Source organism: Macaca thibetana, chromosome 5 (assembly GCF_024542745.1).
Source record: "Macaca thibetana thibetana isolate TM-01 chromosome 5, ASM2454274v1, whole genome shotgun sequence".
In the NCBI taxonomy this organism is placed as follows: domain Eukaryota; kingdom Metazoa; phylum Chordata; class Mammalia; order Primates; family Cercopithecidae; genus Macaca; species Macaca thibetana.
Window position 1 is genome coordinate 13,536,437 of NC_065582.1, and position 133,036 is coordinate 13,669,472.

Consider the following 133,036-nt stretch of genomic DNA (forward strand, 5'->3'; position numbering starts at 1 on the left):
CATGTCTGAAAAGACTTTTAAAATGTCAACAATCTAAAGAAGAAAGAGAAAAGTTGAACTCAAAATAATTATTAAGGAAACGGAAATAAAAATGTCTACTGTTTACACATACCTCAAAAAAAGACCTCTAAATCCAGATGAGAGTTCTGTAATTTGTCACTAACATTTGAGAACAAACAAACAAAAAAAATCCTTAACTTATGGAAACAAAGAATACAGAGGGAAAAAGAGAGTTCTCTCTATCAATCTATCCCTCTATCAATCCATCCCTCTATCAATCCATGAGGCTAGTACGGCTTTGGTAGCAATACAGATAATACAAACACACACACACAAATAACATTAATTTATCTCATTTGAAAACAAAATCCTAAGTAAGTTGTGAATTTTGCAACTTACTATTTGAAGTATAATATATTAATTTAGGAATTTTTATGTTAAATAAAGAGATGTAGTAGCAGAAAACTTGCCAATGCAATTCACTTTTTAATTGACTAAACGAGAACAATTATGTTACCATCTAAATACTGAAAAGAAATGTGTACCCACTTATAATAAGAATTCTAACAAAATAGAAACAGAAGGGAACTTTCTTTACTTGCTGTAGAGTATGTGCAAAATAAATCACAAAATATCACCATATTCAATGAAAAAAATTGTTAATTACTTTTCCTTAAGGTCAAGATCAAATCAGAAATACCAGTTATCACTGTTATTGCACAATACATTATTGGATATCTTGGATAATGATTGAGGGCAAGGAAACATGGAAATGTGATTTGATTTAGACAGAAAAAGATTGAATTGTCCTATTTCAAGTGATGTAATTACCAAAGAAATTCCACACACTCGTGAGTTTTTCAACAAATAAATTTTTAGATTTAATTAATGTAATAAAGAGTTTAACTGCAATTTTTGATGTTTGAGTGCTGACAACTTCCATTTTTAGTATTATTCTTAATTGGTAAATAATTGGTTGCAATGTGACACTGCTATATGTCTACAATGTGGAGTGAATAAATCAGACTTTTAAATCCATCACCTGACATAGTGTACTTGTCGTTTTGCCTAATCCCAGCCTTTTCGCCTTGTGCCCACTTATAGATATTATTTCTGTAATCATTGCTAAATTAATATATTTCATTTATAATATTATTTAAATTGCATAATTAAGAAATACAATAAAGCCTGGCACTCCCTCCTTGGGTGCTGGTGGGGATAAAAACCAAGCAAGCCCCTGCCCACGCGTGAGAACCTTCACCCCAATCCCACCCCCTAAACACAATTTTTAAAACCCTAGCCAGTCTCCTTCCCTTGCTTTCTCTATCCCTATGGGAGCTGCTTATAAGGCTAGCCCTCCTCTCCCCAGAGACCTTGACTTCATCTCCTCTTGGTGTGTGTGTGGTATTATCAGTCTAGGCATTTGAACCAAATTTGGAGTGAAGGGTCCATCTTATATCTTGAAAGTGGTCACAATAAGTGAGATTGATAAATACAAGATCATTTTACTAAAATTAATAGTGACTCTTTGCACCAGCAACTGTAGATAATGAAACAGAAAATAAGATGAACAAAAAAAGTACAGAATATCAATGAATTAAATTTAAAGGATGCATACAATTTTTGAAGAAAACACAAAAATTCTTTTTTTTTTTTTGAGACAGAGTCTCACTCTGTCACCAGGCTAGAGTACAATGGCCTGATCTCGGCTCACTGCAACCTCTGCCTCCCGGGTTCAAGCAATTTTCCTGCCTCAGTGACCTAGTAGCTGGGACTACAGGCATGTGCCACCATGCCCAGCTAGTTTTTGTATTTTAGTAGAGACGGGGTTTCCCCATGTTGGCCAGGATGGTCTTGATCTCTTGACCTTGTGATCTGCCCACCTCAGTCTCCCAAAGTGTTGGGATTATAGGCGTGAGCCACCGCACCCGGCCAAAAATTATTTTTAAAATATGAAAGATGGTGGTATATGAAGACGTACTTTTTGTTTGGTGCTATGCTATTTACATGATTCTGACAGGTGTTATCCCACCACACGCAATGTGAATGCTGCTCTGTAGAGTTGGGTTAAGTGTGAGTCCTGATCTTGTTCATAGATGAGATTAAAGATATTAATTCTCACTAAATCTAGAAATTAAATGCAATTCACATAAAAATCCCTGCAGGATGTTAAGGAGGGATATAATGAACTGATCTCAATTTTAATGTGGGAAAATAAAACTACAAATAGAAGTCTGAGTCTGCACAAAATGGGAAACCACCCTTATAATTAAAATGGCAGAAGAGTTCTTCCATTTCAGGTCAAGATAGAGGAACAGAGAACAAACTAAGCTTTCTGCCTGACACAAGTATAAAAGGCAAAATATATGAAATAGTGGTTTTCACATCATTGGACATCAAGCACTAAATCTCTGAGAGTTGGCAACAAATTAACACTAATTTCTCCAGCTTACTGTGCTGAGAGTGTCCAGTCCAGGGTACAAGGAAGGGTAGCCCCAGCTGAGCCCAGCATTCTTCAGGTTGAGAAGACAGAGCTGGGAGTCCCAGAGGCCAAGGCAGCTGGCGTTTCAGGGCAGAATACCAGAAAGGAGAAGGCTGCACAGATAGAACTCCCAAGTTGTGCAAAGCGTCGCCTTTCATATTCAGCTCAGTAACATCCTGTGTGTGTGAGGACCTCTCTAAATCCAGGGAAAGATCATCCAATGGAATTAGAAGGAACCATACCTGGAGGGTATGGAGGCAGAGGGTACAGAAGAGCTGGAGGCAGAACGTATTCTCATGAGCCTGAGTGGAAACTTCATAATTCATAGGGTTTTCAGGAGAGAACTCAGAAGAGTCTTGCCTCAGTGGCAAGAAATCATTAGCCCTAGACTAAATGCCACTCTGCTTCCACCCAAAATATTATAAAAGCAAGGCCTGAAAAAGATCACTTTCCGCTAACTTAGCTACATTCCATTAAAAAGGGTAAAACATTGGTATCAGGGAAGAGGACATTCTAATACTAATTAGAATTAGATTTATCCCATTAGTCACAGAATTCGATTTATCCCATTAGTCACCAGCAAGCCTGGAACATTACAACTTCCCAGGTACACAGAGTAGCTTTTCCACAACCTAGAGCCGAAGAATCACCTTAAACATTCGCAGCTCATTACACTGCCCAGTGTTCTGGGCATTACGCCAATACTCTGGCTCGGTAGACTTTTGGTGGGGCCCAGGGTAGGGATTTTTATCAAGACTGGTAGTGCTAATGCTGCCTTCAGCAGAGCACTTTTTGAGAAGCACTGAATATTTTCTTTAAGCTAGCAGCCATGACCCTAACCAAACATGCAGGTAATGGGCCAGGTCGGCTATGGGCACTTTTTCCTTCCAAATGCTTCTATCTAGGGTGAGAGAGAAGTTAGTGAGTGCAGGGAGAAAGGCTATGCAAACAGTTCTTTCTTTGTGAAAGAGAATGACCAAATTGGAAAAGAACTGTCACTTAAACATGATCCAGTTTTTGGTTCTCTTAATCCTTTTGGCTTCGCCATTAAGCTGATGGCCAATCTGAAGCAAGGCTTTCTCCCACATGGGTTGAAAACAGCTGCCCATTAAGACTGCCACCACCCACCCCCAGCAAGTGGATTTCCTGACACCATACTGATCCATATATTCTCCAGAAGTGTTTCATTAAAAAAAAAAAAAAAAAAAAAAAAAAAAGTCCACATTTTGCCCAAACAGGATACTGGGAATGGGTCAGAACAGTATGTCCAGAAAATTCACTTCAAATCCAATCTGTTTCCCAAACCAAAAGGTCATTCCCTCTTTTATGTCCAAATTATGTACAGCCACATTTTCCAGCATAAGATTTCAGAAAGGGTAACCAATCATTTCAGTTTGCCTGGGACTGACAGTTTCTGAAATGTGGGGTTTCCATTTTAAAACCAAGGCAATCCCAGGTAAACTGGAACAAATTAGTCACCTTCTGCAATATAGCAAATGACAGCGGTAAAATGAACATGCCTCTAATTTGAATATAAATCTGCTCAATCAATATGGAGGAAAAATTTAAGTCAAAAAATGAAATTAGTTCTTAGGGGTTACAGAAAGTGCAAAGTAAAAAAAAAACAGGCTGAAATAATTCTTCTTCTTCTTCTTCCTCGTCTTCCTCTTCTTCTTCTTCTTCCTCTTCCTCCTCTTCCTCTTCTTCTTCCTCTTCTTCCTTCACAAGTTAAAAGTTTAAGAAAATTAAAATTCAAAATGTATCTCTCCCAAAATTTCATTCTGCTCCGTTTCAGCCAGAGGAGTTCTCAGTGAAGCTGTCATTTCCTCAGTAAATATATCCTGGGAAGCCTCCCACTGGAATGAACGCTCTTCTTTCAGGGCTTCCGAAGTCATCGTATTAGATCTGTGCTAAGGCTCTCCTGAGGCTCACTTGTAAGGAATCCAGAGTTAGTGGGATTCACATGATTCTCCGTAAGTATCATAGCTATTACCTCATCCCTATAACATTTAGAGAATGAGATAATCCTCAGACTCAAAAACAAGTATCCAAATAAAAAATCATATTCCCAGAACCCACGATATTTCATTGATGAACATCATAGCAGAATCCCAGGCTTACTCTAGGCAAGGATTAAAGCCAAGCCCACCCTGTGGGACCTGCATAAAGGAAGGTATATGAAGAAAATCTGTTTTAGTTATTCCAGGAGGCCAGTCATTCTATGTCAGCTGCCCAGAATCCATTATCTGTGAACTTTAACTTTACATGGAGGACTCTGAGCAAGAGGAAAATTTTGGCAGTCTATCCTGATCGTCTCTCTTGGTTAAAGCTACATATGCTTACTGCCTTCCCTCTCAGACCAAAGGAGGCCATTGCTGCCATCTTGAAAAGTTTAGAAATTTACAAAGGAGGAAGTACAGACACCAGTTCTTATTTGAGGGCCCTTTCTTTCACATGCATTGCATTAAAAATTGCTCAATTTCAGTTTCCCTCTGAGTCCAATGTTTCTGGCACCCCAGTGGTATCAACATCCACATTCTTGTTACAGTATTTTTCAGACCTGTGCCGTATGAGCTGTTTGCAGTGCCTCATGGTGCTATTGCTGAAGCCTAAGCAAGCTGTCTTCGGGATGATTACTCCCTCACATGCAATCCACTGTCTATATTTAATCTGAGAACACACAACAGGGCCTGGCTCTAGAGCCACTCTGTGGCCACACGAAGTCATTGCTTTCTTCTTCACAGCCCCCTCCCTGATCCTATGTGCAGAATACATTTTGTTACAGCTAATCTGGCACTGCTTACCTAAACCTGGCTCTGGTAATTTAAAACTAAAACCTCACTACGGCTTTGTTCCATGAAGGTCTGGTTTTTGCAGTTCTCTCTGTAAAAACAGCCATTTTCCTGTGGACAAAGCTGTCATAAACGGCAGTCACCTGCCAAGATCAAAATCTTACATGGCTTCAGAATGAAACCATGCACCCAGCCTTCTGTTTACAAGAAGCCACTGCAGATACAAAGTCGCACTGCAGAGAAAGAAATGCACTCCAGTAAAACCCCTGGTCCAGCACTCAGTCCAGGCCAATGCCCCAGGTTACTTTGCTCCCTGATTTCCTCCCATCTATTTCTCCAGGTCTCCTGCCCCAAATCCAGGAAATCCTACCAGTTTCCTGAATTGAATATACCCCTCAAAAAGCTGTGAGCTCACCCACAGTGTCTATCACTGTGAAGTTTACTGCTTAGAGAAGCAGAGCAGAACCAGCAAAGAAAAGGTGCAAGCATATTTTATTGACCTCCAATGGAAAAGTATTTCTTTAAAATGCCCCAGACTGTCACCTGAGGAAAGTGAAAAGAGAATTTAAGGAGGGGAAAAAAACAATGAAGGAGCTACATCTTTTTTCCCCCAACTTCATTGAATTACAGTTGACAATTAAAAGGTTATATATATTCAAGGTATACAATGTGGTGTTTTCATATTTATATATACATTGTGAAATGATTACCAAAATCAAACTGATTAACATATCTAACACTTCCTTTAGCTACTGTGTGTGTGTGTGTCTCTGTGTGTGTGTGTGTGTGTGTGTGTATGTGTGTGGTGAGAAGACTTCAGATCTACCCTCTTATCAAATTTCAAGTATGTAATGCTAACCATATTCACATTGTTGTACATTAGATATCCAGAGATTATTTATCTTCTATATCTAAAACTTGCACCTCTTAACCAACATCTCCTCACATCCCCTTCCCCAGCTCCTGGTAGCTACCATTCTACTCTTCAGTTCTATGAGTTTGACATTTTTAGATTCCACATGTAAGTGAGAGCATGCAGTATTTGTCTTTCTATGTCTGGCTTATTTTACTAAGCATAATGTCCTCTAAGTTTATCCATGTTGTCTCAAATAGCAGGATTTCTTTCTTTTTAAAGTCTGAATAATATTCCATAGTGTGTGTCTGTATATATATATATGTGTATGATATATGGAATATTATATGTATATATACACTACAGTTTCTTTATCTATTCATTCATTAATATTTAGGTTGTTTCCATATCTTGGCTATTGTGAATAGTGCTGAAATGAACGTGGGAGTGCAAGTATTTCTTCGAGACACTGATTTCAAATTCCTTTGGATAAATACTCAGAAGTGGCATTGCAGGATTGTGGGCCCATGGTAGTCCTATTTTTAGTTCTAGTTTGAAGGGACCATTTTTAGTTTCATATGGTTTCACATAGTAGCTGTATCAATTTATATTCCCACCAACAGCATATACAAATTTCTTTTTCTCCACGTCCCAGACAACACATGTTATCTTTTGTCTTTCTGATCACAGCCATCTTAACAGGTGTGAGGTGATGTTTCATTGTGGAATTGATTTGCACTTTTGTGGTGAGCAGTGAAAGTGAGAGGTGAAGCCAGCTGGACTTCCTGGGTTGAGTGGGGACTTGGAGAACTTTTATACTTATCTAAAGGATTGTAAATGCACCAATCAGGGCACTGTGTCTAGCTAAAGGATTGTAAATGCACCAATCAGCACTCTGTAAAAATGCAACAATCAGCGCTCTGTGTCTAGCTAAAGGATTGTAAACACACCAATCAGCACTCTGTAAAAATGCACCAATCAGCACTCTGTGTCTAGCCAAAGGATTGTAAATGCACCAATCAGCACTCTGTAAAATGGACCAATCAGCAGGATGTGGGCGGGGCCAAATAAGGTAATAAAGGCTGGCCACCTGAGCTAGCAGCAGCTATCCACTCAGGTCCCCTTCCACGCTGCAGAAGCTTTGTTTTTTTGCTCTTACAAATCTTGCTGCTGCTCACTCTTTAGGTCCGCACTACCTTTAAGAGCTTTAACACTCACTGCAAAGGTCTGTGGCTTCACTCCTGAAGTCAGCGAGACCACGAACCCACTGGAAGGAATAAACTCCGGACACATCTGAACATCTGAAGGAACAAACTCCGGACACACCATCTTTCAGAACTGTAACACGCACTGTGAGGGTCCGAGGCTTCATTCCTGAAGTCAGTGAGACCAAGAACCCAACGGAAGGAATAAATTCTGGACACAAAAGCATCTTTTCACATACCTGTTAACCATTTGCCTGCCTTCTTTTGAGAACTCTATTCAGGTCCTTAACCTATTTTTTAACTGGGTTATTTGTTGCTTTTTTCTTTTTTACTATGAAGTTGCAGGAGTTACTCACATACTTTACATATTAGTCCCTTTTCAGATATATACTGTTAAAGAAAATGTTTGCCCATCCCATAGATTGTCTTTTCATTCTGCTTATTATTTCCTTTGCAATGCAGAAGATTTTCAGTTTGGTGCGATCTTATTTGTCTATTTTTGCTTTTGTTTCCTGTGCTTTGGGGGTCATATCCAAAGAAATCATTGCCTGGACCAGTGTCATAAAACCTTTTTAGTATATTATCTTCCATTAATTTTATGATTTTAGGTCTTTAAGTCTTTTTAGTTGATTTTTGTAGTGGTGTATGGTGCATGTATATGGTATGAGATAAGATTCAATTTCATTCCTCTGCATATGGCTATCTGGTTTTCCCATCACCATTTACCGAAGAGACTGTCTTTCCACATTATGTGTTTTTGGCATTCTTGTTAAAAATCAGTTAACCATAGATGTGTAGATTTATTCCTGGGTTCTCCGTTATCTTTGATCTATGTAACTGTTTTTATGCCGGGGCATACTGTTTTGCATACTGTAACTGTGTAATATATTTTGAAATCTGAGACTAGGATGTGTCCAATTTTGTTCTTCTTGCTCAAAATGGCTTTGGGTAATTGAGGTCTTTTGTGGTTCCATATCCTATACAAATTTGAAGACTAGTTTCAGTAAAGAATACCATGGAGATTTTCATAGGGATTACATCAAATCTGCCTATCACTTTGGGTAATATGAGCAATTTAATGGTATTAATTATTCCAGTCCATGAACATGAAATGTCTTTCCATTTATTTGTGTCTTCTTTAATATCCTTCATCAATGTTTTATAATTTTCAGTATACCTCTTTGGTTTAGGTTATACCTCTTTGGTCTAAATATTTGATTTTTTTTTTTTTTTGCTATTGTGAATAATATTGTTTCCTTGATTTCCTTTTTGAATAGTTCATTGTTTGTGTATGGAAATGTGACTTACTTGACTCATGCCTGTAATCCCAGCACTTTGGGAAGCCAAAGCAGCCAAATCACCTGGTCAAGAACTCAAGACCATCCTGGCCAACATGGTGAAACCCTGTCTATACTAAAAATACAAAACTTAGCTGGGCATGGTGGTGTGCGCCTGTAGACCCAGCTACTCAGGAGACTGAGGCAGGAGAATTGCTTGAACCTGGGAGGTGGAGGTTTCAGTGAGCCGAGATCATGCCACTGTACTCCAGCCTGGGTGAAAGAGTGAGACTCCATCTCAAGAAAAAAAAAAAGAAATGTGATTTTTTAATGTAGATTTTTTTTAATCCTGCAAATTTACTAATTTTGTTTATTAGTTCTAATAGGCTTTTTTGTTGTTGTTGAGTCTAGAGTTTTCTGTTTTCTGATCATATCATCTGCAAATAGATATAATTTTGCTTCTTCCTTTCTGATTTGGATTCCTTTTATTTCTTTTTCTTGTCTAATTGCTCTGAGTAGGATTTCCAGTAATTTCACAGTAAGCTGTGGATATTAAAATTTAAAAATACAAGTGAAAAGAGAAAACTTTCAAAGGCTACAAACAGAGATGCCATAGAAGAGGAAACCCAAATGGCCAATAAACATATAAACAGATGCTCCAATTTGGAAAATACCAAATACTGGCAAAAAATGGGGGAAAGGAATTCACAGACAACTGGCAAAGTGTGAATTGGTACAACTATTTAGGGAAGCCAATTTTTAATATTCTTAATTAAAATTTTAAAATTTTCATTCAGTAAAATTGAAGACATAGGCCCCCTAGAACCTAGAAACCCACTTCTTCAGCTATGCACTGTAGAGAAATTAAATATATGTGCCAAAGGGAATATGTAGGAAGATGTTCAATACAACATAATTTCTGTGAAAAAAATGGGAGAAGATTAAATAGCCATCAACAGAAAATAAATAAACATATATTTATACAATGCTACTTTCTATAACGAATTTTTGCTTTCTATAGCTATGAAAATTAAACTTATTTACCCCTATTGATAACCAATTAGGCTAAATTTCTCTAGAATAGTGCTGAGTTAAAAAAAAAAGGTGCTAAATGAAACATACAGTATAATATCTCTTATTTAAATTGCAATCCGCAAACAATAACTCTTATTTATGTATATAAATTATTAATAGTACTAAAACATAAATATGAAGATATTAACTTTAGAATATTTATTTCTAGTGAGGAACTGCTGAAAATATAATTGAAGAGAAGTGCAAGTTTTATTTAATCAGTAAAGTATTATTTTTTGAATTATAGGTTCAAAAACAAGATAGATTGATTGCTAAATATGAGTGTTCAATATATGTATATATCTTTACTATATCCTCGAATTTTTAGTGTATTTTTAAGTTCTCATACTAAAAAGAGTGGATGTTGAATTTCTAACAATTCTATGGTGCTTTAATCTTAATGGGAAAAAGCAGGATGCTGAGTATATTGTGTGATCTCAACAATGTAAAACAGCAATGGTCAACTGGCTGCCAACGGTTTGATAAGGACCGCAGCCTGTTTTCTTTGGCCATGCTATAAAGTTGGCCCACATAGTGTTTAAAAAAATGTGAAGGATTTACTAGCACTTAAAAATTGGGATATAGCAGAGAAAAAGCCTAAGTTCTGGCTTATCTTGCAAAATGAAGGTATCTGGCAGCATGGGCACCGCAGTTGTGTAGGGTAAAATGGATGGGGCTGCCAGCTCCTGTGAACGGTGCTAGTGGTGTCCGGTGACCGCCTCCAGCAGTGCCCACTCAGGACCTAATCGGAGTCTCTGCTGTCATTTACCATCGCACTTGCTCTCTTCTCTTAGGCCAAGAGGAAAGCTAAATATTTCACCTGGCTTACTTCATTCATTTTCATTATCTGCCTGCTCTTTTTGCCATCTAAAGTTTACAATCTTTTTTTTTTTTTTTTTTTTTTTTTTTTTTTTTGAGACGGAGTCTCGCTGTGTCGCCCAGGCTGGAGTGCGGTGGCGCGATCTCCGCTCACTGCAAGCTCCGCCTCCCAGGTTCACGCCATTCTCCTGCCTCAGCTTCAGCGGGGACTACAGGCGCCCGCCAGCACGCCCAGTTAATTTTTTGTATTTTTAGTAGAGATGGGGTTTCACCATGTTAGCCAGGATGGTCTGGATCTCCTGACGTCGTGATCCGCCCGCCTCGGCCTCCCAAAGTGCTGGGATTACAGGCGTGAGCCACTGCACCGACCTATAATCCCTGATTTTTAAAAATAATTATTTGTAAAGGATTGGAAGGAAATTAAAAACTGTATTTTTCACTGCTGCGTGTGGGTTATTGGATGGTCAGTGTTCAAAGGTTAAAAAGCAACGTATCAAACTGCAAAAACAGCTAAACTCAAAAGGATCTTCCATATTACTATGTCAGGTCCTAGTCAGCACGCAACTAGCCTTCTAGGATTCTTCTGTGCTCCAACCTTTAACCACTTGCAGCTTTTATCACGGCAAAGTTCCTAGTATGGTTCCCAAGCACATAAAGTTTTAAGATCCACAGTTTTTTTTTTTCCCCCTGAGGCCATTTCTTTAAAAAAAAAAAAAAATCCTATCTTTCATTTCTATAATTTGAGCACCTACTTATCTTTCAAAGATCTTACTCCTAAGTTCAAAATGTAAGTCCTCTGTGAGACTTTTCCTGATTTCCTCTAATTATAAAATGTATCTCTTTGCTCACACACCCAGTAATTCTTTCTGTCTCTTGCAGTACTTATCAGTGGGCACAAACATCATCTATTTGTTTCTGTCACTATACAGAGGGGAGGACAGATCTCACACACCTCTTCCTTAAAAGGCAGAGACCAGAAAATATTAGACACTCAAAAATATTAAATGAAATACTGTTTTAATCATCGTTATAGATACACGATATTTATGAAACAGAGACGACTAAGTTGAATCCACACTTTCTATGATATGTTACGAAAGTTTCTTTTTTGATTAAACAATAGCAAGTACTTGTTTATTACATAAATTCCGGTAATGTAAAAAATAAGATCATAATGAAGTAAACATGAAAATATTCTTACTCTATAGTTTCTAGACAAGTGAATTTATTTCATTATATTGCATTTTCAAACTAGCAAAAGGTATTTACTCTAATTTCTTTAAATTCTCATTAAGGGCTTCTAAATTTATAAAGTTGGACATACTATGGAGTGAAAATTAGATTACTTCTCGCCCACCATATTCAGTGAGTTTTAAGAAAACTGTCCAAATGAAACATACAGCAACACATATTCCAGCAATATAGTTTTTCCAAATCACTTTTAGATGCAACTTAAAGGATTGATTTCTGGACATTTTCCTACCATGAGGCAGTTTCTTCTAATTGCCTTTCATGAAGATTAAAAAGTGCCTCTAAATTCAAATAACCTGTCATGGAATTCTCTCTCCGTCTAGTATCAGTGGCTGTTGTCCCTACTGACTTCCTTTTAATAGCTGAGTTGTTTGAGTTTCTCAGGACACATTTTACAGAGAATTTATCTGCTTAGCAAGTAGTGTGGGCAAGAAGGGATAGAAGAATGGATAAAAACTAGTAAAAACTACAATTTTATCTTTGACCACGTGGGAATGCTGGCGCTTTCCCCTTCCTTTTCGTATCATCAGAGGCTTGGCAGACATGGACTCTTACCTTTAAGTTTACATTATTTAAAACCTTTAGAATTTACTACCAAGCAATCTTCATAACAGTTGCTTTAAATCTGGCAAAGGAAACATGAAACCTATTTAATTCTCACTGATTGCTTACCAGTATGAAGACATTTTGCTCACATTTTGCAGCTCTCAGGAATTCATTGTAGAGCAACCTTACTGGAACATGGCTACCTTGCTAATGAGCATTCTTTCTTGAAAGCGGATTCTAAAATGTTACAAATATAGCAGGCTACGAGAATGCTACGCCTGACCTCAAAAACCAAAGATGATCACTATGGGGGCCAAAAATTGTAAAACTAGCATTTATGTTGTGTGAACCAAGTATGGTCCCTGGCAAGCATCCCAGGGTAAAATTCTCTACCATGACTGAAGCAAAATAGAGTAACTCAAAACCTGGAGCATTTGTTATTAAAGGAGGGAAAAACACATTTCACTAAATGGGGCAATGACACTGATGAATGATTTACACTCAAACATCTTCTAATCTGAAATACCATGCTTCATACCAACAAGATTGAGGGGGAAAACACAGTCATTCAGGGATCGCTCTTGCAAGTTACTATTAAATAACACATGGGGTACACAGACTATGCTGATTCAAAATTTTTAAACGAACTTTTTGGTATTTTTTCCTATATTTATTGAGTTATCATTGACATAAAAAACTGTGTATATTATAGGTGACTTTATATGCCTATATTGTGTAGTTATTACCAGAGTCAAATTAATTAACATATCCCTCACCACCCATGGTTACCATGGGAGGGTCTGGTGGGGAGGGAGCTGAGGACACTTAAAATCGGCTCTCATCAAATTTCTAGTAAATAACACAGTACCGTAGTATTAACTGTAGCTGCAGTGCTATACATTAGGTCCCTAAAACTTATTTATTTTTTAACTGAAAGTAAAACATCTTTTTGAAAATGTGATAATTCTTAGTTGTCCTCCAAAAATGAGGTGCTGTTAGTTAATAACACTGTTGATAATCTTAACTATCTAAAAGTTATATGAAATATCATGTAGCTGGCATGCTTTTTACATTGGCAGAGTTCTCTTGTCTTCTGTTTGATATACTGTGGCAGAAGTGCCTAGTGAACAAATACATATGCACAAGTGATATGGACCACATATCTGAAAACCAACAGACTCACATTCGTAGAGTATTCAGAAGAGAGTCAGAACTAATGGCTCAGTTCTGGAACCAGATTGCTTAGTTTCAAATTCTGGTTCTGATACTTCTTTGCTGTCTTAAGAGAGTTATGTGTTTTGGTTTCCTCATCTGAAAATAGTACTAATCTTATAAGGTTATAGAAAAAAAAATGGCACGACATTAAAATGAACAAATGTTTAATTGAATCCTATAAAAATAATATGCTAAAATTATATATTTTAAAATATAAAACTCATGAATATGTCATTAAGCTAAAGAATGCTTGGGATTTAGATTCTTTTCATTTATAAAAAAATTCTATTGATATGAAAATTTCTAATAAATAATCATAAATATGATATATGTTTTTATATATTATATGTATCTCATCTATGACTTAGCTGGTCATATAAAATATATAACTTAGCTGGTCATATATTAAATAAAATCCTGCCACCAAATAATTTCATAAACAAATTTTAAGACTATTCCACAGCACAAATATTGCTTTTAATATAGGATATGGAAATATTTCAATACGGTTTGGTTCATATGATGGGAATTACGGACTCTAAAATTAAGTTTGCCTAAAGCTTATGAATGTCTTACAATGGTTTGGGGGAAGATTTGTTGAAAAATAGTTGCAGGAATCCAGGTGAGAATGATAGTTACTAACCAAAGGTGATGATGACAGAGAGAGAATTCAGCAGGTGAAGATCTATTTTGGATATAGAAACACAGAATTTCATTAATGCTGGACTGAATTTCAGGAGTAAAGGAAATGCTAGATGAAATATGAATTCCTCATTTCCAGACAAGGCAATAGGTAGACAGTGATGCCATTTACTGGAAACAGAGAAAACTAGGGTGAAAGACAAGTTCAGTTTGAGATGAGTTGTCCACGGTTTGTAAAATTTGCAAAGCAAAGGTCAAGTGGGGAGTGAAAAATGGGGATCTGATGCCTAAAAGAGGAACCTGAGCGAGACTTGGAGATCAACAGCTGTGGATGTAGTATAAAATGGTGGACTTAATAAAATCATGTAGGGAGAGAAGAAAGAGAGAAGAAGGTAAATGCATTAATAACTATGTAAGGACGATTAAATCTGAGGCAGAAGAGGAGTTGCTAGGGAAGAAGGCTGAGGAGGAGCTAATGAGGTAACAGAGTATTTCAAAAAGGAAGAGTAGTAAAAGTTTTACCGTTGATAAAGAGGAACACTATGAAAACAGAGAAATTAACTTCAGAGTAACCAACATGAATATTAGTTTTAGACTTTAACAACGGCAATTTCAACTAAGTTAAGGGCTCAGAAGCAAGATTAAAGAGATTTGGGGAATAAATTGGTTATAAAGAATTTGCAACACCTGTAGGCAACTCTTCAGCAGTATACTCTTCAGCAGTATCCGTGTAAGAGGGAACAGAGAAAAGAGGCAGTGGTTGCAAGGTGATCTGAGGTCATGAGAAGTAATTTCTGTTTCTTTTTGTTTTAAGGTGAGAAGTATTAAAGTACTTTTGGTTCTAATATCTTTAAGCAAATGTCACTAAAAATTAAGTTTTCATGCCTCCAGATGATAGGGGGAAAACCAAAACTATATTGTCCACCTGCTATATGGCTGTTCAGTCCTAAGACTTTAAATTCCATTAGGACAGAAATTTTTATTTTGCCTTCCTTTATATGCCCTCAATTTAGTAAAGTTTTGAGAATAGGCTAAATGCTTAATTAATAGTATTTTTCCCCCATTTTCACACTGTAGGTTTTTGTTTTTTGTTTTTTGTTTTTTTGTTGTTTTTTGTTTGTTTGTTTGTTTTTGAGACAGAGTCTTGCTCTGTGGCCCAGGCTGGAGTGCAGTGATGCGATCTCGGATCACTGCAAGCTCCGGTTCCTGGGGTTCATGCCATTCTCCCGCCTCAGCCTCCCGAGTAGCTGGGACTACAGGCGCCCGCCACCATTCCCGGCTAATTTTTTGTATTTTTTAGTAGAGACGGGGTTTCACCGTGTTAGCCAGGATGGTCTTGATCTCCTGACCTTGTGATCCGCCCGCCTTGGCCTCCTAGGCCGCCTTGGCTAGGATTATAAGCGTGAGCCACCACACCCGGCCTTTATGTGCCATATTTTCGTATCCAATTCAGAGTCGATGGGCACCTGCGTGGTTGATTCTGTGTCTTTGCTATTGTGAATAGTGCTGCGATGAACATACGGATGCATGTGTCTTTTTGGTAGAATGAATTCTTTTCCCTTGGCCACATACCTAGTTATGGAATTGCTGGGTTGAATGGTAATGCAACTTTTAGTTCTTTGAGAAATCCCCAAACTGCCCTGCACAGTGGGTAGACTAATTTACGTGCAATTTTTCTAGCAGCTTTAGTTGAAAATTCTATCCTTTCTCCATTAAATTGCCATTTCTCCTTGGTCAGAGATCATCTGATTCTGTTCCACTATTCTTAGATTCTGTTCTCTATTCTTAGATTCTGTTCCACTATTCTTAGATTCTGTTCTCTATTCTTCCATCAGTACTACACTATCTTGATTACTCTTGCTTTACAATAAGTCTTGAAATTGGGTAGTGTGTCTTCCAACTTTGCTCATTTTCTTCAGTATTGTGTTAACTATTCTATATCTTTTGACTTTCCATATACACTTTTGAATTTGTGTTTTAACATCTATAAAAGAGCTAACTTATTGTGGTTGGGATTGCATTGAATCTCTTCATTAATTTCAGAAGAACTGGCGCCTTAACATTTTGACTCTATTGATTCAGGCAAGAGGAAAATACTTCCATTTATTTAGATGTTTTAAAACTTATTTCACGGCGGGGCGCGGTGGCTCAAGCCTGTAATCCCAGCACTTTGGGAGGCCGAGACGGACGAATCACGAGGTCAGGAGATTGAGACCATCCTGGTTAACACAGTGAAACCCCGTCTCTACTAAAAAATACAAAAAACTAGCCGGGTGCGGTGGCGGCGCCTGTAGTCCCAGCTACTCGGGAGGCTGAGGCAGGAGAATGGCGGGAACCCGGGAGGCGGAGCTTGCAGTGAGCTGAGATCCGGCCACTCATTCCAGCCTGGGCGACAGAGTGAGACTCCGCCTCAAAATAAATAAATAAATAAATAAATAAATAAATAAATAAATAAACAAACTAAAATTTATTTCATCAGAGTTGTATACTTTTCCACATATAGATACTCTATATATTCATCTAGATTTATATCTAAGTATGCCATCTTGTGGGGGGTGCTATTGTAAAGTGCATTGTTTTAATCTCAAATTCCAATTGTTTGCTATAGGTATATAGAAAAACAATTGACTTCTGTATATTAACCTTGTATCCTGTGACCTCACTATACTTACTTGTTAGTTTGAGGAAATTTTCTGTTTGTGGATTTGTTCGAATTTTCTACATAGATATTTTTTGCGATCTGTCAATAAAAGCAATTTCGTTTCTTCCTTTTCAATCTGCACGAATTAAAATTCCTGTTGTAGTACTGTAGCTAAGACTGCCAGTATGATGTTGAATAGAAGCAGTGAGAAAGGGCATCCTTCCTTTATTCCAGGTTTTAGGAGAAAATATCTAGTTTCTCACCATAAGTAGCTGTAGATTTCTTGTGGATGATCTTTATTAAGTTAATGATGTTTCCCTCTATTGCTAATTTGCTGTGAGATTTTAAAACGAATGGGTGTTGGATTTTTCTTCAAATGCTCTTTCTATATCAGTTGATATGATTACATGCTTTGTCTCTTTTAGGATAGAGATGTGGTGAATTACATGATTGATTTCAAGTTTTGAATCAGCCTTGCATACCTGGAGTGAATCCTACTTAATTGTGGTGTAAAATTATTTTCATGCATTCTTGAGCTTGATTTGATAATATTTTGTTGAGGATTTTTGCATCTATGTTGACAGATATTTGTCTTTAGTTTTCTGTTCTTGTACTACCTTTATCTGATTTTGGTATTAGGAGGATGCTATTCTGATAACACTTAAAGTCAACTGTATCCTTATCAATTTTCTTCCTTCTCCATCTATCAATTATTGAAAGAGGAATGTTGAAGCCTCCAGCTAGGGCAGTGGATTTATTTCTTTTTCTTCCAGTTCTGTAAGTTTTTCATTATGTATTTTGGCACTCTATTATTAGGTGAATATGCTTTAAGGATTGTTGTGTCTTCTTGGAAAATTAACAATTTTATCATTATGTAATTCTTCTCTTTAACCTTTGATAATTTTCCTTCTTCTGAAGTCTTTTTGTTAAACTGATACAGCTACTTCATCTTTTTTTGATTAGCGTTAGCAAGGTACACCTTTTTGCTTTTTATAACCTGAGTTATTATGCTTAAGTTGAATTTCCTATAGAAAATATATAATTGGGCCTTTTTTCAAATTCGATTTTGATATTCTCTGACTTTAATTTGTATATTAAGACAGCTAACATTAAAAGTGACTATAAAAAGATCTGGTTTAATATCTGCCAAATTTGCAACTATTTCTTATTCTTTATGTTATTTTTTTCTTCCCCTCTCTACTTCTGCCTTCTGTAGTTTTAATTGAATATTTTATAAAATTCTATTTTAATTATGTCATATCAATTATACTTCTTTCATTAAGGGTTTTGAGTGGTTGCCCTACATTTTCCAATATATCTTTAATCTAAGTCAACCTTCAGGTAACACTCTACTGCTTCAGTTGTAGTGCCATTCACTCGGAGAATTTCTATTTCCTTCCTCCTGTCTTCTATTATGTTACTGTCATTCATTTGACTTATCCATAATTCACAATCACAAACCCATTGTTAATACAATTACTTTATATAAACATTTTATTTTAAGTCAATTAAGAGTTTAAAACATGACATTATTTTATCTTCATTTATTTCTTCTCTAATTCTATTTCTTTCTTTATGTGGATCTGAGTTTCTCAAGTATATAATGTTCATTCTTCCTGAAGAACTTTTTCTAACATTTCTTTCAGGGAAAGTGTCTGGCAAAGTTTCTCAGTTTTTTGTATGTCTGAGAAGGTTTTTGTTCTCCTTCTGTTTTGAAGGATAATTTCACTGTATATTGAATTCTAGTTAGTGAGTTTTCCTTTCAATACTTTATTTCTCACCACTGTTCTCTTGCTTGCATAGTTTCTGACAGTAACTCCACTAGAAATCTTGTTATTGTTTCTATATAAATAAGGTGATTTTTCTCCCTCTGGCTCCTCTCAAGATTTTCTCTTTGTTTTTTGCAGTTTGAACATGATATACCTGGTGTCATTGCTTTTTGTTGTTGTTTGTGTGTGTGTTTTATTATTCTGCTTTGTGTTCTCTGGCTTCCCGGATCTGTGGTTTAACACCTGCTCTTAATTTTAGAAAGTTCTTGGTTATTATTATTTCAAATATTTCTGCTGTTACTTTCATTCTTCTCCTTCCAGTACTCCAATTACATCTATATTGTAAGCTTGGTAATTTATCTGAGTTCTTTTCCACTTTTTTCATTATTGTTTCCTATGTATTTCATTTGGAATGTTTCTGTTGAACTATCTTCAGATGATCTTAGTGATTCTTTCCTCAGCTGTGTCTGGTCTACTGATGAGCCTATCAAAGGTATTCTTCAATTATGTTACAATTACTTTCTACATTTTCTAGTGTTTTCTCTTTTTAATTTTTTTATTTTATTTTAGATTTAGGAGGCACAAGTATGTTTGTTACATGCATTTGTTGCATAATGGTGAGTTTGGGGCTTCTAGTATACCCATCACCCAAATAATGAACATTGTACCGAATAGATAATTTTTCAAACTTCACTCCCCTCGAGACTTCTCCCTTTTTAGAGTCCCTATTGTCATTTATTTTTATCTTTATTTCTATGTGTACCTATTGTTTAGCTCCCACTTATAGGTGAGAACATGTGATATTTGATTTTCTGTTCCTGAGTTATATATTCTAGGATAGTGGACTCCAGCTCCATCCATGCTGCTGCAAAATACATTATTTTATTCTTTTTATGGCTGTATAGTATTCCATGGTGTGTATATAGTACATTTTCTTTATCCAATGGACACAGGTCAGTTCCATAACACTGCTAATTTGAATAGTGCTGTAATAAACATATGAGTCCAGGTGCTTTTTTATGTGTGATTTTTTTTTTCTTTGGGGTTCCTGAGTCGAATGGTAGCTCGAGTTTTAGTTCTTTGATAAATTTGCATACCTTTTTCCATAGAAATTAAACAATTTAGGTTCTCACCAACAGTGTATAAACAGTTTATTTTCTCTGTATCCACGCCAATGTCTATTTTTTTTTTTTTGACTTAATAATAGCCATTCTGATGGATGTGAGATGGTATCTCATTGTGGTTTTAATTTGCATTTCTCTGATGATGAATGATGTTGAACATTTTTTCATTTGTTTTTTGGCTTTTTGTATGTCTTCTTTTGAGAAATGACTTTTTGCCTTTATCCACTTTTTAATGAGGTTGTTTTTTTTCTTGCTGAACTGTTTGAGCTCCTTATAGATTCTAGGTATTAGTCCTTTGTTCAAGACATAATTTACAAATATTTTCTCCCATTCTATTCATTGTCTGCCTACTCTGGTGATTATGTTTTTGGTGTGCAGAAGCTTCTTAGTTTAAGTTCTATTTGCCTGTTTTTGTTTTGTTGCATTAACTTTTGAGGTCTTAGTCACCAATCATTTGCCTAGGTCAATGTCCAGAAGTATTTTTTTCTAAGTTTTTGTCTAGACTTTTTATATTATCAGGTCTTATGTTTAAATATTTAATCCATCTTGAATTAATTTTTCTATATGGTGAGAGATAGGAGTCCAGTTTCATTCTTCTGCATACGGCTAGCCAATTTTCACAGCACCATTTGTTGAATAGGGAGTCCTTTCCGCATTGCTTATTTTTGTTGACTTTGCTGAAGATCCGTTGGTTGTAGGAATGTGGTTTTATTTCTGGGTTTTCTACTCTGTTCCATTGATCTATGTGTCTACGTTTGTCAAAGTACCATAATGTTTTAGTTACTATAGCCTTGTAAAATAATTTGAAGTCAGGTAATGTGATGTCCCCAGATTGGTTATTTTTGCTTATGATTACTTTGGCTATTCCATGTTCTTTTTTAACTCCATGTGAGTTTTAAGATTGTTTCTTCTAATTCTTTGAAAAATGATGTTAGTACTTAATAGGAATTGCATTGAATCCATAAATTGCTTTGGACAATATGGACATTTTATTATATTGATTCTTTTAGTTTTCCTCGTAGAGATCATTCACCTCATTGGGTAAACGTGCTCCTAGATATTTCTGTGTCTATTGTAAATGGGATTGAGTTCCCAATTGGATTCTCAGCTTTACCGTTATTGGTATTTAGAAATGCTACTTATTTTGTACACTGATTTTATATCCTGAAGGTTTACTGTAGTTGTTTATCAAGTCTAGGAGTCTTTTGGAGTGGTTTTATGGTTTTTGTAGGTATACAATCATGCCATCAGCAAACAAAGATAATTTGACTTCCTCTTTTCCAATTTGGATGCCATATATTTCTTTCTGTTGCCTGATTACTCTGGATTTTCACTCCTAGGATTGTCACTTCTATGTTGAATAAGAGTGGTAAGAGTGTACCTGCTTGTCCTGTTTTAGCTCATACAGGGAATGCTTTCAACTTTGTCCTAGGTGGCTCTTATCATTTAGAGGTATATTCCTTCGATGTCTAGTTTGTTGAGGTTTTTTATCATGAAGGGGTGTTGCATTTTATCAGTTTTTTCCCGCATCTATTGAGATAATCATATGGTTTCTGTTTTCAGTTATATTAACATGGTGAATCATATTTATAGATTTGTGTATGTTGAACCATTTTTGCACACCTGGGTTAAAACCCACTGCATAGTGATCAGTTATCTTTTTGATATGCTGTTGGATGGGATTTGTTGGTATTGCATTGAGGATTTTTCCATCTATATGCATCAGGGATATTGGCCTGTAGTTTTCTTTTTTTGTTGTGTTCTTGTTTGATTTTGGTAGCAGGGTGATACTAGTTTCGTAAAATGCTTTAAGGAGGAATCCCTCATCTTCAGTTTTTTGGAATAATTTCAGTAATATTGCTACCAACTCTTCTTTGTATGTCTGGTAAAATTTAACTAAGAATCTGTCTGGTCCTGGGCTCTTTTTTGTTGTTGTTGTTGTTGTTGTTGTTGTTGCTGTTGTTCTTAGAAGATTTTTTATTACTGATTTCATTTTATTACTCATTATTGGTCTGTTGAGGGTTTTTATTTCTTCCTGGTTCAATCATGGGAGGTTGTATGTTTCCAGGAATTTTTCCAGTTCCTCTAAGTTTTCTAGCTCGGGAGCATAAAGATATTCATAGCAGTCTCTAATAATCTTTTGTATTTCTGTGATATCAGTTATAAGGTCACCTTTATCATCTCTGATTGTGTTTATTTGAATCTTCCCTCTTATTTTCTTGGTTAATCTACCTAGATGTCTACCAATTTTGTTTACTTTTTGAAGGGTCTCAATCTTATTTAGTTGTCTCATTTTGTTATTTCTTTTCTTCTGCTAGTTTTGTGTTGTTTGTTCTTATTTTTCTAGTTCCTTTATGTGTGATGTTAGGTTTTTAATTTGATATTTCTTATCTTTTTGATGCAGGCATTTAATGCTATAAATTTTCCTCCTTGTATTGCTTTCACAGACGTTTGGGTATGTTGTATCTCCATTTTCATTCATCTTAGGTAATGTTATTGTTTACCTAAAAGTTATTCCAGAGAAAGTTGTTTAGTTTCCATGTATTTGTATAATTCTAAGAGTTTCTCTTGGTTTTGATTTCTGATTGCATTCCACTGTGGTCTAAAAAGATACTTGATATAATTTCAGTTTTTTTTCTCATTTGTTGAGACTTGCTTTATGGTCAATTCTGGAGGATGTTCTATGCACAAATAAAAAAATATATATTTACAGTTGTTGGTAGCATGTTCTATAAATGTCTATTAGGTCCATTTGGTCTAGTCCCGTTTAAGTCCAGAGTTTCTTTGTTTATTTTCTGACTCAATGATCTGCCTAGTGTTGTAAGTGGAGTCCTTCTCTTCAAACATTGTTTAACTTTTCTTGAATGTTCTTTACCATAGTTATATAAATTTTCTTGCCTTACAATTCCAACGCTTGTGTTCTATGAGTCTGGTTCTAATGCTTACATGGTTTCTTCAGATTATGGGGTTTTCTTCCATTTATCATGCTTTACAATTTGACACATTGGGTAATAAGAACTGAGGTAAATAGGCCTTTAATGTGAAGATTTACATTCATCTGGCTGGGAGCTGGGCTTTGTTTAATGTTTGCTGTTGTTCTGGTGCCAGAGGCTGCAGCTATTATCCTTGATTTTGTCTCTCCTCTTGCTTTGGGCTCCTCTAAAACCCCTTCCTTAGGGAGACTGTGTGTCTTCCAACTCTTTCAACTGTAATTCCTTGTTATTATTCATTCAAATATTATGTTGGTAGGGTGGTCAGGTGTGCTGTGGGGGAAGCATTCTGTAGTCTTATGATTAAATCTCAATCTGTCTGCATCTCTGGACTGTGACCTTCACAAGTGTTTTTCCAGTGATATACCTTGTTTTCCCAACTGACATGAGACCAACAGCTAGAAACGGTAACAGTAGGAGGAAAGTCCTTCTCTATGGGATAAGACTTAGGTAAAGTTTTTTTCTCCCAGAGAATAGGTCTGCTTTATACAGAACATTCTGGGAGTATTTCATAATGATTTCTCTTCCCCTTCCCCTGCCAAAACTGTAACAGGAATTTTTTTGGATTATCATCATGAGAAGCTGACAAAATTTCTCGAAGTAAACCTAGGACAGTTTGGGAGTTTCCTCAGACTGTAGCCCCCAGGAGTTTCTCACTCCCAAGTTAGTCTACTCTTGGCCTCCAGCAATTCATTAGAAATGCCATTTCAGTGTTCCTCCCAGCTTGTGGATCTAGCTGCCTCTGCTCTGTGTAAATAGATCTCAGCTGTGACTCTCTAGACTTACTGCTTTCTCTGATTTTCAAAGTAGCAATTTGCCCTGCAAATCCAGTTCTCTACTAAGGCCAAGAAAAGCCATTGATTTTCCTTTGTTCAATTTTTTCTTGTTTTAAGTATGGAAGTGTTGGGACTGAAACTGGAAGTCTCCATTCAATGTTTTAGAGAAAATTTCAACACTAATTTGACCAACATAGTTTTGTTTTGTTTTTGAGACAGACTCTTGGCTCTGTCACCCAGGCTGGAGTACAATGGCATGATCTTGGTGCTCTGCAACCTCCGCCTCCTTGGTTTAAGTGATTCGCCTGCCTTAGCCTCCTGAGTAGTTGGGATTACAAGCATGCGCCACCATGCCTGGCTAATTTTTGTATTTTTAGTAGAGATGGGGTTCTGCCATGTTAGCCAGGCTGGTCTCGAACTTCTGACCTCAGGTGATCCACCTGCCTCAGCCTCCCAAAGTGCTGGGATTACAGGCATGAGCCACCGCGCCTGGCCTGACCAACATCTTCTTAACCTGTATTCCATGGATCATCTGATCCTGCAAGGAAATCTGTACAGTATACATATGTGTATTTCTCATAGGTGTCCAGGACTTTTATTAGATTCTCAAAGTAGCTGATGAATGACTTTAAAAAACTGAGAACAATGCAATACAAAATAATCCTTTTGTTCTGTACATAAAAATACAGCTCAAGTCCCCAAGACAGGAGTAACAAGTAGACATAAGGCACATCACTTATGCTTTCACTTGGATATCTTCGACTAATGAATGTAAATTCTAAAATAAAAGTCTGTATCTACCCTACATGTTTAGTTTGTGAAAAGTTACCTTTTCATTAAATAATTTTAACAATACAATTTGCAATTTTAAGTAAATTTATCCAAACAGAGGCAAAATATGTTTTTTTAAAGATATGGCATTTGAAAAGCAAATGTATGTAGATGTAGGACTAATGCATGACCTAAGACAAAGAACGATGATTTTTAAAGAACTTTTCTAAGAGACAAAGACTTAGCTGCTTCTGTTCATATAATAGAGGAAGCTAACAATTAATTTCAGATTCAAAGCTGGAAGTATCCCTCATGCTATATTCTATACGAATACTATTAGCAATAAAGCATCAAGATAAAAGATTACTTTTAATTTTGTACCACTGTGTAAATCATTGTACTTATTTTCCAGGCTGATTAGATAGCATTGTGAGAGAAGGTGAAAAAGCAGCTTACATGTGAACATTAAATTAACGTAACTTTTTTGTAAAAAGAACATTATGGTGGTAATATTACATCCCTAACTGTGCTCTGTCATCTCTTGCAGATAAAAAGGAAAAGAAGTCCCACTGTTTACAGGGAGAAGATCCTGTGGATAGTCCATCACTATTTTGCTTTTGCTCAGTATTTTACATTATCATCAGACTTCCTAACAGTAGTTTCTGAAAGATGAAAGTGGACTCTCACTGAGAATTTCACACAAATAGATTAATTTGCGCCGCCATTTTTGGCACGTTGCCATGGATACAGCCATCGGAAGGCCTCAGTGCAGCTGCGAGTTGATTGACGGTCCATTCACAGTGTAAGGCTTTACAAAACCAGTCACATGAAAGGACACTCATTAGTGGACAAAGGCCTTGTATACACATTTTGGTGATGCTTCCAAGGCTGAACATTACCTCTCAGTAAATCTGACCTTCATATCAATATCACCAGTGAAAGTTGGAACTATACCATGAAAAATATATATTCAAAAATACTGTAGAGTTAACATATTTATTCAATACATGGCTTTATTTTTCTTTCATTCAAATCTAGCTAAAAGAAGGTGGAATAAAACACAAACCAAAAAATAAAACCTATATTTTCTTTAAAAAAATCAAAAAGTTATTTCTCATTATGAACCTACAGACTGGTGTATGCTTAGATTAACAAAGGGAATAATTTCTGCTATTTACTGTAGAACAGAAAAAAATAAAAACAGGCTTTTGACTTCTTTCTCCCTTCTGCATGGTATAGTCCATTGGGAAGTATAATGTTGATATTTTACATTGTCACACACCCAACTGTGTAAAGATATAACTTTATTCCTCTGTATTTAAACTTAGCCCGTGAGACTCTTGGTAATAAAATACCTTCCTCTTATTTATTCAACGTAATTCTGTCAACTCTGGTAGAACACTCTGGGGTATCTACTCTACCAATTCAGGATGCATCCCACCTTGTATCTCTGATTTTCTTCTCCCTGGTTGTAATCTGAGTTTCTCAGGTGCCTTTCACATTGCTCTGTTATCAAAGTGGAGAAGACTGTCTTCTATGCTCATCGCTGCCCCACTGGCCCCTGCAAACCTATCTCTCTGGCCTTGAGCACTGGCCCGGTCTTGTTGCATCTTCTGCTGATAGTGATATCCCCACACAGTATCCAGCTGTTAGGTCCATGCTCCGCTGTGATCCTCTGCCTCCATGCCAGACCTCGCGTCTGTCTGCTCAGCCACTTTTCTTCACCTCTCAGAGTGTTCAGGAATGCCTGTGTACTTTTCCCCGAAACTCCAGGAGGCTAACCTCAGACTCTTCTGCATAGACATCTCAGCACCTGAGACACAGAGAAAGAAGGCTTTAGCTAAGTGGACACAGAGAAACTTTATCAAACTCCACTGAATCATGACTAGCTTTGACTCTTCATATTGTGTCTCACTCAATGAGTAAACTACATGTGAAGCTGATTTTGAGACTTTGATGTTCTTTAGCTATGAGTCTCTCTATACTTCTATCAAAGGGCCAGAAATAACAACTCTTTCAGAACTTTCATTGTTCAAGATTCCTGCTGTTTTCCTTGAATCCGAATCAAAAGACATCGTTTGGCACATAACCCATGTATAATAAAAGCTAATCAATCAACCTGACAGCATAAATGAAAATGAGACCCTACTGTCCTCTCCATTGCTGATAGATTCAGGAGGATTTACTATTCTGCCTTCTCTTTTTCAGTTAAGTTGGGCCAAAAAATTAAAAAAAAAAAATCTAAATCAAAATTTTGGAACTGCTTACTTGGAAATATTTTAAGACAAGTCAAAACCAAAATTTTGGAACTGCTTACTTAGAAATATTTTATGTGAATTAAAATTTTAGCACCTAAATGAATCAGAACACCAATGAATTGCAGAATGAGGAAATATTTGCACACGTGTGTACAGGTGCATACTACATTGACGTGTTCTTTGTTAACACAATCTGGTTAATCTCTCCTAAAGCATTGGAACTGGGGAAAAATACTGTGCATTACATGTGGGAATAAGTTGTGCAGGGAAAATGTGCAGCTGGATGGGACAGTGTCATAAAAATATTATCACATAAAATCTTTACATTTTGTGTCTATTTTCCATGTCATTATTTGCAAATTATCCAAGCTAACAACTTGGGGGTACAGACAGACCCTGTGAAAGGACTGGGGGGACACAGCCTAGGAATGTAAGCCATGTAAGCTAGAAGGAAGGACAACTAATAAGGAAAAAAATAACTCTGAAGAGAAAGCCTCTCAAGTGGCAAAATAAAGAAAGGTGCTTTGCCAAAAGAGAGCAATTACCAGGCAGTTCAGAGAAGTAGAGAACTTAATTTGGAATTGTCTTATTTGTATCTGTTGTAAAGGACTTTCTAGTTTCCTTTTGGATAATAAAGATAATATTAGATTGACTTGTTTCTATATTTGTATTTGAAATTTAATGGTAGCTAATTTTCAGATGATGCTTTGATCAGGAAGTAATAGAAGTGCCTTTGTATTCAGTTTTCTGTGAAGTCTCAACTCAAAACCTTCAAAAATGAAAAGTAGACAGAAAAAGATCTAAATTCTCAAGCCTTAAAAGTATTAAATGACAATAAGTAAAAGAAAGAATAAGCAAACATTCGTTTGGAAAAAAAGTCATTTCATGGACAAGCAGCATCGTTACAGATGGAGCGGTAGCGGCACAGGACGTTTCTTGGGTCTCATTTGGGCAAATATATGCAATTAGGAAGTGAGCAAATAACCAAATCGTCCTTAGAAGAGGATTAAGCAGTCTTTCATCTTAGTAAACCCACAGTTGGAAAACATCTATCTGTGTCTTTTTAAAGTCTTGGTTCCTTTTTCTTTAGTTTTTTTCTTTTCTTTTCTTTTCTTTTCTCTGGAGACAGCTCTCACTCTTCACTCCTGTCACCGAGCTGGAGTGCAGTGGCTCAATCATGGCGCACTACAGCCTCAGCCTCCCCAGGCTCAGGTGATCCTCGCACTTCAGCCTTTCAAGTACCTGGAACTACAGGCATGGGTCACTACACCCAGCTAATTTTTTTATTTTTTATAGATTCAGGGTTTCGCATATTGCCCAGACTGATCTTGAACTCCCGGGCTCAAGTGATTCTCCTGCCTTGGCCTCCCAAAATGTTAGGATTATAGGTGTAAACCACTGTGCCCAACAGTCTTAGTTCGTTTTTCTATTTAAGACATAGAAATACTTCAAGCAAAATAATAATGAAAAAAAACCATAAAGTCCTGGGGGAAATGTTACACATTAAAGACAGAAATAAATTGATCTAGATTATTGTAAGCATGTGGGTATATAAATACTGATTTTACTTTTGGAAATCTCTGCTTCTTTTCACCTTCAGTAAAGCAAGATTTTAGTAACTATGTTTCTAAATCTATTTTTCCAAATGAAAGTTATGATATCTCTTTTTCTTTCTTTTTTTTTTTTTTTTTTTTTTTTTTTTTGAGTCGGAGTCTAGCTCTGTCGCCCAGGCTGGAGTGCAGTGGCCGGATCTCAGCTCACTGCAAGCTCCGCCTCCCGGGTTCCCGCCATTCTCCTGGCTCAGCCTCCCGAGTAGCTGGGACTACAGGCGCCCGCCACCTCGCCCGGCTAGTTTTTTGTATTTTTTAGTAGAGACGGGGTTTCACCGTGTTAACCAGGATGGTCTCGATCTGCTGACCTTGTGATCCGCCCGTCTCGGCCTCCCGAAGTGCTGGGATTACAGGCTTGAGCCACCGCGCCCGGCCGATATCTCTTTTTCTAAGACCCTGTGTGTCATTTATTAATATAAAACTTACAGGTATCTGGTTGCAATCTCAATCTTGACTCTTCAGCATCATTAATTTATTCGGAATGAACATAACCATATTACTGGCTGTCAATACAATTTTAGAAAAAATTATAAAATGTTAGCCTGGGTAGATGGCAATACACTCATCATTTAACAGCACAGTCTATAAATGTGTGTCAATAATACAATACATTGTAAATTAGCTAACACAACTTTGTAGTAACCAATTTTTATGAAAATCTTTAAGTTAAAAAATAAAAAATACAGATATTAAAATGCCTTCAACCTTAAAAAGTTAACAACAACAAAATCTTCTCAGAAACGCCAAATTTATATTTCAGAGTACAATAATATATACACAACACATATAAGTGGAAGATTTGACATTGATTATTTAAATGTAATTATCTGTAAATAATTTGAATCTTCATCTTGGAGCTTATGTTTTATATATAATTCTATTATCTGCCACAATTTACTCTTAATTAAATAGTTGGCTTTATAACTTTGAATTACATAGTTAATTTTTTTCTATACCAGTTCTGTTTTACTTCTTATTAATACAGTAATTAAAAAACAAACCGGCAACTATATTTAGTCCAGGTATAGTAATATGAGCTAACTTCTCCTGAGTGGTTCCCCATGGACCAAGCACTTTGCTAGAAGCTTTATATGCTTTATCTCATTTAAACCTCACAGCACAACTGTAACTAGGCACTGCTAAGTATCATTTTGCAAATATGCAAACTAAGGCAATAGGTTAAATGATTTTCCCAGTGTCACAAAGCTAATAAATGGCAGCATAAAGACATTAATCCAATTTTGATTATACTCACCCCTTTCAGACAATATTTTTCAATGTTTTTAGAACCTTCTTGTATTTTTTATTTTGTTAATATGGGTCTATTGCGTTTTGATGAAGCTTCCATAAATCTGATTTAGGCTAAAGTAAATACGAAAGTTGTTTTCTAGTCAATTAAGATCCAAAGGCAGCAAGGAGAATCTTTAAAGAGGTACCAAGTATTTAGGAGCTGAAATTACAAGAAACGTAAGTGTGTAACTTGGGCTGAGAGTAAACTAAATGACAATGAAGGAAACAACAGCTTTAAGCTTCTCAGACAAGTTATGTACTGCCTCACGTTACTTGAATCCAGCAAAATGATTATAACAACCTTCACTGAGGGAACTCCATGACAGTTTGCTCTAAGAAAAAAGATACAAAAAACACAAACATAATGTCAGCCAATAGAAAGTAATAAACTATTTTTAATCCTAATAGCAAAAAAGGAGAATGTATTCCAGGAATAAAAAGATAATTCAATACGCTAGCCTAATTTTGAAAATATTAACAAAATCACAAGAAAAAACTCTAGAGGATTATCTTCACAGATTTCACAAAATAAGCCACTGAGAAAATGTAATATTTTCTCACGAAAACTATTAGTAAACAAATTTTAAAAATTTCTGAACGTGATTTTTAAAATCTATCTCAAAGCAACAGAACTATTTTTCTTAAAAATGGAATCCTACAAATGATGCCATTGAAGTATTAAAAGACAAGGACCATCGCTGTAATCACCTTTGCCTTAAATTACTCAAAATATGCTGGCCAATGCAGAATCAGGAAAAATAAAAGTCACATAAATATTTGAAAGAAGGTGATAAAAAGTATCATCCTGTGCATATTATATTATGTGCTGCCAGGAAAACTCCAGAGAACCCATTGAAAAACTTTCATAATTAACTAAAGAGATTAGCGACCAACCAAAAATTGCATAGAAGTGAATATTTTTATGCTAATTTATTTTAAAATGGTTCTGAAAATATAATGACAAATAGTCCTAATAAAAGTAGTCCCTTAGTTCAATCAAGCTGGTATAACAACATGCCTTAGACTGAGTAATATACAAACAACAGCAATGTATTGTTCACAGTTCTGCTGGCTGGGAAGTCCAAGATCAAGGTGTCAGCAGATGTATTGTTTGGTGAGTATGTGTCCCTTTTTTGTAGTGACAGGGTTTTCCCATGTTACCTAGGCCGGTCTCAAACTCCTGGGCTCAAGTGATCCATCTACCTTAGCCTCCCAAAGTGCTAGGATTCAGGTATGTTGTGAGCCACTGTGCCCAGCAGTCTCAGTTCATTTTTCTGTCTAAGGTGTCAAAAGTACTTCAAAGAAAAGAATATTTAAAAAACGTAAAGGCTCTATCTCCTTCAGTTCTGCTCTGATCTTAGTTATTTCTTGCCTTCTGCTAGCTTTCGAATGTGTTTGCTCTTGCTTCTCTAGTTCTTTTAATTGCGATGTTAGAGTGTCAATTTTAGATCTTTCCTGCTTTCTCTTGTGGGCATTTAGTGCTATAAATTTCCCTCTACACACTGCTTTAAATGTGTCCCAGAGATTCTGGTATGTTGTATCTTTGTTCTCATTGGTTTCAAAGAACATCTTTATTTCTGCCTTCATTTCGTTATGTACCCAGTAGTCATTCAGGAGCAGGTTGTTCAGTTTCCATGTAGTTGAGCGGTTTTGATTGAGGATACAAAATTAATGTGCAAAAATCACAAGCATTCTTATACACCAGTAACAGACAAACAGAGAGCCAAATCAGGAATGAACTTCCATTCACAATTGCTTCAAAGAGAATCAAATACCTAGGAATCCAACTGACAAGGGATGTAAAGGACCTCTTCAAGGAGAACTACAAACCACTGCTCAGTGAAATAAAAGAGGACACAAACAAATGGAAGAACATACCATGCTCATGGATAGGAAGAATCAATATCGTGAAAATGGCCATACTGCCCAAGGTTATTTATAGATTCAATGCCATCCCCATCAAGCTACCAATGAGTTTCTTCACAGAATTGGAAAAAACTGCTTTAAAGTTCATATGGAACCAAAAAAGAGCCCGCATCTCCAAGACAATCCTAAGTCAAAAGAACAAAGCTGGAGGCATCACGCTACCTGACTTCAAACTATACTACAAGGCTACAGTAACCAAAACAGCATGGTACTGGTACCAAAACAGAGATATAGACCAATGGAACAGAACAGAGTCCTCAGAAATAATACCACACATCTACAGCCATCTGATCTTTGACAAACCTGAGAGAAACAAGAAATGGGGAAAGGATTCCCTATTTAATAAATGGTGCTGGGAAAATTGGCTAGCCATAAGTAGAAAGCTGAAACTGGATCCTTTCCTTACTCCTTATACGAAAATTAATTCAAGATGGATTAGAGACTTAAATGTTAGACCTAATACCATAAAAATCCTAGAGGAAAACCTAGGTAGTACCATTCAGGACATAGGCATGGGAAAAGACTTCATGTCTAAAACACCAAAAGCAACGGCAGCAGAAGCCAAAATTGACAAATGGGATCTAATTAAACTAAAGAGCTTCTGCACAGCAAAAGAAACTACCATCAGAGTGAACAGGCAACCTACAGAATGGGAGAAAATTTTTGCAATCTACTCATCTGACAAAGGGCTAATATCGAGAACCTACAAAGAACTCAAACAAATTTACAAGAAAAAAACAAACAACCCCATCAAAAAGTGGGCAAAGGATATGAACAGACATTTCTCAAAAGAAGACATTCATACAGCCAACAGACACATGAAAAAATGCTCATCATCACTGGCCATCAGAGAAATGCAAATCAAAACCACAATGAGATACCATCTCACACCAGTTAGAATGGCGATCATTAAAAAGTCAGGAAACAACAGGTGCTGGAGAGGATGTGGAGAAATAGGAACACTTTTACACTGTTGGTGGGATTGTAAACTAGTTCAACCATTATGGAAAACAGTATGGCGACTCCTCAAGGATCTAGAACTAGATGTACCATATGACCCAGCCATCCCATTACTGGGTATATACCCAAAGGATTATAAATTATGCTGCTATAAAGACACATGCACATGTATGTTTATTGCGGCACTATTCACAATAGCAAAGACTTGGAATCAACCCAAATGTCCATCAGTGACAGATCGGATTAAGAAAATGTGGCACATATACACCATGGAATACTATGCAGCCATAAAAAAGGATGAGTTTGTGTCCTTTGTAGGGACATGGATGCAGCTGGAAACCATCATTCTTAGCAAACTATCACAAGAACAGAAAACCAAACACTGCATGTTCTCACTCATAGGTGGGAACTGAACAATGAGATCACTTGGACTCGGGAAGGGGAACATCACACACCAGGGCCTATCATGGGGAGGGGGGAGGGGGGAGGGATTGCACTGGGAGTTATACCTGATGTAAATGACGAGTTGATGGGTGCTGACGAGTTGATGGGTGCTGACGAGTTGATGGGTGCAGCACACCAACATGGCACAAGTATACATATGTAACAAACCTGCACGTTATGCACATGTACCCTAGAACTTAAAGTATAATAATAATAAATAAATTAAAAAAAAAAAACATAAAGGCTGAGGGGAAAAGTTACACTATGTTTTCTCACCTATCAAAAGAGAAAAACAAGCTCCCTCAGTCCTCTTTTGCAAGAACACTAATCCCATTCATGAAGTTTCTGCCCTCATGTCCTAGTACCCTCCCAAGGACCCCTCATCTCTTGATACCAACGTTGGAGATTAGATTTCAACATGAATTTTGGAGGGACACAAATATTCAGACCATAGAAAGTAGTAACAAGAGATGAAATACTTAAGTAGAAATGTGTAGGACTCAAATGAAGACAATTAACTTTATGGAGGGATGAAAAATAAATTGAGTAAATAAAAAGACTGTGTTTATAGAAAGATCATGTTTATGTGTGAAAATATTCAACAGTATAAAAAGCTATGATTCTAGATTTGTAATGCAGCATCAACTATTATCCTGAGGATTTTCTGGTATTTTTGTTTGTTTTTGTTTCCTTTCTTTTTTATGCCAATTAAAAACACTTGATAATTCTTTGTGGAAGAAATAATTGGACATACATTTATGTGAACTGCTATACAAGATACTGGGAATAAAATAATAAATAGAAAATATACAGTCCCAGCTCGTGGAGTTTTCATTTATGGTGTGAGAGACAAAATTTAAAAGTACACCAAAAACTTACAGAATGTAATGCATAAATGAGGTTTCTATTCTAATAGGCCAAATCTAATTAGATAATTAAGGTCTCTCTGGGAAGCAATCCTTAAGCTATAACAAAGACATTTAAAGATAGATGCCTAGTTCTAAAAGACTGAAAATCTGCATAACATTAGTGATGAAGGGTATTGATAATGTTTTCCTCTTTAGTCTACATGTATTATTTAACATTTCTATAATAAAGATATAAATTTCTAAGAAAATAACACGTTAAATTAGTTTTTAAAGCAACTTGAAATTAAGGACCGTAGCTTAAACATTGGTGAATTTTTCTAGAATGTCCTATATGTATTTAAGCCCTGGGCTTAATCATCTGTGCATTTCTCCAGTGTGAAAAATGTATTCAGTCAGTGAATGAATATAGATAAAGACAATTGAAATATATTTTCTCATAGTCTATGATTAATGTTCCTTTGTTCTTTATTCACAAACATATCCAGAGTACTCTGAGTACTGAAATAGCTACAATCTTTATTTCAGCAATGTATATAATCATGTTTTATTTATATATAAATGTGATGAAAAATGCAGAACATTACTTCTTATCTGACTTTTACAAAATATTCTACATAACTGCTTGATGTTATTCCAAAAGTAGTCTCTGATTCAGTTTGCCACTAGAAGAAATTAGTCAGATTGCTCTCATAATTATAGATAGCTTTTTAAATGAATGTCTGCTGAATAGCATTCCTACTTACTAAGCCACAAACATGCATAGAAAAGCTTTTGAATTCATTGCTCTAAAATTTCAGGAAAGTATGGTCAGTGGCATAAACCTTTCACAAATTAGAATACATTAAAAATGAGTATTTATTTCTAATATTTTTGACCAATAAGCCCATGTATCTATTTTTTCCTTTTAAAATATGGGGAATTGAACATATTTCCATGCAAGATATGAAGATAATTTTAATAAGACTTTTGATACCTACATATACTTCAGTACTTTAAAGCTTTACAATGAGTAACCTTAAAATCAGTGTACTATCAACAGATATATTCTACAATTTACTTAACACACAAAAACATCCTAAATCTGAAAAATATACTTTTTGTAAATATTGCATTCTAATGACTTTCAAAAGGTGTAGTTAAGTGATCATTTTTACAGATGGTGAATTATTTAGATTTTCATATTATATTGATTCTTCAAATATAATCTCCCATTAAATAGCACATAATGTTTCTAAATAAATTTAGTGGGTAAAATCCATGACATAATACAGATGAAATGAATTTCAGCATTAGAAACGCACAAGCCCATCAAAGTTCTACTTCAAGGACTGTTCTTGAGAGCAATAATTGGCAAGTGGTATGAAAGTCAATTAGAAGCTTCATGAGCAACTAGGAGCCAAAGCATTGTGGTTTTGGCTCAAATATCTCCCAATGGAATGTCCATTCCAATCCATCGTGAGCAGGATTCAGTTTGTTTTACATGACACTTGTACACTTCATCAAGGGAAGTGCTAATGAACAAGCAATCACTTTTATTTCAAAATCTAATGCTTATAAAGGGTCAGTCACTGATAGATCTTCCAAATGATCTCCAGTACAGGAAAAGACAAGCCAGAATAAGCAATACAAACCTGTTGCCCCTCCAGTGACCTCTATCTTGAGTTAGAGTTACTTCCTGATGTAGATGTTGGAGATGGCTCAGTTTGTATGTGACTTTAATCCAAACCAGCTCCTTAAAATGAGGTAAAAATGAAGCTTTAGATTCCAAAGAACCAAAGGAGGGGTAAGATAGGATGTGTGCCACTGCTCAACGTGACTCACTAGTACCTTGTATGGGATTTTAGTTTTCCTCTCTTGTATACTATTGGCTCACCTTCTGATAGTGAAGTAGAGGAAAAGAGTATGTGCCCTTTATATCCAGAGTCAAATATCTTCCATTCACACTGGCAGTAAGAAAGCTGAACAAGGAGCAACTATTTTAGTGGACAAAAGAGTTTTTTATATGAAAAATTTGCTACCAGCAGTTATCCCTTAAGGTCTGGAACAAAACGTGTCTTTAAAAATCTTTGTGCCGAATGGGATAGAGGGAAAGAGCTGGCAAAATGAGATCGTGAGCATACAAGAACTTGCTTGGGGTGTGTTATTAAATTTAGTGATACCTTGGTTTCCATCTATGGTATAGATGGAGCTAACCTATCTTAGCCAGTGTCCAGGTAAATAGATTCTCTGACGGTCCTGACATACAACTTGTACCTCATCTGCTTAAGCTTTCCAGAACACTGGGAAATTCGACACTGAGCCTTCAACCACAAAGATTCATAGAGGGTGTGAACACAACAGTCATGTCATAGGTATTAGTTCAGTAAATTTGGACCCAAGTTTATCCCCATTCTATTTTTCATTTCCTCAAAGATTTGATGCAAGAAGAGAGTGGGGACAGGAAAAATTCTCTAGGGGCATTCATTTGAATCATCAAAAATGCTAAGATAATGGAGAAAAATAGAAAAATTATAAACCTATCTCAGTCTCTTTTTTAAGAAAAGGAAAGGTCTATCACAGTTGTTTTATTAACTGACATATTTTCAAAAGCTATATTCTGAAAGAAGTTGCAATTTCTCTTCCTATCTTACATAACAGAAGACTAGCTGTATAGGATAATGAAGAAGTAAATGCTTTGCAAGTATGGTAAAGAAGACTTTGTAAGCCTGAGAGAAGGTTTCAATGCAACAGATGAGTGCTTTCAAAAAAGAGTCAGTGAATCCATTTTGATAAAGGAAGGATAGACAAATGTGGACAAGAGTAGCAAAATAGTGCAGAGTTTGAGGAAAATTTAAAAAGAATGAGAAACTCTTTAGTAAGTACTATAATAGAAAGTATTAGAGTTTTGTGGAATGTGAGCAATCAATACATTCTCTCAAAAACAACTGAGGAGTCGAACTAGATGAATCTGCATTGATCCCTTTCTGTATGCCAGCTGCTCTGCTACTGTCCATCCCCATGAGGTATGGATTAATTATTAACCCACCCCGTGAGGTGTGGATTTAATTTTCACAACCTCACCATGATATATGAATTTGTAACCAATTTTTACATGTGGACAGATCAATACTGAGAGTCAGTATCTTGCCAAAAATCATGGTTATTAAAGATTAGATTGACAACCATGGCAGTAACGGCCAAATAAAGCATTATGGATCCAGAAGAAAGGAAGGTTAAGAAAAATGTGAAGGAGTGGAAGCAGCACAAAATTTTGAATTAAATTAAGGCACTTGGCTCCAATTCAAATCATACTGAATTCCCTTCCTTCTCAAGAAAGCACTGAGCTTTCTGGCTTCCGGATTGTCCCTCAGGATTGCTTACTTTGCCCGGAAAACCTGCACCTTGCCACTTTCTCCCATGCTATTGTCTTTGCTTAGTACTTACACTCACGACTTTCTTCAGAAGGCCTAGGCCAGCGCCCGAGTAACGTGGGGGCTCCCTTAGGCTCCCCCAGCACTCTCTGGTTTGGATTAAAGCACTCTCTCTGTGCTTGTCTCAGTCGCCACTCTCACCACTCCACGGCTTCATGTCTCATAATGTGTCTATTTATCCCTCTAGGCCATGAGCTTCTTGAGATCAAGAATTGTCTTTTTCACCTTTTTAACTGTGGAGCTTAATGGGGCACCTGGGACATTTCTTCCATGGTTTCTTGCCCTTTGAAGGGGAATGGAAATACATGAAGACACCAACAGTTCAGGCAAGTTATATAGGGGGCTTCATGACACAGTGAGGTAGGTGAAGAAGTTTTTGAAAGACTGACTGCCTGTGCCTCTTAGATCTTACTCATTTGGAAGGGACTTGCCATTACACTTGAAATGAAATCCAAGTTTCTTACCTCCTCTCTCTAGCCCTATGTGATCTAGCCCCTGCCGGTCTCTCCAGCCTCATCTACTATTTCTCTTCCTCTCACTATCTGTCTTCCAAACCCAGTGGCCTCCTGGCTATTTCTGAGACATATCAAACTTTTTCCTACCTCAGGTCTTTATAGGGCTGACTTCATTTTAACATTTAGGTTACTGTGTCTCCCAGGAGGAATCCAACAATGACAACAAGTGAAGTGTCTTCTGCCCACCTTCAAGTATTTTCCTGCTTTCAGTCTCCAAATTTACACTGTTTGTATGATGATTTGCTTTCTTTGATCTCAGTATTGGAATTTTAAGCACTCTGAGGGCAGCTTACGGTCTTTTTACTTTTGAATCCCCAATATCTGGCACATAGTACATGCTCAATAAATACTCCTGAATAAGTGAATACATTGATCAACCACCATGTGCTTTTGCTATGCATTATCAGTGGGAATGAATAAACATGAAAATAATAGCTAATAGTTAATGTATATTAATTTACTATATTCTTAACACTTTCCTAAGTGCTTCATATGTACTAATATATTTAGTCTTCAGAAAAACCTATCATTATACCAATTTTACACTTAAAAAGCTAAGGCACAGATAATCTATGTTGTATAATATGCTATACCGTATAATACAGGCAAAACATAATGTGACGATACATAAATGACAGCCTTTGGCTTTCTAGTTTATCATCTAGCATATGATGTCACTTCGGAAATTAATTCCCTTTTACTTCCTTTTACCCTCTCATCTTGTAGGAAATTCTTACTCTTCCTTCTGGATTTAGTGTACATCTTGCAACCACTGAGTAGTTCATCTAAAATGTCACCTACAATATTAGATGTGCAACCTCGTTGTCCCCACAGAGCTTTCTACATAATTGTGTTAAAGCTCATAGCACATTTAAATTAAAAATGTGTATTTACTTGGCTGTCTTTCTGATTAGACAGAGCTCTTTGAAGGGAGGAATATTGTCTTTCTGCTTCCACTATCATTAATGCGTGTCACAGCATCTAATATAGAGTAGATTCTCAGAAAATGTTTATTAAATTAATTGCTACCATTGTTCATATGCTGAGAAATTTTTCAAATTGCTTGTTCCTCTGAACTTAAGGATCCAAGTTTTTACCAGTTAAATAGGTTTTTTAAATAATTCATCTTGAAATAAACATAGTTTGGTAAAATAGGTTAATTCAGACACATATTTCATATTTTAATCATGTCAGAAACAAGTGTCCTGCAAACTGTCTATTGGCCTTAGGAATGTACATAAACTCAACTTGTCCTTAGCCATGTTATGAAGACATACTAATTGGGTTTTGGATTCCCTTCACATATAAGTAGTAGCTCACTTGACTACTGCTTAGGTCACTCTGTAATATTCACTTAGTTCATTCTAGATAAGAAAACCCCTAGTAGTTCAGCTATGGGATTTAATTAAGAAGATCATCTAAAATAGTTGGATATTTTATTCAATCTTAACTGAATAATCCAAACCTCTGGAGTCTACTATATATATTGGACTCAAAACTTAGAAGGAGAGTTGTTCTCATAATATTTTTCAACACAATTTCTTTCTGCCTTTAGCCAAAAATAATGTAAAAGAGATCTGTTGACAAATTAAGGTCCAAGCTTGGAGATTAAAAAAAAAAAAAAAAGACGGAGGAGAAAAATAGATGTCTGAAATTTTAAAAAGTTCCAATTCGGGGTCACAGTTAAAACAACACAGCAATAAAACCACAACAAAAGTGGTAAACACATTGGGTAGTCATGCTTTATTTTAGTATATTATGGTGTGGTTCCCATTCAAATATGAACAGAGCCCATTCAGTTTTCCCTGCCTCTGGCAAATTCACCTCAACTAAAAGGACTCAGAGATGATGGGAAGATAAGAGTTCCAAGGAGGGCAGCCTATCATAAGAAACACAATAACAGGAAATAGGTGGTGGTCACAAGCATTAAAATGTGCCTTAAGTGTGAACTTAGGGAAAAAAAAGTGCAAACAAAGCAATGACTGAAGCCAAGAAGCAGAACAGTGCTTTTGCTATAGAAGAAAGCTTCGTCTGCATCTTAGAATAGGTTGATTTTTCACTGTCAGGCAACTTTAATTGAATCCATGCTCTAGGAGACGCGTCCCTCCTGCCCACACCCCCCGCCAAAATGTAAGGTGCCACCTGGGCTTGAATTTGGAACAAGTTTGCACACCTGAAGTAATTTAACATTTCCAGAAGCATTTCAAATATTTAATTTATTAATACAGGAGGTTTTTTTGTTTTTTATTTTCTTCTAGTATTCTTCTGAAGGAAAACACAATGTAATTATCTTAACTACATTTGATGTAATCAAATACTTGTTTGAAGTGGACCAGAATTTCAGGATGCATGTGAGGTCAAGCTCCAGCTGCACTATTTAGGTACATAATTCCAGGTAGACGAGAGCATAAATAAAAATACAATACTTAGAACCCCTATGAGAAAAGAAAAAACATGCCAATCTAGAGTCAGCCTCTTAAAAGAGTCATTTCCAGAGGTTATAGTATTTATTAGCCTTCGCATGCTGCAATGTAAAATCCATTTGGAGAAAATCTTTTCCATTTCCATTTATTTTTTTCAACTAAATTGATATCATCTACCATAATCATGTGCCTTATTCATTGGGCTATTTCTGTCCTTTTGGCAGCTCCCTAAATTTAAAGTTTACCCTCAAAGAGCAAACTTCTATCACCACAGAAAGTATTCAAGACTCAAAGTCATTTTTTAAATGCAGCTCAAAAATCACCTGAGTAGAACAAAATGCATAATATTCCAAGGCAGAGAAGAAGAGTAAAATAACTCTAGAATGTTGGTAGTGTTAGTGTTTTTATTTTAATTTTTTTCTTAATCCTCCATATTCACATTATAATTGTAATGTGGTGTTTATCCCCTCCATTTCTAAATAATTTATTTTCCAGAGTTCCTGAAAATATTTCAAAATGAAACTGAATACAGTTACAAAATGTGCATCTGCACAACTCACGGGCCCATTTGTGAAATATGGTGCTCATTACTGATAGTGGAACTGGTGGGGAATTTGAAACCCATTTAGAAATGTTAGGAATTATCTCAGGAGGAGCAAGAACCTTATTTGGACTGAAGCTGTCTGCAAAAATATGAAGAGAAAGACTCAAAGGCTAGGCTGCTATTTGTGCATCTTAATGTGCTCCAGTCACAGCACAGTTGGGTGGAGATGGCTCATTCTCTTCTCACTGAGGGAAACAAGAGAAAGTTAATTGAGAACAGTGCAGAATGTTCTAACAGCTGCCTGCCTTTCTTTTCCAGGAGCAGCAGAGAAGGTTAAAAAACCTATTTATGGTTGAAAGATTCCTTCCCATTCACACTGCACTACAGTTATGGACCCCACAGAAGGGTTGACTGCTATCTTCTTATTTTGAATCCTAGGAGAGTGGAAACAAGAATGAAAGACAAAGACCTATTCCATTGAAGACAGTGAGAAATTTCAAAGATACAGTGCTGCATGGAGCTACTTTCCAAATGTTCAGATTCCTTATTTAAGCAACAGTTAACCAACTGGAGTTTGGGAACTGCTTGAGAGTTCAGGCTGCCATCATGCCAAACCGATGGAATGTGGATATGTTTCTGTGGAGACTTTAATCTGGATCACACATAGGAACAGGTTAAGCCAGATTATATTAGCACTCTGTCCAAGTCACGCGAGGATGTGAGGCATCCACTACTTCCTGATCTAACAACAGCTTGAGGATCCCCAGATTGAAAAGTATGTCATTGCAGTCTTGTGATATAGACTGAGGCTTAGGACCACCTGACTAATCAATAGCAATCTTTGGACTTTCTCTTTGCTGGAATTGAAGTACCTCTGGGAAGCCTTCCCCAATGGTCATGGTTGTTAATCCTCACAACGGACAGAGACTGCTCACTTTTCTGAACTTCTGAACCTATTGTGCTCCTGTGGAGATACAACGGTAAGCAAAATCAAGCCAGGACCCTGCACCCAGGGGGTGTGAAAGGGAACGTGAAAGAAATGGTGAAGGCAAGATGTTAAAAAACATCCAGATAATTAATTTCATTGCAATTGCAATAAAAGCTACAAAAAACGAAGTACAGGATACTGGGGAAACAAAGATCATATATTCTCTACCACTCATTCAGCACTTTGCATCCAACTCTTGCTTGCTTTCTATGGGCAATCTATCACTCTGGTTCTAGTATATCTCCCTAATCTTTCTGGGTAGGTCGTAAGCTCAGGTCAGTCAGGGACGTGACCCGAGAGAACACTTATCTAGCAGAAATCATTGTCAATAGCCATTTAAAAATACATGATGGCTATTTTTTGGTTAATTGAACCATATTAAAGAACACACTTACATAGCAAAGGGGAAAGGGAGATTATTGCCAGGCTCACTGTGGCTGATGCTTGTGTTGGGTGGGGTTGTTGAGGAAGAGAAATTCCTAAATTTCTATACCGCGTTCAGCTACTATCTGAAACCTGTGGGAAAGGAAATTGGAAAGACTCAACTTTCAAATCCTTCCCCTTCTATATCGCCAAAGGTTGGGACATATAGTGGATTTTGTCCACTATATTGTGTCCACTATATTGTGGACAAACCATTGTGAGGAAGAAACCATTTGAGTTTTCAGCGATGCAAAGGTAGCTATGGAGCCAAGAATAAGGTAGAAAGTTAAATTTTTCATCAAAATTAAGTGGGGAGAATTAAGTTGGGATCAAGGAATGTTGGAGATGTAGAGAAAGGAGACTCAGTACCCCCACTCTGCATGCTAAACACTGTATGTTTAAGTGATGCTTTGAAGGAAAACAGGATGTGGTTAACATCTAGGGAGTCTCCGTGAAACAAAAATATCCAGATGGCACAATGATGTTGTACACTCCTTACTTCGGTGGAAGTAGGAACTGAGTCAAGGCTGAATTCACCCCACAGTCATGCACGTGGCCCTCCCCTGTGGCCCTCCCCACTGGCTCCACTGAATCTCCTCACTTAGTCCTGGGCCATCTTTGTACTCTTAACCAAAACTGGCCTCTGTGAGTACCATTCGTTCAAGATCCCACTTTCTGAGAGTTGATCTGATAAGCTGATTGTTGCTAAGTGAGCAGTGACTAATACACCTCCCGGATAACTCATTTTCATGTTAATGGAGCATGTCAGATCTTATCTCAGAGGAATGACTATAATGTGATGGAAACTGGAAGTGTAGTATTTGATTATGAAGGCCTTCTTATACATTCTTAAGTCGTATCACATAAGCCAACACCTGTTCCATCTATAAAATGCCAGCTCTGTCTCATTCACCAAAACTCTGCACTGACATTCCCAGGTTCATGCCGAGCATCTTGGCGAGTCCCCAAATGGTACCTTAAATCCCTGAGCCATCCCAGCTGCTAGAAATAGTGCTTCACATCTCTTCTCCCACAGCATAAAAAAAATTCAGTTCAGGAATCACTGTCAGTGAATACTAACACTCCATGCAAATCAGCCAAATTTACTCTTCACTTTGCTGCTTCTTCAAAAAACATGACAACCACCACAAGAATTTTCCATTATTCTGCCTACAAAGCTCTCCAGAAATAGAGTATCTATTAAGTTGGCTCTCAGAATGTAATATTAGAAAGATCAAGTCTTTTTAAAACCACAAAGAGAATAAAGTTGCAGAGTTTGGGATTGTTAGGGCAGAATTCCAGACTCCCCACAAGGTTCAGCCCTGTAGTAATAGTTGTTCTCCTTTTCCAACTTGGCTCAACACTACTAAGACCTTTGCTGCACACATAATGTTTATCGTTTTTCTCTCCCACTGTTATTCATGATTGAAACTGCTCTAGAAGGCAGGTGTGGGAAATGAAATATTATTGAAATATAAGGTGATGATAACCATTAGATTTCAAGCTAAATTTTCTAACCAGGACTTAAATCATTTAAATTTCATATAATTTTAGAGATCTTTTTTTTCTTAAGAGAAAAAGAAAACACCTGGTACATTATTTGGCAGATTCAAACTAAAGGAGCCAGAGGAAATTATCATTGACTGGCCACAAAGATAAGTGGTTATATATTTTAACTGTGGGGTATGACTATTCCTTGTAAATCCTGAATGGCAACTGCTCTCATCTCCCACCATCTTCTGGTAGTCTCTCTCTCTCTCTCTCTCTCTCTTTCTCTCTCTCTCTCTCTCTCTGTCTTTATGCACAGATTAAAAAAATAGAATAGATTTCAGTTCTAGCTTGACTTGCTTGGATATAAAATAGAATATAACTATTCCTTGACATGCCATCATTACTTGTTAGATAAAATTGGAACAAATGGTTAAGAGTTCCCTGCATGATTGTGCAAAATAATGGTCACTCTTAGAACATCAATGCCCTCTTTAGTGAGATAAAAATGAACAGGAACACAGAGTAGGAAAACTGAGACCAAGACAAGCAAAGATCTCATTAAAGTAAGAATGTGATCCATTTGCCTATTTCTTCTCAAAGTGGAGTACCACCTAGAAAGCAAATCAATGTCAGTAAAATAGGATGACCTTGTACACCAAGAACCTGATCATGGCAACTCTAGGTACATCTATGATGGCAGCTACTTAATGTGCATTCTCTCTTTGTGGAATCATAGGTTATTAGAAAGAGAAGGAATATATCAATGGGTTTCAAACTGTGCTCTAGGACAACTGCCAGGTTCAAGGCATAGTCCAAGAAGACAAGGTTCCTGCTACTCAATTCTATCTTCACCACATCATCATCTGCTTTGATCAACTTTATGTTTCATGCACCAGAACCTTGAACAGCGTCCAACACATTGTTGGTCCTCAATAAATATTTCTCAAATGACACAATGAATGAATATTTGTAAAAAACTGAAATTCTTCTTAAGGTCACATATTTGAAAGACCACCACTTTAAAAGAAATGGAAGGAAAGAAGGAAAGAAGGAAGGAAGGAAGGAACGAACGAAGGAAGGAAGGAACGAAGGAAGGAAGGAAGAAAGGGAGGGAGGGAGGGAAGAAGGAAGAGAGGGAGGAAGGAAGGGAGGAAGAAAGGGAGGGAGGGTGGGAGGGAGGAAGGGAGGAAGGAAGGAAGGGAGGGAGGAGGGTGGGAGGGAGGAAGGGAGGGACGAAGGAAGGGAGGGAGGAAGGAAGGGAGGGAGGGAGGGTGGGAGGGAGGAAGGAAGGAATGAAAGAAGGAAGGAAGGAAGGAGAAGAATAAAAAGCTAGAAGCACTCCAAAGGAGTTCAGTATTCAGAGGGGTGAAATATTTTGTCCAAGATGTATAAGATGTTGCGGTCTAAACTTAATTCCTAATTCCTCTCTCCTTATGCTCAGTTGTTTACAGCATACCCAGTTGTTCTTCATCTTCCCTTCACATAGCTATAGCTCAGATACTTACAACCCTCTGTCACCTTCATTTTGCTAAGAAAGCTTCAGATATGCCTATACTGCAATCTTCCAAACCTTGACTCAAGTTGTGTTAAGTTAGTAGGCAAAGAAAGTGTCTAAATACAGTTTTTTATATATGGCTCTTTCAGGATTGTAATCCACAAACTTTTAGTTTACATGAAGCAAGAAGCTCTGAAAAATTAAAATCTTGATTTAATCACATTTCTCTTGTTTCAGCTTCTTTTATCTCTCAATTCTCTAAGTTGTGGAAGCATGGGGCTAAATCCCCAAAAACAGAGCCTATCGGGTTATATTTTCATCCTGACTCAAATAGGAAATTCCAGAAAAATCATGATGGAGATGGTCCCTGAGAGATATATCTGGCCCAGGTGCCATATCCTAGAGATCGAAATGCGTGGATAATACTCAGAAGAAAATTAATGATAAATTATGGGGTTTTACTCAAATACATTCCTTTCAAAATAGTTCATTACTAATATTTGGATTTCAGTTAAAAACTAATTGCAATAAACGCTATATCTTTCATTTCTCTATCTCAATTAAAAAAAAACTACTTCCTAGTCTTGATTGGGCCATCACTCTTACCAAACGATCTTAAAGTGATTACCACTATACTAATGTAAAATTAGTCATTAATTTGCATAAATTGCTAGTACTATAATTAGTAACTCATATTGAACATGCTTTTCCTTGGTTACATCTCAAGTTATCACAATGCCAATGCAATCATTAGCAATTGACTTTAATGATTCTTAGAGAGACTGTGTTAAAAAGAAAAAGTTGTCATGACTCTTAAAATTAGAAATTAAGAATTTTTTAACTGCTAGGAAGTTTAAATGCAGCAATATTTCTTCACAAATGTAATTTTTTTTAAAAAGGGGGCTACTCATGCAAGAAACACTAGCTTTAGGTGGTGCTTCCCAGATTTCTAAATATTCTACAATAAAATGAATTACCCTAGTCTGTAGTTGAAATTATATGAAACTAATATAAAATAGAAATAATGGTAAATATGAATGGGAGCCTAAAAGAAGTAAGGTTTTGGTACTTCAGGACCTGAGAAAACAACTTACTGTCCGAGTATGCACTTCACCAGTGTTCTCATCAAATTCCTCTTGTTCATAGATTGTGTACCTTGGCTAAAAAACTTTTGAGAAAAGGAAACTCCATTTTACCTCTGGATCCAATTTTTCTGTATAATGCGTTAGTACAAAGTATACCAATGTTGACCTCACTCAGTGCCAAGAAGTTAAAATTATGCTATTAAGGTTACGGCAGAAACATTTGAAATTGCTTAGCAAAGGATTCACTTGTTTCTCTTTTTCTTTTCTCAGCAGGAATGAGTACTGCCTCTTGCAAGCTGTTCTCTGAGTTTTTATTAAATATCAACAGAAGTGCAACAACATGAGACAGAACTTCAAACGTAATCACTGCTGTTAGCTAGAATAACAGGAACAACCCAGGAGCTAGACAATAGTTTCTGTGCCAGGTCCTCAAGTAATCTTGATGCAGAGCAGACTGCATGAAAATCAGGACAATTACCTCACTGAAAGTTAATATACTTTACCTCTTCAACCCCTATCACACACACACACGACACACACACACACGTGCATGTACACACAGTTTGCTTCATTTCCACAGGATTATGTGAACTGAACGAATTAAAAATTCATCTGCAATGAGGAGTGTCTAATATTGATTAAGCATTCCTCAAACAGGCCTCATGCTAAGTGCTACAGATATAATAGTGAATAAGGCAGAGTCCAGCCCTTAGACAACCTAGAGTTCTCTCTGTGTGGATGAAATGAGGTTTGTGGGAGAAGGATGCACACTTAAAAGTGTAGGGGTAATTCTAGCAAGAGAACAAAGTTACCCAGTTCCAGTTCTAAGAAGAAAGATGGGTGCATGGTAACATGAACATGGATTGGAACACTCCACAGAAATGCAACATCCTAAGAGAGGGTCAAAGGCTAAGAGAAAGCATAGAATTGAAAGTAGCTTAATATGACTACACGTAGAATAACGCATGTGTGAGAGTGTGCTTTGGAAAGGGGAAGAGGATTAAAAATACTGACGTGGGAATCAGGGAGCTGCATGAGTGAGGGCCTTGAATGTTATTTAGAGACAGTATCAACTTTGTCTTTGGGACTATGAGGCCATTTGTAAGAAAGAAGGATGGCCATATCCGTGTTTGAAAAGACAATTCTAGAGACAGTATAAGGAATGATTTGTCTTGCCTATGAGGCCCATTAGGAAACAATTAGGAGAGTGATAATCATTTAGCTAAAGTAAGGTCGAGACAGATAGAAAATTTTAAGAATGAGCCAGTTTAACATAGATTAAAGATGCATATTCTGACAGAATTTCAGATTACCTGGATATAGGGATGATAAAGAAGGAAGGTCAAAGAATAACACCTTAATATATTTCCTGGGCTACCATGCAGATGGGGGTGCGATTCAGTGAGATGATGAACATAGGAAAAAGAGCAAATTTGTGGAGCAGGAAGTGAGAGAAAAGCAGTAGAAAGTGACACATATAAAAGGGCAATTGACATCTTTAAAAAATATGGATAGGATTTAGAGAAATTGCTACTTTGCTGTTGGTAGAGCAGACAGAACACGTTCATAGTTAAATATCCTACTTATTTTAATAGTTATAGCCAATTTCTTTCTTTTTTTTTTTTTTTTTTTTTTTTTTTTTTTTTTTGAGATGGAGTCTCGCTCTGTCGCCCAGGCTGAAGTGCAGTGGTGCAATCCCGGGTCACTGCAAGCTCTGCCTCCTGGGTTCATGCCATTCTCCTGCCTCAGCCTCCCGAGTAGCTGGGACTACAGGCGCCTGCCACCACTCCCGGCTAATTTTTTTGTATTCTTTTAGTAGAAACGGGGTTTCACTGTGTTAGCCTAGATGGTCTCGATCCCCTAACCTTGTGACCCGCCCACATCGGCCTCCCAAAGTGCTGGGATTATAGGCGTGAGTCACCGCACCCAGCCCTGCCAATTTCTGAAGAACAAAGACTTGTTCATAATAAATATTGTTTTCTCCACCTTCAGTTTGTTCTTATTTCTAATAGTCTCAGCACTAATCACTGACCATGTTGATCTTTTCTATCATTCCATGATTTCTTAAGATTCTCAAAACTCCAGCATAATCCCCTGTTCAGATATGCAGAAAAATATCATATATTTTGACATCTAAAATGTTTTAAAGGATTACATTTATGCAAATAAGAACGGGTGGTCAATAATTTTCTTGTCTTGTATCTTAACATCCTATGAAATCTTCTTGCCTCAGTAGTGGGCTACTGACTACAGAGACAGAGGATCTATTACATAAGGGTTTAGGAAGAAATCAAGCCTAGTAAACTTCAGTCGTTACTAGCATCGTGTATAAGCACAGTGCTAGGTCGTCTGGAAAATGAGGCATGAGAAGCAATCTGTAAATAATCAGGGTCTACTATCTTCTTATGGAACAAGATAGATATAGATAAGATACAGATACATATCAAAAGACAACAATGAAAGAAACTTTTTAGTGCCTACAAGTTATATAGTGATATGTGAAACATATTGCATGCAACTAGAGAGGACGTCACTAACTTAGGAGAGTTTGTTCCATTTTCCCACCCATGCTAATAAATTTTAAAATCTGTATAAGCAACACATTCAATTTAAATATTATACATATATAGAATGTTTGTTATGTAACAGAGATTCTTCTGGCGAGTATGATAAGGAAGAGAAGAGACATGATTTTGATGTCCATTAAAAATTCAGTGCAGTTGATAGATACTAACAGGTGCCCCAGTTTGAGATGTCATGTAAAAGCAGTCCAGGGGTAAGCTTGCCAGAGCAGACCTCACACTCAAAAGAATCTCCATTGCCCAGGCTTTTTTCTGTGTCTCCTCTTCTATCCCTGAAGCCATTGGTTTTCCACTGGACCTACAGACTTAACATCTGATTTCCAGCCAGGAATAAGGAGAAGGCCAAGTGACAAATGTGACACTTCACCCAGCTAAGTCACCTTCTTTCAAGAGTTTCATGAAGTTTAAGGGAGAACTATCCCAGGCTCCTGCTAACATCTCACTGGCCCTTCCTGTCTGTAACAGCCACGAAGACAAGTTGGCAGGGGAATAACACTTTTAAAATACTAAACGAAAAGAATCACCAGTGCGAATTCTGCAGTTAGCAAAAATATTATGTAGACAATCTTAGATGAAGGAATCCAACAACCATGCTCTAAAGAAATGGGAAAGATCAAAGGGAAATGATACCAAGGGGAAACCTGGGCCTTCAGGAATTATGTCAGTCTTTTGGGGTTGCTATCACAAAATACCATGGACTAGGTGGCTTATAAACAACAGACATTTACTTCTCACACTTCTGGAGGTAGGAAGCCCAAGATCAACGTGCCGTCAGATTCAGTGTCTGCGGAGGACTCGCTTTCTGGCTCATAGAAGGTGTCTTCTCAGCGCACCTTCCTCTGGCAGAAGGGAAAAGGTATTTCTCTGGGCTCTCTGGGGTCTCTTTTATTACAGCACCAACCCCATTCATGAGGGCTCCACCTCCATGAACTAATGACCTTCAGAAGTCCTCAGCTCCTAACGCCATCATATTGGATCTATGGAGGACACAGCATTCAGATCAAAGCAGAAATGAAGAAACCACCACAGAAATGATAAAGATCTGCATAAATATAACAAATGTTCACTTTTTGGTTCTTTAAAATATGTGTGATGATTGAAAACAAAAACTGTAACACTGTCTGATGGAGTTTTCCACGTATATAGTTGTAACACATTTGGCAACTACGACATGAAAGACAGAAGGTAAGGAGCCTACGTGGGGGAAAGACTGCCATACTTGAGTGCTGAAAAATTAATTCTAAGTAGATTGGGAAAGTCACATGTGTAAAACCCCATAGAAACAACTAAAACAGTAAACATCTTAATAGATAAATTAAAATGAAGTCCCTGAAAAATGTTAAGATTAGTTTATATTACATATTGTTTTGTCTTCTGAAATATTTTGCTGAAATTCTTTTTGTATTCTCTAGTATCCGTCAAAATTGGGTCTTGAGCTGAATGAAAGTAGGCTAACCTCTACTTAAACAAGTTCAAAGTAAGTTATGCACACAGCAAAGAAATTAATGGAGTTCAAGGGGTCATTCCTTATAACTAACATTTACAACCTGTGTTATCCAGAACTGGATCCATGTTTCTGCCTGTTTTCATACATGGCAAAGAAAATGATTGATGCATTTGGTTCATTTGTTTTCTCATGACATAGCTCTAAAATTCTACATGATTTGGGGAATCACAGATATTAAGCCTATTACTGATGGAATAATCTTAATAAGCTCCAGCGATTGGTTCAATGAAATGCTTCATCTTCTGGGCTGCCTTCTCCATGTCTTTCCTCCTCAAACTGACTCTCATCCTGTCACTCCTAGCTAGAACACGGCAAATCCTCAGTGAGTCTTTCCTAACCCTATCCCAGTATAAGGGCCCTTCGTTGGGAGAATACATTCTTATTGCTAATTGTAATTATTGGGTTTACTTTCCTAGGATCTTCATTTTAATCTGACTCAGTTACTAGAATAAAAGATCCATTAGAACAGGAACCAAGTATGTCTTTTTCTCCCTTTATCCTGAAACATAACACAGAGGTTAGCACTTAGTAACACATGTATTTGTAAAAAAAAAAAAAAAATCTCATTGAATTCTAACATCAAAATACAGTTCTGACATTCCTTTACATGGAATTATTATTAACCATATTAATCACTATGCTTTTAACTTTATATAAATTAGAAACTCTTGCTAATAAGGCATTTCCTTCCTTCTCAAACAAGTTAACAAATTTATTTTTCCTAAGATTAAAAAAAATTTATTGAACTCTAAAATATTCAGTGGCATGAACTGTGTTTTGTCTCTTTTCAAAGTTTGAAATGGCATCTGACACATAATAGGTATGCAATAAACATTTATTAAAAAGAGAAAAAACTGCCAAGATGGATTTTAGTTGTACTTCATTTATCAAGGGTATATTGTAGGAAAAAAATTTATTTTAGTGACTTATTGATAGTTAAAGAATTAATCATTAAAATACCATTTAATGATGACCAACTAAGCTTTCACTTACAGTGGATTTTTAATCACCAACACATATTTGGATGGGGAAAAATGTGTTTCCGTGCTCAGACGATGACAAAACAATGTTGATATGCTCACAATCAAATAAAAGGGTACTTCATGAAAAACAGTGTTCTACTTTCTCTTATTTTATTTTGAAAGAGGTAACATTTCTTAGTATTGAGATGCCTGTCTCATTATTTTCAGAATCATTTTAAACTGTTAGGCAATGTTTATCCTCAATTCTTTACTAACCTTTGTCACTAAGCCATTTAAACCCATTTTGGATGCTGAGAGTTAATCTGGTTCTCACAGACCAAAACCTACAGTGTCTAATATAGCTTGAAAGTGAGATATCAGATGAAAACATCAATCTTAAGTATCCTCAGGCTTAGTAAATTGGTGCCTTATTGTCTGCACCTTATGTCAAATTAGGCTGAACATATTGAACTTAGCATATGCAGTGAGAAGAGATTCTAGAGAAACAGCAATTTTCTTTACCTAAATCCTTAGAATACCAAAATAACAGTAACAATCATGAAATAATTGTTTATGGCACAATAAATGATAATAAATTCACTTCTATTATGCTTTAAATTAAGGATTTCAAAGAAATTTACAAAGCCTACAATAATAGCTGTTTTAAAACTGAAAGTTGCGTCCGGGTGCAGTGGCTTAACGCCTGTAATATCAGCACTTTGGGAGGCTGAGGAGGGTGGATCGCTTGAGGTCAGGAGTTCGAGACCAACCTGGTCAACATGGTAAAACCTTGTCTCTACTAAAAATACAAAAAAATTAGCCTGGCATGGTGGCACCAGCCTGTAATCCCAGCAACTTGGGAAGCTGAGGCAGGAGAATTGCTTGAACCCGGGATCGTGCCACTGCACTCCAGCCTGGGAGACAGAATGAGACCCTGTCTCAAAAACAAAACAAAACAAAACCTGAACGTTACACAGGATCTTCATATTTTAATGAAATCAAGTAGGCAAAGGGCTTTGTAAATTATAAATCAAAGTATATTTTATAGTTATCATTTTTTAACTCCACTGAGTTTTGAAGGTAAATTTAAGTGTACATGTTTATATATCTTTATGTATCTGTGTGTACATCTTTATATATCTGCAGCAGAAATTTAGTTTACGATATATTATAATTTCAATTGTAGAAGCTTATTAATTGAAAGAAGGACATTCTAAATACAGTGAGTTACAGCTCATTACATTTTTCCCCCGTGGAAAAAATGTTATGTAAATTAACTAATGTACTGACTGGTTTTATCTAAGAATATATTTTTGTAGGCAACTGTATTAATATTGATGTAGCTTACAGTAGCTTGAATTGAAACAAATTAATTTACTGGGCTTGAGTGGTGCTAGAATAAGTACACACTGGTGAAGTGAACGTATGTCTCATGAGTGAAGGAGACTTTCTCCCCTTAAATAATGATTTGGGCTCAACATCAACAGAGAGGAGTAAGAAAACGGTACCTCACAAAAGATATGCCACAAAATAGTAGAATATCATTTTACAAATAGCAAACAGAAGCTGGGAAATTAAATGATTTCCTCAAAGCCATGCCTGGGGGAAACAAACTGCCAGAGCTCCTGGCGTCTAGTCATTTATTTTTCCTTAAGGGAATACCCAGATAAGAGGATGCACCATCTGAGAGCCATTAGAGAGAGAAAGGCTGGCACATTTGATCTAATGCTTTCTCCTGGGTCAGTACATGCCAATTTTTACTGAGGATGGAAAGCCTACCGAGATCTTGTCATAGCACAGATTCTAATCCAGTAGGTCTCAGGTAAGACCTTGGATTCTGCATTTTGGAGGAGCTCCCAAATGATGCAGATGTTGCTGCTCTGCAGAATGTATTTTGAGGGTAAAGTGCTAAGTGAAAGAGAGAGGAAGTTCTATTTCCTCTTTCACAGGTTTCCTTCAATTCCCCGGCTCCTTTTCACGACCTCAGAGCAGCAAATCAGTAAAGACAAAACTTCACAATAGCCTGAACACAGAAAAATTTTTGAAAAGGAGGTATAAGATTGACTTCAAAGTGATTCCCAAAGGGAGAATGGATGTTTATTTTAAAGAACAAAGCATACTCATTGAGACTAAAATAAAAGCACAGCCAATCTCTTCAGTTAAGTAGTCTGCCTAGCAAAAAATAACCACCAATTCTATCAGAAGGCAAAACAATACTGTACCTCAGGTTTACACTTAATCTTCTTACATCTCAGTGGAGTCCATTTCAGGAGAATACAGTAAGATGAAGAATCCCGTTCAAGCCTGAACCCCACCCTCTACCTCCTTCTCTAAATGGTTATTGTAACCCTTCCTTATCATCTGAATTTGTATTGGCCAATACTTGCATTCTCTGGAAAGGGAATTCCTCTATTCCATGATCTGTCAAGATTAAAAATTTACTTAGGCGTGGAACATGCCAGGATGATACATAGTTATACCAGAACAAATCCTTTGTTGCAACTGTTTCAAAGTAGTGATGAATACCAGGGACATTAATTTACACATTTTCCATTGGGTGACACTTGCTACTTGAAATACAAAAGTGATATTCATTATGTTTCATTATTCTTTAAAGGTGTTTTTAAAATCAATTGTCAAACCCTCTTCAAGCCTGCATGTGCAGGTGTTGGATTCCTGGAATGTAAGCAGCTGTATCATGAAGTTCTAAGGTAAATAATTTAATTGGGGATTAACAAAACATGTGCATATTTCCTTAAACAAGATAAAAATCTGATGTGCTATGAATAGTTATACACAAATACTTTTATTTAGATAATTGCAGTGAAAGAAATGTGTGCAATGTAAAAAGAAATTGCAGATTGAAGCCATACTTAGGAATTTTATGAAAAAGAGTTTTTATTGTTGTTCCATTATCTTATCTAGCCTATATTTTTAAAAGGGGGAAAAATCACATACATTTCTCTGTATATTGGTCATTTCAATTTACGTGAACAGCATTCAAAATTCAGAAGAATACCAGGAAATACTAATAGATTTAGCATTTGGTGGGCAGGAAAGCAGACACGCTCGGTAATCTCTCCTATGTACCTTAATGTCTGAGCAAGCATTAGACGATACTTACTTTTTCAGTCAAGTAATTAGGAATCTATTACATGAGGGCATTTTAGAAATGGGAAATTAAGTGTTGTTTTCCTTGCAAGTGGTAGTAAAAAGCAGATAGTTGACTGCTGTTGATTAAAGAATCCATAATGATTTTTTTTTCCCCCTTCTTCCAAAAAGTAGCATTTATCGCAAAGAGATTGCAGGCAGCAAGAGCAAAGAATGCCACTTGCTGGGCTAACCTGTAGAATGAATTTGGAAAATTTCCAGACCTTAAAAATCACCTGCAACCCTATAAAAGCAATATTGGTTTCATTAACTTCCATGTAAAACTTGATAATCACAAATTTCAAAAGAACCATTGAAAGTCTATACTTTGCGATATTAGACGGTGTCCAAAAAATTGAAGTAGACTAAGAACTACTCCATCATGTGTTTTAAAATCTTCTGTTCAGGCATAACTATTTACAGAGAAAAGGTAAAATGAACATCTTGTCTCAGTTATCAATTGCTGCACAGCAAAGCACCACAAACTTAAGTGGTTTAGAACAATAATCATTTTGTTTGCTCAGAATTATGAGGGTCAGTAATTTCAGCCGGATTATACGGTGGTTTTTCTGCTGTTCTCACCTGGGTTCACTCAAGTAGCTACTGTGATCTAGCTGCTCAACTGGAACTAAAGTGGCTTTCTTGCCCTATCTGTGGTTGATGGTGGGTATTGGCTGGGTTTCTCATGCCACATGGTGTCTCATCCTCGAGAAAACTGTCCTGGGCTTCTTTATAGTGATCTCAGAGTTCAAAGAGGGCAGAGCAGAAGTTCAATCTTCAGCCTGGAAGTGACATAGCAATCCTTCTGCTACATTCTCTTGATCTGAACAAGTCACAAAGCCCACGCAGATTCAAAAGGTGGGAAATTGACTTCACCTCTTGACAAGAGGATGGACAACATCACATTGCAAAAGGGACACGCGTCCGGGGATGAGAGGAGTTACCACATTCATCCTTGAAAACACCCTTCAGTTATATTTTCAAATGCACGAATATGCCACACAAGAAAGCAACAAATGTTCATGTGTATATGGTGTGTTTGTGTGTATATATCTCTTGTAAATAATAATTTCAGATGTATGAATTGTATGGCATGGTGGGAGGGAGATGTATATATGGTAGGGAATTAGCAAAGCAATTTAGGACAACCCTATAAATTGTATTCGTTGCTTCTTTGCTTTGTGTTGGAGAATCCAAGTCAAAATAGAATTCCATTGTACACTCTGTTAGAGCATAAGTTTTAAGTTAGAGCATAAGTACTCTCTTTCTGAGAGTGATATTTTGTAGCAAGGTATTTGTATTCCTAGCAGGCGCACGCGCGTGCGCGCACACACACACACACACACACACAAAACCTCTGAAAGAACTGATGAGGTAAGATACCAACTGAATGCTTATGGGCTAATGCTTCTTCCCATAATATGCCCTCGGCCTTTGCAATCTCCAGTTGTTATTAATTTTTCTTTTATCTTCTCACATATTAAAAGTAGGTGTAGAGCGATGGCCAAGGAAATCAGCAAATCCTTTTCAAAAAGCTACTATAAAGCGGGACAAAACTGATCCATTGTATGTATGTTGTTTTCATATAACAATCAGAGAAGGATTTACGCTTGAAAAACTGTTGAACTTCAGGTAAAAACAGTAGAGTTCTGTGACATTCTTTCCTGGGGCTTCTCCCGTCTCAGGGTAAAACTGCCAGGATGGAGCAAACCATGAGGACCAGCCTCTTTCCTGTTAAAGAAACTCACTCGGTGTGGAACACAGCAGCAATGTTAATGCAAGTGACTTTTTGGAGGCTGTGAGTTGAGACAAGCCAAATATTCTTAGCCCGAGGTTGCAGCTGTTAGGGCAGGCATACTCCTGGCTGAGAAGGGAAAGGCCACAAGCTCTTCACGCATTAAATACATCCTTAAATTTTCATCAGAAGACCTAGCCCCAGGCAAGAACTGATCTGCTTTCTGTCTCTGAAAATTTGCCTTTTCTGGACTTTTCATACAAGTGGAATCATACAACATGCAATCTTTTACCTATATCTCCTTTCACTTAGCATAATGGTTTCTAAGTTCTTCCACATGGTACCGTGTAGCGGAAGTGTGTTTTTTTCAATCATGAAATGATTTTCTGTTGCATGGATATATCACATTTTGTTACTCCATTTACCAATTGATATTCATTTGGAATATTTACAGATTTTTCACTATTATTAATAATGTTTCTATCAAAATTCACATGTAAGTCTTTAAATGTACATATGTTTGCATTTTTTTCTGATTAGATGTTAAGGAGTAGAATTCTTGGGGCATACAGTAATTCTGTATACTTCCTTTTGAGCAACAGCCAAACTCTTTTTCAAAGTGGCTGTACATTTCACATTCCCATTAGCAATGTGTGAGGATTCCAATTTCTCCACATTCTTGTCAACACTTGTGTTTATCCATCTTTTATTCCATTCTAGTGTGTATGTAATGATATCTCATTGTGGTTTTAATTTTCATTTCCCTGAAGCCTAATGATACTGAGCATTTTTTTTTTCATGTACTTATTGGCCACGTACACCTTTTTTGATGAACTGTCTATTCAAATCTTTTGTCCTCTAATTTTTTCATCTTATGACTTAGTGGTAAGTGTATTTATATATTCCAGATTACAGTCCTTTATTAGATATGTGATTTGCAAATACTTTTTTCTGTTTGACACTTGCCTTTCATTTTCTTATCATTGTCTTTTGAAGGGTTAAACTTTGAACTTTTTATGAAGTCCAATGTATCGCAGCTTTTAAAAAGTGAATTGTGCTTTTCGTATTGTGTCTAAGAATTTTTTGCCCAACCAAAGGTAGGGATTTTCTCCTGTGTTTTCTTCTTGAAATGGTACAGTAATAATTTTTACATTTAGGCCTATGATTTATTTAGAGTTAATATTTTTGTTCAGTATGAGGTAAGGGCTGAAGTTCAAGTTTTTGTTTGTTTGTTTGTTCTATGTGGACACACAATTATTCCAGTGCTACTTGTTGTGAAGGCTATCTTTTTTTGCATTGAATCATTCTGATCACTTTGTAAAAAAAATCAATTGACTGCAAATATAATAATTGACTTCTGGATTCTCATTTATGTCCAGTTGAGTCAACTGATCTATATGCCTATATTTGTGCCAATGCCACACTGTCTTGATTACTCTGGCCTTGTAGTAAGTTTCAAATTTAAGTGGTATAACTATTTCACCATTTTTCTTCTTTTAAACAATTGTTTTGGCTATGCTAGCTCCATTGAATTTCCATACTACACATCTATTTCGTGCTAGATATTTTCCCACAGGTCTCTGAGGGTCTGTTTATTTTTCTCCAACCTTCTCTCTCTGTGTTCTTCAGATGAGATCATTTCTATTGGTCTATTTTCAAGTTTCCTGATTCTTTGATCTGTCCTCCTCAGTTTTCACTTGTGTTACTCTAGTGAAATTTCCATATATACATTTTTACATATACATACAAATGCATATAATCACTTACTGTATGTTTTACCCAGCCTACCTTTCACTTTTTATATTTATTCTCATTATCATTATTTCATATATTCATCTTTAGGTAGTAGATTTTTTTCTCACTTTTTCATAATCTCCGTTGTCCTTGAAATAACAAAATTCTTTTTTATAACACTTTAAACTTTCTTTCTGAGATTCTTTCCAAATAAATATTTATTTTGCTTTTGTTGTTTAGATGTATACAACATGATTGCTTTGATATATTTATGCATAGTGAAATTGTTACTATGGTCAAGTAAATTAACAAATATTCAGCATCTACCACAATTTCTCTATCCCCCATCATCTGTTGACAGACACTGAGGTTGTTTCCATGCCTTGGCTATTGTGAATAATGCAGCAATGAACATGGGAGTGCAGGTACCTCTAAAAGGTGCTGATAATACCAGAAAAGTTCTTGCTGGGTCATACAGTATAGTTCTATTATTCATTTTTTGATCTTCTTCCATACTGTTTTCTGTAATGGCTGTACCAGTTTACATTAAAATGATATAATATACTAACATAACAACAGTTACATAGAACAATGAAATAGAAAAAGTAGCCCGGAAATAAAGCCAAGCACATAGGGCCAATTAATTTTCGACAAGGACACCAAGAAGACACACGGGGAAAAGACAGTCTCCTCAATGAATGATGAGGAAATAGGATTTCCATATGCAAAAGAATGAAATTGGACCCTTATCTCACACCATACACAAAAATCAGCTCAAAGGCCTAAACACAAGGACTAAATCCATAAAATTTATAGAATAATCCATAGGGGACAAACTTCTTGACATTAGTCTTGGCAAGGATTTTTTTGGATATTACACCAAAAGTTCAAGCTACCAAAGTAAACATAAACAATTTGGACTACATCAACCTAAAAAGCTTCTGCACAGCAAAGGAAACAATCAACAAAGTGAAAAGGTGGCCTACAGATTTGGAGAAAATATTTGCAAATCACATTTCTCATCAATAGTTAACATAGAAATGTATAAGAAGTTCATGCAACTCAATAACAACAACAAAAATAACCTGATTGAAAAATGGGCCGAGAACTTGAATCAACATTGCTTCCTCTGCACTTCCTGATGGACACTTCAGATTTCCACACCTGCCAAATAAATCTCATTGATCTCAGGAAATAACCTTAAATGTTTGCCATTAATAAGGTTTATTAAAGTATAATACATCAAACTGATGGGGTCACTAAACATTTTCCAAGGTCTATAAATGCATTGTTGCTTAATTATTATTTCCACAACTAACAAAAGAACACACAATATGAAATATAATCCTTAATTTTAAAGTAAAAGCAATTTACTATTAATAAGACCACATTTGCTTTGCAATGAGTAAGGAGTTGAGCACTGATAGAAATTTTCAAATGACCTAAATTTGGAACTTAATTTTGTGCACTCCTAGACTCTTGGCACCATGATTCTGTATTGATTCTTGATTGAGGAGCCACTCCCTTTGAGCTATTAAGGTTCATTGCTGTCTGTTGAACAAATGCTAAAAGAGCATTTTCAGATAATTTTACAGTGAGTTTAATAAAGGCATTCTGACGATATCCACATTTTCTTATCACTTTGAAGCAGATTATCTGATTTTGAGATACATGAGTCTAAAAAGCTAATTTATCAAAATTTATATTTTTTCTCCTTTCTCTATTAACAGTATTTAAAATTCTCACATCTCTCTTTCATTTACTTAAATATTTTCTCAAATTTTCTATCTTGATGACCAACAATATTTCCTACTTGAAGTTTTTGAATTAGGTAATAATTTTTTAATGCTAAACAATTTAATCATATAGTATTCCTTTAAAGCTCATTTGCCAGTTGCAGAATTGAGTTGTTAGACTGGAAGAAAATATGAAGTGCCAGAATTTCTGCAGCCTGCCTCCCAAAACATTCATTAGCTTGCACTTTAACTGTACCTGTTCAGATCCTTCCGCAGATCACAGCTGAATGAATAAGGTTATCCAATTAAACATCTTTATATCCTATGGAAAACAAAACAAAACACAATTTTATACCACTCAGTAACTCTTGTACTCAGACACAGGCACTCTAACTTTCATTTTGTATTGCTGAAGTTTGTATTTCTAAAAATCAAAGTGTCAGGGCGGTGCTACACAGAGAACCAGAGAAGCAATCTGACCCTGAGGAAGCATACCAGGACTCATGTGAAGAAAAGCAGACAGGCTGTAAGAAAAGCAAGCCTCATAAGCGAATGACCAGATGAGCAAAGTATTTTTTAAGACTTCCAAAAGGAGTGCATTTGAATAGTAGTCAAAATGGACATATTTAACTATACCTAAAAATAAGTGAATCATGAGTTCATCAGAAATGTGCTTCTTAGTCTATACTCATGTTTAAACAATATTAAATCAATAAAACAGTAGCAACAGCATAGTTTGTGAGAGTCTCAAATTCCTTTATAAATATGGAGAAGGAAAATAGTATAGGAAAATTTTTAGGGGGCCAGATACGGTGGCTCACGCCTGTAACCCCACCACTTTGGGAGGCCACGGCGGGCAGATCACCTGCGGTCAGGAGTTTGAGATCAGCCTGGCCAACATGGTGAAACCTCATTTCTACTAAAAATACAAAAATAAGCCGAGCGTAGTGGCAGGCGCCCATAGTCCCAGCTACTAAGGAGGCTGAGGTAGGAGAATTGCTTGAACCCAGGAGGCAGAGGTTGCAGTTAATCGAGATCGTGCCACTGCACTCCAGCCTGGGTGACAGAATGAGATGCCATCTCATTTAAAAAAAGAAAAGAAAAAAAGAAAAAAAAAATTTAGAGGACAGTATTATCAACAAAACCAGGTGACAAAATATCTCCTCAAAACCCCAGAATACGCATAAATAGAATCAGACTGAGGCTATGTGATCAGCAGCTATGCAGAAATAGAAGAAAAGAAATTTATTATTTCGGAAGAAAAGAGTTCTGATGATCCTCTGAGACAGAGTTCAAAAGTTGCTTTAAAATCTTCATCTCTAAAAGAAAAGGACCACAATCTGAGTGGGAATCTCAGCAAGCAGACTATAGAACCAAATGGTGAAATGGATGAGTACACGATAGCAAGATCACAGAACGTAGAAGGCTACAGCAAGATCAGAGGATGCCCAAGTTCTCAGTAATTAGAAACATACGAAAAAATCATCCTTTCATTAGGACAGCGCCCCTTCTAAGGAAATATCGCTGAAAGTGGACTCCAAATTGGGCAAGCAAGAACGCTGGTGGTACAGAAAGAAAAGGCTTACACACTAGTGAGGGGGAGTTCAGACGAAGTTGACCTCAGAAAGCTTTTTTAGAGGTAGTTAGAAAGACTGACACTACTATTCATACTTCATAGGACCCATGATGAGGGAAATTTTCAACACTGAAGGTCAAAATGCATACTGCTTCACTCACAACCGTAAATACTAACAGCTCTTTCTAAATACACAAGAAAATCCATCTTATTTAAACATGAGCAACAGAAAATGTTTGTAATTGATTGCTACTGAATGACAGTGTAAAAATAAATGCTCAAATAACTTACCAACAAAGGATCACCCCAGAAAAAGGTGTAACTTAGTATTTCAAAATTGGCTCAAAGGAGCTAAGAAATTACGGAAGCTACAAATGAACAGTGTGAAGCACAAAAAAGGAAATTCCAAAAATAATATAACCAGACAAAGGGAGAATATTAAGGAATAGTGGAGAGAGATTGGGAAAGGAATAAAATCACACATAAAAACTAGACTAGGCCGGGCGTGGTGGCTCACGCCTGTAATCCCAGCACTTTGGGAGGCTGAAGAGGGTGGAACACAAGGTCAGAAGTTCAAGACCAGCCTGGCCAAGATGGTGAAACCATGTCTCTACTAAAAATAGAAAACCTAGCTGGACGTGGTGGTGAGTGCCTGTAATCCCAGCTACTTGGGAGGCCGAGGCACAGAATTGCTTGAACCCAGGAGGTGGAGGTTGCAGTGAGCCGAGATTGTGCCACTGCACTCCAGCCTGGACTACAGAGCAAGACTCCTTCTCAAAAAAACAAAACAAACAAACAAACAAAAACCACAAAAACCGAGAAACACTAGAGAGAATACAGGAAGAAAAATGAAGTTTAAAAAGGAACACATTGTTAAAAAATCAGAAGTGTACGGAAAAACATAGGAAAGGGTTCATTGCAAAAAAGGTAAATGTGGAAGAGAGGCCATGAAGAGACCACCTATGTGTAAAAGAAAACTGAAGAATAAAGATGAAGTGCAATAAAGTGAGAAAAGGACACTCTAACCTGGGAAAATCAACTCAGAATCATCAACACCAAGACATTTCATGTAAATTAATTCAGATTCAGAGAAAGAGAAAGAATCCTTTAGACATCCAAATAAAAAGAACATATAATTTGTAAAAAGAAAATCCGAATCGCCTCAGAGTGTTTGATATGAACACTTTGTACCAAACAACAATCAAGAAGCATTTTTAAATTCTCAAGGGGAAAAAAAATAAAAAATAAAAAAACATGAACTTAATGATTTTGTACAAAGCTAACTGATCTTCAATTGCAAATTCCAAACAAAAATAGTCACAAATGTGCAATAAATTATGGTTTGTGCACACAATGCTATTAACAGCAGTTACCAGCAACAACACAGATAAATCTTAGAGCATAAGACGGAGTGGAAAAAGCAAATTACAATATGCTTTAGAAAGTCTGAATCCAGATTTATAAAGCTCAAGAATAAGCAAAACTAAAATATGTTGTTTAGGGATACACATATGTGATAAATCTACCAAAAGCAACAACAACAAAAATAAGAGAAGAGAAAAAAACAGTGGTTTCTTCCTATGGGGATGGAGAAGGATGACACAGCAGTGGGGTGGCCAAGTTCTAGCTCTTCACAGCTGGCCATTTTGTTATTGTTGTTGAGGTTTATTGTTCTTTATAGTCTTCCTAAGAAATATGTAGAAATATTTCCTAAGAAATATGTAGAAACAAGCCTTAGGTGGGCAATAAATAACTATAAAAAATACATCATAGGCCAGGCGCAATAGGTCATGCCTGTAATCCCAGCACTTTGGGAGGCCAAAGCAGGTGGATCACCTGAGGTCAGGAGTTCGAGACCAGCCTGGCCAACATGGTGAAACCCCAACTCTACTAAAAATACAAAAATAGCCAGGTGTGGTGGTGTGCACCTGTAATCCCAGCTGTTCGGAAGGCTGAGGCAGGAGAATCTCTTGAACCTTGGAGGCGGAGGTTGCAGTGAGCTGAGATTGTGCCACTGCACTTCAGCCTGAATGACAGAGTGAGACTCCGTCTCAAAACAATCAATCAAACAAAAAAAGATCATAAAGACAGGTAGCCTTGAATATATGTGACTGTAGAACATAGATTAATTTGGGAGATAAGGGCAAAATATTATAAAATTATACATGCTTTAACAGTGTACATACAATAAAACTAACAAAAGTGGAATGCGTGGAGAATATGTAAAGGGTAGAATAAGCTTGGCAATTGCCTCATAAGAATTAGAAGAAATTTTTTTAAATCATGTATAAATCAGATAATGGGAGAAAAGAAAAGGATGAGGAATAGGAAGTCACTGGGCAGTATCAATATTGATTATTACAGGGAACCAGTAAAGAGTATCTAAGAGAGATGTAACTAAGGATATTATGTAAATGTGTCAGTATAAAAGTAACAATTAGGCAAACAAACCTCATAACTCCAAAATAAATACAAAAAAGGTAAATTACAAAGCAAATAAACTTATGATGAAAGGCTTTATATGACTCCGTATTTTACAACTAACATTTAGAAATGTAAACTAAAACCATATAATGGAACTAAGATCACAGATATAAGTTATATGATTGTATGATCTTATGACCAATTCTGTGACCTGTCATATTAATAACAATATGGTTCTCACTGGTCTATTAAATGAAGGTGAATTTCAGATTAGCCAACAATGTAAACTTCAACTCTATGTTCTTACAAAACAGATCCATAAAACAGAAACTGAGAAACGCTAAAAATGAAAGGACAAAGATATACCTGGCAAAGAGCAAATAAAAAGTTTAAAAGCATTAAACAAATGAGGGAGTACCTATTTCAATGTTAAAGGCTGTGATTTGTAATAATAATATAATAAAATGTAAGAATGAACCAAGAAAAAGAAAACTTAGAATTCAGGAAACAGGAGATCAAAGCCAGAAGGGAAAAGTATTGACTGAGTAGTGGTGAAATAATGTCCCAGGAGGACGAAGATGCAGCAGACCTAAAATGTAATGAGGGAAGATAGAGGAAGACAGAAAAAGCATGATACTGATACCTACCCCAATATACAGAATTATATTTGGAGGGAATTTATAATTTAAAGTATTTGGGAAATATTTGGGAATACATACTTAGAAAAGTTAGCAAATGAAAAAATTAGGCAATGAACTCTAGGAGAAGAAAAAATATATATAGGCACACTTATATATACAAGACTGAAAATGTGATCACAGTGCATTAGATGTCTCTGCTATGAAAAATATTGGCAGTCACATTAATGTGAAAATTGAATATTTATTCATCATAAACTGTGCTGTAACTAAAATGAGAATATGAGCAGGTAGAAAATGTGTGTATGGCAGTGAGAAAGAAAAACATAAGGGACTGTATCATGTCACAGGAGAAAATCAACATATTGTATAAAATTGATTTTAAAAAGAAAGAGCAGCTTAAGCATATTACTTAGAAAATCAATGAAGTACAATTTTACAATTCTTTGGGGTTGACGTGTTCCAGCCTTATTCCAGTCCCTGCAATAGTGAGTCACAGAGAAGTCCCAGCCTACACAGAGTTAACTTTCTTGTGGGGGCATATGAGCAATAAATAAATAAAAATTAAATGTATAGAATGATAGTTTTATGTGTCAACATGGCTAGGCTGTTAATTCAGTAATCATCCCCAGGTATTAACCACTAATTACAGGTGTTGCTGTGCGGGTATTTCTTAAATGAACTAAAGTACATATCAGTTGACTAAGTGAGGATGTTACCCTAGTATAATCTGATTCAATCAGGTGAAAGGCCTTAAGAGCAGAACTGAGGCATCCCTGAGGAAGAAAAATCACCCTGTGGACTGCGGGCTTCAGCACCAGCCCCAGAGTAGCAATCTATCCTTCCTGGAGCCTTCCTGTGGACTTGTAGCCTGCTTTGGCCATCCTCCACAATCACGTAAGACAACTCTGCAATAAATGTCAATATATATCTCCTACTGGTTCAGTTTCTGGATTAAGCCATGACTGACACATATAAGGATGCCAGATACAGATACAAAAGCAATGCTGGATAAGAGTGATAAGAATGTGTGTGAGGGGAGGATGCTGTTTTACATTGGGTGGTCAGGAAGGACTCACTGAAAGGATGCTTGACTGACTGATAGCATCACTGCTCTCATTCTTTACTCCTCTTTTATCCAGGCCTTTTGCCACGGGACTTTGCATCACTTTGCACCAAAAGCAGGATCTATATTTTTTCAACTGCTGAATCTAGACAGATTCAGAGGCATGTGAAATCATGACAGGACTTTCTCAAGCTTCCGTGTGAGCCTCATCTATCAGTATCTCACTTCCCCAAAACAAGCTTTTTTACAGATGAGGCTAATGCAGAAGCTTGAGAAAGTCACAAAGCCTTTTTGAGAAAGTCCTGCCATAATTTCACGTGTCTTTTTCCTTGGCCATAACCATAGCAGTATACCAGGGCCAGCCTGCTGGAGGATGAAAGTCATGGTTGCCCCAGTCATCCCTGCTGAGGCTGTGCTGGATCATCCAGTAGCCAGCTGACCCTCGGATATATCACTCCGCCCATTCAAGATCAGCAAGCGGTGACTTGCTGACCCACAGCTGAAGGTGGACACATGATTGGGCCCACGCTTGACCAGCCAAGTCCCGCCCAGTGTAGCCGAAACTTTTAAGTACATATTTGATGTTGGAGTGGCACTGATGTTTTGTCATGGCTTGCTGTGCAGCATTGTTGTACCAATAGGTAACTATACGGAATAGGCCTGAAAGAAGCAGAGGATCAGGCCATACTAAAGGAACAACACTGCTGCAGTGGAAAGGACAGGCTCAAATGCGCTAAGGCAGGAGTGTGCTTGTCATGCCTACGGGGCAGCAAATGGGCTTGTGTAGCAGGAGTACAAAGAGAGGGAAAGGTATCAGGAGGCAAAATAAGTTGAGGGGCAGTAGATGAAACATGTAAGGCCTTGTAAACCACAATAAGGATGGAATGACACAGGAACTCAATGGATGCTTTCAAACCAATTAGTATAAGGACTCTTAAACATGTACATTGGCTGCTGTATGGAGAATGAGCTCCAGGGAGGCAACTGCAAGGTAGGAAGGCTGTTCCATCCTCCAGTGTAAGTTCTCAGTGAAAATGGAAAGTTATTGTTGCTTTGATCAGGTTACAGCAGAAGACGTGGTAAGAAGTGTTCAGATTCTGTACATTTTGTTAATAGAATGCCAAAAGGATTTTTAGATGGATGGGATATGAAAGAAAGAAAAAAATTAAAGGATGATTCCAAAGCTTTGGTTTGAGCAATTGAAGAACAGAGTTGCCATTTATTTAGTTGAGGAAAAGTTTTGGAGGAGCAGGTTTGGGTATAGGTAGCAGGAGTTGAGTTTTGAACATGTTAATTTTGAAATGGCATTAGGTATGCAAGTGGAGATGTTATGTGGTCAATTATATAGAGATAGAGACAGAAATATGAATCTGGGATCACTTATAAGATACAGATAGCACAAAATTGAAATCCCAGAGGGAATTTCTGACAAAACGTAAATGATAGAAATTGAGCCATGAAAAATAATGCAAGACTTAAATATACCAATTAACAAAGAAAAGTTTGGAGGGTGATTAAAGACCTACCATTGAAAAAAGGACACAGACCAATGGTTTCAGCAACCAAGCTAACCGAGTGTGCTGCAGAGTACCGTAAGAAACAGTTTAGAGAATTGGACGTGACCTTCTCTGGAAAGTGGAAATTAGGGGTTGGTAGAATTGAGACAGGCAGCTGCTGTTTTTCCTTTTAAAACTTGTACCTCTGTATAATGATTTAAATTGCATATGGTATTGTGTTGACTAAGCTTATTGAAATAATATGGCACGGAGGTGCAAAAGTAGAACCAGTGGGTGTAGAGAAATCTTCCCAGATATTCAGTTATGGGGGGGGGCGGGCAGAGAAATGGGTCAGTGTTATGGTTAGGCAGTGGGAAGTAGAAGGGCTATGAAATTTTAAATGTGTGTTCCCGTAGAGACGAAATGACCAATCAAAGTCAGATGAATGATACAGTGAGGAGGAAGAACTGAAAGAACATAGTTTTCCCCAGGAGAGAATCATTACACTATAGAATACAAATGAAAGGACTGTTCTTTGTTAAAGGAAGGTGTGTTAGTCAGGTCAGGCTGTATAACATGCTACCATAGACTAGTGGCTTATTGACAGCAGAAAGTTGGTTCTCACTGTTCTGGAATCTGGAAGTTCAAGATCCCCGAGGGTTTCAGCATCATCTGGTTCTGGCGAGGGCCTTCTCTCTGGTTGAAGACTGCTGTCTTATGGTGTATTCTCACACAGCTGAAAAAGAGCTAGCTAGCTCTCTGGTCTGTCTTTATAAGGCACTAATCCCATTCACAAACTTCAATCAGGCCTTAGTTACCTCCCAAAGACTCCACCTCCTAACACCACCACCTTGGGATGAGGGTGCCAACATGAACAATGAGCAGTTACACTCAGTCCATGACAGCGGGATCGTTGCCTTTACTTGAAGGGAAGAGAAAGAAAAAGGATTCTGTCGCTGAGAGGTTTATGGATTTGGTGACAGAAAAGGAGAGGGAATTGCCACCGAATGCTTTCTGGTTTTGGAGTATTTCTAATACTTTCTTTTTTTCTAACACTGTTTGAGTTTCAGTGAAGTAGGAAAGGAGGCCGTTTGATGAAAATAGGAGTTAGAGAAGGTCCCAAGAGAGGAAAGCATACATGAAAAGTCATCTTTGATACACAGGGAAGAGAGTATGAGAGAGACACAAATCGGCAAACAATGTTTTGCTGCGGCGCTGAGGGCTCTTCGAAATTTGTGTTTATGAATTTAAAAGATCTCCACAGAATCGCACCCACCTGGGCATTGCATCCATCAGGAGTGGCTGTGGGTGTCATCAGTGAGCCACACGAGGAGCAGGGGAGAAGGCTGGCATGTAGGGAAGAAACTGGGATGCCCTTGAGTGGTTTCCTGGACTATTTTGGAGCGGTATTAAGGAAATGTCTGCACATTTTGCAGGTTGGAATTGAACCAAAGAGAATATTTTCCTATTGAAACCCTGTTATAATCCACAAGCTGGGATGGAGTTGAGAAGAGGGAGTGGGAGTGCATCATCTTATTTGATATTTGACAGTGTGAAGAATGTGAAACTATTGGGATTATTCCCATTTTACAGTTGAGAAGATGAGTCATTGGAAAGTGAGGACAGAATTGGAATATGGAACTTCTATCTTCTGTTAAGAAAGCAAAATTTGACCTCTGCCTTGTTGGGATTTTTGGTTGAGCCTAAGAATTACATTGACATAAGATACATTAACAAGAGAAAGCACACAAATTTGTAAAAGTTTCATGTGACATGGGAGACTTTATAAGGAAATAAGGACCTGAAGAAGTGGCAAAATCTAAATGCTTTTATACTAGGCTGAACAAAGAGAGGCATTTGTGGAAAAGCAGCCACATTTTGTGGGGAGGCTAACGGAAGATAAGAATTCTTTTAACAAGGTCGGTTTGTACAGACCTCTCCTACAGAATTATCTTGGCTATGACTCCCTGTTGAAGAACGTGGTTTTTTTCTTTTTCTTTTTTTTTTTTTTTTTTTTTCCTCTGGGGCTGGGAGGGCGTCTCTCACGGGAATTTTCATCTCTCGTTTCCAAGAAGAAAAAGGGAAAAACAGATTATCCCTCTTGTATCTGTTGTTTCTAAATGCCTTTAGCTTAAAATTGTCCCTCTGCCAAAGTGGCCTATTTTGGGGTGTTCTGCCACACACCACTTCCAATTTTTTGTTTCATGTTGCTTCACTGTACTGTCATATTGCCTCAAACCTAGTAGTGAGATATTTGAAATGGATTCTTATTTTAACTCGTGCTGTACCTTTTGCACATAAAATTGAATGTCTATCATCTTTACCAAAGAAGAGACAATCTACGGCTCTGATTTTAGATTATCCAACCTCAATTAAAGGTAATCTGGGAAATTCTGTGTCCCCTATAAAAGACCGAGAGTTATATTACTCAGCTTCACCCACTTAGAAGTGAAAGGCCTTGGAAAGAAAAGGCAGTTATTTTTTAAATCATAAATTTTTCCAAATCTGTATTCTAAGAATCTTTTAACTTAGACAATTTTCCTTCCTGGCTCCACCTTCAGTGAAATCCTGCCAGTTTCTACACTAAGGACAATCCATTAAAGTGAGATTCTTGAAAAAGTTGACATATTCCAGGAGAATGAGCAGTTCATTTTTATAAGTACTTAAATATTTAATTAAATACCCCCAAACCCTAAAGGATTGTTGCAGGAAGATATTAAAACCTGAAACCCAAAATTTGCTTTGAATATTAGCCACTGAAAAAGAATTTTCAATGAACTCTAAGGATACTGAAATTAACAATTACTTATCAATTCTGGTAATTGGACACCCTATCCGATTCATGCTGCTGGCATTCCTGACAGATCGGAGCTGCCACTCACCATCTTTTTCTGAAATCTTACTCTGCAGCTAAAAAGCATGGTATCTCCTGTAAAGACCTTTTAAAATTCTCTCAGGAAGTAGCTCTCAGCAGAAACATTCATTAAATTTGGTTGTCCATTTTCCTGTCACTTATCCAGGAAGATTATTTTAACTCTCGGATTTTCAGGCTAACAGAAAACGGCTGACTATACTGTGGTCCCAGAGGAAATTTCTTCTGGGAGAAACAGAAGGCGAACTCTACTTTCAGAGCAGACATTACCCTCACCAGTGGGTGAACAACACCAGTAGGGCTTCAACTCTTGAAATCCAGAATCAGTTCTTGAAATCCAAAATGGATGAATACAATCTTACATCTTTATTTTTCAACTTAAATGTCACTGTAAGCCAATCATTTACAATTTCTTGGAAAATAACTTTGGCCTAGTTAAATAAATTATTTCTTAAAAAAATTCATAAGGTTTTGTAGGGCCAGTCCTTTAAAGCATGTTAACATGCTTCATACTAAAATACCTTTAACTGCATCCTCTTCAAGTTTACCTATAATCACAGTACATTTAAATTGCTAGAAAATCCTTATAAGTATTTACATATGCCAATCTAATGTTAAGTTATCTAAATAGACTTCTATTTAATCAAGGAAGTTATCTACAATCTAGTGCATAAACCCTCTGCTTTTTAAATTTAAGCTGGTTTTTTCAATAAAAATTAAGTAAAACTGTTATGTGTATACAAGTTAGTGTTTACGAAACTTTTTTTTTTTCTTTTTTTGAGACAGAGTCTCGCTCGGTTGCCCAGGCTGGAGTGCAGTGGCATGATCTCGGCTCACTGCAAGCTCCGCCTCCAGGGTTCACACCATTCTCCTGCCTCAGCCTCTCAAGTAGCTGGGACTACAGGCACCCACCACCACGCCCGGCTAATTTTTTGTATTTTTAGTAGAGACAGGGTTTCACCATATCAGCCAGGATGGTCTTGATCTCCTGATCTTGTGATCCACCCGCCTCAGCCTCCCAGAGTGCTGGGATTACAGGCATGAGCCACCGCACCTGGCCATGAAACTCTTAATTGCTAAACCACTAGAAGTAACTTCAAAATAAGGCAAAGTTTAGTTAAGTAGGTATGTCTTTATTTATTCTTAGAGATTATATGTATTTTTCGAGAAAACCAGAGAAAAGAGACTTTAAGTTTGGAAAAGATTAGTTAATGAAAACTAACAGATAGTCTGATATTCTTAGGTACAAAACAAACATTAAATAATAAAAAATAATGTAAGGGCCATTTCAGGAAAAAACAGGCAAAGGAATCCAGAGTGTTGCTAAGAATTCTTAGGTCAATTTAATTTTGAGAGGGTGGTGGGAAGGGATCAACTTATCTGGCAATATTATGATCACATGGTGGCATTCATTAACACATATCTTCTGATATATGGGACTGTGTATGGGAAATGAAGCCAGATAAATGGATTCTTCGTATTTAGTACCCACACAAATAGCCAAACATCCAGTTTTTGGACTTCAAGGGCAAAAACGATCTTGGGTTTCAAGAGTTGAAGTCCTTTGTTGTTGCCTTATAAATATTGCCTGACTTGGCCCTTTCAAACACAGACTTGAAGTGACAGGCTCACAGGTATTAGAGATGGCTCTTTGGGGGCAGCTCCCAGACGTTTTTAATTTCTGAATCTTAACACTATCAAAGACTTTAAGGATTCCTCACCAGTTATCTAAAAAAATACCGCTTACATTTAATTCTCATTGTAGGTCGTCAGAGAGCAAACAGTGTTAGTGTTGTGTGTTTTCTTATCTCAGTCCATTGTTTAAGATATTTAAGAACATAGATTTTCATAGACAAAACTCTGAATCACCTTGAAGTTATAACCTAAGTACTGTTATGAAGTTGGAAATAATTGATCTATGGCCAACACTGTCTTTAAAAAATCAAACGATATAGTTAGCATCCTTATAGTATAAGTAATTTCAATGAGCGAAGGCCGTTGCTTTATTATTTAATTAGTTCTAAGCAAAAATACCACTTGAAACAATATAAAGAAAATAATTTTACAGTGTCAGCCTTCATTGTGATGAATTAGATGGATTGATTTCCAAAATGTATTACTAAAGCAAATATTTTCTAGCAATGTCAGCTCTAAATAGGATGTCCCTTTCTTTCCCTTTGAATTTAATGAATATTTGTGGTTTGGTATGTTTGTTTCTTTTGTTTTGTTTCTTTGCACAGGTTGGGCTAGGTGTACTGCAGCAGCAAATAAGACTATGGCTATTTTGTGTGTATATGTGCGTGTGTGTGTGTGCGTGTGTTTGTCTCTGTGTCTACATGCAAACACAGGAAAAGCAGGGAAGCAAATGGGCAAGAAATCAATAAGAGAAATATTATGAATGAACACTAATTTAATAATATTTACTGTTAATTTTCATTCTGAAAAATAATTTTAATCAGTAAAGGCTTTGGTCTTCGGTTTAATTATTACCATTTTATTTCAAAAGACTGGTGTAAGACTTGAAGAACATGTGTTATTCACTTACAGTTTACCGTTTGTATTTAATAGTGTAGTGATGCTAAGTGGTCAATAACTATCAAAGTTGGGATTCATGGGGGTAGTGCAAGGGTCAGCAAGTTTTTTCTGTGGAGTCACATATAGAAACAAGTTGCAGGGCTGGTGCAGGGCAAAGGACATTCAGTACAGCAAGCTACAGCTCTGAGTTTGAGCTCTCCACTGCTACTAAGTGAGGTTGCTTCCTGGCCTTTGCTTCTTCATCTATAAAATGAGGGAGTTGAAAAGTCCCTGTCAGTTTTAACATCTAGTGATTTTGATGGGGTCATCACCCCACAGTGATAATTATTATTATTGATAAGATACACAATGATATTTTGTAGTTTGCAAAGTGCATTTGTATATTATCCCATTTAGTCCTGGAGATTTTCTGTGAGATGGTATAATTTTGCCAAGTTTTTGGATAAGGAAACTGAGGACCTGAGCGTTTAAAAAATATTCCTGAGGTTGGCCGGGTGCGGTGGCTCACGCCTGTAATCCCAGCACTCTGGGAGGCCGAGGTGGGTGGATCACGAGGTCAGGAGATTGAGACCATCCTGGCTAACATGGCAAAACCCCGTCTCTACTAAAAATTAAAATAAAATAAAATTAGTAGGGCATGGTGGCGGGCGCCTATAGTCCCAGCTACCCGGGAGGTCGAGGCAGGAGAATGGTAAGAACCTGGGAGGCGGAGCTTGCAGTGAGCCGAAATCGCGCCACTGCACTCCAGCCTGGGCGACAGAGTGAGACTCCATGTCAAAAAAAAAAAAATTCCTGAGGTCACACAACTAGCAACAACAAACTCTCATCCTGAACCTAAATGATCAGCCCACATCAAGTTCCCACGACATTTCTAATACTTTGAGAAAGTTATCCTTAAAAATAACTCTTTAAAATATTTAATGCTCATGTTCTCAGTATTTTGATCACTGTGAAAACCTAATTGAAAAGCTTTCAACCAAAATTACCACACTTGTCTTATCTTTCCCAAGATACTGGCTATAATTCTGAGAGGAAGCTAATGATATCTATGGAAAGAAAGGGAAAATTAACTGGAATAGGTAATAGAACATCTGTGTCTCTTCTACATATCTTGTAAAGTTGAGAAACTGGTAGCTGACACTTACATTTCAAGGTAATAAGCATTACATTTAATTTTATATCCTCGTAAATGCAATGCCTATTTTCAATTTGCCTACCAACATAATGCGCTATATTCTTTGTGTAAAGATGGTCTCATTACTACACAGAAATATCAAGGCTCGAAGAATTTTTTACTGAATTGACTAAAGAAAATCTTCATTTTAGACCTTTCCTCCATCCTTGATCACTTATTTGACCTTCAAAAAGTTACAAATTTTCTGTAGGCCTTTATTCGGCCACTAAATTCTAAGAAGAAAAGAAATTTATAAGATGTTTTAATAATTTGGGGTGTGGACCTAGAATAACTGAAGAAAATAAACTAATAATATCTCAACTTTCTCATGATATAAAGAATAGATCAGCCGGGCACGGTGGCTCACGCCTGTAATCCCAGCACTTTGGGAGGCTGAGGCGGGCGGGTCACGAGGTCAGGAGATCGAGACCAACCTGGCTAACACGGTGAAACCCCATCTCTACTAAAAAAATACAAAAAAAAAAAATTAGCCGGGCGAGGTGGCGGGCGCCTGTAGTCCTAGCTACTCGGGAGGCTGAGGCAGGAGCATGGCGTAAGCCCAGGAGGTGGAGCTTGCAGTGAGCCGAGATTGCACCACTGCACTCCAGCCTGGGTGACAGAGCAAGACTCCTTCTCAGAAAAAAAAAAAAAAAGAGTAGATCATGTCACCTTTAAAGAATTATGTACATTCATTCAGAAATAATTTTGAGTGACTATTGTGTGCCAAGTACTTTTTCAGGCCTTAGGGATACAATGAACAAAACACAATTTATTCCCTTGTGCAGCTCACATTTAGTTGAAGGAGACAGATACACAAATAAATAAATGAATATGTCATTTTTCTGGGTGCAAATTAGGGATACAAAGAAAAACAAAATAGAATAAAAAAGAAAAGACTGAAAAGACTGACAGAGGGGGTGCTTGACAGAGAGCTCATAGAAGACCAGGTACAGAGGTCCGGAGGCACAGTAGGCTGAGCTGGTTTGAGGCACAGCAAAGAGACCCATATGGCTGGATCAGAGGGAGCAGAGAGGCCAGTGAAAGGAAATGAGGCTGGAGAGCGTTCACCTTGATTGTGGTGAAGAGCCCTGAAGTCTTTTCTACAGAAATGAGTCATGATCTGACTTATGTTTCAAAAGGGTCACTCTGTTATGTCTGAAGGATTCTCTGTTAGGGAGCAAGACGAGAAGCAAAGATAATAAGAAATAATAGCAAAAGTCCAAGTAAGAACATGTGAGATGGGGAAGGGTCATAGTAGTGCAATAAGTGGTGGTCAGACTCTTCTAGACATATTTCAAAGGAAGAGCTATTTGAGTTTACAGATGTTTGCCTGTGAAGAGTGAGAGGAGTCAAGGATAACTCTGAGAATTTTCACCTGAGAAACAGGAAGATGAATGATGCCTTTCAATAAGAAGTCGAGAGGGTGAGTATATCAGATTGATGTAAGTGGGGGTATGTGTGCAGTTGAGCTTGTTTGGGACATGTTAAATTTACAAGGCTTATTAAATATCCGGATGGATGTCAACTAGGTACTTGGATGTGTGAGATCTGAGTTCAGCAGAGGCTGGAGGTGGCAACTCCATCATTAAATGATGAGTCCACCTAGGAAGTAGGGCAAGCTAGAGGAGAGATACCAGGGTTACCTCCTGTGGTTTCCACAAACGTTGGGAAGGTGAGGAGAAGAGCAAAAGAGACGGAAAAGAGGAATTCAAGGAGCAGTAGGAGGACTGAGAAAGAAGTGTTCTGGAAGCCGGGTAAAGAAAATGTTTTAAAAAGGGCACGCACTATGTCAAATGTTGCTTGTAGGTTGAGGTAGATGACAACAAAAATAAAAATATTGACCAGGGAGTTGGTAATGCAAATGCATCTCTTAAACTATTATGAGTTGTTTCAGTGCAGTGATCCAGACAAGAACTTTATTGGGGCTGCTTCAAGAGGAAAGAGGAGTAAAGGAAGTGGATACCATGGGTAGAGTTAACACTCTTGAGGAGATTGCTGCAAAGAGATCAGAGAATTGGGGCAGTAGATATAAGGGCTCTTGTTATCATCAGAGGATAATTTTAAGATGGGAGCAATTATAATGTGGTTGTATAGCAAAAAATGTTAATGCATGAATGATGGGGAGAAATTTAAAGAAAGTGATTCTAGAGCAGAAGATAGAGATGGGACACAATGCATAAGAAGGGTGGAGTGGGCCAAGATGATCAGACAGTTCAATCATGGTAATAAGAAAGAAGATGATAAGGTGCTAATAGAGACAGGTTGGCAGATGTGGTGGTGAGAACATGTGGAAGATCTCTTCTGATTGCTTCAACTTCCTCAGAAAAATAGGGAGCAGGGTCGTCAGTAGAGACTAATTGGAGAAGTTTTGGAAAGATAAGTTATGGACTAATGGCCTAACATAATAAGGGAACAGAGGAATTAAGGAAATGTAGTATTTTTCCTGGCAATATTGAGTCGACTTAAGATTAGTCATAATTCATATATTTTTTAAAGTAGTCATGATTGTGTACTTTCTTCCAACCACAATCAGCTTCCTAGGTACAAGGTACAGGAAGATTTAAGAAAGCATTGAGGGTTTTCTGGGACAGTATTATGGAGGTGGTAGAGTCAGTGAATTGGAGATGCCTATCAGATTGAGTTTTTTGTGTCTTAGACATTTAGAGGAAATAAATAGGAAAGATAAGACACAGTTTTCATAGAATGGGATACTTGTAGTAGAGATTAAGATAAGTGACAAAGATGTTGGTAATAACAAATTCTATACTGTGACCATATGCGTGGGTGACTGAGAAATGATGGAGAAACAGATTGTTGAAGATCAAGGAACTGACGGTCTATTTCTCTCTGGTGATATCTAGGGCAGTGCCATGGGTGGCAGACAGGAGATGTCACCAGGAATAAGGAAAATCTGTGGAATTCTTCATCTGTCCTGCTAATCATATGAGGTCCTGCAGAGAGACTGCCATCACGTCAATAAGATTCAGACACATGGAACCCTGTGGATAGCTCCCGACAGCTGCAGCAATGGAAGTAAATTTATAGGTAAAATGGAAAAATACACTGTTTCCTAGCTATACAACTCTGTACTTTAAGATGGCCCAAAAAATTACCTCCTCTGACACATTTGGTGGCCTTTCTCAGGGAAAAGCCATCGTATGCATTATGGTCATCAAAGACACACAATAATGTCAGAAGAGGGTGAACATTGCCTCTACTTCCTGATACCTTATTTCCCTTGCCCCCTTTAGAAAAAGAAAGTCAGTCTGTATGTTCCTGCTGTTCTGTGGCCTCCATTTCCAGAATTCCACACAGAGCTAGGTTGAAATGTGAGGGAAAAGCAGGAAATGGACAGCTCTACAAAAAGTATACTCTATACATTAGGGAATAGGAGAAAAAGTTTCTCCTGTGCAGCCCACCTCCTGGGGTAGGTAGCCTAGTTAAAAGTTAGAACTGAGATCATTTTGAATGTCTTTCAGAGCCTCCTGTCTTTATTTAACATGATGCTATAAGTTGTTTTGTTAAGGCAAAATAACTTGGAAATACATCATTTTAATTATTATGGTATGTCATAATTTGGTCCTACTACAACAGACATAATCAATTCTCTTATCATAAACTATTGAAGTTTAATTTCATTATTATAAATGACACGGAAGAGAGAAACATATTTACATCAGCAGGCGTCTATCGCTCATCATTTGTGTTGGATCAATTCTGGCAGGAAAGAATATTAACCATTTTAATGAGCTTTTTCTCTCTAACACACACACACACACACACAGACTCAAATTTGCTCTCCAATCAGACTATAGCATTAACAGTATTTCATCAGAAATATGTAAGAAATATCTCTTCACTATTTTGATATACCTGTAACAACACCAAATTTTAATTTAAAAGATATACTTTGGTTTTTAAGAGTGTAGAACTTCAATTAAAAAAAAAAACAGGTGAGTGGGAAGTTAGTCGTGTAATTATACATCCATTAGAAAGTAATGAAGTTATGTGAGAAAGCAAAATATTAGAGTTCATTTGGGTAAAGCTAAAAGAAGGGAGAAGCAGATGATAAAGCTGACACAGAATTAATATATAGCAGGGATGGGAAACTTCATCCCTTCAAAGAGCTAACAAAACTCATTAGCTCAAACTAGAACACCTGTCAAGTTTTGACCTTGCTCATATTTTCACTGATCTGAAGTTAGAAGCAGGGAAAAAGACTGTCACACCAGAATTAATTCCAGTCAACAGGGAGGAATACATTGGCAATGAAAAAACTATTGTAAGAAAAAAAAAACTGATTAAGTAATATCAGAAATGGAGAAAACCTCCTTTGTATAATTCCTTGAGACAGATTTTAAATACAAAGGCAAGGATTTCATTCTATGTTCTGGATCTCTCTTAAGAAAGATGGATTAAGAGAGTTTGAAAGCTCTAAAAATGTAATTATCTAGGCAATAACTAATTATTCCAATGAGGTAGAAAAATGAAGGGCAAATTAAGAAATAAATGAGTTCCACAGAGTGTTCTCAGTGAATTTAGATGGTAATAGATGTGTACCACAGCAGGAAGAATGAACACACAGCCAAGGACAGATGTAAGATGCTGGCTTGGATAAATCAGGAAGGTGAAATCTGTAAGTCAGCCGATGGCTTACTAACAAACGCTAAGGAAAAACCAAACACAGAAACAAGAAAGGGAAAGGCCCCATTTGAGATGGATGTTTGAACGTTAACAGACGGTGGGAAGAAATAAAAACACTACCCTAGATTTTTATTTTATTCACTTGTTCTCTCACTTTGATCATGACATTCAGACGGAAAATAACAAAAACAAATGAATTTATTCAAGCATACATGCAAAAACCATTAGGTTGAGAGATGTTGGAAAACAGGATATTTGCAAAGTTCCAAGGGTTGACACAGGTTATTCACTAACTCAAAGGGGAAAACTACCTTTATATTTAAGAGATTTAGTGTTCAGGCCTTAACACAGGGACTGATTTTAGTATTGTGGGACATCCTGATATTATGTGTCTAATGATATGTTCAATATAAAGTATTCTTGTCAAAAATGTTTAACCTGAATCTAAGTAAAGTTTTAGACCTAATTTCCAATGAACAGAAAGTACTAGGGTGAGATGCAAGAAGGCAGAGTAGGAAGCTCTAGGGTCATACTCTCTACCAAAGCAACTGCTAAGCTGGAAAGGGCAATTGAAATCAATTAATTTGGAACACTAAAACCTAATTGGACATGTATGGCAACCAGGGGAGTGCTTGATAAAGGGTGAGGCTGCTACATTTTCTAGGTGAGCTGCATACGCAAAACAATGATCACCCGCCCCATTCTTCAGCCCCATTACAGCTAAAGGGGTTGCAGCCCGTGTTCTTGAAGTAGATGTCTGGTACCAGGGTGGGCGGTGGAGACTTTGGTCTCCAAAAATTTTGCGTAATGTGATTGGTTGATCTGGAAGCGCACCGAGAGACAGGCATACGTGCTTGCCTTGGTTTCAGTCCTTTCAGTAGCAAAGAGCTTCCACTGAAAAAGTTAAAGCACAGAACGTTTTCCCCCTTTCTTTGAAGGCAGACATTTTAAGGAAATCTTTATCAAGTCACTGGATGACTGCAGAGATAATGGAACAGAAATTTCAGTAACCACACACAACAAGGAATATATACTTTGCAAAAATAGTGTGGAAGTGTCTCAAATGGATGACTCTAGCCCTCAAAAAGCAAAACTCAGCAATCCCTGAGAAGTGGGAGAGTCAGATTTCCAGAGTCACCGCATTATAATACTAACATTGTCAGGTTCTCAATAAAAACACTGAAACATAAAGAAACAGAACAGGATAGCCTACTCACAGGAAAAAGCATTTGACAGGAACCATCCCTGAAGAAGCCGGGATATTGGAATTACTAGTCAAAGTAATTAAATCAACTGTTTTGAATATGTAGAATGAGCTAAAAGAAGTCATTGACGAAGAACAAAAATAATTCAGGAAAACAAACAAAATGAGAATATTGGAACCCAGGAGTTTGAGAGCAGCCTGGGCAACATAGCAACAACTCATTTCTTAAAAAAAAAAAAAAAAAAAAATCAATAAAGAGCTAGAAATTATAAAAAGAAAACAATCAGAAATTCTGGAGCTGAAAGGAACAATAACTTAAGGGAAAAGTTCACCAGGGCACCAGAGGATTCAACAGCAGATTTGAGCAGACAGATTAAAAAAAATGACATATGCATCTGTGTAGACACACATACACATATATGCACACACACACATATGTAATATTCAGTCATAAAAAGAATAGAGTTCTGATACATACTGGAAGACATACATACATCTGATATGTAACTGAAAGAACCTTGAAAAAGTATGCTAAGTAAAAAAAGACAAACACAAAAGGACAAATATAGCTTGATTTCCCTTATAGGGAAATAGGGAGATATCTAAAATAGGCAAATTCATAGAGACAGGAAGTAGAATACAGTTTGCGTATCACTTATCTGAAATGCTTGGGACTAGAAGTTTTGAATTGCAAATCATTTTGGATTTTGGAATATTTGCAGGTATATAATGAGATATCTTGGGGATGGGACCCAAGTATAAACACAACATTTATTTATGTTTCATATGCATCTTACAGACACAGCCTGAAGGTAATTTTATACAATATTTTTAATAATTGCATGCATGAAGCAACATTGATGTACATAAGCTCAGATGTGGAATTTTCCACTTGTGGCATCATGTCAGCGCTCAAAAAATTTTGGATTTTGGGGCATTTTGGATTTTAGATTTTTCAAATTAGGGATGCTGAATTTGTTGAGGATACCAGAGGCTCTGGGGAGGGAGAAATGGTAACTTATTACTTAAGTGGTATAGAGTTTCTGTTTGGAATGATGAAAAAGTTCTGAAAATAGTAGTAACAGTGTAAATGTACTTAATACCACTAAATTGCGTACTTTAAAATTGTTAAAATTGTAAGTGTTATGTATATTTTACCACAATAATAAATTTAAATATTATTAAATTAATTTGATATTTTTGAAAATAAGCTATATGTTAGGTCATATTAAAGTTAATGTTCTTAACTGTAACAATTATAATTTCATTAGGGAGAAAATCATTGGTGTGAAGAGTCATGAGATTTCAACTTTCAAATGGTTCAGGCAAAAATACATGCATCAACAGACAGGGATATAAAGATAAATCAAATATAGCAAATTATTAATAACCATGGATGTAAGTATTAGTATTTATAAAAATATAAGTATTATAAAAATGTTATATTAAAAGCTAGAAAAAATACTAACTGAAATCCAAAGTACATGAGATAGTATTATACAACTTAGATGTTAAAATTATCAAGCCTTCTCATTCTAATTAATTAGATCCTAATATGTTCATGAAACAACTAGTGCTCTTTGAGGAATCAAGAAAAATACGAAGGAAAGATAGAACTTAAAATATGTAGTTTCAATGCCCAAAAGTAAGGGTGCAAGGGAGGAGTTAATGTCTATAAACTACGTACTAACAAATTGACATGGATCTTGATCACTTCAAAAAATGCATGATAAAGGGTAAAACAGAAATACTTTAAAGAAGTGATGATAACCAAGACTCAACAGTTTCACTAAAAATAGGTGTGTCAAATCAATCATTTCTGATTTTTACAGATGAATAGATTGTGAAGTTGATTAAGAAATTTCTGTAGATATACTATATCTGAATTTAAGTAGGACGTTTGATAAAGGTTTATCATTCTAATTTTGTAGACCCTGGGTTGGTAAACTACACCTGAGAGCTAAATCCAGCTGCCACTGTTTTTGAAAATAAAGTTTTAGTAGAACGATCCCTGCTTCGTTTATTTATGTATCATCTGTGTCTACTTTTGTGCTACAACACTAGAGTTGAGCGGTTGCAACAGAGACCAAAATATTTATCTTTGTTCCTTTACAGAGAAAGTTTGCCCATTTCTATTGTAGACAAGTAGGGAATTACAGACTACAGATAAAAATATAGTATATAATTAAGTATATCAATTTAATTTACCATAACAGATGTAGCATTATGAGATTAATAAGAACTGCAATGAAAAGATATTCAAGCACACCTCAGAGATATTATGGGTTCAGCTCCAGATCACTGCAATAAAGTGAGTCACACAAATTTTTTGGTTTCCCAGTACATACAAAAGTTCTGTTTATACTATATTGTCATCTACTAAGTGTGAAATATGTCTAAAAAATGTACATAACTTAATTTTTTAAAAATGTTCTTGCTAAATATTGCTAATGGTCATGTGAGCCTTCAGTAGGTCCAAATCTTTTTACTGATGGAGAGTCTTACCTTGAAGTGATGGCTCCGGACTAACTAGTGTGCTAGTTGATGAAGGCTGGGGTGGCTGTGGCAATTTCTTAAAATAAGACAATGAAGTTTGCTGCATCAACTGACTCGTCCTTTCACAAAAGATTTTTCTTGTGACATGTAATGCTGTTTGATAGCGTTTTACCCACAGTAGAACTTCTTTCAAAAGTGGAGGCAATCCTGTTAACCCTTGCTGCTGCTTTACCAACTAAGTATATGTAATGTTCTAAATCCTTTGTTGTCATTTCAATAGTTTTCACAGCATCTTCACCAGGAGTAAATTCCATCTTAAGAAACCGCTTTCTTTGTTCATCCACAAGCAGCAACTGAGATTGCAGCAATTCATTCACCTCTTTGGGCTCTACTTCTAATTCTAGTTCTCTTGCTACTTCCATCACATCTTCAGTTACTTCCTCCACTGAAGTCTTGAACCCCTCAAAGTCATCCATGAGGGCTGGAAACAACATCTTCCAAACTCCTGTTAATGTTGATATTTTGACCTCTTCCCATGAATCATGAATGTTCTTAATGACATGTAGAATGGTCAATCCTTTACAGAAGATTTTTGATTTACTTTACTAACATCCATCAGAGGAATAATTATCTGTGGCTGCTATAGTTTTGTGAAATATATCTCTTAAATAAGAAGACCTGAAAATCAAAATTACTCCTTGATCCATGGGGCTGCAGAATGAATGTTGTTAGCAGACATGAAAACAACATTAATCTCATATATCCCCTTCAAAGCTCTTGGGTGATCAGGTGCATTGGCAATGAATATATTTTGAAAGGAGTCTTTTATTCTGAGCAGTAGTCTCAGCAGTGGGCTCAAAATACTCAGTAAATCATGCTGTAGTAAATGTGTTGTCACGCAGGCTTTGCTGTTCCATTCCTAGAGCACTGACAGTTTATTTAGCATGATTCTTAAGCATGATTCTCAAGCATGATTCTCAAGGTCTCTAGAATTTTTGGAATGGTAAAGGAGCAGTGGCTTTAACTTCAAGTTAATAAAAGCCCCTAACTAGGCCCCTAACAAGAGTCAGCTTCACCTTTGAAGATTTGAAGGCAGACATTGACTTTTCCTCTCTAGCTATGAAAGTCCTAGATGGCATCTTCTTCCAATAGAAGGCTGTTGTTCTACACTGAAAATCAATTGTTTTGCATGGCCACATTCATCAAATCTCTTAGCTAGATCTTCTGGATAACTTGCCATCAGCACTTGCTGCTTCATGTTACACCATTATGTTATGGTGATGGCTTTTTTTTTTTTTTGAGACAGAGTCTCACTTAGTCGCCCAGGCTGGAGTGCAATGGCGCGATCTCGGCTCACTGCAAGCTCCGCCTCCTGGGCTCACGCCATTCTCCTGCCTCAGCCTCCCAAGTAGCTAGGACTACAGGCGCCCACCACCACGCCTGGCTAATGTTTTGTATTTTTAGTACAGATGGGGTTTCACCGTGTTAACCAGGATGGCCTCGATCTCCTGACCTCGTGATCCACCCACCTCGGCCTCCCAAAGTGCTGGGATTACAGGCCTGAGCCACTGCGCCCGGCCGGCAATGGCTTCTTAAACTTCATGAACCAACCTCTGGTAGCGTCAGACTTTTCTTCTGCAGCTTCGTCACCTCTCCCGGCCTTCACAGAATTGAATGGAGTTAGAGACTTGCTCTGGATTATTAGGCTCTGGCTTAAGGAAATGTGGTGGCTGGTTTGATATTCTATCCAGACAACTAAATTTTTTTCCATATCAGTAATAAAGCAGTTTCACTTTCTTACCGTTCATGGCTTCACTGGAGTAGCACTTTCTATTTTCAATAACTTTTCCTTTACATTCATAACTTGGCTGTCTGTTTTGCACAAGAGGTCTACCTTTCAGCCTCTTTTGGCTGTGGGCCTGCCTGTCTCACTAAGATTAATTATTTCTAGCTTTAGATTTAAAGTGAGAGTGGTGTGACTCTTCCTTTCATTTGAACACTTAGAGGCCAATGTAGGGTTATTAACTGGTTTATGTTCAATATTGTTTTTCGGAGAAGGCCCAAGGAGAAAAAGAGAGACTGGGGAATGGGCAGTCAATGGAGTAGTGAGAATACACATAACATTTATGGATTAAGTTCATCATTTTATATGAGTGTGGTTCACGGCACACAAAACCATTACATTAGTAACAACAAAGATCACTGATCACAGATCACCATAGCAGATATAATAATAATGAATCATTGAATGTGACACAGAGACACAAAGTGAGCACGTTGTTGGAAAAAATGGCACCGATAGACTTGGCTTGATGCAAGCCATTTGTAAAAAGCATATTGTGAAAGGCAATAAAGCAAAGCACAATGAAATGAGGTATGCCTGTAGTTTATGTAATGGAAATCAGTGTTTCATGTGGTCCAATGTGTTGTGTTCATCAATTATTTCAGAAGATGTATTATAGTTGAAACGTTTATTAAAATCGCAATTGTGATGAATTTGGAGGTGATAAATATAAACTAGCTCAGAAAATATGAAAAGAGGCTGGGCACAGTGGTTCTCGCCTATAACCAAGCACTTTGAGAAGCCGAGGAGGGTGGATCACCTGAGGTCAGTAGTTCGAGACCAGCCTGGCCAACGTGGTGAAACGCTGTCTTTACTAAAAATACAAAAATTAGCTGAGCATGGTGGTGCACACCTGTAATTCAAGCTACTTGGGAAGCTGAAGCAGGACAATCGCTTGAACCCAGGAGGCAGAGGTTGCAGTGAGCCGAGATCATGCCACTGCACTCCAGCCTGGGCAACAGAGAATCCATCTCAAATAAAAAGAAAATATGAAAGGAGATGGACAAACTCATTAATAATTAAAACATGCAAATTAAAATCTGAGATATTTTACAATCACAGATTGGCCAAACTTAAAAGCCTGAAAATACAAAATACTGGCAAGGAGGTAAAGCAATAGAAGTTCATAAACTGAAGTGAATGTTTAAATTGGTACAAACACTTTGGCAAATAACTTTTCTCTAGCAAAATTAAGGATGTACATGCCCTAACTAGCATTGATTCCACTCCATAGAGAACGTGAAATAAATTTGTAACCAAATGTGTCCAGAAATATTTAGAGTAACTTTGTTCATAAGAGTTCACAGAGAATAGAAGAAAGTGAAGGACAGAGTCCTAGAACACTCTAGCATTTAGAAATCCAACAGAAGCCAAGATACAAGCTAAAGAATCCAAAAAGGAGCACTGCATGAATAAATAAAAAAAAAAAAAAAAAAAAAGAGTAAAAAGAGTCACGGAAGAAGCAAAGAATTTCAAGTAGGAGAGAGAGAACAATTGTTTCAAAAGCTCCTGAAAAGGCTGGTAAGATGAAAATAAGAGTCAAATTAATAACAATTTCCAGGATGGCGGTCATTGGTGATCTTAATATAAACCGTTTCTCCAGAGTGGTAAGATCAATTGTCCAAGAGTAATGGGATAAAGTGAGAGGAGAAAGGAAAGAGGAGAAGTAGATAAATATAAATAACTCCTTTAAAGCATTGACCTAAAAACAAACAGATTTGGGGAAGAACTTTCTTTTTAGTATTAGTTTTTTTGGTGAGTGTACTTGAGGACTGTTAACATGCTAATGGAAATGATTCATCAGAGACAGAGAAATCAATGCTGCCAATTAGAAAGGGAATGAGTCTAGGAACAAAGTCCCTATAAACCAAGAAGGAATGGGATGCAGAATGTAAATGGAGAAGTTAATATAAATAGCAATTGTACCAAGAAGGAAGGCAGAGCATGAGGGACAGGACAAATGTATGTTGGTGGGTTTAGTAATGGGAAGATAAGAGTTTCAAATTGTATTTATTTTCTAAGTAAGCATGAAGCTAGGTCCTTAGTTTAAAATGGGGAAAGAGGATAGAAGTAACTGAATGTGAGAGGGAAACTAAAGAAGTTGTCAAATAATTGTCTCAGAGAGTGGGAAAGTTAATTTAATAGATAAATATGATGGCCTTGTTTGGTGCTTATTTGAAATTTTTGTTCACATATTTAAAATAAGATGTGGTCATGTTGATGTGTAATTCCCTTCCATCCCTTCACTCAACACATAACCACTGATAATCATCTCCTGTGTTTCAGGCACTGTCAATAAAGCAGTAAAGAAAACCGAAAATATTCCTTGTTCTCATGGAGTTTTCATTCCAGTGGGAAAAAGGAAAAAAACAGGCAAAATACATAAGTAAACAATATATGTGTAAGAAGTGTCTAAGTAAGGAGAAAAAAAAGGGTTTCGGGGTGGGGATAATGAATATGGCTATGAGTATGGTCAGCAGCCCAGGCCTCACTTAGAAGATGTGATGTGACTGAAGCGGGCGGATCACGAGGTCAAGAGATCGAGACCATCCTGGCCAACGTGGTGAAACCCCGTCTCTACTAAAAATACAAAAATTAGCTGGGTATGGTGGTGTAGTGCATGCTGTAATCCCAGCTACTTGGGAGGCTGAGGAAAGAGAATCACTTGAGTCCAGGAGGCAGAGGTTGCAGTAAGCCAAGATCACGCCGCTGCACTCCAGCCTGGAGACAGAGCAAGACTCCATCTCAAAAAAGAGGAGAAGGAGGAGGATGAGGAGGAGGAGAAGAAGAAGAAGAAGGAGAAGGAGAAGGAGAAGGAGAAGGAGAGGAAGAGGAAGAGGAAGAGGAAGAGGAAGAAGAAGAGATGTGAGCAGAGACTTCCAGGTGAGAAAGCCAAATAAATAGTTGGGAAGTGCACTCCCAGAAGAGGTGCAAAGACCCCGAGGTAGAAATAAGTCTGGTATGGTCAAGGAGCAATGTGGGGGTCAGTGTCAAAATAGAGCAAAGAAGGGGAAGACTAGGAGAAGATGAGTGACTTCCATGCTGGAGCAGCACAGACAAATCTTTGACCGGGTAGTTTGGCAACAAGAACAATGCAGAAAGGGACAGGTGGGAATGAGTTAAGTACTGAGCTACGGAAGCTAAGCACATAAGGAGCAGGGTGATGCCATCATGGAAATGAGATACCGTGAAACAGTGGTTGGAACAAAGAATTGGAGACTCCTTTAGGGTTGAAGAGTAGACAGTGTAGGATATCAGAATAAATGGAGCCGGGTGCGGTGGCTCACACTTGTAATCCCAGCACTTTGGGAGGTCAAGACAGGTGGATCTCCTGAGGTTGGGAGTTTGAGACCCGCCTGACTAACACGGAGAAACCCCATCTCTACTAATGGTGCACCATTGCACTCCAGCCTGGGCAAAAAGAGTGAAACTCCATCTCAAAAAAAAAAAAAAAAAAAAGAATAAAAGAATAAATGAATGGGGAAGCATAGCAATTAACAGACAGGTAATAAAATGTTTAAAACTGAGTGTTTGGAGGTGGCACAGTTGTTGGTGTTGATAATGTCTGTGATTGGGTCGTTGAGCTGGTGCAGAGGAGAAAATTGTTAGAGTTGAAGAGGTCAAGGTACTAAGAAGCTAGGATAAATAATATGTGTGGATGTTGAAGATACCAGGCATGATGACAGGAGAAGTTGGTGGGGTAAAAAAAGGGTGAGCCAGATACTAAAGGTATAAAAGAGTATAAAGTTATCAAAAATTTACGGTTATGTATAAGAAGAACCGTTAAAAAAAAAAGATATACAAAGTCATAAAAGGCAATGTTAGAGGCTTTCCACTTCCAGGCATGATGGAGTAACACATACTAGACTAGCCCTCCTGCCATAAGGAATTTTGAAGCCAGACCAAATATATGAGGCAACTATGTTCAGTCATTGAACAAGAGGCATGCAAAACTGAAATTTCTGAGAAGGGAAATCCATCAGATAGGCCCCACAATTACCTCTACTATTTGCCTTGGGACAATTTTCAATCATAATGCACAGATTTAAGAGGAAAAAGAGCTTGGTGGTCCCACAGAACTGAGAGCAAAGCAAAACTACCTTCATATCCATGGTGAAATAAAATGCATTTACAAATAAACAAAAGTCAAGAGAATTTGTTGCCAGCCTACTTGCACTACAAGGTATGTCAAAAGATGTTTTTCAGGCTGAGGGGAGATGGTACCAGATGGAAATTTGGGTGTAGATGATAAAGGAATAAATATCACATGAAATGGTAAATAAGTAAGCAAATATAAAACATTATTTTTGCTTCTTAATTTCTTTAAAAGACAAGCCTGTTTACAAGAAGAGGCACATCTGGAAGGTAGCAAGATAGTGGATGTTAAAGATTAAGTACGTTAATGTCAAAGGAACTGTAGTTTTGAAAGAGAAGGAACAAAAATGGACTTGGAATTTACAATGAGGAAAAGAAGAGTAGCTCTATCTGTTTTTCCAATAAAAAGATTTGTTAGTGTCCGGGCACGGTGGCTCACACCTGTAATCCCAGTACTTTGGGAGGCCGAGGCGGGTGGATCACAAAGTTGGGAGTTCAAGACCAGTTTGAGTGAGATGGTGAAACCCCATCTGTACTAAAAATACAAAAATTAGCCAGGCGTAGTGGTGGGCTCCTGTAATCCCAGCTGCTCAGGAGGCTGAGGCAGAGAATGGCTTGAACCCAGGAGGTGGAGGTTGCAGTGAGCCAAGATCATGCCACTGCACTCCAGCCTGGGCAACATAGCAAGACTCCATCTCAAAAAAAAAAGCTTTGTTAGTGCCAGTGGGTGCTTTCACTAATGTTATTAGAGACATTATATTACATCACAAAGCAATGAGTAAATAAAGTCTCAAATTTAGAGCTAACCCAAGCTTGATCATCAAATACAATTAAAACTAGATATTTATGTAATATTTAAACAATAAAATCTCTACCTTCAGTTTTCACATGATATAGGGAATAGAGAAAGTAGACATGAAAGTAATAGACTTTAAAGTGAATATTATATAGTGTAGTATGGAAGTTGTTTTTTCCTTAAATTTGGAAATAATTTAGCTTAAATACACTAGCCATGGAGCCATTTTAAGTGCATTTTCCCTTCCTAAATTTTCCAGTTTCTTTAATGATTATCATTTTACTTAAATTTTTCCTTTGTCTTTAGTCAATCATGATAATTTGTTTTTTCTCTATAATTAACTGTTGAATCAAGATTTTCAAATGTATTACCTTCAACTTTATGTTACCGTTATTTTCCTTTTTTTAAATTTCAGGTTTTATCCTTTTTGTTTCTTTTTAGATATTTCTTATTTACTTTTTCAAGAACTTCCTTCTTACTTAGATATCCTTGATTGGCATTTTCAAAGATACTGATCTGGATTGACTTATAAATTCTGCTCTGAAAAATCTTTTTAATTTTTTGTTTCTGTTTTGTTCTTTAATGTTTTCTTCCCCTTGCTTTCCTCAGATTTGGTCTTTTTTGTTTGTTTCTTTAAAATATTTGATTTAAGTGTTTAGCTTAATTATTTTTGTCCATATATATGAACCCTTGTGATAAATTTACCTCCTAACAGAGCTATGGCAATATTTCACCCATTTTCTTATACACTATTGAAATCTGTATGTGCTGCCAAGATGGAATGATAGGTGGATACAAAACACAAAGATGTTAGCAGGCGTTATTGCCATGTAGATAGGATTATGGCCTCTTTTCATAGTGCTGTCCTTTCACCACAGCATGCCAGGATGTGGGGCGGTGCTCAGCCAACAGGCAGCAGGGCCTCTGGGACTTGCCTGGGCTTCTAGGCTGCCCTGGGGCCCTGACAATGGCTGATGCTTGTGGTGGAGGCAGGAGGATCCTAGTTGTCACTCTGTTCTGCACAATCCCTCCAGGTTCACTAGGCTCATTTCAAAGCCCACTGACAATCCTTTCATTACATTCCTTCCTGCTCTCCTCCTGTCAAATTTAGAGGAGTCTTTCTAGTCTGGGATGGGAGGAGATGTTTCGTGAATTTTACTTTTCCTTATTAGATTCTCCCAAATCTGTTATTTCAGTCCCTGAGAGGCAGACTTCTGAAGCATAAAAGCCAATAATTTAATCCTGTTGTTTATACTTTCACTGTACTCAATGTATTCAATTGGAAAGGGCTAAATGGAGGAATAAAATACTGTAAACAAAAAAACACATTAGTTAACATTGCAGCTACCTTTCCTAACCACACTATTTTAAGTCACCTCCCCAGTTGGATGTCACAGGCTACAGCTTTGAATATAGTATTTCACAGCTTCTTGAATTCAGAACTTTTGTTTCATAACACTTACAGTATTTTAACTGTTTGTAGGACTTTACCACTTTGCAATCTGTTTGGCTTTACAAAGGCATCGTAGTTGGAAGTCACCCAGTGATGAAAATGGTATTTTTATAGAATTAAGACTCTCTGAAGCACAGGATGAAAATAATTTCTGATTCTCATAATCCAGTTCAACAAATTTGGGTAAATACTCAGCATTCATCATTTACATCTTCTTTTATGATATCATTTAGGAAGCGTTAAACCTTTTAAAATCTTCTATAGTCACCTAAGTCAGGTGAATTTCCTCGTCTTTGAGGTGTGCTCTAATATACGCAGATGCCAAGGATTTTTCAAAAATTTGAGAGGCTTAATCTTTATGGAACAAGGAACAAATTTTACTTTACAAATTATAATTCTATTGTATCTACTTTTCCTGATATGTACTTTGCCTAACACTGCAATCCAGACACCCACAGACAGCTCTCTGTACCTGTCTCTACCTGAGCTCAGGACTTGCCCTCAATGTGACATTATAACTGATCTTGTATGACAAAAATCTCCATAAGTTAAAGGGCAAACGATGGACTGGAAGAAAATATTTGCAATGTATGTAACCGCTAAAGATTAAATTTAGAATATGTAACGAAATGGTACAAATAAAACAACAAAAAAGATAAACATAAGAGGGCAAAGTATGTAAATGGGCAATTCACAGAAGAGGACATATTCTGAATGTTGGGTAAGTGAAAATTAACCAGTAATAAAATTGAGTACTATTTTATGTATCATAGTGACACATTTTCAGATGCAATAAAATCAAGTATCTACTAGAGTGTGGGGAAACTAGTATTAACTCACAATGCTGACAGGAACATAATTTGGTAAAATCAATTGAAGGTGGCTTGACAATATCTATTAAAATTTTAAATGAACATCTTCTGTGCCCCTGAAATTCTTATTTCTGAAGTGTACCAGCACTGAAATATCTCAAAGACTATTAGCAGGTTTTCTTAAAGCAAGTTGCAGCAGAAGAATAAACACGTGTGTCGCATAAAAAGTGACAAAAACGTTAAATGTCCAACTAATAACCATTGTTAGCTGTGTGAAGGATTACAGATAGTTCAGGAGGCCTTTGGATTTATCTACTTTTTTCTGATTTTTTTAACAGTGAGAATGTATTCATGTGATAGTTGTGAAGTTGAACGTAAAATTCACAATTGAGAACCCAGAAGAGCTTCATAAAAAGTAGAGAAATTTCCTCTTACTTATTCCTTCTTTGTAAAGTATCCTGAAACCTGAAGAAGGAACCCCCTGATGGTGTCTTTCAATAGCAGAAATATTTCTTACTGAGAAATGTTTTAAAAATTGCCTGGCAAGGACCCCTTCAGTTAAACCTGTATTGCTTAGGCGGGGTCTGTCTCAGCATCAGTGGTTTCTTAAGCTCCCTGGGTAATTTAGACATGCAGCTGGGGTTGAGATCTACAGTCCCACAGGACCTGGCCTCTGCATATCTTTCCCACCCCTCTTCTTGGCAGCATGGATCTTCTTCCTTTCTTCCAATATATCAAATTTGTTTCCTCCTCGGGGCTTTTGATTTTTCTGTTCTCATTTGTCTGGAATATTCTCTTCCCAGGTCTCCTCATAGCTCACTTCCCCTCTTCACTAAAGGTCTTTAATCGATGTGATCTCATTGGAGAAAAGTTTTTTGACCTTCTTATTTAAAATAGCTCCCTTCTTCTTGTCCCATCCCCAACCCTACATCACAGCTTTGTGTCTTATTACCATGCGCAATTCTACAGGAAATCTTGTTAGATTATAGATAATATTTTACCTTGAGTTCACCACATGTAAGATTTGCATGATCAAAGTTCTTTTGTCATTCACTATTATGTCCTCAGTAGGAATCTGATAAATATTTGTTGAATGAATGAATACAAAGCAGTAGTACTGTTAGATAAGCTTTCAGGGAATGTGTCAAAGAAGGTGAAAGAATGGAACCGAGTCTCAAAAAAACTCACTCACTGTTTGGTGGAAAAGGGAGTGGCTGGGAAAAGGGCAAGATGTAGGGAGAGAAATATTGCAGAAGAGAAAGGAAGACATGGTGTACACAGGCAAGGAGGTCTTTTGGCACTTTCAACAGCAGGTAGATTGCGTAGCTGAGGTTCGATGGGAAGGTGGAGCTATAGAAATGAATCTTTGCAGGTAGGCAAGTCCGAACCCTTATGGGCATTACGTAACAAGAACAAGTTGAATTGTATCCAACAGGCAATAGAAATCTAATAAAGGATTGTAAGGAGCAGAGTGACATGATGATATTTATTCCCATTAATGCCATCTTGGAAGCGACAGCATACGTACTATAGTGATATAGTGTTGGGACTCTGGAATGAGACCCACCTATGTACAAATTCCAGACCTTACTACTTGTAATTTTGGGCAAATCACGTCACTTTTAAGAAACAGAGCCCTCATCTTAATAATATGGAAAATAATGTTTCTGAAGAGGATTTAAAAAAGTACTGAATGCAAAGAGATAGCACAATATCAGGTATGTAGTATCTCTGCAATGTTAGCTCTTTGTTTTGGTATGAGACCTCACGGCAAGAAAGACTAATGTGTTCTGTGTTTCTCCAGCAAGACTTCTCCCAACTGAAATGATGTATAGGTTGATTCTTCACCCAGCCACTTCCCTATGGTTACAGCGTTCCTCCACTTTACCCCTCATCGTTTTCTTTTTTCCTCACTCCTGGGTCTTGAGTCACTCACCAACCAATGTAAAAAATTACGGCTTTCATTGAAAGCCAATTCAATTCTTCCTTAAGCCACTTCTACCTGACCTGCTTCTATCTTTTAGCCATTTCTTCTCTACTTTCCTTAACCTTGTTAAACTATCAAGGAAAAATCCTTCATTTACTTCATTTTCTTCATTTCCCGTTTTTCTTTTTCTTTTTTTTCTTTTCTTTTGAGACAGGGTCTGAATCTGTCACCCAGTGAGCGATCTTGACTCACTGCAAACTCCGCCTCCCAGGTTGAACTGATTATTCTGCCTCAGCCTCCCAAGCTGCTGGGATTACAGGTGCCCGCCACCACACCTGGCTAATTTTTGTATTTTTAGTAGAGACATGGTTTTGCGATGTTGGCCAGGCTGGTCTCGAACTCCTAACCTCAGGTGATCTGCCTGCCTTGGACTCCCAAAATGCTGGGATTACAGTCATAAGCCACCATGCCCGGCCAAATCTTTCATTTTCCAAACTTTCATCTATTAAAACACATACCCAAGCAGGCACAGTGGCTCATGCCTGTAATCCCAGCACTTTGGGAGGCCAAGGTGGGCAGAACATGAGGACAGGAATTTGAGACCATCCTGGCCAATATGGTGAAACCTTGTCTCTACTAAAAATACAAAAATTAGCTGGGTGTGGTGGTGCGGGCCTCTAGTCCCAGCTACTAGGGAGGCTGAGGCAGGAGAATCTCCAACCCTGGAGGCGGAGTTTGCAGTAAGACAAGATTGCACCACTGCACTCCAGCCTGGGCAACAGAGTGAGACTCGGTTGCAAACAAAAAACAAAACAAACAAACAAACAAAAAACACATACCCTTTACCAATTCAGTTGTGTAAAACACAACTTTTTCCTATTGACCCTTCTCTCCTTTTCAAATTCTCTCAGAAAGAAGTTACAAATTCACCTACATCCTCCAAACTCTCAGTGCTTTTCCTTGTACTGTATCCCATTTTCAGACTTGTTTCAAGATGTTGGATCAATATGCCTTCACTGAAGCTCTACTAGATTTCCTGTGGGCTAAGACCCTGGTGTATTTTTGTTTTTCCTTTCTTAGGATTCTTCTCAGTGACTTCTACGTTCATGTGCATAGTCCAGGCAGATCTCAGTGCCACATTCTTCTACATTGGTTCCCATCATATCCATGCCACTCAGATGTCACATAGGATAACATGTCATCTTCAGCATCTCCTTCTAAAACACCATATTCTGAAATTACATACTTTACAAAGAACCTCATCTCCTTCTAATTCTGGCACCCCTTATTCCCACCAAAATTGCTCTTGAATCTCTCCTGACCTTAAGCTCTTTAATGCTTTCCTGTTCTCTCAGGAGATCAATCTCTGGTCTCCATTCTTTATTTAATCTAAAAATTGTAACCCATTATTTCAAATATGCACACAAGTAACTCTTGAATGAGCCATAATCTTTTGTGTGATCAAATGTACGTTTCATCATATTATTTAGCTAAATGAAATGTCTTTCTTCTTCATCAAAAACTACACTTCTCTTTAAGTTCAACCAGCCCAGAAGAGTATTATTTGACTGTAAGGTATACCAGAACAGTGGTCCCCAACCTTTTTGACACCAGGGGCCAGTTTCATGGAAGACAATTTTTCCGTAGACCAGTGGTGGGGGATGGTTTCACGATGATTCAAGCACATTACATTTATTGTGCACTTTATTTATATTATTATTACATTCTAATATATAATGAAATAATTATACAGCTCACCATAACGTACAATCAGTAGGAGGCCTGGGTTTGTTTTCCAGCAACTAGATGGTCCCATATGGGGGTGATGGGAGACAATGACAGATCATCAGGCATTAGATTCTCATAAGGAGCATGCAACCTAGATCCTTTACATGCACAGGTCACAGGAGGGTGTGCATGCTTATGAGAATCTAATGCCAGTGCCGATCTGACAGGAGATGGAGCTCAGGCGGGAATGCAAGCAGTGGAGAGCAGGTGTAAATACAGATGAACTTCCCTCGCTCACCTGCCACTCACCTCCTGCTCTGCAGCCCAGTTCCTGACAGGCCGTGGACTGGTCCCTGGCCCAAGGATTGGGTACCCCTATACCAGGACGTAGATGTGTAGGATGCTTATCATAGGGCTTTCATTGTCTTTAGAGTATAAAATACACAAATATACTGTAACTATGCACACTATAATAGCCGATAAAATTATTTCAGTCAAAGAAATAATGGACTTTATTAAGAATAATCAGTCATTGCTGTTTACTGACTGAATATAAAACAGTAGGACCATAAGATAAGCATTCAGGGGAGGTGTCAAAGAAGATGAGAGACAAGAACTGAGTCTCAAAAACTCACTCATTCTTTGGTGGGAGAGGGAGTGAATTGGTTTTATAAGCCAGTTCGGTCAAAATCGCTGAACCAATAGTTTTCTCTCCAGATTTTTCTCCCCAATATTTTTCTCTCACTATTATTGTCACACATGCAAACACATAGTGTTCATACATATTAGAGTTACATATGTTTACTATTTGAAGCACATAAATTTAGAATTCTAATTTGGAACCTCTCAGTGAGAAATTTAACATGAGAAAAATGAGAATTTTTAAAACTCATTCTATAATATACCAAGACTTATGAACTAGAGTATTCTAAAAATCAAAACACGGTCTTAACAGTAGCACTACACAGACTCTGCCAAAAAGTTCATGTTGTGATACATGCCCTTAGGGAAATAGTTGGACCAGCTTTACACAGTTATACAAATCCATTGAGTTCAGTCACAATTGTTAAACAAACAATTTAGCTTTACATTAGACATGGGAGAGAGCAGAGGTAATAGATACTTGGAAAGACTGGGAAGCTATTTTTCAGGATTATTAAAATAAGAATGAGTCTGAGCTAAGCAGAAAATAAGGACAGAGTACAGAGAACTCATTTGAATTGTAAAAATTGCATAATTACATGACATGGCTAATTAACTTAGCCTTTTATCTTTATATCTTCCCCCTTCAATACTTAGTACACTAACTTGCACTTATAGTACCCTCAAAAATATTTGACGATCCCCTAGAACTTAAAGTATAATAATAAAAAAAAAGAAAAATATTTGATGATGTTATATCAAGAATTGCATTCTTAAGAACTTGCATCTACAGCAAGTCCATTTAAATATTATATGGAATTTATTTTTAATATATTTCAAAATGGGAAAAGATAAAAGTCCAAACAGATACAAACACAGTAGTTCATCCTTGTGATAATATCTGAATTTGGGGGTTCCAAAGCAAAGAAACTTTGCACAAAGGAGATAATACTATAGCAGCAAATGCCTGGTGCATTTTCTTTATAGTTACTTGATCAAAGATGCAATCAGCCTATCAGCTGAAGCCTTTTTTTGTTTCCCTACAATTGGAAGGTTGGTTTCTAGACTGCAAACAGCACTCTCAGTCTTTAGAAGTAACTGGTTCCTATATTCATGAGTTGCAGATCGTTAAAGTTATCTTCTGTTATTATTGACAAATTATCAGATTAGTAGAAAGTCACCTAACAATATTCTCCTGGTTAAAATTTGGCTATCTACCCACTCCTCCATCCTTTACCCAATAAAAACCAAATTCCTTAGTTCGGTGTATATATATATATGATTTAGCCCCATTTGCCACAACTCCCTAATATCCACTTTAGTCCCAATCTCCCGTCAATATCACCTTCTCTTCTGACCTTTGTATATAGCTTCTTCTCCCTGAAATGGTTTGGGCTTCCCATGCCTCCTTCAAGCTCAACCTACCCATTACTGCTGATGTGAAACCTTTCCTTACCTGCTTGCCTTGCCTTTATCAAGGTATAGTCACTAACAACAGTTATAATACTGGTGTAATGTGCTCTTACTATGTGTCAGGAAATGTACTTTTTTCTTAGAAGGAAGTAAAGAATAGTGGTTAAAATTAGAGATGCTGGAGTCAAACTACTTGGGTTGTCATCTTAGTTCTATTATTCCCTATGAATAAGGTACCTTCGGTACCTTAAGTAATCTCCCTGTGCTTTCAGTTCCCTCTGTACAATGGAGCTAATAATAGTTCCTCATAATGTTATTGTCATTACATCCAAAGTGCTTGCACATAGTAAGGACTACACTAATATATGTGTTTTCTCAATACAGTCTGCTTCCCAGATAAAATAAATTAAGGCTTATGACTAAGTAACTTAAACTAGTAAGTGGTAGAATTGGGAATTAAACAGATCTCTGAATGCAAAGCCCATCCATCTAACCATTGCATTATCCTGCATCCAGAAATTTGTTCAATTCTTTCAGATACCAAAGTGTCTTAAATGTTTCTTTATTAGCACTTACCATAAGCCATCAGATTATGTCCTTAAATACGGAACACCTTGAGAATGAGATCTGTTCTCTTTTATCCCTTTGGTGAACTGCCCAGCCCCCAGCATGATGCCTGGCACAATACACATGCCCCATAATTGTGTGTTGAGGAAGGATTGTTAGTAAGGATATAGAGGCAATATCTAAAAAAAAATTCTCTACTTTGTGTGCCAGAGCCTCAAAAGCAGTACTTAATTTGAAAGCTGAATGTGGCCTGCAGATGGAATTGATATCTGGGACAAGATATCTTGCCCCTAAATTACATCGTTTGTGTAGCCATCTATTATGTCTATTTCATTTAGATTCCCAAATTAAAAGTAAATTTAAGCAGCACCCTTACCTTATGACTGTTGCTTTGTTTTTGTGTATTGCCAACTATTCTCAACACAGACTGTGATTCAATTAATAAGGATTCAAGAAACCAGTACCCTGTCCTGGGCTCTGTGTTTCCTTGGCCATGTCTTCACAAGAACTGAGGAGCTCATATGACCAAGGAGATATTATCCCCTCCCCCTATGGAGCCCACACTAACCCTTCAAGACTTTGCTATAGATATACCAGTCCCCCAACCCCTTACCCACATAGCTCTAAGCCTGTTTCCAGGATTGTTTTAGACTCTTCCTCACAAGCGTGAGTGTGCCTAGGTGTCTGTAATCTTAGGCCCTAGGGGTTGCCAAGCAGCCGCTGTTTGTTGAATGAGGGAGGGATGGATGGAGCTTAGAAATGCATCCAGGTGGCCAGGCACGGTGGCTCACACCTGTAATTCCAGCACTTTGGGAGGTCAAGGCAGCTGGATTACCTGAGGTCGAGAGTTCAAGAGCAGCCTGACCAACATGGAGAAACCCCTTCTCTACTAAAAATACAAAATTAGCCAGGAGTGGCGGCACATGCCCATAATCCCAGCTACTCAGGAGGGTGAAGCAAGAGAATCGCTTGAACCCAGGAGGCAGAGGCTGTGGTGAGCCAAGATCATGCCATTGCACTCCAGCCTGGGTGATAGAGCGGACTCTACCTCAAAAAAAAAAGAAAGAAAGAAAGAAATGCATCCAGGCTGGGCATCCACACCTGTGCATGTGGGGCCTCTCACGGCGAGGGGCAGAGCTGAGGGTGGGAAAGGAAAATGTCAAGTCATATGCCTGAGGTCAGCTCCAAGCCTATCAGCACATCCCAACTCAGGACTTGGAATGGTCCAGGAAGTTTGAATTCAAACCTATACTTCCAAGTCATCATGAAAAGAAGTGTGTTAAGATAGGAAAACAGGACAGATTTTTCAAACTTTGTTAGCTTGATTTATAATTGCTAGATATTTAGCCAAATATTATGGGGTTTACATTTGTACTTTTGCTCCAGATCCTTCTAAGGTTAGCGGCAGGTTTGCAAACAATAATATATTTACTGGTTAAAACCACAGTCATTTCTCTCTTTTCCTAGAAAGAATTAAGAAGTTTAGTAAGAAAGCATTGACACATTAATAAGACAATGCCTGGTTACATCTGTTTCCTTCTTGATGGTAGATTTAACCAATGTGGATAGGCAGCCTTGCTTGTAAGTTGCCGTAATCACCAACAAATGACTGGGAGGAGGTTTATTTTAAAACTCTACATTTTTGCATGACGGTTACCATATTTATTAGAAAATAAATATCCCCAATGTTATGATTTTTCCTAACAAGATCCATATGCAAAAAGGAGAGAAGGTTAGCAATAGAAAAAAAAGAAATAAGTTTGTCAAAATCTAGATTCCCAAGAAGAAAGCCTCTTTTCATTTATAGCAGAGGGAAGTTTTCACTTTATCATCAGTAGAAATGCTTGTTGGTCAGATTAAAATTTCAGAGACTTGATGGTGGAAAACCCTCGTAAACAGAATGTGCAGCTGTGTTTCCAACCCAGTGAGGAAAAGCCACCTGCCAGTGTAAACTCAGGCTACATTGTTTTAAAGCAGTGCCTGCCTCTCTTATCAGAAATGTGCACGTCAGAGAAGAAAGTGGGGAGGTCTCAGAAGCCCACCTAAGTTCTGCAAATCAAACACCATGTCAGACTGGTTCCCGTTACTAGGATGGACATTGTGAGTTATAATAAATCCAAGGGGTACCTTTGCTTTTTAAGGAAAGGAAAGGAAAGGGAACTGTGGGACTTTGTAGGAAAGGAAACTGCCAGTGAATCCAATCTACACAGAGATCAATTTCACACGGCCATAATTCAAGGAAATGGGGCAGTATGTAATGACGTGGACATTCATTTTGCTTTTTAAAATTCAAACGTTCTTCTTGGCTACTATCATATTTTTGAAAACAGCTTGGACTTCTTTCCCTCTCAACTCCCTCTACAAGCATCTTTGCTGTACATGGGAATCTGTGAAACAGAGCCTGGCACTGTGACTCAGCCCATTGTTTCCTTTAACTTTTCTCACCATGTCCTCCTGCATCATTTCCCTTTCTCAGGACTAAAAAACAGTCACGGAAAAAAATCAATGTTTTAAAACATACACTCAACAAAGAGTGGGAAATATACTAAAATGAATTTACTAATTTGGCTTTGACTTTCACTAGTGCATACTTTGAAGTTCATACACAACTCACATTCTAGGACAGAATTGTATTACTTGCATCATAACATAATTAGTACATTCTGTTTCTCTTTCCTCTTCTTGTTGGGCTGGGGAAAGAGGGCTATAACTTTGTTCTAATTTCTACCTCTAATGAAGTATGTTCCTGAGTATTTGTGTATGATATCTGCTATGAAGATAATGTTTTAACACATTTTAAATAACAATGGTAATAATAGCATTAATATATTTAAAAATATGTCCAGGACCTGAAGAGATGGAAATTTGTTTATTGGACTCCATAAATTATGACAACTATGACTTTAAGAATGACCAATAAATAATGATGCTCAGGTTAGATTTTTTTTTAATAAAGATACTAATACTGTAATGTCACCTTTTAAAAGAAATTCAGAAGCAAAGACATGGCACTCTAAACCATATGACGGAAAACAGAGAAAAAGTGTCATATTCTAGTTATCTCTAACAGAAGGACGACATCATGATGGGAAGTAACTATATACAGTTTATATTGGGGAGGAAGAATTGAGTACATTGTATAAAACAAACTCGGAGTGCAGTAATTGAAAAAAGGTATAGAATCTAGCCTCCACCATCGCCAACATGGACTTCAGAAATCAGCAATCTGATCATCTCATCTGCCAAGTGAGGAGGCCAACACTCAAGGGTTGTGGCATCTCAACCAGGTCACACCAAAAGGGCAGGATTTCTTAGATGAAATCTCAAGATTCCAAATAAAAGACCTGTGTCTCTGACTCCCTGCCTTTAATGCTAATAACACCTTCACCCAATATCAATTTTTTTTAACAACAAAAACTTAGAGTTAATAACTTTACTAATGATGCTGTGTAGATACCCTTTTTCTTGAGGTAGAGAGTATATAAACATAAAGTAGCATTGAATCTCATTCATTGATCCTGTCACTATTGTGTTTCCAGTATAATGGCAGCATCTTGTAGAAGAAATAAGCATGGACATTGGCACAAGAAAGATCTCACGACTGCCAGTGTACTGGTTTTTTACGCATGACAAAATTACTCCAACTCTCTGAGATTAATTTTTGTCTTGTATACGTCATGATAAATATTGCATGATTCATGAGCCTTTGTGAAAATTAAATTATATGACATAAATGAAAATACCAAGTATTCTGCCTGACACCTAGGAAACACAGAATATAATACCTGATGAAGAAGGATGCAATACCTAACAATTAGATGGGCATACCATTGAACCCTTTTTTCAAGAAAAAATAAATAACTAGAGATGAATTCGAAGTTGTATGTTGAACAAGTATTTATACTTTAGTAGTGTGATAGACAAAATCAATGAAATAGGGGCTGAAGAATTCACGAACCAGCAAGAACAACAGCAAAAAGAATGAGTGTGAGGGGCAGGGCAGGGGCTGCACAGCGACAATGTCTTTAGCTGAGTTTGAAAAGAAAAAGAATAGGTTGATAGCTAGAGATGACAGTCAAAGATGTTCTAAGAACAGTATGAAAGGCTAGAGCTGAGAAGGAACTGTCATGTACAAAAGACATAGAGCAGGGGTGTCCAATCTTTTGGCTTCTGTGTAACACATTGGAAGAAGAAAAATTGTCTTGGGCCAACATAAAATACACTAACGATAGCTGATGATCTAAAAAACAAAACAGCAAAAAAATCTCATAATGTTTTAAGAAAGTTAACAAATTTGTGTTGAGCCGCATTCAAAGCCACCCTAGGCCGCATGTGGCCATGGGCCTTGGGTTGGACAAGCTGATAGAGCATCATCGGCTGAGAAAAATCCGAGAAAGCTTTGTGAGAAGCAGTAAAATATGGATAAATAAACTGAAGCCCATCAAACAAAGGCCTTGCATGCTCACCTGAGTGGTTTGAGTTTGATATAAAAATAATACATACTAGATTCCACAGTAGAGGAACGATTTAGTGATTTAGTGATCTAGTGATTTAGAAGCAAGCAATCTGGCAATCAAGAGCATGATGGATCATGCTGGGAAAAAAAAACTTCAGAGAAGTGGAGAGCATGGATAAAAGCACCTATAATAATCCCAAAATGAGGTGATGGAGGCCTGAAATGAGACAGTGGTGAGGAGTCCAGCTCCTAGCCAAAAGCGTATAACGACCTTTCAAGCCCGACCACAGACAATTGCAAAGGATTTACCTGGCAGGCTTCACAGGCAAAAGTTGTCCTCCCCACACCAGACTGTGTGCAGCCAGGAAACTGCAATCTCTGAAGGGAGCTGCAGTCAAGGACTCAGTCACTCCATCCTCAGCACCATGCGCTTATGCATATCTGCATCTCCAGCCCTCCCTGCATTCAGAGAGAGGAGGTCTCATCATCGGGGCATTCTGCGGAGGTCTCCTCACTGGGGAGGACACTTGAAGACTCTTTTTTCACTCTGACTCAGTATTCACTGTTTCCCACACCTAGTCCTCCCCTCTCCAGCTCACCCCAATCCCCACCCCTGGGTCCATAAAATGGTCAGAGCCTTTTGTTCAGGCTCCCGTAGGTGGTGAGATAATTCCCCGCCCCGCTCCCCAGTGGGCACTGATACATTGGACCTTCACCCAGTGCCATTCTGTGGAGAAAAAAGGAACATGAAAAGGGTTAAGCTTTTTTCTCTTGCCTATTCTACTACCTTAGAAAGTCATTAAAGGCTTGGCTGTTACTTTCACTTTGGCTTGTTGTCTTAATTGACCACTCCAACCACGGGTATCTCAGCTCTCTCCAGCTCAGCTCAGCTCTTGACAGATGGCAGAGCGAATTTTGAAAAATGTTGAATACAGTAGACACCCTAGTTCTGATCTCCATTCTTGTTTTAAGCAAATCTCCTACACTTCCAGTCCTCAGAACTATAAACTACAGTTGTAAAACGTTTGCAAGAGAAAAACTTATAATATTTAAAAACTAGTTTTAAATTCTTTAAACAAAGACCAGGACAGTGTTTCAATTTCAAATTTATAATATAATATGCAAAAAGTCCACACTTCACGGTCTAGACTAATTTGAATGAAATTTTTGTGTCACCAGCATTTGTAATGTAAATCCAAGAGTTGAGAGATCTTTAAATTATTGCATTTCAAAAACATTACTAGAAAATGATAAACTATAGGGACCTAAAGTCTCACACAACTATGACAATGATTGAATACCTGACAATCTTTAAAAGTAGGGATGTGAGAAAATGGGAAGGAGAGGATTCATTTGCCTCCATTGTACTCATCTCTAACATGAAATATTCAAGTTTATGGAAAAAGCAATGTGTTTATTTTATGGTGCTCTGATACTGTGATAACTACTGTGACTTCTTATGGGAATATTGCTGCATAGCAATTGCCAGAGAAGCTCATCAATCTGTGTTTCTCAAATGTGAGCAGCTCATTAGTACAATCTCCACCCAGGGAACACACAGAGCTCCCTTCTCTGCTTCATCCTGCGATTTCCATCATGTCTCTGGACCATCATTACTATTTGTATTTGTAAAATCCTTCTCTTGTCTCTTCCTTTCTATTATCATTTGATCACTTTGCCCTAAAAGCTGGATAACTGAGTACTCAGTCACTTCTTTTTTTTTTTTTTTTTTTTTTTTTTTTTTTTTTTGAGATGGAGTCTTGTTCTGTCGCCCAGACTGGAGTGCAGTGGTGCAATCTCCACTCACTGAAACTTCCGTCTCCCAGGCTCAAGCGATTCTCCTGCCTCAGCCTCCCGATGAACTGGGATTACAGGTGTCTGCCAAAACACCTGACTAATTTTTGTATTTTTGGTAGAGAAGGGGTTTTGCCGTGTTGGCCAGGCTGGTCTGGAACTCCTGACCTCAGGTGGTCCACCTGCCTCAGCCTCCCAAAGTGTTGGGATTACAGGAGTGAGCTACCACACTCTCAGTCACTTCTAAAGGGTACAGTGTGTGAACCAATGACAGACATGAGTATTGCTCTCTTCTTTTACTTTGTAAATTCCTATATATGCATTCCTATATATGCATTGATAATGTAACATTTCAGGTTTTACATTAGTTTTTGAGGAAAAGGCCTAGTATAAAAAGTTTTAAATCTAGTATAGAAACTACCATTAGGTTAGAAAACCAATAGTTTTCTGCATACAAGCTTTACAAAATGATAGCATATTTCCCTTCTCAAATATTAAACTGTACTCTTTTTCTTAAAGTTATTAAATAGTTGTCCAGTATGAAACTGTGTTTCTTCTTTTCCTAGCTTTTCTCTAGTATGGTATCTTTTGTCCTGACAAATAACTATTGTTTAATATACATTCCTCAAAACTAGCTTTTGTATTTAAAAGGTATGTAGATTATATAAGAAGTCAAAAAATCTTCAAAAAATAAAATAAAGAGAAACACGGTAATTTTTATTTCACCTGGTTGCAAATGGCCTGTAGACAATGAGGTTCTATCTAAGGGGCAGAAGCAGGTTAAGGTGGGATCCCTGACAAGCATTCTAGCTCTGTGTCCCTCCTTCAGCAAGAGCCACCAGATATGAGCAGAAATTCCTATACTAAAATACAGCACTCAGTCAAACTGTTTCAATGAACTGATTTGAAATATGAGAATCACAAAACAGAAATGAAGAGACATCATCAGTTTTCCCACAGGGAATTCGAGATTTGTTGAGAAAAACTGGTAATACTGTTCCCTTTTAAGGAACATACTCTTTGAGGATAAACATTAATTCCTATTAAAAGGAGAAAGTAGATTTCAAACGCAAAGATAGTTTGAGAAACATCTAAGGATTCTTTGACTTTTGCATTTACTATATTTTCTTTAAAAAGGTACTCTCTCACTTTTAGAAAAAAAAAAAAACTCAATTTATGAAAAGTAAGCTTGTTTTACCCAGGTTTTATAAAATCTGCCCTTACCTGACAAGCCCTGTGCTAGGATCAATGGCTAGATATAATGATTGTTTGTGATTGTAGCAGGAATGATTAAAAAGCACATTGTTTCATGTCCATCTGCATGAATATATACCACACTATATGACATTTTTAAATTCTAAACTATCAGTAAAATCATAACCTTACATTGGCATCAAGGAGTGATTTGTCTTCTCATATGCAAGTGCAGATTATTTTACCACAACTGCAAATTTAAATTCTCTGCATGTCTTCTCTGGTTTCTCATTTATTTTCTAGTTACACATTTTGGAAACTGAGATGGAGATTTTTTAAATAATTAAATGAGAAAATAAAAATTCATCATTGTTTGAATGCAAAATGGCTCAAGTCCCTGATAGGTTAATAGGGAGCATTATTATTGTTACACTTCAACAAACATGTCACTTTGACATAACTAAAGGTGATTTCCCTTCAGCTGGTCATAGGCAGGTGAGACTAAAGGGAGATTATTTAAAGGGAATGACTGACATCTGCTGGAATACAAAAGAAATGAAGAGAAAGCAATGCAAGCATATAAATGCTCACAGTTAACAGTTTCAGAATACATCAATGTTTACATCCGTAACAGAACAATGTTAGCATAAGTCCTCGAAAACAGATGAATAATGGGGTGTAATGGAAAGTGGTACCCTGTGTAATTCTGTTCTGTTGCACTATGCTGAGTCCTATCAAGACAACTTCACTCTAGAGCAGTTGTACAATCTCTAAAAATAGTGCATTTTTGTTGCCCGTGATTTTTCTACATATTATTGTTGATTTCTATAGTCTGTGGGTTCCTGTCATCTTGACTCTGGCCATGTCTGTGCAATCAGCTAAATGGGCTTGACAAATCTACAACCAAGGAATTACTTAGAATTGATCATTTGGAGGGTTAGAACACAATTTAGTCCCAAAATAGATTCATGCCATCAAATATCGCTGATCTATGCCTTAAATTGGGTTTTAACATAGTTCCCATTTTAAAAATGATTTCTTAATGAGGCAATGGGAGAACTATTTATTGAGAGCTTACTAAGTTATTCCATTTAGGATATCCTATAATTTCATGTGGTAGGTGTTTTTAAAACTCCATTTTGTAGATAAGAAGATTTAATGTCAGAGAGGTGCAGGAATGTGCCCAACGTTACACAGATTGTAAGTGACAGAGCTGAAATTCATTACTTCATTGTACCTGACTCCACGGTTGGTGCTTTTCAACCTACAATTGAATTCAAGGTACTTTTGTATTTTCCAGTGCCAACACCATTTTATGCTACTTTTTAACTGTGTACCTTTCTAATGAAAAATGTTGGGGATGGTCCTGAAGAGTATCATAATCTGATCCTGCTTTTGGATATTCTCTTCAAGCAAGTATTTGATAAAGCTCTGTAAATCAGTAAGGGAGTACTCAGCAGAGTCGATGGAACCTATCTTTCCTTTTTTTCTCTAGAACAGTTTAAAAAGCAGTCACAGTTCTCAGTTTCTTCATTAGTACAATGATGAAGATGGACTAGAAAACTCCTAACATATCTTCCAGGGGTGCATTTAGTTAGGAATACAGCAAAGGAAAACAGGTTCGTTCAGTTCCTTATTATTCTGCAATAACACACTAACATAATCAAGACAATTAGCTACATATTGTACTCATCATTCATTAATTGAAAAAGTGGTTTTTTTTATTTTTGTTTTTGTTTATAATGCCTCATGGAAATTGAAGTGAAAATATGTACTCGAAGGTGGTCTATTTTCACACACAAACACACCTGCTCAAGAGGCTATCTTTCCTGACAGAAACATTTGGAAAAAAAAATATTTTCATGTCATTTTTCTCTTACTGTTTCCATAAACTAAAAATGAAATCCACATTTTGCCTGAAAAAGAAAATGAAGATGATCAGAATTTAAAACACATGCAAAAATTATTTTAAAAACACTGTTTCACAATAAAAGATTATGTCTATGAATTACAATACAATATATCTAATATTGTACCAGATCCTTAAGAAGTTTTCAAATTTCCAAAAGTTGTATTTTTTTTAAAAACTTCCAACATGCATAAACATAGTCTGAATACGGTTTCAAATATTAACATAGATGGTAAAAGTAACACAATACAAATGTCTTCTGTAATTTATCAAATTTCTGCATTAAAATATATAGCAGGTTGAATCTTGAATTCAATAGTACCATCTAGTGGAAATCAACAAAAATGCAGTAGCTAATGCTACTTTTGTTTTTTAACAGGCACAACTGCTAGTCTTCCCATTGTCTTGCAATAACTAATCCAGTGGTCAAAGAACTGGTGAGAACCTCTTTGAAATAAGTATTTTCTTGTAACAAAAATGTTATTTGTTTTATTATGTAACACACTTATGGAATATACTAAACAATCTGACTGATTATAAAAATATAAAGTATCTAATCATGAGCTTATTCTTGACAACCAATCTCTCATACAAGACATTTATATACATATATGTGCTTTTATATAAACATATGTAACACATTATATATATATGATGTTATATATTATATATGACATTTATGTATGTTTATTGTGCTTTTGGATGCAATTTGCTAGTATTTTTTGAGGATTTTCGCATGTGTATCCATCAAGGGTACAATATATAATTATATATTATATATATATACACCAATATATTTTATATATATATAATTTTAAGGAAAAGCAGAGAGTTTATTCAGTGACTTAACTTCCTTAAAGCAAGCCCTTTTGAAATTCTTTTTGCTTTGTAATACATAAAGCAGTAACATAGATGTTTATTATCATTATAAAGCATCATGTACTGTACATAATTTTATTTATATTTAGGAAATACAGGTGCAAGTACCTTACATGCATACATTGCCCTGTGGTGAAGTCTGGGCTCTCAGTGTACCCGTCACCCAAATAGTGAACATTGTACTCAATAGGTAATTTTTCAACTCTTACCCCTCAACCCCTCCCCATGTTTGGAGTCCCCAGTGCCTGTTATATTCATCTGTATGTTTATGTGTGCCCATTGTTTAGTTCCCGCTTATAAGTGAAAACATGCCATTTTTTACTCTCTGTTTCTCAGTCATTTCCCTTAGGATAACGGCCTCCAGCTCCAACTATCCATATTGCTGCAAAAGACATAGTTTCATTCCTTTTTTTGGCTAAGTAGTATTCCATGGTGTATATATATACCACATTTTCTTCATCCATTCCTCCATTGATTGAGACTTAGGTTGATTTCATGTCTTTAATATTGAGAGTAGTGCTGTGACAAATGTATGAGTATATATATATATATATTTTTTTTTTAATACAGTGATTTGTTTTCCTTTAGGTAGAAACCTAGAAGTAGGATTGCTGGACTGAATGATAGCTCTATTTTTAGTTCTTTAAGAACTCTCCATACTGTTTTCCATAGAGGTTGTACTAATTTACATTCCGACCAAGAGCATTTAAGTATTCCCTTTTCTCCTCATCCATGCCAACATCTGCAAGTTTTTGACTTTTTAATAACAGCCATTCTAAGGTAAGATGATATCTCATTGTGGTTTAAATTTGCATTTTTCTGATGATCAGTAATGTTGACAATTTTTTAATATGTTTGTTGGCTGCTTGTATGTCTTTTTTTGAAAAATATCTGTTCATGTCCTTTGCCATTTTTTAGCAGGGTTGTTTTTCTTGTTAATTTGTTTGAATTCCTTATAGATTCTGCAACTTAGTCTTTTTCAGATGCAGACTTTGTAAATATTTCCCCCTTTTCTGTAGGATATCTGTTTACTCTGTTGATTGCTTCTTTTGCTGTACCAAAGCTTTTTAGTTTAAGTCCTCTTTGTTTATTTTTTGTTTTGTTGCATTTGCTTTTGAGGACTTGGTTATAAACTGTGTGTCTAGGCCAATGTGCAGAAGAGTTTTTTCTAAGTTTTATTCTAGACTTGTTATGGTTTTGGTTCTTCCATTTAGGTCTAATCCATTTTGAGTTAATTGTTGTATTTGGTGAGACGTATGAGTCTAGTTGAATCCTTCTACATATGGCTATCCATTGTTCCCAGCACCATTTATGGAATACAATGTCATTTTCCCAGTGTATATTTTAGCAGACTTTGTCAAATATCAGTTGGTTTTAAGTATACAGCTTTATTTCTGAACTCTTCTGTTCCATTGATCTGTGTTTATTTTCATATCAGTACCATGCTGTTTTGGTTACTATAGCCTTATAGTATAGTTTGAAGTCAGGCAATGTGATGCCTAAGCCTTTGTTCTGTTTCCTTAGGATTGCTTTAGTTATTTGAGCACTTTTTTGATTCCATATAAATTTTATGATTCATTTTTCTAATTCTATGAAAAATGATATTCATAATTTGATAGGGATTGCACTGAATCTATAGGTTGCTTTGGGCAATATGGTCATTTTACCAATACTGATTCTTCCAATCCATCAGCATGGGATGTGTTTCCCTTTGGTTGTATCATCTATGATTTCTTTCTTCTGTGTTTTGTAGTTCTCTTTACAAAAATTATTCACCTCCATGGTTAAATATATTCCTTTTTTTTTTTTTTTTTTTTTTTGGTATTGTAAATGGGATTGAATTCTTGATTGGGGCCTCAGCTAGATTATTATGGATGTATAGTAATGCTACTAATTTCTATACATTAACTTTGTATCCTAAAACTTTACTAAATTTGCTTATCAAATCTAAATGTTTTGGTGGAATAGTTTACTACAGATAAGATCATATCACCCATGAAGAGACATAATTTGAATTTCTCTTTTCCAATTTGGATGTCTTTTGTTTTTCTTCTCTTGCCTGATTGCTCTGGTGAGGACTTGCAGTACTACGCTGAATAAGAATGGTGAAAGTGGGCATCCTTGTCTTGTCCCAGTTGTTAGAAGAAAGGCTTTCAACCTTTCCACATTAAGTGTGATGTTGGCTGTAAGCTTGTCATATATGGTCTTTATTATGTTGAGATCTGTTCCTTCTATGCCTAGTTTGTGGAGGATTTTTATCATGGAGTAGTGCTGAATTTTATTGAATGCTTATCTTGCATCTACTGAAATGATCACATGATTTTTATCCTTAATTTGGTTTAAGTTGTTTATGTTAAACATCACTGGTTGGGTGCGGTAGCTCACGCCTGTAATCTCAGCATTTTGGGAGGCCAAGGCAAGTGTATCACAAGGTTAGGCGTTCAAGACCAGCTGACCAACATAGTGAAACCTTGTCTCCACTAAAAATACAAAAAATTAGCCAGGCGTGGTGGCAGGCACCTGTAATCCCAGCTACTCAGGCGGCTGAGGCAGGAGAATTGCTTGAACCTGGTAGCCAGAGGTTACAGTGAGCTGAGATCATGCCACTGCACTCCAGTCCATGTGACAGTGTGAAGCTCCGTCTCAAAAAAAAAAAAAAAAAAAAAATCCTTGCATCCCTGGGATAAATCCCAGCTGATCATGATGTGTTATCTTTTGGGGGTGATTTTCGATGTGATTTGCCAGTATTTTGTTGAGGATTCCATGCAGTTCCATGGCTAGGCACACTGCTGGTGCTTGGTGGCCACCCAGTGGATTCTCCTTTGGTACTGATTCTTGTGTCTACCACTGGGAGACTTGTAGGCAGGCAGGCCTGCCCAGTTTGGCCCCACCCATACTGGCTCCCCGCTAGGGCTAAGCAAGGAGCTCATATCACTGTGCACTCCATGAATCAACCCATTGCCTGAGACAACAGAAGCTTCTCCCAGTAAACAAGGATCTAGTACGTACCTGGCCACATTGGTCACTGCCAGCTCTCACCCATAAGCCTCAGCTACTGGCTTGTCAGTCAAACTGCACAGTGCAAAATAAAACCTCCCAACTGAAGTGCATAAAGCTATGGAAGCAAAGCCAAAAGATTCTACCAAACATTTGCTACAGTCACACCACCTAGAAATGGGGGAAAAATGAAGGAGAAAAAACAATAATGTTATAGGAAAAGAAAGAAAGAAAAATTCTATCTGCACTAAAATCACAAAAATTAGAAATGCCAGCATCTCCAGATGATAAGGAACCTGTGTAAGATTTCTGATTACCATGAAAGATCTGAATATATTGGCACCACCAAAGGATAACACTAGGTCTCCAGCAATGGTCATTAAACAAAATGGAAATTTAGAAATGACAGATAAAGAATTCAAAGCATGGATTGCAAAGAACCTCAATGAAATCCAAGACAAGGTTGAAAATCAATACAAAGAAACTTCTACAGCAATCCAGGAAATGAAAGAAAATATAAACATCTTAAAAAGAAATCAATCACAGCTTCCGGAATTGAAAACCTCACTTAAGAAACTTCAAAATACAATTAAAAGCTTAATCAATACACCAGACCAATCAGAAGAAAGAATTTCAGAGTTTGAAGACTGGACTTTTGAACTAACACAGGCAAAAATAAAGAAATTTTTTAAAGAAATGAAAACATACTTCAAGAAATATGGGATTATGTAAAGCAACCAAACCAATGAATTACTGACATTCCTGAGAGAGAATGAGAAAAAGTAAACAATCTGGAAAATTTATTTGAGAGGAGAATTTGAGAAAATTTCCCTAACCTTGCTAGAGAAGTAAATACCAAGATACAGAAAACCCAAAGAACACCTGTGAGATACTATACAAAAAGAGCATCACCAAGATGTAAAGTTACCAAACCATCTAAAGTCCATGCGAAAGAACAGGCAGCCAGAGAAAAAGGTCAGATCACATATGAAGGGAACCTTATCAGGCTAACTGCAGACTTAAAAACTAGGAGAGATTGGGGGCATATTTTCAGCCTTCTTAAAGAAAAGAAATTCCAACCAAGAATTTAATATCCTGCCAAGGTAAGCTTCACAAGCGAAGGAGAAATAAAATATTTTCCAGAAAAGACAGCACTAAGGGAATTCATTACCGCTATACCAGCCTTACAAGAGACACTTAAGGGAGTTCTAAATATGGAAATGAAAGAACGATACCTGCTACCACAAAATAAGTACATAGTCCACAAATCCTGTAAAGTAGTTATACAATTGAACTCCAAAGCAACCAGCTAACAACTTCACAATAGAATCAAAATCTCACGTATCAATACTGACTTCGAATGTAAATGGTCTAAATTCTCCACTTAAAAGACAGAGAGTGGCAAGTTGAACAAAAAAACAAGACCCATTCATCTGCCGTCTTCAAGAGACCCATCTCACATGTGACATCACCCACAGGCTCAAAGTAAAGGGATAGAGAAAGGACTATCACACAAACAGAAAACAAAAGAAAGCAGGGGTCACTATACTTACATCAGATAAAACAGACTTTAAAGCAACAACAGTAAAAAATGAGAAAGAAAGGCCTTTATCATTACATAATGATAAAGGGTTCAACATGAAGTTTTAACTTCCTAAATGTATATGCAACTGTCCGGAGCTGCACGCCCCGGCCATAGCGAATAATAACTGACAATTAAAAACGCCTGAGCTCTATTCATTTCCACCTTCTACCTCCTCCCTAGATTTACCTTTTTCCCTGTATTAATATCTCATAAAAGATGGCGCTCTTCCTGCTTCTTCTTCACCCATTTTTCCCACGCCCGTGAAAATTACTACCTGACAGCGCAGGTAGTAAACCAATACCTATCTGGCCACGCCTCCACTATGAGATCATTTTCGCCTTGGCCCAACCCCAAGTGTATATAAGGCACTGCATTACCGCCATTAAACGAGACTTGATCAGAGCACTGTCTTGTCTCCATTTCTCGTATCTCTTGCTCCCCAAATTCCCACCCCCTCCTCCAGGGCCTGCTTCGACTATCCCGCGGGCCGGGATACGTGGCTCCCGAACAGGGACCTGGAAACGAGGGACTCCGTGAGGAAGAGGACACTAAAGGACGGTCGACCGCTAACAAAGACAAAAGGAATTAAACCGATCACCGCGGGAACCTGCCGCGTCTGAATCAAAGGTAAGTGACGCGTCCGAAATGGGACAAGAATTAAGTCAACATCAAATATATGTAGGACAATTAAAAGAGGCTTTAAAGATACGAGGAGTAAAGGTTAAAGGTAATGATTTGTTTAAATTTTTTGATTTTGTAAAAGATACTTGCCCTTGGTTCCCACAGGAAGGAACTATTGATATCAAAATATGGCGTAGAGTAGGGGATTGTCTTCAGGACTATTATAATACTTTTGGGCCAGAAAAAATTCCTGTGACCGTTTTCTCTTATTGGAACCTCATTAGAGATTTAATAGATAGGAAGGAGGTCGATCCGCAAGTCATGGCTGCGGTCGCTCAGACAGAGCATATTTTAAAGGTGAGCTCCCGTTCTAACCTTGCAAAGCCTCTGCAAGATACGGAGGAGGGTCTCATTTCCCTCAAGGGTGATCGTGGGAGTGGATCCCAGTGGATGTGCGGATGGCTGGGCGGGTCTTGCATGTTTGCAGTTTTTGTGAATTTGTCGAGTACCATCTGAGAATAATTATTACTATTCAGTGATTCTCAAGCTTTCTCAATTTTGGCAGTGTATATGAACCACCTGAAGATTGTATTTTAATTGGTTAAAACAATGGTTCTCATTGAGTTTCAGCCTTCAGTGTGCATGAAAACTCACCTGGGAGGCTTGTTCAATCACAGCTTGCAAAGCTCTGCCCTCCAAGTTTCTGATTCGCTGCATCTGGGGTGCAGACCATTATTTACTTATCTACCATGTACCCAGGTGATGAGGTTTTTGGTCTTGTAGGCATGCTTTGCGCTTACAAGATTTAAGAGCAGTAAATATCACTATGATCCTTATGGGTGCCTTACAACCAGGATTACCTTCACTGGTTGCAATTCCTCAAAAATATTTTAAAATCATTATTGACCTTAAAGATTGCTTTTTTACAATTCCCCTTCATCCTGCTGACCAGAAAAGATTTGCCTTTAGTCTTCCATCTACAAATTTTAGACAACCAATGAAACGCTATCAATGGAAAGTCTTACCTCAGGGTATGGCTAATAGTCCTACCTTGTGTCAAAAATATGTAGCTGCTGCTATAGAGCCAGTCAGAAAAACATGGGCACAAATGTATATTATACATTATATGGACGATATTTTAATAGCAGGAGAAATTGGCGAACAAGTCTTACAGTGCTTTGCTCAACTCAAACAAGAGTTGGCAGCAGCTGGACTACAAATAGCCCCAGAAAAAGTACAATTACAAGATCCATACACCTATCTTGGTTTTCAAATTAATGGACCCAAAATCATTAATCAAAAGGCCGTTATACGTCGTGATCATTTAAAAACTTTAAATGATTTCCAAAAATTACTGGGAGACATAAATTGGCTTCGGCCGTACTTAAAACTCACTACAGGAGAGTTAAAACCTCTTTTCGATATATTAAAAGGAGACTCTAATCCAAAATCTCCCAGGTCCATTACTAAAGAAGCATTAATGGCACTCCAACAGGTAGAACATGCCATTGCAACACAATTTGTTACCAGTATTGACTGTTCTCAGCCATTAATATTCCTTATTTTTAACACAACAATAACCCCTACTGGCCTATTTTGGCAGAACAATCCCATTATGTGGGTACACCTGCCCTCCTCCCCTAAAAAGGTTTTGTTGCCTTATTATGATGCCATAGCTGATCTAATTATCTTGGGAAGAGAAAACAGTAGAAAATACTTTGGAATAGAACCCTCTACCATTATACAGCCCTACACTCAATCACACATTCATTGGCTATTACAAAATACAGAAGCCTGGCCAATTGCTTGCGCTTCTTACACTGGCGCAATTGACAACCATTACCCACCTAACAAACTCATTCAATTTTGCAAACTTCATGCGTTTGTGTTTCCCCATATTACCAGCAAAGAACCTCTCAATGACGCATTATTAATTTTCACTGATGGATCTTCCACAGGACTTACCGCTTACACCTACAATAATGTAGTCGTTAAATTCCAGACCACTTATACATCAGCTCAGCTGGTCGAATTGCAAGCTATAATTGCAGCACTATCAGCTTTTCCTTGTCAGCCACTTAACAGTTACACAGACAGCACCTACCTGGCTCATTCAATACCCCTCTTAGAGACCGTGCCTCAAATTAAACATATTTCAGACACAGCTGACCTATTTTTACAATGTCAACAACTTATTCGAAAAAGGACTACTCCCTTTTTTCTTGGGCATATTAGAGCACATTCAGGATTACCGGGACCTTTAACACAAGGTAACGCAACAGCTGACGTGGCAACAAAAACCATAGCCACAGTCACTACAGACAATTTGCAACAAGCACAAAAAGCACATGCCTTGCATCATTTAAACGCCCAAACCTTAAGACTCATGTTTAAACTTACCAGAGAACAAGCTCGACAAATAGTTAAACAATGCACCAACTGCATAACGTATTTACCTGTTCCCTATCTAGGAGTTAACCCCCGAGGACTCATCCCCAACGAAATTTGGCAAATGGACGTTACTCACCACTTAGAATTCGGTCAGCTAAAATATATCCATGTATGCATAGACACCTATAGTGGATTCATTATTGCAACTCTCCAAACAGGAGAGGCCACCAAACATGTCATAGCTCATTTATTGCATTGCTTTTCTATTTTAGGAATACCCAAACAAATCAAAACAGACAATGGCCCTGGTTATATAGCCAAAACCTTTTTACAATTCTGTAATACCCTACAAATTAAACATACCACAGGTATTCCCTACAATCCCCAAGGACAAGGTATAGTAGAAAGAGCTCATCTGTCTTTAAAAACTGTTATCACAAAATTAAAAGGGGGGAGCTGGTACCCCGTGAAGGGTACCCCTAGAAACATACTCAATCATGCCCTGTTTATCCTTAATTTTTTAAATTTGGACAGTCATGGAAAATCGGCTGCCAACCGTTTCTGGCATCCTGAATCTCAAAAACAGTTTGCAATGGTAAAATGGAAAGATCCACTTGATAGTTCATGGCATGGCCCCGATCCAGTTTTAATTTGGGGAAGAGGCTCAGTATGCATCTTCTCACAAAAAAATGATGCAGCCAGATGGCTGCCTGAAAGATTGGTAAGACAAATAAATCATAACCATTGTCAGTCCAGGGAAGATAAATCTCCCTGAGAAGTTCTTTCCTTTTTGTTTTTCAGAAAATGAAGCCTAACATGAGATTCCTTTGGAGAATAATCACTCTATATAACATAGTGACAGTCTATGCAGGTTTTGGTGACCCTCGTAAGGCAAGAGAATTATTACGAAAACAATACGGCCAGCCTTGTGATTGCAGAGGGGGACAGGTATCTGAACCTCCGTCAGACAGAATCACCCAGGTGACTTGCTCGGGCAAGACAGCTTACCTAATGCCAGACCAGTCATGGAAATGAAAAGTGCTGTTTTTATGCCAACAAATCCGGAATCGTCAGAGATAAGATAAAGACTTTACAGGAAGAACTAGAAGAGCACAGAAAAGGTCTGGTCGCTAATCCCTTGTGGACTGGACTCGATGGACTTCTCCCCTATCTCCTGCCATTTCTTGGTCCTTTACTTACTCTTCTACTCTTTCTCACTCTCGGGCCTATAATCTTTAATAAGCTTATGGCATTCGTCAGACAACAAATCGAGGCCTTCCAGGCCAAACCTATACAGGTCCATTATCATCGCCTTGAGATGACTGAAAATGGTGAGTCTTATTTGCCTTAATAAGACCACCTCTCCTGTGTGCTGAACTGGACAGTCAATGACGGGTAAGAGGACACTATCTCCATCGGAGCCTAAGACAGGAGGGCTGCCTTTGCTGCTGCCTTATCCCATGACGGGCCTAGAAGGTGGGGATGAGTTGACCCAACCTAAGACAGGCGCAGTTCCCGAGGGGTCGTTTTCTCATCATAAAATAATTAAAAGGGGGACCTGTCCGGAGCTGCACGCCCCGGCCATAGCGAATAATAACTGACGATTAAAAACGCCTGAGCTCTATTCATTTCCACCTTCTACCTCCTCCCTAGATTTACCTTTTTCCCTGTATTAATATCTCATAAAAGATGGCGCTCTTCCTGCTTCTTCTTCACCCATTTTTCCCGCGCCCGCGAAAATTACTACCTGACAGCGCAGGTGCAACATGACGTTCGACCAGAGAAACCAATACCTATCTGGCCACGCCTCCACTATGAGATCATTTTCGCCTTGGCCCAACCCCTTCCCCTCCAAGTGTATATAAGGCACTGCATTACCGCCATTAAACGAGACTTGATCAGAGCACTGTCTTGTCTCCATTTCTCATATCTCTTGTTCCCCAAATTCCCACCCCCTCCTCCAGGGCCTGCTTCGACTATCCCGCGGGCCGGGATACGCAACCAACATTGGAGCACCCAGATTCATAAAATGAATACTTCTAGAGCTGTTAAAAGACAGAGAGTCATGCAATAATCATGGGTGACTTCAATATACCATTGGAAACATTAGACAGATTATCAAAACAGAAAACTAATAAAGAAATTCTGGACTTGTATTCAATTCTTGATCAATTGAACCTAGTAAACATCTACAGAATTCTCTATTCATCAGTCTCAAAATATATATTCTTCTAATCTGCACATGGAACATACTCTAAGATCAACCACATGCCCAGCCATAAAGCAAGTCCCAATACGTTTTTTTTAAAAATCAAAATCATACCAAACATATTATTGGACTGCAGTGGAATGAAAACAGAAATCAATACTAAGAGGATCTCTCAAAACCACACAGCTACATGAAAATTAAACGACTTGCTCCTGAGTAACTTTTGTGTAAACAATAAAATTAAGGCAGAAATAAAAAAGTTCTTGAAATAAATGAAATCAGAGACACAGCATGCCAAAATCTCTGGGATATAGCAAAAATAGTGTTAAGAGAAAACTTTATAGTGCTATATGCCTACACAAAAATTTTTGAAAGATCTTATATTCATGATCTAACCTCACACCTAGAGGAACTGGAAAAACAAGAACAAACTAATCCCAAAACCAGCAGAAGAAAAGAAATAACTAAAATCAAAGCAGAACTGAATGAAATGGAGACTCAAAAATCCATACAAAGAATCAACAAACCCAAAATTTAGTTCTCTGAAAGGGTAAATAAAATTGATAGACCACTAGCTAGAGTAACAAAGAAAAAAAGAGAGATGATCCAAATAAGCACAATCAAAATGACAAAGATCACAATACAACTGATCCTGAAGAAATACAAAAGATCCCCAGAGACTATTATGAACAGCTCTATACACAAACTAGAAAATTTAGAGGAAATGGATAAATTCCCAGAAACATACATCCTCCCAAGATTGAATCATGAAGAAACTGAAAACCTGAATAGACCAATATTAAGTTCTGAAATTGAATCAGTAATAAAAAACTTACCAATCCAAAAACAGCCACAGACCAGATGGATTCATGGCTGAATTCTACTAGATGTACAAGGAGGAGCTGGCACCAATTCTACTAGAACTATTCTGAAAAATCAAGGAGGAGGACTGCACTTCATTCTATAAGGCCAGCATCACCCTGATACCAAAACCTGGCAAAGACACACTGGAAACAAATGAACAAAAACTATAGGCCAATATCCCTGATGAACATAGATGCAAATATCCTCAACAAAATACTGTTCACCATGATCACGCAGGCTTTATTCCTGGGATGCAAGGTTGGTTCAACATATGCAAATCAGAAAATATGATTCACCACATACATAGAATTTAAAACAAAAAGCATATGGTCATCTCAATAGATGTAGAAAAAGCTTCTGATAAAATCCAACAACCTTTCCTGGCAAAATCTCTCAAGAAAGTAGGAATTGAATAAACATACCACAAAATAATGAGAGCCATCTATGACAAACTCACAGCCAACATCCTACTGTAAAGGGAAAAGCTGCACACATTCCACTTAAGAATCGGGACAAACAAGGATGCCCACTCTCGCCGCTCCCATTCAACATAGTACTGGAAGTCCTCGCTAAAGTAATCCTGCAAGAGAAAAAAATAAAAAGCATCAAAAAAGGAAAAGAAGAAGTCAAATTATCTCTCTTAACTGCCAATATGATTTTATACCTAAAAAATCCTAGAAACTCTGCCAGAAGGCTCCTAGAACTGATAAATGACTTTAGAAAAGATTCAGGATATAAAATCTAAGTACAAAAATCAGTAGCATTTCTATACACCTACAATGTTCAAGCTGAGAGCCAAATTAAGAATGCAATGTCAATTACAATATGCACACACAAAAAATAAAATATCTAGGAATACACCTAACCAAGGAGGTAAAAGATCCCTACAAGGAAAAATACAACACACTGCTGAAAGAAATTATCGATGACACAAACAAATGGAAAAACATTCCATGTGCCTGGACTGGAAGAATCAGTATCATTAAAATGGCCATACTGTCCAAAGCAATCTAAAGATTCAACACCATTCCATTCAAACTACCAATGCCATTTTTCACAGAATTAAAAAAAAAAACTATTCCAAGATTCATATGGAATAAAAAGCAGAGCTGTAAATGCAAAGGAATCATAAGCAATAACAACAAAGTAGGAAGTATCACATTATCCATTTTTCAACTGTACTACAAGGCTACAGTAAGCAAAACAGCATGGTACTAGTTTAAAAGCAGACACATAGATCAATGGAACGAGGAGAGAATGCAGAAATAAAGCTATACACCTGCAGTCATCTGATGTTTGACAAAGTTGACAAAAATAAGCAATGGGGAAATAATTCACTAGCCACATGCAGAAGAATGAAACTGGAGCTATACCTTTCACCATGTATACAGATTATATCAAGACAGATCACAGATTTAAATGTAAGACCTTAAATTAGAATCCTGAAAGAAAACCTAGTAAATTATGGACATCTACCTTGGAGAAGAATTCATGACTACATCCTCTAAAGCAATGTACCAAACAAAAATTGGGAAGTGGGACCTAATTAAAGAGCTTCTGCACAGCAACAGAAACTATCAACAGAGTAAACAGACAACCTACAGAAGAGCAGAAGATATTTGAAAACTATGCCTCTGCCAAAAGTCTGATATCCAACATCTATAAGGATCTTAAATAATTCAACAAGCAAAAAACAAATTACCCCATTAAAAAGTGGGCAAAAGACATGACAGACACTTCTCAAGAGAAGACATTTAAGCAGTCAATAAACAAATGAAAAACTGCTCAGTCTCACTAAGCATCAGAGAAATGCAAATCAAAACCACAAGAAGATATCAACTCACTCCAGTCAGAATGGCTATTGTTAAAAAGTCAAAAAAGAACAGATTGCTAGTGAGACTCCAGAGTAATGGAAACGCTTATATACTATTGGTAGGAATGTAAGTTAGTTCGGCCCCTGTGGAAAGCAAGTTAGAGATTTCTCAAATAACTACCATTTAACCCAGCAGTCTCATTATTGAGTATATACTCAAAGTAAAAGAAATCCCTCTACCAAATGTGTACTTGTATGTTCGTCACAGCACTATTCACAAGAGCAAAGACATGGAATCAAGCTAGATGCCCATCAATAGTGGATTGGATGAAGAAAATGTGGTGCATATACCCTGAGGCACTACACTACCATAAAAAAGAATGAAATCATGTCCATTGCAACAACATGGATTGACCTGGAGCTCATCATTCTAAGCGAATTACCGCAGAAACAGAAAACAAAATATCACATGTTCTCACTTATAGGTGAGAGCTAAGCACTGGGTATACATAAGCATAAACATGACAACAACAGATACTGGGGACTACTAGAGAGGGGAGAAGGAGAAGGGAGATAGGGCTAAGAAACTACTTGTTGGGTACTAAGCCCAAACCTCAGTATTATACAATATACTCATTTAACAAGTCTTCACGTCTCCCCTGAATCTAAAATTAGTTGAAACTATTTTTAAAAAAAGAGAAAGATTTTAAGATCATGGGACAGTATTAGTAACTGACATGATAAAGCAATTTACCAAGAAGAAATGCAAAGAGAAAAGAAATATTAAATCATTTCAATCTCATAAGAATCAAACATATAAAATTTTAAATTAGGTAAATGTTTTCACCAGCAAATTGGAAATTTGTAAGAAAATAATAAAATCTAGTTTTGGCAAGCTTGCAAAGAAATGGAAACCCCCATAAATTGTCAGGTGATTTAAAAAATGCCCTAACCTCTCCAGAAGTCAATCTGGCATTACATAATACAAAAAATTTATAAAATATTTGGCTGGGCACGGTGGCTCACACTTGTAATCTGAGTACTTTAGGTGGCTGAGGCGGGCAGATTACCTGAGGTCTGGAGTTCAAGACCAGCCTGGCCAATATGGTGAAACCCTGTCTCTACTAAAAAATACAAAAATTAGCCAGGTGTGGTGGCATGTGCCTGTAATCCCAGCTACTCAGAAGGCAGAGGCAGGTAGAATTGCTTGAATCCAGAAGGCAGAGGTTGCAGAGAGCCGAGATCATGCCACTGTACTCCAGCCTGGGAGACACAGAGAGACTCCATGTCAGATTATCCTAGGGAAATCATTAAAAATATATGCTAACATATGCAAATACTTATAGGCTAAGATACTTGTTGTAATGTTTTTAATATTAGACTTCAAAAATCTCAGATGTCAAACAATAGACTGATTTAGTTCATATTGGTAATTTATATAAATTGATGTTATAGAATATTTAACAACAGTAAAATTTTCATTATGTAGAGTAAAATACAGGTTAGAAAACATTAAATTTTTATAAATATATCATACCTAGAATACCTATCTATATAAAAATTTAAATTTATATTTTATAGAAGTTTAAACTGTAACATAATAGATAGTATAAATACGCATGTGTGTTTGTATATGTGTGTATCCTAATGATAAATTCTCCCTTCTCTGACAATCAATTTTGGGGGGAGTGGGATTAGGCTATAATATGCCTCCTCAGGATCAAGCTCTTCACTACTGCTCTTCCAGGTTGCACGGTGGATACCACTTCCTGTATTTCTGGTTATAACCTGGAGATCATGAACTGTGGTTACTTCTAAAACAAGGTTCACACACATAGCCACCTTGTTTTCGAAGTAACCACAGTTCATGTGTTTCAGACGAACTCATTTATCTTTGAGGCCAATCTCCCATCTCTTGACAATACTGGATTAGAGTATGTGTCAGTATCTGTGTGCAGTCCCATATATAATATTGGCCAATGTTTTTAATTTCAACCAATGCAATCTGCTGTACTTTAGGAGAAAGGGATTATAAAGGGCTATCTAAATAGTTCACAGAACTGGTGAATGAGCTAAAAGAAGTCTTTAGGCTATGTTTGCAGAAACAGTTACCCAAATGACACCATCAAACTGGACAAAGAATGAAGTTTTTGTCTCTGCCATGGTCAGAATGCCAGTGCTATAGCAGTTAATTCAGAAATACATCTTAATTTGCTGACATAATTAATATCAGCAAAATGGGTGCCCCCCATTTTGCCTCTGCCCTCTGGTGACTCATATTCTGAACGTCTCAAATGAGTGCATTTGCTTTGTAGAACCTAAATCACTAGCTGCAGTGAACACTAGCTACAGGTGAGTCTGAGAAACATAATTTTACTTCTGTAGTCTCTGCACACTGAAAATGGGTATTGCCATAGTCAATCCACAGTTTTCCTTGGCAGTCCACCCCTTTGACAACACAATGTCCATACGTGTCATTCTTTCAACATTTATATTTTTAAAAAACACACATTTTCTCCTAACATAATGAGATTATCTTTCATTCAAATAAAAATGTTTGCTCTGTCCCTGAAAAAAAAAAAAAAAAAAAAAAAACCCAAGTTTCATCAATAATTGCATTCATTATTCATCTTCCAATTTGGTTATACTTCTAGGATGGTCTGTATATTTCAAACTCAGAGTAAAATTAGCCAAAGGCAACACAAATAGAAAAGGGGAATTATGTAAACATATGCCTGATCATGCAAAGAAGAAAATATTGATAGCTACTATAAAAATTATTTCTATAACTAATCAGGAAGGCTTAGTTGAAATGTACAATGTCCTTCCTCCACTCCCCATTTACACCTCAACTGGTTGAGGTTCTTTACCTGGTGGGATGGCCCAAGGCTTCATTCCTTTGTGCCTCAGTTTGTCCTGTCTGTATGGGATTTCTATATTACTTTGTTAATTTTTATCATGAGTACTTGGAGGCACGTCAGTCTCCTGACTTCCAGACGTGTTTCTCTGTTGCTCCACAATGTATCTGCAACCATATTTTTCTTTGATAATTAAGACAAATGTAGTAGTCAAAGGAGTTCACAGAGAGGCATGGGGCGGGGCGGAGTGGGGAGATGTGAAATTCCCATGTTAAGCCACCACAGCCTCTGGAAACATTTAATGTTTCCAGGTCAGAACAACAAACTGCGCCAAGGCAGAGCAAATGCAAATTCTTGTTAGAAAAGTCACTAGTTTCGGCACTTAGCCTTTTTAGAGTAAATCATACCAGATGTAGGCTCCCAATGTTTTTTAAATCACCAATACACAAGAAATAAACTATCGTAAATGATAGTCGGCAGGTAAAATAAAAAGTCTTTAGATGTAAGAATGATAAGAATTTTCAGATACAAAATTTTTCAAGGGCAAGGTATAAAATGTTCAAAAATAAAAGTTGGAACTAAATTAATGAGCAAGGACCAAAAAGTCAAAAAAGGTCATGGAAATTTTAAAAGAATCAAGTAGAATTTTAAGAACGAATAGAATAATAATTGTATGGAAGGATTAAACAAAAACTAAGAGCACTACCACCATACATTATTCATCGAAGAAACATTTAACATGTGGACTTCAAAAAAGTCATGGAAAGCAAGAAGTAATGGTGAGTTAAGAAAATAGTAAATATTTCGCCAGGCACGGTGGCTCACGCTGGTGGCTCTCAGTACTTTGGGAGGCCGAGGCGAGCAGATCACGAGGTCAGGAGATCCGGACCATCCTGGCTAACATGGTGAAACCCTGTCTCTACTAAAAATACAAAAAATTGGCCAGGCGAGGTGGCAGCGCCTTTAGTCCCAGCTACTCGGGAGGCTGAGGTAGGAGAATGGCGGGAACCCGGGAGGCGGAGCTTGCAGTGAGCCGAGATGGCGCCACCGCACTCCAGCCTGGGCGACAGAGCAAGACTCCGTCTCAAAAAAAAAAAAAAGAAAAAAGAAGAAAAAAAAGAAAATAAAAAGAAAATGGTAAATATTTAAGTAAATCTCAACAAAGACGTTTGTTTGTAGTGATTATGATGACGTGAAAGGAAAATAAATTCGGGGGCCTTAAAATCACCAAGTTAAAGGGAAAAGTCAAGCTGGTAACCGCTTAGGGCAAACCTGCTTCCTATTCTGTTCAAAGTCATCCCTCTGCTCCCTGAGATAAATGCATATCTGATTGCCTCCTTTGGAGAGGCTAATGAGAAACTCAACAGAATGCAACCATTTGTCTCTTATCTGCCTATGACCTAGAAGCCCCCTTCCCACTTCGAGTTGTCCCAACTTTGCTTTGAGTTGTCCTGCCTTTCCCAACCAATCCAATGTTTGTCTCACATGTACTGATTGATGTCTGTCTCCCTAAAATTATAAAACCAAGCTGTGCTGAGATCACCTTGGGCACATGGCGTCAGGACCCCTGAAGCTGTGTCAAGGGTGTGCATCCTTAACTTTGGCAAAATAAACTTCCTAAATTGACTGAGACCTGTCTCAGATATTCACGGTTCACATTTTGGTAACCATGAAGGGATTCTGAGTGGAGGTGCCCCTGACTTTTGACAAATCTTATCAGTGCTTGGTACCAGCTGGAGTTATCTTTATGGCTCAAACCAACAGGACAATTTGCTGAGGCCTGGAAGCCTCACCCTCCAGAGAATCCCTGGTCTCCTCAAATTTGGTTGAGATATGAAGTTTATTTTGCTGAACAACTTTTTTTTTTTTTTTTTTTTTTTTTTTGAGTTTTACTCACTTCCAACAAGGAGGGAGGGCAAGTTTTCCTGTTTCATTGTGATGGAAGGCAGGTAATGTTCCTTTCTGGAGTTTGAAATCACTCCCAACAGGGAAGGCGAGTTTGAATTTTTTTTTTCCTGCTTCTAGGAAGGTAGAGAGCAATCTTCAACCCGAGACCCTTCCCTAGATAAGTAACTGAATTGAGGTTTGTCTTAGCTAACGTTAAGATTAACAACAGGCTGGTCTGAATTTTTCCTTACCATTAGAGCACTCAGAAATGGTATAAGCTGTGCAATCATTTGTTTGTTTCGTTTAACTGTTTTTTCGTTGTTTGTTTTGTTTCTGTTTTTGTTGTTCTTTCAGTCTTTTTCCTATTGGGTTTGACCAACTCTATCCAATTTGATCAAATATAAAGGAAAGTTCCAAAATACAGGCCTCTGAAGTGGCTAAATTCCTACAAAAAAAAAAAAAAAAAAAAAAAAAAAAAAAAAAGAAGTGTGGTGGGGGAGAAAAACAACCATTAAAAAGGAAAAAAAAGGAAAGTTTTTTTTATTTTGACTACTTAAGGAGCTTTATTTACATAACAGTGCCACCTTTTTGCTACCAGGTCAAACTGAAAGAGCAATGGTTGTGGCCCCATGCTGCAGTTTCATAGCTAAGTTTCTGCCTTCTTTTTTTTTCAGTATGACAGCCTGGGTTTGGTTTCCAAATCAAGCCCTTTCTGGTCTGATGCTTGATGTCAGCGGTGTTTGAATCAGAGCAACTCCATCCCGAACAGGGGCTGCGTGAAATGAGGCTGAGACCTACTGGGCCGCATTCCTAGACGGTTAGACAGTCTACGTCACTGGATGAGGTAGGAGGTCAACACAAGATACAGGTCATAAAGACCTTGTTAATAAAACAGGTTGCAGTAAAGAAGCCGGCCCAAACCCACCAAAACCAAAATGCCAATGAGAATGATCTCTGGTTGTCCTCACTGCTACACTCATGACAGTTTACACAAGCCATGGCAACATCAGGAAGTTACTCCATATGGTTTCATAAGGGGTGGCATGAATCAAATCTACCCTTGATTCGCAAATAATCAAGAAATAACCATCAGCAGCCATCAGGAGGGCTGCTCTGCCTATGGAGAAGCCAGTCATTCTTTTGTTTCTTAACTTCTCTGATAAACGCCTTCACTTTACTGTATGGATTATCCTTGAATTCTTTCTTGTGTGAGATCCATGAACTCTCTATTAGGGTCTGGATCAGGACTATTTTACATTAATATTGGTACTTCTAAAACAGCAGCATTAGGTAATAAGGTAATAAGAAATATGGTAATACGATTTTAAAAGATTTTTTTAAAGGATATCAATGGTTAAAAGTCAACTTAATTAAAACCTAACACCCAAGATGTGTTTGTGTATGTCTGTGTGTGCATGTATTTGTATTTAAAAGGCCTGTTTTGTTTTGTTTTTCTCTCTCCTAGGACCTTGTCTTTTTTGAGCAAAAGTTTTTTCTTCTCAGTTGACTGAATTCTATTTTGTTCATTTAGTCTGTGGTCTCTCCTTTCTCTTGAACCCTCTGCTGCAGGAGGGACCTAAAATTAGTTTATAATAGCCTGGGGTTCCTTAAAGAAAACAGAGAAGGTGCCAGACTCCCTTGTGGGGAAAAACCTCTGTTTTTCCTTATGGAACTCCAAGAGTGTAAACAGGCAAGTTCATCTCGGCTCTTAAACTGCTTGCTTTTGTATTGTGTTACCTGATTTTTTGACTAAAATAGTTATTGCAACAGAGGCTACTCTTGGGTTTTTAAGGAAGAATGTCTTTGTTTAAAAGATGAAATGTCTTTGTTTAAAAAAAATTTTTTTTACAGCACTATACAAGCATCGCATGTTCTAGCCTCATAATAATTCTCCCTTTTTGGAGACCCAGGATTCAGTATGGGCTCTGCCCAGAGGTCAGAGATCTAGTTAAGTGACAAGTAGTCCCTACCTAAATAAAATCAGTCTCCTTATACAATACTATGATAGATTTCTATATATTTTTACGTTTGATTTGGCATCCATCTTTAATTTCCCTCTAGCACTATTAGACATTTTCTCTCTGTACCTTGGGTTGTAAACTTTGCTATTTGATTTTTCACCTAAGAGTTGTTTTCTTCAATACGCAGATTTAGGGCTATTTACCTTACAACTGCCAGGATAATGAAACAGGTTTTCAAGAGTTTGCATGTCTTAAATAGGGGGAAAAAAGGAGGTCTTATGAACCTGTAAGGTGTACTTTTATCGATATGCCTAATATGTCTATGTATTAATGTGTTATGTACACAATGTTTCACTATTAAAAATATATGAAAGAGCTCTAAGCAATTGGTTTAAAGAAAAATAAAAGTGCTTAAATCAAATACTTTATTAGAAAAAGGGAAAGATTAGTCAAATGCTTTTTCAAATTCAAATTTTTCAAAGATCTAAGTAAAATCATTAATAAATAATCTAAAATTATTGGTAAAGTAATATTAGAAGTGTCTTAAGAATTTCCAGCACACATTTTTGTTGGTATTTATTAATCATTCATTTTCATACTTATCCCTGCCAAACACTGTAAGTTCTCAAAATTTGGCGTAGGAGTTACAAAACTATAAAACCCAGTGCAAAACAGAATGATCTTTGTTTATGCAGCTTTTGTTAAATAAGACATTAATATTGGTTTAATGACAATAGCTCAATCTTGAATTATTTAGTAAAATAACCACAACTTCTTTTTTTTTTTTTGACACGGAGTCTTGCTCTGTGCCCCAGGCTGGAGTGCAGTGGCGCGATCTCGGCTCACTGTAAGCTCCGCTCCCCCGGGTTCACGCCATTCTCCTGCCTCAGCCTCCGGAGTAGCTGGGACTACAGGCGCCGCCACCTCGCCCGGCTAATTTTCTTGTATTTTTAGTAGAGACGGGGTTTCACCGTGTTAGCCAGGATGGTCTCGATCTCCTGACCTCATGATCCGCCCGTCTCGGCCTCCCAAAGTGCTGGGATTACAGGCTTGAGCCACCGCGCCGGGCCAATAACCACAACTTCTAATCGTGTAGCTTTAGGCAGTCTAGTCCCCAGGCAGGAAGGGGGTTTGTTTTGGGAGAGGACTGTTATTGTCTTTGTTTCAAAGCTAATTATAACCTAAATTCCTCCGAAAGTTAGTCTGGCCCATGCCCAGGAATGAACAAGGACAGCTTGGAGGTTAGAAGGAAGATGGAGTCAGTTAGGTCAGATGTTTTTCACTGTCTCAGTTATATTTTGCAATAGCAGTTTCATAACCTTAAGTGATGACTATTGCAGTTTTCATAAATAATCTAGGTAAACAGAATAATTAGGTAAATGTATGGGGTAAATACTTACAGACAAACTTGTCTTAATTTAGAATCTAAAGATATATTAAATAATAGCTATTTCTTTACTTGCATATTTTCCAATTAAAATATATTGTAGGAAAACATTCTTTCTAAAAACACAATATGTGTCTTTTTTAAAAAGGTGAATAATTTTTGTCTAATTCAAAGCTTATTTCAAGGTTAGGTATAAAACAAGGTAAAAGATACCAGGAAATAAGAGAGATGCAAAGAAAGTTATAGAAATAAAGAGGTATTTTTTGGTAGGAAGCTTAAAGAAAAATAATTTTATATGAGAAGGAATCTTATATGGTAAACTTTGTCTAAAATAAAATGTCTGGTTGTTTAAAAAAGAGGGATGCTCATGACAAACCAGACTGTCCAAGCATGTTATGAATGGTCTGTTTAAGACACAGTAAGAGGATTTTTTTCTTTTTTAAAAACTTTTTTTATGAACAATTTGTCTATAATTAAAGAGAAATTATATTGGTCTATCTAGAGATTGGGTTTAATTATTTTAAAAAACTATTTATACCCTAAATAATTGGTTCAAAGTATGAAATTTTCTTAAGCTGTTGTTTTACTCTTTTTTTTTTTTTTTTTTTTTTTTTTGAGACAGAGTCTCACTCTGTCACCAAGGCTGGAGTGCAGTGGCATAATCTCATCTCACTGCAAACTCTGCCTCCTGGATTCTAGTGATTCTCCTGCCTCAGCCTCCTGAGTAGCTGGGATTACAGGTGTGTGCCACCACGCCAAGTTAATTTTTGTATTTTTAGTAGAGATGGGGTTTCACCATGTTGGCCAAGCTTGTTTTGAACTGCTAACCTCAAGTGACCCACCCACCTTGGCCTCCCAAAGTGCTGGGATTACAGACATGAGCCACCATGCCCAGCTCTACTTGCTTTATTCATAATAAATTAAAAGACATTATAATTTTTTATGCAAAGTTCAACTTTTATTGGATTTGCTGTTTTTGGCTTTTTCTCCCTTTTTAAAAGGCTTGAAATAATAACTCTATGTTCAACTTATTTTCAGTTCCTGCAAGTTATGTATTTTTTTCCAGTTCTAACTGTTGTGGCCTGATGCAAAAACAAAACAAAACTAAAAAGCAACTTCATCTTAAATGTCTAAAGGAAATGTTTCCTTACAACAGAATATTCCCCACAGGGAACAGCAGTCACATTGCCAAAGATCTTTTCTCTTGCCTTGGGTAACTGGCCTAATAAACAGATCTTATGCTTCATTGAAATAATTCCTGTATCATTATTACTATGTCTGGTTTACTTAGGAAAAAACTGAGATTAAAAACAATTTTTTAAATTAAAGTTATTATATCCATATAACTTTCTGTTATGTGCTTTTAAAGTCCTTGTGCCAATAAATTATAGGGCTTTGACTCCTGGATCTAAAAGGACACCAAGTTCTGCTGAATCTTAACACTGACAGCAATTAAATCCTCATCTTCAGACCCCATAGAAGATACCAATCAAAATAAACTGGGTTTGGGAGACACACGGCCAGAAATTAAAACTATTCAATTCCTCAAGGCCCAGGAATTACTGCAGAAGTGGCCAGCACATGAGATTGTAAGGGCCAATTTTGAGAGATAAAGTAAGTTCGGTTTCTCTATAAAGTAACCATTAATATCAAAGGCACACTGAGGCAAGCACAGCGTATGAGCCCCAGTGTCAGATTTACAAGATTTTCCTGAAGCATTAGCCAACTCCTTAATAAAGGTTATAAAAGGTTTATGGAAATTATATCTTATGTCAAGATGATTAAAATTTTATAGGTTTAAAAAATTTTGAAAACAAATTTAACTGACTTCATGCTGTTTTTATTGCACTTATTGTTTGAAAGATTAAGTCTCCTCTCTCAAAGAATGAAGGTTTTCATCTTTTTTTGAAGTCCTTATTACTTTGGTTAAATGAAAGACTTATTTTACAATTACCTGTGATCCTATTTTGTGATATAAAGTGTTTTAAACTTTTGATATTTGACAAAATTTCCAAAATCAAATTATAAATTATGTCTTTTTCTGACCTAATAAATCCTTTAAGGTTTTGGTTCCCTAAAGTCAAAAAATGACATATTTGGCTTACTCGGCATAAAAATCATACAGAAAGCATTGTCAAATATGACATATGATTTAGCTTTCTTTAGGCTATATTTCTACAAATATGCTACTGGTAGGTGTTCTAACATTATGGGAAACTGCTATATTTCTGATTATGACTTAGTGCACATTATTAGTCATAACTATAATTGTTATGTTAAATTATCGTGTGCCACAAAGGTAACAAATTTCCTTGTCAAGTGTGTCTTTGACCATGGCTGCCTTAAAACATTTTGTCATCGATGAACAATTGTCTTGTTTTGGTCCTCTTTAGAAGGTGGCTTTATAATCAGCTATAAAATTCTAACAGGTGTTCTTGAATACAGGCTTGTAACTTTGGAGATTGTGACATTAAAATAGAGGAAAACTTTCAGGACTCTTATAGAGAGATGGAATGTCCATGAATATCATGCAGAACCAGAGCTAACTATATGGACTGAACTAAAAGAAGACTGAATTAATCTTTTGACCTTTCTGCTTAAAACATTGCTGATCCTTTGTTTTGTTTTTCAGAAACAAGGAAACTTTTCTTTTGACCTATTTATAGTTTGTAGCAATTGAGTAAAGTATACTCCTGTGAACAAAATTTGGAGCATACTTGTTTCTACCTGATTTCTCCAGAATTTGTAAACTTTTGTGAGTATGCTTAATATATGGCAATACAGTTATTTGCATAAGTGCAAGGAATACTTTCTTTTGCAACAGGACATCATTGGAGAAACTGGTTATTTTACCAAGGCTTTGACTGGTGTGCTTTCGTTTAAGGAATCAAGCTTGACTTATAGACCCAATAAAATCCTCTTGGGAAAACTGGCCTCATACCTTGCCTACACAGTTTCTGTACAGGGTTCATGACCTGTGGTAAGTAAAGAATGTCACTTTCTGACAGGCTCAGGAGCCCCAAGTTTTCTTGGGACTTCAAGAGGAGAGGAATTTATCCAACTCTTAGGTTTTTGATGGTACAAATCCATGGCTGGGCTTTTAAAAAGTCTCATCTGAGATTCTTTCTATGAAACAAAGCTACATTTAATTAATTAATTAATAACTAATTACAATTAATAATAAATTATTAATTAATAAACAAAGCAAAATTTAAAAGCCTATGTGAAAAATAATTATTCTTGCTGCATGCTGTATAAATAACCTGGCCAAGTATAATAACACAAATCACTCCTACCATAATTTGTCTTTAGTAAAAATGGCAAACTGGAGAATGAAAAATTCCAAAACTATAGTACACCCATTGTTAGACTCTAGTCTTGCCTAATGTTTTTCAGTTTTTATTATTTTCTACAGTTTGAACTGAATTCTAATTTTTCCTGACTATAAGAAATAATGCCTCAAAACAATGTTTTCAATGTGTTTCTTCTTTCTTTTCCTTTTTGCCCCCATTCTTCCTAATTTGAAATTGTTGAAAACTAAGTTGTGTTTCTTTAAATCCCTATGAACTAAAGCTAGACAACTTAAACTTCTGAAGAAAACAATAGAAACCTATTTACATACATAAGCCACTTTCATACCTACCTACTAATGTATGGACTTCAGAGTACTGTGACCTATATTGATCTTCAAGGATTGCTCTTTTGTTTGTTGTTGTTTTTCTCCCTTCTTTCCCCTATTTTCTCTTCGTAGAACATGCGAATTCACAATCTGTTAAAATGAGCTTTCCTAATAACTCAGGACCTTCCTGTCTAGGAATAAACCATCCTGGCCATGAGAGATCAGACAAAACCTGAGACCAGAGATTCATTTTCTTCTAAAATGCTTCCTCCAAAAAGATTTTTAAAAGAAAAGCAGGGGAAATGTGAAAGAGAAATAAGTATTGGGGCCTTACAATCACTGAGCTAAAGGGAAAAGTCAAGCTGGGAACTGCTTAGGGCAAACATGCCTCCTACTCTATTCAAAGTCATCCCTCTGCTTACAGACACATAAACGCATATCGCATTGCCTCCTTTGGAAAAACTAATCAGAAATTCAAAAGAATGCAACCATTTGTCTCTTATCTACCTATGATCTGGAAGCCCTCTCCCCACTTCAAGTTGTCCGACCTTTTTTTGAGGTGTCCCACCTTTCCAGACAAAATCAATTTTACATATATTGATTGATGTGTCATGTCTCCCTAAAATGTATAAAACCAAGCTGTGCTTGGATCACCTTGGGCGCATGGTATCAAAAACTCCTGAGTCTGTCTCATGGGTGTCCACCCTTAACTTTGGCAAAATTAACTTCCTAAATTGGCTGAGACATGTCTCAGATATTCAGGCTTCACAATGAGAATGATGTCCAACTTTTGTTAAGTCTAAGAAAGAAGTAAAATAATGGACAACAGCTGCATTAGGTCATGAGCAGGTGAATGTGGCTAAGATGTTCTGAGGTCCATTTATTGCCCAGAACTTTTCTAGGTGCTGGTGATGGCAGCAGTGACTCATGTGAAGCAGCTGCTGGGAAAACACCAGCTGCAGTGGGGGAGGCATGACCAGGGCTGTGTGCTGCACGGATCCAGCAGGATCCTGGAACCGGCAGAAACCTCACCCACTTCTGGTTTTGAGGAGTAGGAGCCTTGCCCTCCAGGGTGCAGCTGCAGCTGCTCAGCCAGGGCTGTGGACCCATGAATCCCTGTGTGCAGAGACCAGCTCATCATGGTGACCCTATCCCAGACACACTAGAGGAATTATAAAGACACACACACAGAAATATAGTGTGTGGAGAGGGAAATCAGGGGTCTCACAGCCTTCAGAGCTGAGAGCCTCGAATAGAGATTTACCCACATATTTATTGACAGCCAGCCAGTGATAAACATTGTTTCTATAGATTATAGATTAACTAAAAGTATTCTTTACAGGAAACAAAGGGATGGGCCGAAATAAAGGGATGGGTCTGGATAGCTATCTGCAGCAGGAACATGTCCTTAAGGCACAGATTGCCCATGCTATTGTTTGTGGTTTAAGAATGCCTTTAAGGCCGGGCGCAGTGGCTCAAGCCTGTAATCCCAGCACTTTGGGAGGCCGAGACGGGTGGATCACGAGGTCAGGAGATCGAGACCATCCTGGCTAACAGGGTGAAACCCCGTCTCTACTAAAAAATACAAAAAACTAGCTGGGCGAGGTGGCGGGCGCCTGTAGTCCCAGCTACTCGGGAGGCTGAGGCAGGAGAATGGCGTTAACCCAGGAGGCGGAGCTTGCAGTGAGCTGAGATCCGGCCACTGCACTCCAGCCTGGGCGGCAGAGCCAGACTCTGTCTCAAAGAAAAAAAAAAAGAATGCCTTTAAATGGTTTTCTGCCCTGGTGTTCCACCAGGTGTTCCTTGCCCTCATTCTGGAAAACCCACAACCTTCAGCGTGGGCATCA

At 37.2% G+C, this 133,036-nt stretch overlaps 1 long non-coding RNA gene across 1 annotated transcript; it reads right to left on the reverse strand.

Moving 5' to 3' along the window:
- Positions 1-25,986: 25,986 nt before the first annotated feature.
- Positions 25,987-101,801, reverse strand: LOC126955712 (uncharacterized). The gene is made up of 4 exons (XR_007726052.1): positions 101,531-101,801; positions 59,621-59,686; positions 28,522-28,598; positions 25,987-26,040 (listed from the first exon to the last, which is right to left on the reverse strand). It is a non-coding gene; the product is annotated as an uncharacterized LOC126955712 (long non-coding RNA).
- Positions 101,802-133,036: the final 31,235 nt, after the last annotated feature.